At 45.9% G+C, this 144,179-nt stretch overlaps 2 protein-coding genes and 1 long non-coding RNA gene across 6 annotated transcripts in view; 1 reads left to right on the top strand and 2 right to left on the bottom strand.

Moving 5' to 3' along the window:
* MRPS28 (mitochondrial ribosomal protein S28) overlaps positions 1-15,876 on the bottom strand; it is a 146,811-nt gene extending 130,935 nt beyond the window's left edge. The window contains exon 1 of the mRNA XM_075583056.1: positions 15,647-15,876. Coding sequence (XP_075439171.1) covers positions 15,647-15,838 — 192 coding nt within the window. The 5' untranslated portion in view covers positions 15,839-15,876. The remainder of the gene's footprint in view (positions 1-15,646) is intronic.
* Positions 15,877-43,267: 27,391 nt separating this feature from the next.
* TPD52 (tumor protein D52) lies at positions 43,268-130,201 on the bottom strand. 4 transcript variants are annotated; one of them, XM_075583054.1, is made up of 7 exons: positions 130,045-130,201; positions 60,629-60,735; positions 59,088-59,236; positions 55,189-55,290; positions 53,411-53,452; positions 46,444-46,492; positions 43,268-45,416 (listed from the first exon to the last, which is right to left on the bottom strand). In XM_075583054.1, exons 1-7 carry the CDS (start codon positions 130,061-130,063, stop codon positions 45,303-45,305), a joined length of 582 nt encoding a protein of 193 aa, XP_075439169.1. In that variant the 5' UTR covers positions 130,064-130,201; the 3' UTR covers positions 43,268-45,302. The 4 variants fall into 4 exon arrangements, with proteins under 4 accessions (XP_075439169.1, XP_075439170.1, XP_075439166.1 ...); XM_075583055.1 differs by lacking the exon at positions 130,045-130,201 and adding an exon at positions 117,526-117,553; XM_075583051.1 differs by lacking the exon at positions 130,045-130,201 and adding an exon at positions 65,828-66,450.
* On the top strand, positions 70,746-74,416 carry LOC142488533 (uncharacterized). The gene is made up of 4 exons (XR_012799477.1): positions 70,746-70,845; positions 71,341-71,405; positions 73,712-73,926; positions 74,178-74,416. It is a non-coding gene; the product is annotated as an uncharacterized LOC142488533 (long non-coding RNA).
* Positions 130,202-144,179: the final 13,978 nt, after the last annotated feature.

Below are 144,179 nucleotides of genomic sequence, written 5' to 3'. Positions count from 1 at the left end.
GGACGGATTTTGCAAAACCTCACAGAATCGATCTCCGGACAATTTAACCCGTGCTTGTCTCTGGTGGAAACCTCGGATCAAGGACGAAGCGTTGATATCACTAGCCTTCACCCGAGAATTCTCCTCTGGACCGTATCCCCTCCAAGATACAAGGTACTGGAGACTGCCTCGAGACCTACGGGTATCCAGGATCCGACAAGTTACATACTCCACTTGGCCATCTACTGGAACCGGGCCTGGGAAGGTGGGAGCAGAAGAGGAGTTGTTGCAGGCCACCGCCTTTAGGAGAGACACATGAAAGGCCGGAGGAATCTTTAGGGTATCTGTTAACTCCAATGTAAACGTGACCGGGTTTACTTCTTTCGCTATCTTGTAGGGACCTATGAACCTGGGCCCGAGCTTCAGGAAAGGACTCTTCAGACGGATGTTCCTGGTAGATAACCATACGAGATCTCCAACCTGGAACAGCAGGGCTGGCCGCTGATGCTTATCCGCGTGATCCTTCTGCTGAAGGGAAGCTTTAGTTACGTTGGTATGAATCCTCCTCCAGAGAGACTTTAGCTCCTGGACCTTGTCTTCCGCCGCGGGACTTCCAGATATGGAGGTGGACGATAGAAAAGTAGAAGAAAATGCCGAAATAGTCTCAGATGTTAGAATGGCTCCTGGAAACAAGTAGATTGGGACATTGAATGCCTGATGCGGTGGTATCCCCTCGGTTTGCTTCTTGTTGAAAACTTCCCCAACATCCTGTTGTGCGAGGGTAAGGCCATCGGGGAGAGATACAGGCAAACAAACAATTATAAACCCTCTAAAAAGCGCTAACCTACAAAAAAATATATAAAATAGTGATAATGTGATAACAAATTAAGGTGAATAACCCTAAAGTGATCAAAAACGAAAGCAGCCAATGGAAAAAAAAAATAAACAGACTATTCCAAACCTGTATAAGCCAAATAAACATACAAATAAATTGTCCCAGGCGCTGTGAATAAAGTCCAATGAACCCCAATACCGTGAGCCAATTGGGCAGTCTTTAGTATGGGCTTCCTATGCCAGATAGATGATCCTGATAGTTGGTGGACATGCAGGGGTGTTGTCTGATCTGATGTCTCTGAAATCATAGAAAAAAAGCAACAGGGCACGCACATGGCGTGGTATGGCTTTTCTCAATCACCCCCCTGCCTAGAACCCTGAAATCCTACTTACAGGATGAGGGCTCTCGAGTACAGTTGAGAGAATCTGTGCCTCACGTCTCTGTCCCTCACAGCGTCTCACGGATCCACGTGGTCTGGTCTGCAGGGGTCCCCTCACTCAGCGATGATGGTAACAGGGATGGTTTACTCCAGCGCTCCCACAGATGATTGCGTGTGGGGGGAGGGGGGGGGTTTGGAGACGGGGAAAAATATGGAAATATACTTGTGTGATAACGTACAGGGTATTTATTGACATACAACAATGGTGAAATCACACTTACAATTTAAAAGGTTTGCGAGCTCCGCTCACAATGCCGTCCGCAGCTTGTGTAGATCCTAATGCTGCTAAGGGAACGGTCGCCACGCGCTGCACTCGATTCCGGAACTCGAGTGACGTCAGCAGTGGGGCAGCGCGTGGCGACCGTTCCCTTAGCAGCATTAGGATCTACACAGGCTGCGGACGGCATTGTGAGCGGAGCTCGCAAACCTTTTAAATTGTAAGTGTGATTTCACCATTGTTGTATGTCAATAAACACCCTGTACGTTATCACACTAGTATATTTCCATATTTTTCCCCGTCTCCAAACCCCCCCCCCTCCCCCCACACGCAATCATCTGTGGGAGCGCTGGAGTAAACCATCCCTGTTACCATCATCGCTGAGTGAGGGGACCCCTGCAGACCAGACCACGTGGATCCATGAGACGCTGTGAGGGACAGAGACGTGAGGCACAGATTCTCTCAACTGTACTCGAGAGCCCTCATCCTGTAAGTAGGATTTCAGGGTTCTAGGCAGGGGGGTGATTGAGAAAAGCCATACCACGCCATGTGCGTGCCCTGTTGCTTTTTTTCTATGATTTCAGAGACATCATAACATCAGATCAGACAACACCCCTGCATGTCCACCAACTATCAGGATCATCTATCTGGCATAGGAAGCCCATACTAAAGACTGCCCAATTGGCTCACGGTATTGGGGTTCATTGGACTTTATTCACAGCGCCGGGGAGAGATACAGACTGCGGTAAGTCAGTGCTGGGACGAGGTACTGACAATCAAGTCCCATTACATCGCTGGTCCCAGGTGGTCCCTTGCCCCGTTAACCAGTCGACAGTAGGATTGTGGGCACGCAACCAAGGGAGATCTAATACTATAAGTGCTGAGGGTGTGTTGATCACCATGAAAGGGAGTAGCTCCTTAAAGAACTCCAATGTTCACAACGAGGGGAAGGGACTCCTAGATAATGGTACCGGGTCCTAGTGTTCTTCCGTCGATCGCCGCAATCACTAACGGAATCTCGAAAGAGGGAAGGGGAATTGCGTGCTGTTTGGCGAACGAAAGATCGAGGAAGTTACCAGCTGCTCCGGAATCCACGAAGGCCTGAGTAGAGACTGAGGCCAAACCCCATGAGAGGGAAACCGGTAGAAGAATCCAGAAAGGCACAGAGGGAGGAGGGATGGTAGGGATGTCCAGCGCATGTTCTTCCAACTTCACTGGACAGAGGCTTTTTCCTGGCCCTGAGATGATCGGGCAGCCATACATTTTTATTTATTAATAAAAATGTTTTACCAGGAAGTAATACCTTGAGAGTTACCTCTCATTTTCAAGTATGTCCTGGGCACAGAGTTATAAAAAATACATGGTTACATTAAAAGAACAGGGTTATACAGTGAATTCACAGACATTTCATGGACTGATAGAGTTGGAAAATTGGGAATAAGGGATAAAGGGCTTGCGAGTTTCAGATTGAAATAGAGCAGCTTTAACATCACCAATCAGCAGCAAACGGCTCACACCCTTTGGCTGCCCGCCTTTGGGGCAACATAGATGTACACTGGGGTGGTTGAGATTTAATCTGTTGTGAACAAAATGTTCTATGACAACTGAGCTATCACAAATCAATATCAAGATGTAGGATACTAATTAACCACCTAAAACACATGAGCGCATAGAAAAAAAGCACGTGATATATAGTAATGACAGAATCCATAAACGGGGAATACAAGACTATCACAGAGTGAGGAGACGTGAACAGAAAAACAACAAGAACAAAAAAATAGATGCTGTGAACAAGGGGGACAACTTTAATGCTTCGGGTAACAGAACCCTTCAAGGTCCGTTCCCACGTGGCCCTAATGCACAATATAATTAAAATAATAATTTATCAAATGTCTAAATTATATTATACCATATCATGCAGGAATTGAACCCAAGACCCTTTCATATGTTGGCTAAGATTTGTACCTCTAAACCACAGAAGCTGTGCGATGTCATAGACATCTAGAAATAGACTTAAGATTTAACATTGACATGTACTCTGTGGCAATGTGTTGTAGAGAGGATAAATATATTTATAGGTTATGTCTTGTCACACCAAGCCTATGGTGTAGAGGTAAGAGGCAAGGCATTGGTATCAGAAGGTCCCGAGTTCAATCCCTGCATGTGTTTTGTACAAAATGTATTAATGTTTAATTGTGTGTCTGTGTCTGTAAGTCAATAAAGCATTAAATTGAATGTTTGAAGAAAAAAAACAATGGCACACAACGGCAAGAGAGCAGAGAGATGAGCATGTGGACAGCAGGAAGAGGAGAGCGTAATGCCACGTCCATAGAAGGAGAAGCCGTGCGGACGCTCCTCGCTGAGCCCCGGCATCCTCAATGAGGATGTCTTTAGAGGGGGCTCACGCGAGCGTCCGCAGGCGTGCTGAGGAGTTGGATTTTTCAGCCAACAGCCAAGCTGTTTTTCAGCGCGCATGCAAAACATCCAATCAGCGCGAAGCAGCGTCAATGCCGTGACGTTGACGCGTCGCGGGCGATTGGCCCAGCGATGTCACTGCCCCGCCTCCCTCTGCCTCCCGATCGCGCACGCTGGTTCATCTGCAAGTCCATGAAATCGCACAGGCTTCAGCAGGCGAGCCTCAGCGTCAGCGCGCCTCAGCACTGCTCCCCCCTCTATGGACTCAGCCTTAAGCAAAATGGAGGCTTTCAATTCGGGAGCCATGCTCAGACCGCGTTATAAGCGGATTCGCGTTGTAGCAGAGGGGTTGAGCTGTATTGCTTTTAGCAACAATTAAAGAGTAAACATTCTTTTTAATTACTCTCTTAATTGTTATTAAAAGCACTATGTCCATTTCCTTCTCTCCATATAAACGCACTGGAGAGGATTTCTGGTATACTCAAAAGCCTCAAGTGATCCTGGACACCCTTTTAACACCATTGGGTATAGGATAGCTTATCTGTCTTGAGGCCTGATGTCATATTCCCAAAGTCTAACTGCTGATTGGCCAATTTAAGTGCAATACATGTCCAAATTGCAGGGAGCGCAGGTGTTGTAACCAAGATTTAAAAGAAAACACATTAGTGCAATATGCCTTGTACCAGAAAAAGAAAGACATGACTTTGATGGGAGTATACTCTCATATTTCCCACCAATATAAGCAAATCCAAAATCAGTGGCAATGGTGGTTCCAATGTGACCAGTAGATAATCTTAGAAGAGGTGACCTTTGCAACGAGAAGAACCAATAGTGCAAGACTGTAAACTGATTTTATAAATATAAAACTAAATTCAACACTCACATTGTGTCGAAAGTAAAACAGCGTGGGTAACACAGGTATAGCAGAGATCCGAGGTGGATAGGGCTCTCACCGCCTCCTCCGCGATCAGTGTCTCCCTGTGGAAATCCCACACTTCCGGGTTGGGTCCCCAGCTGATGAGATACACTGCACAGGCTTCTTTCCTTCTCCAATGCTGGACAACTGTACATGTTTCACCGCTGGTGGTTTCATCAGGAGTAATCAAACTCTTCACAACACCTTGATATACGGACTGATCTTCATTGGTTGCCGGTAAACGTACGTAATCACAATTACGTATTCGAGAATATATAAATAAGTATTTCACTGTGCATTGGGCTTTTCTGTCTTTTGTTGTATACAACTCAGTAGCACTCCTTTTGACACCAATATATATATATATATACACATCATATATATATATGATGTGGTGGGTTTTGGGTTCTGAGCTTGCTGGGATTGTGTTTATTAATTTGATTTTCAACTGGTATCAGTTGTTTGGAGGTTAGTGGCTCCTCCTCCCAGAGCTTAAGCTCACCCCACCCCACTTTTTAAGTAGCAAGGTTTTCTCATGCTCTTGTGCCGTACAGGTCCACTGAGGCCATTCTCTCTCCAGCAGAGGTAAATAAGAATTTGCATAGGTAGTGTGGGGCTTGCTTACTGGTCATACCTTGATGGGGCTTGCAGGATTATAACGCTTTGGCCAAAGGGTTTACATTAATTACCCTTATTCAAGTGAATATATAAGTATTTGACAGTGTATTTTTTTTACATTGGATGTAGGATTGGGCTTTTCTGTCTTTTGTACATAATCACAACACTGATTTGGCTAGGAATTTGCAATGTCAGGGTTTGTGTCCTACTTAATCTCACATTACATTTATGATAAAGACTATATAAGTACAGCATATAATAGACTATATAGATTCTAATGAACAGATTAACCACAATAGTTGATTGAGTCTTAATAATTAAGACTGAATCATAACTATTGTGCTTAATCTGTTCATTAGAACTTATCTATTTATTTGTACTATACACATTAGTGATCAATATGAAGTCTTTATCATTGGAGAAGCACCCGAGAAACTGCCAAAGGGATTGTATTTGATAGATTTATTTATATTTTTGTTACTTATATAACACTGCTTTTCATGTATAGTCTACTTATGCATCCTATTGATTGATGCAGTGTTTGTTTGCTAGTAGTTGAATACAATCTTAATTTATTAATGGCTGCAACAGTGGTTATTTTATGGTGTAACAAAATCATTGTGTTCAACTAACTGCATGCCTGGAAATCTTCCTTTTCCCGCACATCCCCAGCTGGTTCTTGGATTCCTGCAGGAATATGCAGTCCAGAGTATTCTCTCATTTTCCTGGATAATTTTTTTTTTTTTTATCACATTTTCTTATATTGTAAATGCATTATCTCCTCCAGCCGCAAAACTGTGTGTGTGGTTGACTCAGTAAATTTATTTTAGTAGGTAATCATAAAAGTAGTACGATAAATGCTTCTATGGATCAGCTGGAGCGTTCTTCATAGATTTTACCTGGTTTTTAAAATATAGACCTGACAAGACCACCAACTACTATAAAGTTATCTAGATGTTTAGAATATTTTTTTCGTTTGTTTTCTTTACTGAACTGTGTTTACAGGTGAGAAGTATCACATGTTTTGAAGTGCCACATCTTATATGATTTAAGTGCATTTGTAGTTCTATTTACTGCTCTATATATTACTCAAACTGTGAAGATCACCACATTCATTTGAATGATTAACTCAGATTTGCTACTGAACTACGGCCACTATCCCCCTGTCCAAATAATGTTCGATCATGTGGCTCCACCTTGTGGTTTACATGGCACACAGGAAAATTTAGCTAATATTCCTGAGGTGCAAGCCAAAAATGCTAAATTATTCAGAAAACAAGGGTTTTATGCATAGGGTATAAGAAGCAACTGAAGGTTCTGCATGCTCAAAGCCAAATGACACCTGGCAATTTTGAACCTACAATAAAGTTAAGGCCCTGAGCCATGTAACACAATCCATCAATATCATACTTAAACCGCTCTTTAAGGTCCTCATGGTTTTGTTTTTTTAAAGGCAGTCAACCCAATATATCTCATTTCTGTATACTCACCTGTGTGCAGATGCACATCTCAGCCCTAAAAGCTGGGGTGGCCAATGGCCACCAGGTTTAAGACCCAAAAGATGAAATCGAAAAGCGCAGTAACAAATAAGCACTTTCTGGAGTATACTGTATGTCTCCAGGCAAATCTGGAGCAAAATAAATGCACTATAATGTATCCAAGAAAAAAGTGCCATTGAAATCAATAGGATTTTTCTTTGATATGTCTTCTGAATGTTTTTGCCTTGATACGTAGACCCACCTGTCTTTAGCTTGATCAGGACTTATAGCTACTGGCTTATATGAGGTGTATTAAACTTGAAGTGATGAAGACAATTACAGAGTTGGATATAAAACATCATAATTTAAGAACAAAAGCAAAAACAAAAAAAAACACTCAGTCCAAATCTGAGAAAAGAACAGCTGAGCAAAACCACAAAAATCATGACGCAACTTGCAAATATAGAAATATACCACCCATTCAGTAATGGAAGTGTCTTCATTGTCGAGGAAACGTTTGAGAACCCCAATGATAAATTATGGAAATGCCATGGTTTTTCCATGATAACCTTCTTGAATCAAAACCAGTCTTTTCTTAAATATACAATAGGGTTTATATTAACCAATTCCATGTCTTTTGAAACAAAATGTTGTATGAATTAGACCAACGGTGTTTAAATAATTAGGTAGCTCTTCATGTGAGAGTTTGGGAGGCACCAGCTATATAAAAATCAGAAACTTTTAAAGTGTGGTCTTCACTATACAGGTGTATGGAAACACATCATGCCATGATAAAAATAAATCTCTGAGGACCTCAGAAAAGCAGTTATTGGTGCTCATCAGTCTAGAACGGGTTATAAAACCATTTCTAAGGATTTGGAGCTCCACCAATCCACTGTCAGACAGATCTACAAATTGAGAGTTCAAGACCACAATCACTCACCCAAGGAGCGGTCAACCTACCAAAATATCTATATGAACAAACTGGCAAATCACCCAGGAATTCACAAAGAACCCCAGAGTAACATCCAAGGATCTGCAGGCCACTCTTACCTTGGCTAATGTGACTGTTCATAACTTAACTGTAAGAAAAAAATTGAATAGTGTTCATGGAAAGATAGCCAGGAGGAAACCACTGCTCTCTAAAAACAACATAGCTACCTGTCTGAAGTTCGCTAAAGAGCACATAGATGATCAACAAGACTTCTGGAACAATCTTCTCTGGAAAAACAGGTCAACGATAGAACTTTTTGGCATCAACAACGCATTATGTTTGTCAAAAAACAAACACTGCGTTCGAACAGAACTACCTCATCCTAACTGTCAAACTGAGGTGGGAGTGTGATGGTTTGGGGCTTCTTTGCTGGACGGCTTGCCACCATTGACAACCATTAATTCTGTATCAGAAGGATTCTAGAGGAGAATGTCAGGCCATCCGTCCGTGAGCTGAAGCGAAAGTGGGTCATGCAGCAAGATTATGATCCTAAACATACAAGCAGATCTACAAAAGAATGGCTGCACAAGAAGAAATTCCACATTTTACAATGGCCTAGTCAAAATCCAGACCGAAACAGCACCGGCATGTTGTGGCAGGACCTGAAGCGAGCTGTCCATGCAAGGAAACCCTCAAATGTCACTGAGTTTAAGCAGTTCTGTAACGAGCAATGGGCCAAAACTCCTCAAAGCCAAGTGAGAGACTGACCAGCAGTTACAGGAAACACTTAGTTGAAGTAATTGCTGCTCAAGAGGGTGCCACCAGGTACTGAGTCTAAAGGTTCACAAACCTTTTCATATTTTATGTTGAATCATTGACCAAGGAGGCGCGAGCTTCCCCCCCCCCCTCTCCTATTACCCCTCTACATAAAACATACAAATAACGAGAGGACACATTTATGGAGGTAAAAGGCCGCGGCTTATTTATTAAACACAAATGGGGATAGCGTACCACCTGTCCGCGCCAGAATGCTCAGAGCTGGGCAACGCAAAGGGGGCACCCGGAAGTACGTCCCGGTGACCTACCCCCTCGCTTCAAACCCCCCGGTTACCAGCCCCGAGCCACTTCTGGCGGGACAAGCACCTACCCCCCCCAACTGCCGCCGCGACAAAGCAATTGGTCCACTGACCCCTCCATCATAATCTTTTCTTCCTTGTTTCAAATATTCTCTTACTTATCTGCAAAAGAAATGTTAACACTGAAAACAAATGTTTTTTTTTTTTTAATTAATTAACTCAAAGGGATGGGTGGGTGGGAAACTGCTCCAACGCCATGGAACAAGTGACAGTTGCTTGTTCCTTGGCTCTAATTTGAAACCCAACCGCCCCAACTGACTCCCTGATCGCGCTCGCGACCACCAGACCAGATGGGGGGGGGGGCCGCACCCCCCGGTCAATTGCTGTTGCCACCCATACGGGCTAGGCCAGCTCTATTATGGATAAATAAATGTTGAAAAAGTATATTTTGGGTCATTAGTTTGATCAGGTTATCTTTATCTATTATTAGGACTTGAATTAAGATCTAACATTTAGGTTTGAACTGGGAAAATCCTAAGGTGTTCACAAACTTTTTCTCGCTACTGTATATACACGGCTTAATAACCCCTTCCCTCTCCCTTATTTAGCGGTCAATTATTTTCTCACAGATTATCAGGACTCGGACTGTGCTGGTTACAGTTAGGCTGGTTTATTGGGGTTGAGGTAAGGGTTAGGCTGCTGCCGTTCACATAACTATCTCAATGTCCTGTATAGAGTATACACAGAGCGAGCCCTGATCCTATGTGCTTTTTAAAAACTCCAAAAAGGTGGATCAGAGCATCAAATTGGGGTTATGAAAGACTTTCATTCAGCTCTTTCTACACTTGTATGGAGTCTACCCATAAGAATTGTTCAATGTTGTGACTGTAATTGTCACTTTTAAATGGTAGGCTTTTTTTCCATGCCATCTACAACTCTTTCACTCAAAAAGATGTCTGTATATCTCAGGCCATGAAATTTGAGATCAAATTGCACCAGCCCAAAAACAAAAATGACACTCACCAGATTATTATTATTATTTTATATACGATCCTCTGAATTCAATACACAATAAAATTAATCATGTTACGGGCAGTACAGGCCAATGTAATATTGTGGTTTTACATGAAATTGCAAAACAATTAAATATAGGCTACATCTCCCCTTTCTCCTTCCTGTGTTCAATTTTGTTTTCCTTGCTGCCACCTTCTTTCTGTCCACGGTCATTTCATATCTCAATCTGCTTTCTCCTGCTCTCCTCTCACTTTAATGTCCCTGCCTCACCTTCTCTCTTCAATGCACATGATCTCTTTATCTCTCTTGATTGGTGATATGGAGCTGAAGTAGATTTTAATATTACAGCCAGTTTCCAAAGTTGCACCCAATTGTTTGACAGCACTGCTGTGCCCCTAAGCACTGCCCTTTCCAGTGCTCTCCAAAATACCATAGTTGCCATAGAGTGCAGCTGTAGGGCAGAAGTCCATACAAACTGTGACTTCTAGATCGGCAGTGGTGAACTGGTAACCAGATTTTTTTTTAAAAATATATATATACACACACATATACATATACATATATTCACACAGATCTCCGAAAGCCTCTGTTATACCCACTCATTCGGTCTTCTCTTTTAGAGTGTACATGTTGAGGTCTTCGCGTCATATACTTTAAAGTGGCAGCTGCATCAAGTGCTGGTACGGTTATCGCACCCATTGTGACTAACGCTTATTCAAGTCAATGGGTTTTAAAGCCGGAATGGGTGTGATAAATGTACCAGCACTTGATGCATGTGCCCCTAAGAGCCTTATTCTATATATTCTGAAGTGGCCGTACGGACCGTTTTCAACCAAAAATTAATGGCCACATCGGACAATAAACAATTGCCCCCTAAAGGTAAGCCTTGGATCAGAAATGTTGCCTATAACCTTTGGAGATGTGGCCTCAGAAACTGAACACATCCCCCATTTAAATTTCTGACTAATGGTTTGTAAAGAGGCAGCATTATGTCCTTTCTGATGGCAATACCTGTCATTATACAGCCTTACATCCTTAGGCTGTGATTATACCAGAAGTCGTCGGCGACGCCGCGCGGCTGGAATATGTCTGGAAACAGGCTCGGACACACACACACCTTTTTGAGCGGACCATTGGCAGCAAAGTATGAACGTTCCTACTCTCTGAAGACCTGGAGTGTCTGCTATTCTTCTAGGGCAATTTTTTTTGCCGTTCGCGCGTACACACGCACACACATATATATGTATATACACACACACACACACACACACAGATATACATACACACGCTAACAATTTCAATTCTTTTGTGCATCACAATTTCAGTTACGCGACGCATAATTTGTTGTTTTTAATTATTTTTAAGACCAGATTGATGCTATTTAAATTCAACCATAAGGTTTTTTTCATTATTATTATCCAAAACTAGCGTTCAGAAAGCTGAATTCTTTGTGTAATGTTATTTATGTAACGGGTATTCCCCCCCCCCCAATCGCAGATATAGTGTGGGGTGCAAGGGAACATACGTGTTACCATAGGTGTGGTGCATTACCTGTTGGCTCGCAGGAGGGCTGAGCTTCCGCCACGGGGAACCTGGGGCAATTATACTAGGGGTAACCACTTACTCAATTCAGCGCCTCCACCTGCGATGGCTCCCACCAGAGGGAGAGTGGTTCCTCGCAGGACAATACAATAATCACATACACGGGAATATATATATTAACGAGTGACTTTACTAACAAGCAATATAACATATCACGCAATACCTTTATATAACCTGTGTCCCTCTCTAGAGGAGACACCTACGGCGTCGCGCAGGACGCTTCCCCAACACCAGGTGATCCCACCCAGTGTCCCAAGAATCCCACCCAATGTCCCGCACTCTTGGAGAGAACGTGGGTGACTGCGCAGTCACAGTTACACTAAGGGGCCCGTTGGTGCACTTATGACTGTATGGTACCTGCCGAGCACTCCGGTACTCGGATCAGCAACTGGCTTCGCAAAGGGTCAGACGTGTGATCAATCCGTCTGATCCTCCAACCGAACTCCTTTGTACGCAGACCGCCAGGGCGGTCTCCCTCTGGAATAGTCTCTGCTGACCCCAACGTGGGTCCGAACCGCTTTACAGGAACCGCAGCGTCCGCTGAGTCCCTAACTAACACTTGGTACTAACGTGATAGGAACCCTAACCTAGGGCCTGTCCCTGTGGTACCGCAACCTAAAGTGGCTTTGGGGAAAACTCCTAGAGGCCTACCGGGGTTAATAACCTGCCCCACTCCCCTAACTCTTCCCAGCCTTGACTGTACTTACTAAGACCTAAAGAGTCCCAGCGCCTACAGCAGCAAGCTGTAGCTCACTGGATGCTGCGCAACAAGGTGCCTGCCTGTCAGACCTCACAGCACTAACAGCCGTGACTCTGACAAGGCAGCACTCTATACTAAGGGCAGCGTCCCTATCTTGGGCCTCCCTAAGCATTTACCCACTAAACTAGTGGGGAGTTGGGGCCTACCTGGGGTGTAGGTACCTATATGGGGCAGGAGCTGCACTCGCTCCCCACACCCTTCCTTCCCTCACAGCTCCCTGACTCCAACTCTCTGTAACCTTTCTTTCCCAGCTCCCACTAATGTAAGTGGCAGGGTCCCTAACCTGAGGGCTGTCCCTGGCAACACTCACCTTACTGGGGAGCTGAGCTATCTCGGGCCCTGGGGGTGCTGGCCTAGTACAGGGAGTCCCTGACTCCTGTACCCTACCTCCTTCCCTGCGCTGCTCCGGTCTCTGACTGCCTAACGTGCTGCAACTGACAAAAACCCTGTCTGCACACAACATTGTTGCAACTCTGCAGCATGAGAATCTGCCAGCTCTATTGGCTTCAATGCTGCCTGTGACAAGGGTGAAAGTGCAGTCTCCAGAGGCTGCTGGGAATTGTAGTCCTTGGCAAAGCTCTTTTCTATGGGGACCGCGTGCGCGATCTTTACTGCGCATGGGCGAAGCTCGCGCCAAAACCAAGAGGGCGGTGCCCGCCGGGAGAAGTCGCCGTCCCCTTCCCCCACTGCCACAGGGGTAAGGCAGGGGGCAAAGGAAAATCAGGGGAACCGGGGGTGACCCCCTTACATTTAGAACAGTCATACTGTGAAAATACTACATTTTGTTATCCTATATAATGAAACATCTGAGCTGCATCAAATACATTTTGGGGTGATGCCTAGCAACTTCATTCTGTGGCAACACAAAGCGGCAATCCAAGCCATTACTTTCAGAAGAGTGAAGCAGGGGGTCTCCAGAGCTGAACCCTATTAATTTTATCTCCAGTAACCCCTGCTTCCAGAGAGACTTACCTCTGTGATGGATGCCGGTAGCCGCTTGCAACCAGGGTTCACATTATGGCCACTTTTCAAAGCTCTGTGACTTCACCCGGTGCGACTTCAAATTAGCCCATGGAGCTTTAAACTGCAGAGATACTGGCCCCCTCTTTGGAGGTAAGTATCTCTGAAAGCAGGGATCCTGTTGCTGAAATGAATGGGATTCAGCTGCGGAGGCCCCCTGCTTCAATTCTGTATATAAAAAAATATATCTTTTTTTTTTAATGGGAATTGCTTCTTTAAATTTAACACAGATAGTTTATTTTTTAGTATATACCATTCACATCTGTAAGTCTAGAGCAGTCCATTACAGGCATACCCCGCATTAACGTACGCAATGGGACCGGAGCATGTATGTAAAGCGAAAATGTACTTAAAGTGAAGCACTCCCTTTTCCCCCACTTATCGATGCATGTACAGTACTGCAATCATCATATACGTGCATAACTGATGTAAATAACGTGTAACAGGCTCTATAGTCTCCCCACTTGCACACAGCTTCGGTACAGGTAGGGAGCCGGTTTTGCTGTTCAGGACGTGCTGACAGGCGCATGCGTTAGCTGCCGTTTGCCTATTGAGCGAGATGTACTTACTCGCGAGTGTACTTAAAGTGAGTGTCCTTAAAACGGGGTATGCCTGTACTTTGTGCCCCAAAAAAAGATGATGCACAGAGCCATTTAAAATTATTTGATTTCTCTGTGCCAATTTTCCCAAAATAAGCCGCTTGCGGCGTTAAGTAGATAGTTTCCGAGAAGTCTACATCCTTCAAATCTACAGATGCAGCGGCCGTTATTGAAACACTTCACGCTGTGTATACCTCAGAATACCCATGTGATGGCGCGGGATTTCTTCCAACCGTACCGCCGTTATACGCGAGTGCAGAAAATGGCATTTTAGTGTTCTGGCTTTTAAACACCTGAAATTGACACAGTAGCACAGTACTGTACACATTGCAATTCATTCTTTTTATTGCATTTAATTGCACACAATCCATGAAATTCAAACAAAGCAACCGCAATAAACACGTGTGCCTGGGACGATTGGCCGCGTTAATGCCGCGTGGAGTACAGCAGCGCACATGAAAATGGCGCTGTGATTTGTTCGAATAACAGCCGCTGCATCTGTATATTAACCCTTTCATTGCTCTGCAGACATATAATGCATTGCTTTGCAGCACTTTCCCAGCAACTAAGGAAATAAAAAAAAATGCTTGTACAGTAACTTCAATTTCTGATAAACGCACAAACTTTCAGTAGTAGAGCAGTAGCATTTTTGCCTCTGCCAAATGAAATAGTTTATCATCCAAATTGTCCAGACACTGACTAGTCTGAGATACAATTTTACGATTCAGAGGAACTATCCCAGGAACTGGATGTGTTCCCAAAATTGCCCCAGGGACACTTATTTCAGTTTCTTTAATTCCTTTATTAGATTCACTTTAGTTCCAGACAGCTTTGTTACATTTTAACCACCCCTGCTTGGCAATTTGGTTAAGGGCTCTACCCTGAAATGTTATTTTAGGTCATTATTTGAAATCAAGTTGATAAATGTAAAAAAGGGGGAGAGGAGAGATTTGGCTGCATGGACATCTTCCCAGAACAGGATTACATGACATTTTCTGACTCCAAAACCAAAACAGGGAGACCACCCAAAGCTGACGAGAAGACAGCTGGGGTTGCAAGCCAGTTCGGCAATGACGGGGTTAACAAATGTGCAGTCTATGCATGTTACAGCGAACATTTCAAAAGATCAAAAAGTGAATGAATTAACAAATTATTATTTAATAACATCTATTACTTCAACGGGAAAGAAATGAAGTCTTCCCCTGCCAGCGAATGGGGATGAATGGAGATGAATTGTCTGCCTCACTAACTCCACAGGATTGGACTCTTGCAGAGCACCTCTACCTGCTGTAAGCAGGGCACCTCTACCTGCTGTAAGCAGGGCACCTCTACCTGCTGTAAGCAGGGCACCTCTACCTGCTGTAAGCAGGGCACCTCTACCTGCTGTAAGCAGAGCACCTCTACGTGCTGTAAGCAGGGCACCTCTACCTGCTGTAAGCAGAGCACCTCTACCTGCTGTAAGCAGGGCACCTCTACCTGCTGTAAGCAGGGCACCTCTACGTGCTGTAAGCAGGGCACCTCTACGTGCTGTAAGCAGGGCACCTCTACCTGCTGTAAGCAGGGCACCTCTACCTGCTGTAAGCAGGGCACCTCTACGCGCTGTATGCAGGGCACCTCTACCTGCTGTAAGCAGAGCACCTCTACGCGCTGTAAGCAGAGCACCTCTACGCGCTGTATGCGGATCACCCCTACATATCCTCTCTCTCCCTGGCTTCCGGTCAAAAGTCAGCACTTCTCCGCTCACCTTCCCTCCAGTCTCAGCTGCTCGGGGTTTTCCGGGCTCCTCTCCTGCTTTGCCGCCGGCTCCAGTTAGGCCGTGCTCTCCCGACCCCCCTGTGGTGCAGAGCCGGGCAACCCCCCAGAGCGGGGCCCGAAACCTGGATAACCCCCTCCCAACATGTGTGCTGCAGGGCGCCGCCATGATGTGTGAGTGCATCAGGGAAACCCAGGGCCTGAGAGAGGCGGCAGCGCCCTCTGCTGCTGTGACTGAATGAGTGCAGCGCTCACACGGTGCTAGTGTCGGACACCCAGAGGTAACATAACAAGCAGGGGGTTACTATGGAGACATTACAAGTTACAATATTATTTTCAAATACATACACTTGTATGTTTTTATTTTCAAAATAGTGTAAATCACTCAAACCAATTCAGCATGCCACTGCCATGGGTTCCCTTCCACTCAAAACCCACAGCCACACAATTATATATGTAATGTAACTATTATATAAAACATCAAAGATACGTATATTTTTATTTCATCTTAGTGCTTCTTGGTAAACGATATTTCTGGTTTTGCGGTCTGGCGCTAATATATAAAGATTATTTGCGCTTCCAACTCTTGATGCTGCAGCATATAATTGACCACGCGTGAAACATTCAGTTTTGAAATCAATTCCAGCTACAGCATTTGAAGCGATTGGCCCCGAATCAAGTACGAAGCGTGAGGCATTTAGCTAAAATCAAGAAAACCGCGTTAAAACCGGTACTTTGTGAACCAATTATGTCTCCCCCAATAAAGACAAAAAGGTGCGCGGGAAATTAAAAGCGAGGTGCAAATTCAATATTGAAAAGTGCCAAAATCTACATGTAACAGTGGCAATATCATATTAATAGTGATAGTAGTAGACACAAATAAGTTTCCTTGTCATTATGGGTATGCAGCTAATCATCATCGGACATCACAGTCTAAGAGCAAAAAGGAAAGAAAAGCGCAAACCCCTCATGGTGTAGTATTTGATCACATTTAGTGCTATATAAAGGGGGGGGTAATATATGCACATACAAAAAGGACAGCATTAAAAGCACTTACGTATAAAAACCATAAACGTGAACATCAGGGTAAGGCCTCATGTCAACATCCAGCCTTGTGGAGATGATAGCGGGACCCAGGCACACTTGTCGTCACAAGAAAAAGAAAAGTGTACCGGACGCGTCTGTGTAACAGAGTGCAAACTCACATAGATGGTGTAATCACCAAAAATACAATGTGATAGTTTTAGTAAACGAAAAATAAATGTGAATATAATTAGTGGAATAAACAACCACCACCATGTGTTAATAAATAAAGTTGCTTATACAACAAACGTGATAAAATAAGCTGCTCAAAAACACTTGTACTGGACCGTTCGCTAGTCCAAAAGTAGTAATGTTCCTTCTTGCTGGTAAGGGGAGCGCTGATGATCCTCGTTAATATATGTGGGAAAAAAAGAATAATAAAATATTGTGCAGCCAATAAACAATGGACCCTATCTAATGTAGGCAATAGATCTCAATCACAAATGCAAAGAAAATACGAGCAGAACAGAGACTCTTCTCTCTCTGAATGGAGCTCTTTCTGCTATCTCCACATCTAATCCTTGGACACGGCTGGATAGACCCTGGTTAGGCTCTGGATATCTTCTCTGTGATAAACGTTCTTTAACGTGTAGTCATCAGGAAAAGAAAGAAAGAACCACGATGGTGCAATATTGCTAGTATATAATATATATATATATTGAAATAAATGCATGTAGAAATAAGTGCACTCACATTTTGTGCAAGGGTAACATACGTGCGAGAGAATAGTAGAAATGCAGAGAGATCTTGGCAGCTACCCGGCTCGCGCACCACCGAATCCGCCACTTCCGGTGACGTCTCGCTTCAGGGCGGATGTGCCTGTACGGTCTCTCCGGCTGCTCAAGCTTTGCCAGTACTCTCTGTAAACGCAAGTTCTGATGTCTCCCAGGCTCTGCCAATCGATTGAACGCGTTTCGCTGTTGCTTCTTCAGGAATCGTACACTTGTAGTCACCACTGGATCCGGTGCAGATAGTCCCAGTCCACAAGGTTGGATGTCGGCATGAGCACTTGCCCTGATGTTTATGGGTTTTACACCTAAATGCTTTTAATGCTGTCTTTATATAACACTAAGTATTGTATGTCTTTATTTATATAGCGCCATAAATGTACATAGCGCTTCACAGTAGTAATACATATCATATAAATAACAAATAATATAAATCAGGTCATGGAAATAAGTGCTTCAGACATAAAAGTAACATTAAGGAAGAGGAGTCCCTGCTCCGAGGAGCTTACAATCTAATTGGTAGGTAGGGAGAACGTACAGAGACAGTAGGAGGGAATTCTAGTACAGTAAGTGCATCTGCAGGGGGCCAAGCTTTATGTATCATGTGTCCAGGATTACCCAGTGCTATTTATATGCATCTTTAAGCAGATGTGTCTTAAGGTGGGTCTTAAAGGTGGATAGAGAGGGTGCTAGTCGGGTATTGAGGGGAAGGGCATTCCAGAGGTGCGGGGCAGAAAGTGAGAAAGGTTTAAGGGGAGATAGCTTTAGATACAAAGGGGGTAGACAGAAGACATCCTTGAGAAGAACGCAAGAGTCGGGATGGTGCATAGCGAGAAATTAGGGCTGAGATGTAAGGAGGTGCAGAAGAATGTAAAGCTTTAAAAGTGAGGAGGAGAATTGAGTGTGAGATACGGGATTTGATCGGAAGCCAGGAGAGGGATTTCAGGAGGGGAGATGCGGAGACAGATTTTGGAAAGACTAGAGTGATTCTGGCAGCAGCGTTTAGGATAGATTGTAGGGGAGACAGGTGAGAGGGAGGAAGGCCGGACAGCAGGAGGTTGCAGTAATCGAGACGTGAGAGAATGAGGGCCTGAGTCAGAGTTTTAGCAGTCGAGTAACAGAGGAAAGGGCGTATCTTTGTGATATTGCGGAGGAAAAAGCTACAAGTTTTAGAAACGTTTTGAATATGAGAGGAGAATGAGAGAGAGGAATCAAGTGTAACCCCTAGGCTGCGTGCTTGGGCTACTGGGTGAATGATCGTATTTCCAATAGTAATGTGGAAGGAGGTAGTAGGGCCAGGTTTGGGAGGAAGTATAAGGAGCTCTGTTTTTCCCATGTTAAGTTTCAGTCGGCGGATGGCCATCCAGGATGATATTCCAGAGAGGCATTCAGAAACTTTGGTCTGTATAGCAGGTGTAAGGTCAGGGGTTGAAAGGTACATTTTTGTGTCGTCAGCATAGAGGTGATATTTAAACCCAAAATATGTGATTAGGTCACTTAGAGAGAGTGTGTAAAGAGATAAGAGAAGGGGTCCCAGGACAGAGCCCTGGTGTACCCCCACAGAGAGATCAATAGAGGAGGAGGAGGAGGAGGTGTTAGCAAAAGATACACTGAAAGTACGATGGGAGAGGTAAGAGGAGATCCAGGATAGAGCTTTATTCCGAATACCAAGAGTATGGAGAATGTGAAGGAGAAGAGGGTGGTCCACGGTGTAAAATGCTGCAGAGGTCGAGTAATATGAGCAGAGTGTAATGACCTCTGTCTTTGGCAGCATGGAGGTCGTCAGTTATTTTAGTGAGGGCTGTTTCAGTAAAGTGAGCAATGCGGAAGCCAGATTGTAGAGGGTCTAGAAGAGAGTAGGTGTTGAGAAAGTGTAGCAATTGAGAGAATACAAGACGTTCAAGGAGTTTGGAGGCAAAAGGCAGGAGGGAGACAGGTCGATAGTTAGAAGGAGAGGTAGGGTCAAGCTTGCTGTTTTTGAGTAATGGTATAATGGTTGCATGCTTGAGGGAGGATGGAAAGGTACCAGAGTAGAGGGAAGAGTTAAAGATCTGTGTGAGCATAGGGATTATAGAAGGAGCAAGAGGTTTTAGGAGATGGGAGGGAATGGGATTAAGAGGGCAAGTGGTAAAGGGAGAAGAGGAGATCAGCAGTGACACATCCTCCTTCGAGATGGCAGAAAAAGAGTCAAGAAAGGCAGGAGGAGAGTTGGGAAGCAGTGTGGGATGGGAGGAGGCAACAGATGGGATGTTCTGCCGTATGGATTCCACCTTTTCCTTAAAAAAGTCAGCAAAGTCCTGAGGTGAGATGGCGGAAGAAGAGGAGGCAGCCAAGGGCGGTCTGAGTAGAGAGTCAAAAACAGAAAAGAGTCGGCGTGGGTTAGACTTGTGTGTGTTGATTAGTGATGAAAAGTAGGTTTGTTTAGCCTGAGAGAGGGCAGAGTTGAAACAGGACAGCATAAATTTGTAGTGAATGAAGTCTGCGAGCGTATGAGATTTCCTCCAGAGGCGTTCAGAGGAACGAGTGGAGGAATGCAGCATGCGTGTGTGGGAGTTTAGCCAGGGTCTGGGGTTAGGAGGACGGCAGAGAGAAAGCGGGGCATGAAGATCAAGAGAGGAAGATAAGGCAGAGTTGTTGTTCCTGACCAGGTTGTCAGGTTGTAAGTTAAATTCAAATACTACACCATGCGGGTTTTGCACTTTTCTTTCCTTTTTATTCCCTCCAAATATGTATTTGCATTCCAAATTTTCAGTTAATTGAAAAATTCCCTGAGAAGCTACAGTGAAAAAAATCAAAGTTTTCACAAACCTTTGTTCGGGGGCTACCCGGAGCTATGGGCCAAACATACCAAAACCCCACCTACGCTCTTCCCTTTGATCCTATTCGATAGCATGCCACGTTTCATGGCTCTATGATTAAGCGTGTGGATTTGTGTAGCCGGACAACTTTCTGAATTATAGTATAGAAAGTGCCAACTGGACGATTACTGGTGTATATTTGAGCTCACTTGCCCAATGGCACTCAAGTTGGCTCTATTAAGTAGATAAATACATAGTACTGTGGGTCTGGGTTTTGAGCTTGCTAAGATTGTGTATGTCTGATTGCAAATAGTTTGGGAGGTCTGTGGCCTCCTTAGCTTAGGCTGTGATTATACCAAAAATCGCCCGTGGTGTCTCCTGTAGAGACAACACACCGCTCAAAAACAAGTGTTATACATCCCTGAAAACAGCTTATACCAAATGCAACTGTATCCCTGCTCGCTGCTGCAAAGCAGGAGACAGTTCAGGAGATGGGCAAATTTGTTTTCAAGCAGCGACAGCCATGTCACATGATGCAGCCGTCCAATCACAGTGAAGTTCAGTGCACCAATCATGTTCCTCCAAAATCTAACCAATGAAAATCCTAGAAAACATTTACCTCAGGATTTCATACAAAATACAGTCTTCCTTTATTGAACAGCCATATATACCTTAAAGAACATACCATGCACATTGAAGAACATAGATAATTTTTGACTGACTTAATTATTTAAAAAAATAATTAAGTAATTAATTAAATTACATTAATAATTTTATTCATAATTAATTAATCAATCAATCACTATTATGGACAAATCTTCAATGGAAGAATTCATTGGATTGGTGTTGGAAAGGCAGGCATTGTGATAAAGGAAGTGACATCTGAGCATGTCTCCCCTGCAGTCGCTTGCTAAATCTCTTGTGCATGTGCACATGTAGCTCTGCAGCGTCGCTACTTATAAGCCACAGATAAGCGCTGCCACACTGAAGCTCTTGGTATAATCACAGCCTAAAACTCACCTTGGGTTGGGCATTATCAAAATTCTCACCATGATAACTATATTAAGAAATTTATCACGATAACAATTGTAGCACTGGTAGCCCCCCTCCTACCCCCCTACCCCCCCTCTCTGGGAGATTTTGCCTAGGCTACAGGTCCGTGTGGTGCTGGTTACCTGTGAGGGTCCAGGAGAGATGAGCTTCCGCGATGTTGTGGGGAACAGGACAGGCGTTAGGTGATCCTCAGGTTCTTTTCATTTGGTGACAGCGCCTCCAGTCACAGCAGGCTACAGTAGAGCTGCAGGCAGTCCCTACCATGACAGTTCTTTTCTCCGATACTTCTGCCCAACAGACGGTGACTTAGCCAGAAGTATATAAAAAGGATCTTTATTTGGTGCAGCCACTGCAGGTGGTATTACAGTGTTTGCATATGGTGGAGAATGGGTTCCAGACCTCTGGATGGTGCGGCCCAGCAGAAAATGTTGAGGCCTTGTGCTATGCACAGATCTTGGTTCACTCAGCCCCAGGAGGGGAAGAGCTGGACTTCACTCCTTACCCCAGGAGGAGAAGGGCTTGACTGACTCTCTAATTTGGAATGCGTCCTCCCTAATTCAAAAAGAGGAGGGCACAGGGTCTGTACCATGATTGACTGCAACACAGACACAGTGACACCTCCTCTCCTGCCACTCAGGGAGGCTGCGTGAGGGGGGGGGGCAAACCCCACAGGATAGTCTGTCACTGTCTGTAGCTATCAGAACTTACATGACAGGAAGGCAGAAAGATAGTCTGGACCAGCCTTGGCTATACTATATATATTGCGATACATTTTTTAAAATAAAAATCTGAATATGTTCTATAAAGCTACTGCTGCGGCCGAGTTTATTCGAGCATTTGCCCGTTCTCGGCCGCAGCAGTAACCTGGCGCGCGCCGGGCGCGCGCCGAAGCAGCGGAGGAGCGCCCTCCGATCGGGGCTTTCTTCCTCCCGCTGCCGGGTCCGCCGGGTCCCCCGGAACCCCCTGCCGCCGTCCCCCACATCGCGGGACACCAGGGCTCCCTCGGGGAGCCCTGGACGCGCGTGCAGGGGGCGCAGGCACCCGATGACGCGTGACCGCGCATCGGTGACGCGCGGCACGCCGAGGGGATGCCACTAGCAAGCCGGGAAATCTCCCGGCTTGCGGAACTGGCCGCAGTGCAATAAATCGTGTCGCCAGTGTAAATAAAACGTGTTCCCAAAATAAATACATTATCTTTAGGTTTACTAGAACAAAGAGACCTTCATTCCCAAACCCTTTCCATGTCTGCCCTTCATCATTTCTCACCTACAAATATAGTGCTCCCAATTTTTAACCACTTAGGCACTGCATACATGTGACATGCCATATCATTGTTTGTTTCCTTATTTCTGTAAGCAGTGGAGGAAATACAAAGGACACAGTATAAAACTGGTAGTCTAGGTACCTGCTGCTAGGGTCTGACCGTGACGTGGTTGCCGGGTTAACATGTATTGGCTAAAAGACTGAACTACATGATCCATACTTATGAGAAGAAAAAACATACTGTATACATGAAAAACATATGTAACCCCACATCGCAAGGCTTAAAAAGCGACATCAAGGTGTCTTATATACAGTGGTGCTCAGAGTCTCTATTTATCTTCTCAGGGCAGGCATCCTGGTCTGGCTGGGCGTGTATGCTAGAAGGTAGAATGAAGAGCACCAGGAACTTTATTGGTCCAACCAAGAACTTTATTTGTTGTCTTGATTGACTCATATGTGGAGAATAATCTTCCTAGACACTAAGGAGTGACAAATGATATAGTTGCACTAGGTAACTTTCCCCAGGCAGCTCTCACGACTATCCTAGGTAGGGTGACCAGATTTTCAAAATGAAAAACCGGGACACATCAAAAAAAAAACTATTTATAAAACAAATTAGATCACGTGACGCACCCCGTTGCCATGACAACGAGACACTGACGTCAGGCGGTAACATGTTGCCATGACAATGGTGCATCACGTGATGCCTCGGCGCCATAATGCGTCCCATTGTCATGTCGACTTGATGCCGTGGAGCGTCTCTTTGTTATGGCAATGTGCATTACGTGCCGTCGCGCAGCCATGTTGATGGAATTTGGTGGGGAGGATACAGCCACACGCAGACACACAGACAGTGACACACACACACACACACACACACACACACACACACACACACACACACACACACACTCTCACACTCACTCACACTCACACCCACTCGCACACTCATTCTTACTCTCTCACACTCTCACGGGGATCGGACACACGGGGGGGCAATCGGAGCGGGGTCAAAATCAGAGCGGGGGGGGCAAAATCGGAGATGGGGGGGACAAAATCGGAGCAGGGGGGGGACAATATCGGAGCAGGGGGGCGGCAAATTGAATGGAGGCATGGAGCTATACTTACCTTACCTCGCTCCATGCAGGAAAAGGCGCCTCCTCACTGTGCAGCTCAGATAGAGATTGGTTGGCGCACAGCCAATCAGGTGGGAGATTATTTATTTCCCCCCAGCACGCTTGTCACCCTGTGGTGACCAGTTTTGTCGAGGGGACGGCGCACGGCCCGGCAAACCCTCTGATGGCGGCCCTTACGGCCCGTGCCGCCCATAAATAAGTTTGCGCCCTGCTCAGAGATTTCTCGGCGCGACACACCTACACACTGCAGCCGACACAGTTTGGAAAGCTGTGCGTTAGAAGTACGAATTGAAAATGAAATTTTGGGCAGGATGTCGTAGATATCTGTAGCAGGTGTGGCAGAGCCTACACTGAAGCTCGAAAGGCATGTAGGGCCGCCTTGATGGCAGTGCTATTGGTGTGACAGAAAACGATCTTCACCATCATATTTCCATCTTTTCTCCTGAGAATGCATCTATACATACAAATTCATTGGGATCTAAGCTGAGGGAATACACCTGGTGATTGGTGACGCCACAGTTTGGGAGATATGCGGATATCCCAGTTGGGAAATTTGAGGGTATAGGTCCTACCAATTTTAGATACACCTGAAGTTTGAGAACATATGACACTATATTTTCGGTGGTGTTCCTTTTAATTTTTTTCGGCCGTGGATTCTGTGCTCCCCCACGTTTGAAGATATATTCATAGAAATACCTGGGTGAATTTTCAACATTCGTGTAGGTGACCTCCAACTTTTAATAGTATCAAATAATACTATATCTTCTTTAATAGGTTTTGGGAGGGTATGGATTATTGATTAGGGCATGTGGTATGTAGGCCAAAAATAGCGGGTCTGCAAATTTTCATTTTAAATCAGTTTGGTGAAAATATTAAGATGAAGTACCCGTGCATATAGGTCTGTGCATCTGCAGAAAGGGGCTGCCTTCCCGGATTCTAGGGAATGAAATCATTTTTAGAAGGGCTATTATACCAAACAAAAACAGAGGTAGGGATGTCAGAATTTAACTCCTGTTAACGTTTTTAAAAAAATGTTGTGTGTAATTTAGTCTATATAGCGTTAAAAGAGCATTTGTGATGTTAATCCAATAAAGATTATTTTATACAACTGTTTGCAATTTTAAAAATTATTTTGTTATGATTCAAGTGTTTTTCTCTACCTTTCAACCAAATTAACTTAATGAGAATTTAAAGTGTAGGTATAAATAGCAAGCTCATCTAATCAGTTGTCATGACTCCTGACGAAGTTTTACCAGCGAAACGCGTAGAGTCGTTTGCTGCGCTGTATTCAGAGGACTCCGATCTGCCCCCACCAGAGCATAGCCGGCCGACAAGACCCTCCTCCATCCGGGAATCCCCGAGATTCGAGCTCGTCACAGACCGGAAGTGACACGCTGCGTCTGAGATGGAGGCAACGGATAATATTGGCGCTGGACGCACACCAACCTTTTATGTGCCCTTTATCATACAGTATGACACTGTGTAAGTGTTGAAGTTCACTTATTTATAAAAAGATTGTTTTATTTATGGGATTATACTGTCGATTTTCTTGTGTTACCTACACCCATATCGCTATGGATGGTGCCACTGAGTGAGACTGCATTACACCTGAACTGCATTCAAGTGGAGAATCTGCATCCATTCACACAGAGTCCAACATCTATTACATTTGTAGAGCTGCCTCTTTATTTTTAACATCACGTGAGTCTCCATTCGTGAGAAACTTCTTCAAACATCTGGCTTTAAAATTTTGTTATTTTTTATTATTATTTTTCATGTACGCCATTGATATCTGCGCTCCCCTATCTTTGAGAACAAATAAATCCACCCGTACCAGGAGCTTTCAAGTTTTTATGTAGTTGAAATAGGTTGGTTAAGTGAGACAACATTGTCCTCAGATAATGTGGGCAGAGAAATAACATGCAAGTCTTTAAAACAGGCGAGTCTTTCTCCAAAGAGAAAGGAGTTTTGTCCTCTGGCCCTGCGATGTTACCAGTTAAACAAATGTGGGCAAGCATAAAGCACAATTTGAAAAGAAGATTATAAAACATGACCGAATAAAGGAATACATTGTCTGATTGCACCAATAATGTGAATGGATCATCAGAACAAGAGGAGACTTTGTGCATTAAAATTATTTGAATGATCCACGGGACAAAACAGTGTGTGTGTATTTCTATTTATAAGCATTGTGTGTGTAGCTGCCCCAGTAATCTAATATACATTGATGCTCTGAGCACTTACTGTAACACTTCTGCTTTCACCGTTTCTTTGCAATATTATACTTTTTTTTTTTTAACCGAGAACAAGATGCCAGGTCATATACAGGCATACCCCGCTTTAAGTACACTCACTTTAAGTACACTCGCGAGTAAGTACATATCGCCCGATAGGCAAACGGCAGCTCACGCATGCGCCTGTCAGCACGTCCTGAATAGCAATACCGGCTCCCTACCTGTACCGAAGCTGTGCGCAAGCGGGGAGACTATAGAGCCTGTTACACATGCGTTATTTACATCAGTTATGCACGTATATAACGATTGCAGCACAGTACATGCATCGATAAGTGGGAAAAAGGCAGTGCTTCACTTTAAGTACATTTTCGTTTTACATACATGCTCCGGTCCTATTGCGTATGTTAATGCGGGGTATGCCTGTACATTGATTCCTATTCCACAGCAATCCTAGAAGCATTTTTAACTTGCTCAACATGTAGCTCATGTAATAAAAAAATGTAACTCATTTTTTCCAGTTATTCAAGTGTGTATCGCTTAAGCACAACCTGTCTGTTAAAATAAATACATTTATAAGCAATACAAAATATATTCCATATGTTCTTGAGAGGGTTATCCAGGCCCAAGGTGTATATATATATATATACCCAGTGCCCAGTGCTACATCCAAATGACAAAACATTTGTTCCCTATACCTCTGTATGAGGTGGAAGAACCATAATAGATTCCTTACCTGCAGCAATATGAGACAATCCACCATTAAAAAAGGGAGGTGAAAAGCATTATTTCTTGCAATTATTACCATGTATGTTTTGTCATTTGGATGTAGCACTGGGCACCCCCTGTCGTTTGCTATATTCATGTGCCACAGCCCAGTGGCACTCTGTGTGACATTACATATAGTCAATATTAGGAGGGTGTGGGCGTTTGAGCTTGCTGGGTTTGTGTGTTAATTAATTTCTGACTGGAATCAGTTGTATGGAGGTTGTGGCACCTCCTCCAGAGCTCACGTCACCTCCCCCTTTTTAATGGTGGATTGTCTCATATTGCTGCAGGTAAGGAATCTATTATGGTTCTTCCCCCTCATACAGAGGTGTAGGGAACAAATGCAGTGTAGTGTAGGACTTGCACTTATTATGGTTTAACTTGACGATTTGGTGTGCAAGCTTTATGATGCTTTGGCCAAAATATTTAACTAAAAAAACATATTTTATTATTATTAGTATTAGCATTATTATTATTAGTACTGAAGCATTATTTCTTGCAATTATTACCATATATGTTTTGTCATTTGGATGTAGCACTGGGCACCCCCTGTCATTTGCTATATTCATGTGCCACAGCCCAGTGGCACTCTGTGTGACATTACATGTAATGGGGGGGGGGGTTGTGAGTGTGTGTGTGTGTGTATATATATATATATGTAGCCAGGTCCCCCCTCGCGTGTAGCCAGGTTCCCCCTCGCGCACTCACCCCCTCCTTCCCAGTTGCGAGCGCGCGTGTGGATCGGGCTGGAGCGCGAGCAGAGGAATCCCTGGTAGCTAGGGACGCGAGCGGGCCGGTTGCCGGGGACGCGATCGGGCCGTCGCTAAGGCCGCGATCGCGTTGCCACCGGCCTGGCGGCTCGGGAAGCAGGGCGCCGCCATGTTAGGGCTGTTGCGCATGCGCAGTGGCAGAGCACAGCGCGGGAGGCCCCAGACAGCTCGCGCATGCGCGAGAATAGACTGCCAGCCCCCAGGGTGCTTAGGGGCAGAGACACCTGACGCCAGGGAGCCAATAGGGCTGAGGGATTTGCCTGGGAACAGATGGATACATTTCGCGGGGTTTGCAGCCACGCAGGCAGTCAGGATCCGGACCAGCTAGGGGTAAGAGGTGGATGCAGGGGTGAGTGACCCTCTGCATTAGGCCAGCAGCCCCCAAGGTCCCAGTCAGGTCCTGAGCCACCTAGTAGCTTGTGGAGTATAGGGACAGGCCCTAGATAGGGACACTGCCCCATTTATTGGTAGCTTAGTCAGGGACACAGTGCTGAAGCCGTGCGGCCCTGTGAGGTGGGTTCTGGGCTCAGAACACCACCAAAGACCCTGGGACTAAGGTGATATTATCCACGCTGGAATTCACCCAACGCGGTGTGGAGGACAACGTCGGATCGGGCGGATCTCCAGTGATATCGCGGTACCCGTGGCTGGAGCCCGGGCAGGTAACCTGCAACTCACGTGCACCAACCAGGCCTATCACCAGACATAGTGGCTGCGCAGTCACACATACACATGCACAGTGGTATTTGACTTTGGGGGTGCGAGACATTTGGGTGGGGATTACTGGACACGGGGTGGGATCACTCTGTGGGAGGTTAGCGTCCGCCGTGACGCCAGAGGTGGTAGCGTCCGCCGTGACGCCTAGTATGGTTAGCGTCCGCCGTGGCGCAGTGTGGTTAGCGTCCGCTGTGGCGCATGAAGGTTGTGATGATATATGTGTTGCTATGCAGTAAAGCCAGTCCTGTTTTATATTGTTTGCTTTGTGTGATTGTTTCCTGTGAGGGCCTTCTTCCACTTCGTTGGGATCCCTCCCAGGTTGAGGCGTTGCACCACGAGATGTACCATATGCATGTACCCCAGGTTCCCCAAGCGGAGGCTTAGGCTCCTGAGAGCCACACAGGTTGCACAGCAGGTAGTAGTGGTTGTATTCATAGGGAATACCCGTTACATTTGGAGGCTCTGCTGAGATCTCATCCTGGGGTGCCCCACTTTGTAGTACCGTTACCCTGCCAGTCAGCATGTCTGCGCTCACGCCCAAACAAGTGGCCGACTGGGCCGAAAAGCTAGGAGAGCTTCTGCGACACGTGGTCGCCGTAGACGGGGTGCCTGCTGATGTCTCCATGTTTACTGTCTGCAGCGCAGTAAGGACATTACCTGGTCTGGCGGGCGCCCGCCTCATCAGCAAGCACTATAACATTGACCGGCAAGAGAACACCCTATTGCTAGCCACTGAACAAGCTATACTTCCTGATAGAGGCCCACGAGTAGTGTATCTACCAGAGACTTTGCCGCAAGGGTGCCCTCTAATTTACCCGGGAACTGTTTCCAGTCACGTCACTTCCCTCCCCAGACATGAGGGTTGGGACGACAGAGATATGGCCGCCAGTACACCCATCCGATCAGATATATCCCTACCCAGAGTGACCTTCTCTTCAGATGCTAGGCAAGGGGCCACCAGCTGGGCCGGTAGTCCGCCAACATCACCGGTTACTAACAGGTCCGTGAACAGTTCTACCCCAACCCCTAACAGGCAGCGAGCAGCGATAGCCAGTGGCTCCGACAATGATGGCTCTCTGCTAGGAGTGACCTTCCCGCAGCTTGTGGAAGCGATAACTACGTCCGCTCAAGCCCAAAATTATAGGAAATTGAAGGCGTTCTCAGGAACGGTTCCTGTCCCCACAGGCGAAGAAAGTATCGATTCTTGGAAGGAGCACACCCTCAAGGTGATCGACGAATGGCCCTGCTCTGAAACGGTCAGACGGCAGAGAATCCTGGAAAGTCTACGACCCCCAGCGGCCACCATGGTCAGTGCACAGCATGACCAAGACCCTGATCTCTCTGCTCACCAGATGGTAGACTTGTTAGTCCAGATCTATGGCAAAGAGGAAGAGGAGAGCGAGCTGTGGTTCAAATATTACGCTCTCCGACAGAAGGAGAAGGAAGACCTGTCCGACTTCCTGCAACGCATCCAGCTGGTCCTGTGGAAATTGCGAACTTGCGGCCTCATCCTATCTTCAGAGATGGACGAATATCGGCGCAAGCAGTTCCTACGAGGGGCCATCCCCACTCATCACATCGTGATCATGATCAGGTGCTCACTAAAGGAGGGACCTCCCCCTACCTTCATGGACATTCTGGGGATCGTAAAAGGGCATGAGGCCTATACCAAGCTGCATGCAGGCACCAAGGTCAGAGATCCTCCGGTCAGTGACACCCCGGGAGCCTCCGCTCGCCGGACCAAGAAACCTGTCAAAGAGGAAGATGCGCCACCCAAGTCGCCCTCAACGAAAGGGCGGGCTTCGGGGAGATCCTCCCCCACTTACTCAAGACGACTGGACCTCAAAGACGTCGTCTGCTATACCTGTGGACAGAAAGGCCATTTCTCTAGAGAGTGCCCTAATGGAGTCACCCAAGAAAAGGAAACGCCCCGTAAAGGAAGCTCGGCCAGGGCTATGATCTGTCAGAGGCAGACCTCAGAAGCCAAAACCACCGAGGCCACCCCCACGCCTCCCGAAGCCCCTCCTGACCTGAGCACAGGCGAAGGAACTCCAGGGGGAGATGGTTACTGTCAGGTGGGCCCTTCGGCCATTGTACGTGTGGTAGTAGAGGGAGTCTATGCTGCTGCTCTATTGGACACCGGGTCTCAAGTGACCATAATATACCGGCACTTCTACGACCAGCACCTGAAGCATTGTCCCCTGCGGTCGGCGGAACATATGAAGGTGAGGGGGTTGAGCAACGAGGATTACCCTATCGATGGGATTGTGAGCGTTCAACTGGAGATACTTCAATTGAATACCAGCAAGAAACATCCCATGAATGTGGAGGCAATGGTGTGCCCAAAGCCTCAAGGACAGTGTCAGTACCCGGTCATCCTGGGGACAAATACGGATATAGTACGAGCTGTAATCAGAGCCTACCTGAAGGAGACTAATGAATTGCCAATGGCCAATACACGCCTGGATCCTGTACTGAGAGAGGAGTGCAACCGAGTATATGCCCTAGAGCACGGGGACCTCTACAATCGTCAACGCGGACTGACGACCATTTCACCAGGGGGAGTGAAACGCCTGGCCGTCTGGTGCTGTTATCCGGATCGGGAGGAGACCGATCATCTGTTCTCTCTGGAGAGTGACCCTGAGGAAGAGATCCAGAGAGGGTATCGGGTAATACCTGAAGTAAGAGAGTGGACGACCCGAGTTCCTCTCCGAACCCATGTGTACATCCAAAACATCTCTCCATTCCCAATGGACATCGATGTAGGACAAAGTCTGGGCAGTATATATCCCGTCAGCCCGGTAGAAACCGCGCCCCAGGTGTACGCCGCTGCAGTAGGTGAGCGGTTAGTCGACCTGGACTTCAACTTCGGAGATTCGACCCTGCCAACAGAGTGGAAGGATCGACTGACAGCCAAGCTGAAGGAAAGAAAAGCAGTATTTTCTACCAGCGAAATGGATGTGGGCCGCAGTCGCAGCGCCCAACACACTATTAGGCTGAGTGACGCCACTCCGTTCCGTGAACGCTCTCGTCGTATCGCCCCCAGGGATGTGGACGATGTACGGGATGTCCTGGAGGATATGAAGACCGCTGGAATACTGACGGAGTCGCGGAGCCCTTATGCATCACCCATAGTGGTAGTAAGGAAGAAGAATGGATCTGTAAGACTGTGCGTCGATTATCGAACTCTGAATAAACGTACGGTACCTGACCAATACAATCTCCCTCGTATTGAAGAGATCCTGAATGCTCTGAACGGGAGCCAATGGTTTAGTGTGCTCGATTTGCGATCTGGGTACTACCAGGTACCCATGAGTGAAGAGGATCAGGAAAAGACTGCCTTCGTCTGTCCTCTGGGCTTCTACCAGTTCACGCGTATGCCCCAAGGTATATGCGGAGCCCCTGCTACCTTCCAGCGGTTGATGGAAAAGACAATAGGGGACATGAACCCTCGGGAATGTCTGGTTTACCTGGACGATATCATTGTCTTTGGGAAGACCTTAGAAGAACACGAGGAGAGGCTGCTGAAGGTGATAGATCGTCTTGGCCAAGAAGGATTGAAGCTATCACTCGACAAGTGTAGGTTTTGCCACACCTCAGTGACCTACGTGGGACACATCGTGTCTGCCCAGGGGATTGCTACTGATCCGGCCAAAGTAGAAGCGGTGGTGAACTGGCCGCGTCCCGATAATGTCACGGAACTGCGATCCTTCCTCGGTTTCTGTGGGTATTACCGTCAGTTCGTGGAAGGGTACTCTAGTCGAGCTAAACCCTTGAACAATTTGCTGAAGATATACCCTGAAGATACTGGGAGAAAGGCCACGTCGGCCCATCAACCGTTTGGCGATAAGTGGACGCCTGAGTGTGAACGGGCCTTCCTGAACTTGAAGAAAAGCCTGACTGAAGCACCAGTGCTTGCGTATGCTGACCCAGAACAACCATATGTCCTGCATGTGGATGCCAGTCTCAATGGACTGGGCGCTGTCCTTCATCAGAAGCACCCCGAGGGTCTTCGGCCGGTAGCCTACATCAGCCGCAGTCTGACACCCAGTGAGCAGAAATATCCGGTGCACAAGTTAGAGTTCCTGGCTCTCAAATGGGCGATCACGGAGAAACTTCATGATTACCTCTATGGTGTTACGTTTGAGGTAAGGACCGATAACAATCCCCTCACGTACATCAATACTTCCGCCAAATTGGATGCAGCCGGACACCGATGGCTGGCGACACTATGTAACTACCGATTCTCCCTGAAGTACAAGCCAGGGCCTCTGAACATTGGGGCCGATGCTCTATCACGACGACCAGGATTGAGTGCTACCCCTGACGATGATGAATGGGAAGAGATCCCTGGACCTGGGATGCGAGCAATGTGTAGTATAGCGGCCGTCATCAATGATCAGGTCGCTTTCTCTGAACTAAGAGTTGCTGATTCGCTAGGGTGCCAGTCGCAGGCGATCCCTGCTGCCTACTGCGACCCCGCAGGGATGAACATAACCCAGGACGAAGTCATAAGATGGAAAGACTTAGTGGACTATCAATTAAGAGATCCCGTGATCAGCATAATCCGACAAGCCGTTCAGCGAAAGAACCCCGCTCTATTGAAGAGTGCTCCCCGAGATCTGGTCGCGTTACTCATGCGTGAGGTGGACAAGTTCGAGATAGATAATTGTTTGCTCTATAGGGTAGTCCAATATCATAACCACCCTGATAGTCGACAACTAGTTCTACCCCAAAACTTGAGATATATGGTGTTGAAGTCTCTACACGATGAACACGGGCATCTCGGTGTAGAGAAGACTTTTGGGCTAGTCCGAGACCGTTTTTTCTGGCCCAAGATGCAGGAAGCGGTGGAACAACACTGCCGCCGTTGTTCCCGGTGCGTTCAACGCAAGACGTTGCCTACCCGAGCAGCTCCCATGGCCCATCTGAAGAGTTCTTGTCCAATGGACCTGGTGTGTATGGACTTCCTGTGTATCGAACCTGATAGTCGAGGAATCGGTAATGTGCTGATCATCACGGACCATTACACCCGCTATGCACAGGCCTTCCCCACAAAAGACCAGAAGGCTATCACGGTCGCGAAAGTTCTATGGGAAAAGTTCTTCGTTCATTACGGTCTTCCAAACCGACTTCACTCCGACCAAGGGCGAGATTTTGAGAGTACTCTAATCCGAGAATTACTTAAAATGCTGAACATCGCCAAATCCCGGACGACTCCGTACCACCCTGAAGGAGATGCTTTACCTGAACGATTCAACCGGACCCTGTTGGACATGCTTGGAACCCTGAAGGGAATGCAGAAAACAGAATGGAGTCGTCATGTAGAAACTTTGGTACACGCGTACAACTGTACTCGCCATGAGTCCACTGGGTTCTCCCCGTACTTCCTCATGTTTGGGCGGGAGGCTAGACTTCCAGTAGATGTGCGTCTTCGAGTATCAACGGACGGGATATTCAATACCACTCATTTTAAGTACGTGCAAAGGCTAAAAGACAGTCTGCAACAAGCTTACCAACAGGCTGAGAAGTCTACAGCCAAACTGAATGCTGGTAACAAGAGACGATATGACAATAAAGTCAAGTATCGAGAGTTACGTCCTGGGGATGCAGTGTTACTTCGTAATTTGGGAATCCCCGGAAAACATAAACTGGCGGACCGGTGGAGAGATGGCGTATATGAGGTAGAGTCACAGATGCCCGGCCTCCCGGTTTATCGCATCAGAGACACCGATGGCCGGGTAAAGGTTTGGCATCGTAATCACCTTCTCCCCATCCCCCAAGTGGGAGACGAAGAAGAGGAACTACAGGCCACACCGCTCAACGGTGAGTTCGATCTATCAGAGGTGGGTCAAGAGACTGTAACTAACGAGACTCACTCTGAAACTCCTGAAGACCCTATGGAGGGACCCTCTCAAAGGGACCATCCCACAGAAGGGGCATCGCCCGAAGGAGCTACTGGTAAAGGGCCCCGTAGGCCAATGCCTACTAAGGTGGCACCAACAGGCCAGCCTTTGGATCCACAGAGCCCGTGTTTTGTACCCTCAGAGACATTTCTCCCCTCAAGGGAAGAGGCTAGGCCTCAGGACTATGCGTATTACTCCCCCGAGGGAGTTGCTGAAGAACAACTCCGACGGAGTCAACGAGTCAGGTACCCGCCAACTCGGCTTACCTACGATCAAATGGGGGCACCCCATTATGAGGCTCAGCAGTGTTCTCGTAGTAAGATACAGTCTGTGATTGTGATGCTCAACGAGTTATGCAATCTTGTTTAGAGTTACCTGTGCTAAGTTATATATATTACTGCATTTTTATTATATAATTTTTGTACATTGGTGGGAAGTATGTGGTCCAAGCGAGGACGTTGGAATTTTCACCAGGGGGAGGATGTAGCCAGGTCCCCCCTCGCGTGTAGCCAGGTTCCCCCTCGCGCACTCACCCCCTCCTTCCCAGTTGCGAGCGCGCGTGTGGATCGGGCTGGAGCGCGAGCAGAGGAATCCCTGGTAGCTAGGGACGCGAGCGGGCCGGTTGCCGGGGACGCGATCGGGCCGTCGCTAAGGCCTGGTTGGTGCACGTGAGTTGCAGGTTACCTGCCCGGGCTCCAGCCACGGGTACCGCGATATCACTGGAGATCCGCCCGATCCGACGTTGTCCTCCACACCGCGTTGGGTGAATTGCCACTGCTTCCCGCGTTGGGTGAATTGCCCTGCTTCCCGGCGGCTCGGGAAGCAGGGCGCCGCCATGTTAGGGCTGTTGCGCATGCGCAGTGGCAGAGCACAGCGCGGGAGGCCCCAGACAGCTCGCGCATGCGCGAGAATAGACTGCCAGCCCCCAGGGTGCTTAGGGGCAGAGACACCTGACGCCAGGGAGCCAATAGGGCTGAGGGATTTGCCTGGGAACAGATGGATACATTTCGCGGGGTTTGCAGCCACGCAGGCAGTCAGGATCCGGACCAGCTAGGGGTAAGAGGTGGATGCAGGGGTGAGTGACCCTCTGCATTAGGCCAGCAGCCCCCAAGGTCCCAGTCAGGTCCTGAGCCACCTAGTAGCTTGTGGAGTATAGGGACAGGCCCTAGATAGGGACACTGCCCCATTTATTGGTAGCTTAGTCAGGGACACAGTGCTGAAGCCGTGCGGCCCTGTGAGGTGGGTTCTGGGCTCAGAACACCAACAAAGACCCTGGGACTAAGGTGATATTATCCGCGCTGGAATTCACCCAACGCGGTGTGGAGGACAACGTCGGATCGGGCGGATCTCCAGTGATATCGCGGTACCCGTGGCTGGAGCCCGGGCAGGTAACCTGCAACTCACGTGCACCAACCAGGCCTATCACCAGACATAGTGGCTGCGCAGTCACACATACACATGCACAGTGGTATTTGACTTTGGGGGTGCGAGACATTTGGGTGGGGATTACTGGACACGGGGTGGGATCACTCTGTGGGAGGTTAGCGTCCGCCATGACGCCAGAGGTGGTAGCGTCCGCCGTGACGCCTAGTATGGTTAGCGTCCGCCGTGGCGCAGTGTGGTTAGCGTCCGCTGTGGCGCATGAAGGTTGTGATGATATATGTGTTGCTATGCAGTAAAGCCAGTCCTGTTTTATATTGTTTGCTTTGTGTGATTGTTTCCTGTGAGGGCCTTCTTCCACTTCGTTGGGATCCCTCCCAGGTGGAGGCGTTGCACCACGAGATGTACCATATGCATGTACCCCAGGTTCCCCAAGCGGAGGCTTAGGCTCCTGAGAGCCACACAGGTTGCACAGCAGGCAGTAGCGGTTGTATTCATAGGGAATACCCGTTACATATATATATATAAATAAACACACACCTTGAAGTAATGTAGCAATACACCGCACTGTGATGCCAGCGGTATCATGAACTGTGTTGGCCTGGACCGGTCATCCCTCCCTGGTTACTGGGATATCAAGAGTAAGGTAGCTTCTGCAGTACCCTGCACCTAGGAGTCCCTATGACCCCATTCTGGTGAGTTATTGCTCTGTTTGTACCAATGTTTTTCACTATTGGCTCTGGCCAGTATAAACCTCTGTTTATTTAACCCTTGCTTTTTGCCTGGTGCTTTGCGATCCCGTACAGTCTGATCAACTCTGTATTGTGACAAAGATCCCTGGCCCATTACTGGACAACTGGTGGTGGAGGGAGTACAAGCTTGTACTGAAGAGGATCACAAGTGAAGTGCAAAACATCAGTTGTACTTGTCAAATAATCTTCATCTCTAACTCATGGTGGATCAATGTGTGTGATTATATATATATATATATATATATATATATATATATATATATATATATATATTAGTGGTTGACAAATCACCAAAAAATCTACTCGCCACACAAAAAAATCTACTCGCCACCTAGTACCAAACGTGTGCTGCTTGGGCCAATATTTACTCGCCCGGGGGTTAAATCCACTCGCCCGGGGCGAGCAAATGTATAGGTTTGTCGAACACTGTATGTATATGTATGTGTGTATATATATATATATATATATATATATATATATATATATATATATATATATATATATATAATGTGAATGGAGTGTCTCTGTAGATTAGATATAATTACGGTATGTGTTATTCTGAATATCCTAATTAAGAGATTCAATTTAGAATCTACAATTTAATAAGATCGCCCAATATACATAATTTTAGTCTTCATAGTATCTATAGGAATTTTCCTGGGGTTTGACCTTATATACAAGAACAAAAGTGAACAAATCTTTTGCACATCTATGTGAAATGCCTCACTTTCATTTAATGGTGCATACAATTAACCTTATTATATCACTTAACGCTACAGTAATGGATGTAATTTAATATCATTAAAGCTTTTTTATTTATTCGTTCAAAGGGTTTTTTCAGTTTACTTATGTTTTCCAAAGTATATGTCTACCTCCAAATCAAAGCAGGACCCTTCCATTGGATTGGTTTACTTCTGCTCTTGCATACAAGATCATCCAACAGCACTGCTACAGAAAGTATTAAGATATAAATTATGCATATTGGGTGATCTTAAACTGTGGATTAATGCTTTTAAACTGTGGCAGTCTAAGATTTCTTCCCAATTAATATGTGATGGGGAAGTTCAGCTCATGAAATAAAGTAATCATTTATTGTTAGAATAGGACCTATTATTTTGAGTTTTGCCTTTGCGAGGTGGGCTGGCGTATCAGGTTTTTTCTAAAATATGCATCTAAAAACTCCTTTTAAATAAGTTTGAAAAAAATGTTTTATTAAAAGTTCCGAAGATTGTATTTTGAATCTTTTCATTCTTTGGTTGTTATATTTACGTGGTTAATCGTGGCACTTATGGCTAGATTTAATGAAAATGGTATTAAGCGACGCTGCTCAGCAATGATAAATGTGCAATCAATAATGTAATGGTTTTAAATTCAAAATATTGACATTTAAATTTTTGACAAGGCGGAAAATAAAAAAAATGTTTTAGGATATGCATGGTTTAAACTCAGAATGTAAGTTTGTTTACAGAGTCTACAAGTAGAACACACACAGTTTAAAAACATCCCAATTAGCAGATCTGACAGATACCAGTTTGGGGTATAAGTGTCTCACTTTCTGTCCACGTGGCGGTAAGGGAATTATCTATGTTTTCCATGGTCTGTCAGTCATGGCCACAATAAAGCTGGTGGAACGCCATCAGCCCAATAATATTTATCTTTTTAATTAAATACCTTTTCTCGCCCTCAATCCAATCTTTCACTTGCTTTCACCTTAAAGTCACGCTTCTAGTCCTGGCGACGCAACGTCTCGTCAAAACAAGTTTAATTAAGCCGGCTTGGTCGCTTTCGCTGGAAGTCAATGAAAATTGATTTTTCAGCAACCGCTGCGTGACATCAGCAGGGACGTGAGCAGTTCAGCCAATGCGGGTGAACCGCTCATGGCCACAACCCCCCGGTCGCCATCTCTTGCTTCCTACACTAAGCAAAAATCGCTGCGGCGTAGCCAGGACTATAAGCACGGCCTAAGTTGTCAGTCCATGCCCAGTACTGAATCAAATTATGAACATTGTATTTTATTATTTACATTAATGTTCTTACTTACGGCTTTTCATTAAAGGATGTGTGTAGGAGAGGATGTAGGTTTATTTTCCTCTGTGATGCTACAACACACACAAGGTTTCAAGAGCCCCATACACGATCATTTTATTTATGGAGAACTCTCTTGTTTTATCCAAAACTATCACGATCTCCAAAAATACTAAACTTGTCCAAGACCATTATGGCTACTGGAACTTTGACCTACACCACTGCACCAAAGTGAACCAATGGTTATGAAATGTTTATCAGATTAAATATAGGTAATTGACGACCTCCTAATATCCTGGAACATGAGATGTTTCACTTTCAGCCCTCCCTTTTGTGTGATATCACTACATTAAAGCAGGATGTGCTTTTTCCTTACAGAAGACAATTGACCTCAATTCTTCTTCTGTGCAGTCCTCTGATAGATGGGGAGACAACGATGTCCATGTCATTATAAAGATTACCAATCTGTTTTAGCAAGTCCATTCCATTGGTAAACCGTATTCAAAACGTTAAACTGAATTAAGTAATGCACACAATGGCTTCACCATGGTTATTGGAAGCGTCAAAATGGTACAGCAAGACCAAGAATTGCAATAAGATGTTTACCATGGCAGAAAGGGGGGTGATAGACAGCACTCTGACCGGGAAACTAAGCAGGTTTGCAGGGTTCACGGAACAGCAAGGGACCCTTATTCACCTCACAAGTACTAACAAACAAAAATAGTACCAGCACTCTCTGTCTCTTAGCTAATGATACTGAAAAAAACCAATGGAGTGAATATGAATAATTTTAATTAACTGAAATTCTAACAACAGTAATCTGTGTGTCAATGAAAAAATCAATATCACCATGGGAAAAGTCAATATGTAGGAGGTAAAGGGGAAAGAAGGAGAAGGGAAAAAAACACATGAAACAAAAGGAAAAAAAACACAAAATGGAAAAAGGAAAGCAAACTAGGGGGGCGACGTTTCGAGGGGTGACCTTCATCTGGCCCATTCCCCCTGCTACCAAAGGGTCCCCAGAAGTACTTCCCCCAAGCCTTCCCTCCCCACTGTCAAAAATCTCACACTCACTAAGCACACAATATATGTCATGAATCACTCCACAGGGCACGAGGAGCAGAGGACAGAGGGTTTGCTCTAATTCTGCGTTTCCCAAATGGTGGACCGGGCCACGGCCCCAAAATTGCCGGGTCGCAGGGAAGCTGGCCGCGCGGTGTCTCCCGTCTCCCCCGCTCAAGTTAAAAAAAATGGCGGCGATTCCCCCCGCGGTCACGCGCGCTTGCGCAGGGCAAGCAGGGCCCGCTCCCTTCCTCCCCCCCGCTCCCAACGTGGGACGGAGGAGGAAGTACCAGCTCCTCTGCGGCCCGCACGTTACATGGGGGAGGGTGGAAGTACAAGCTCCTACTGCAGCCCGCTTCCCCCCGCGGCCAGCTTCCAGAGCTCACCTCCCGTGGCACCCCCTCCCGAGCCCCCAAGCCCACCTCCCATCCCGGGCAGCAGGGGATATCGGGGGCAGCAGGGGAAAGCGTCCGGCGGCAAGGTAAGTCACCCCACCCAGTCACTGCCTCCCACCCAAGTGTCCCTGGCCCCCTCCCTCCCACCCACCCAAGTGTCCCATGCCCCCTCCCTCCCACCCACCCAAGTGTCCCTGGCCCCCTCCCGACCCAAGTGTCCCTGGCCCCCTCCCTCCCACCCACCCAAGTGTCCCTGGCCCCCTCCCTCCCAACCCAAGTGTCCCTGGCCCCCTGTCTCCCACCCACCCACCAAGTGTCCCTGTCCCCTATCCACCCACCCAAGTGTCCCTGGCCCACTGTCTCCCACCCACCCACCCAAGTGTCCCTGGCCCCCTGTCTACCACCCACCCACCCAAGTGTCCCTGGCCCCCTGTCTCCCACCCACCCAAGTGTCCCTGGCCCCCTGTCTCCCACCCACCCAAGTGTCCCTGGCCCCCCTCCCACCCACCCAAGTGTCCCTGGCCCCCCTCCCACCCACCCAAGTGTCCCTGGGCCCCCTGTCTCCCACCCACTCACCCAAGTGTCCCTGGGCCCCCTGTCTCCCACCCACCCAAGTGTCCCTGGCCCCCTGTCTCCCACCCACCCAAGTGTCCCTGGCCCCCTGTCTCCCACCCACCCAAGTGTCCCTGGCCCCCTGTCTCCCACCCACCCATGTATCCCTGGCCCCCTCCCACCCACCCAAGTGTCCCTGGCCCCTTAAGTGTCCCTGGCCTCCCACCCACCCAAGTGTCCCTGGCCCCCCACCCACCCAAGTGTCCCTGGCCCCCTGTCTCCCACCCACCCAAGTGTCCCTGGCCCCCTGCCTCCCACCCACCCAAGTGTCCCTGGCCCCCCTCCCACCCACGTGCCCCTGGCCCCCTCCCTCCCACCCAAGTGTCCCTGGCCCCCTGTCTCTCACCCACCCAAGTGTCCCTGGCCCCGTCTCCCACCCACCCAAGTGTCCCTGGCCCCCTGTCTCCCACCCACCCAAGTGTCCCTGGCCCCCTGTCTCCCACCCACCCAAGTGTCCCTGGCCCCCCACCCACCCAAGTGTCCCTGGCCCCCTGTCTCCCACCCACCCAAGTGTCCCTGGCCCCCTGTCTCCCACCCACCCAAGTGTCCCTGGCCCCGTCTCCCACCCACCCAAGTGTCCCTGGCCCCCTGTCTCCCACCCACCCAAGTGTCCCTGGCCCCCTAAGTGTCCCTGGCCCCCTAAGTGTCCCTGGCCCCCTCCCACCCACCCAAGTGTCCCTGGCCCCCTCCCTCCCACCCACCCAAGTGTCCCTGGCCCCCTCCCTCCCACCCACCCAAGTGTCCCTGGCCCCATAAGAGTCCCTGGCCCCCCACCCACCCAAGTGTTCCTGGCCCCCTCCCTCCCACCCACCCAAGTGTTCCTGGCCCCCTCCCTCCCACCCACGTGTCCCAGGCCCCCTCCCTCCCACCCACCCAAGTGTCCCTGGCCCCCTCCCACCCACCCAAGTGTCCCTGGCCCCCTCCCTCCCACCCGTGTCCCTGGCCCCCTCCCTCCCACCCACCCAAGTGTCCCTGGCCCCCTCCCACCCACCCAAGTGTCCCTGGCCCCCTCCCTCCCACCCACATCCGTCGTTGCCTGTAATTCACTGTTTGTGTCTGTGTGCACATAGGGGAGAGCGAGTGTGTGTGTATCAGTGTCTGTGTGTGTGTGTATCTGTATCAGTGTGTGTGTGTGTCTGTGTGTGAATCAGTGTCTGTGGGTATCAGTATCAGTGTAAGTGTGTGTGTATCAGTGTCTGTGTGTGTGTAGCAGTGTCTGTGTGTATCAGTGTGTGTGTATCAGTGTGTGTGTGTGTAGCAGTGTCTCTGTGTGTGTATCAGTGTGTGTGTGTAGCAGTGTCTGTGTGGCTGCGTGTGTGTCAGTGGCTGCGTGCGTGTGTATCAGCGGCTCTGTGTGTGTATCAGTGTGTGTCAGCGGCTGCGTGTGTCAGTGGCTGTGTGTGAGTGTGTATCAGCGGCTGTGTGTGTGTCTGTGTGTGTATCAGTGGCTGTGTGTGTGTGTGTCTGTGCAGGCCCTATAGGCGATACATTTTTTAGTGGGTCACGAAAAAGAAGTTAAAAAATAACCGGGTCACGGAAAAAAAAGTTTGGGAAACCCTGCTCTAATTCATTTACTGTTTGACAACGGATGTCTGCATATACACTTTGCTTTTGCATAATTCATGATCTTTAGTTTAGTGATTGATATCTGTTGTTTACATTTTTACTCGGTCCGCTTCACGATTCATGACATATATTGTGTGTTTAGTGAGTGAGATTTTTGACAGTGGGGAGGGAAGGCTCAGGGAAGTACCTCTGGGACCCTTTGGGTCCAGGGGGAAATGGGCCAGATGAAGAGGTCACCCCTCGAAACGTTGCTTTCCTTTTTCCAGTTTGTGGTTTTTCCTTTTGTTTAATGTGTTTTTTCCCCTTCTCTCTCTTTCCCCCCTACATATTGACTTTTCCCATGGTGATATTGATTTTTTCATTGACACACAGGCTACTGTTAGAATTTCAGTTAATTAAAATTATTCATATTCACTCCATTGGTTTTTTTTCAGTATCATTAGCTAAGAGACAGAGAGTGCTGGTACTATTTTTGTTTGTCAGAAGATGTTTACCATGTTTTGTAACACAAAACCGTATGATGGTGATCATTAATAGAAGATATGAAGGCTTAATCTCCAACATTATATTGACTTTAGCATTCTATATGCAATACAAATGTAACATTTGACACTTTATTTTCATGTCAGCTTGCTTCTATATATGAAATATTGAGAATGATCATTTTGTTTTGATTTATTTTGAGTAACAATCTTAAGAGTGAAACCGTAATTTAGTATTACAAAGCACTCATTTTAATTAAGCTAGGTGAACAGGTCTGCATTCTACTATATGCACAAAATTAAGTTTACACTGCAGTCACACAGCTGTTTGTGAAAACCAGTGTGAATACTAGGGGGGTACCGAGTACCCGGAATTACCCGGTACCCAGCAGCACATTTCCAGCTACCCGGACATTACCTGGTAATCTTATTACTTACCTTTCTGACGACATCTAGGAATAGCAGCAGCAGTCCTGTGGCGATGGCAGCACTGGTGGTGTCTTCACCGTGTGTCCAATAGGAACGCTCCGTCTCCTGCTCCGGTCACGTGGATCCCCGGCGGCTCACACACTGCTTACCTGCTCCGGTACTATGGAATGGATTCCTGCTGTCCCCCGCCGGCTGAAGACACCTCGGATGCTGCCACCGCCAGAGGACCGCTGCTGCTGTTCCTAGATGTTGCCGCAACCCTGCAGGTAAGTGCCAAACCGGGTAATCAGGTACCCGGCAGGGTAGAACCATTGATTTTGACCGGTACCCGTTTTTGTTTTTTTTTGTTTTCAACACTATCCAGTACAACACAAGTGAATACCATTAGAGAATTGTGCTCGATGCAGGACAAATATTTAGTTCCCTTCTGCATTCACTTATAGACAGACAGCATGTGGACAATGTACACGACTTTATTAAGCAGTTTACACATACAGTACTAAGAAAATCTGCGATACAAACTAGATTCTGGTAACGCCGCACAAACTTTTATTTTTTTTTTATTATTAACCAGCACATTAAACAAACAATATAATTTGGCTGAAATCACAAAAACATTCCTTGCATACTACCCTCCCCCCCTCCCTACCCTCCAATAAACAATTGTCCCACCACCAAAAATATCCTATTTGGTGACAATATATTTGGCATAACAATCAAACATCACTAGCACAACTGTAGATCAAATGACAAGAAAATAAACCTCTAACCATTTAGAAGCATAGCCCTTAAAAGGTTTTGCTGCTAGACTTGTGTGCAATGCATGGTGCAGTGCACTGGGGCTCCACTCCGGCAGCGTGGGGGTTAAATACAAGTGCACACTTATTCACTACAAAATCTTAGATTTGGGCTGTGTGAAGCAACTCACCATTATTTATTGGTACAGTAAATATATTTCACTAAAATCAGCAGGACACATTGTCTGTGGAAATACATTTATCCAGAAGGTTAAAATTGACGTTTCCCCCAGGCTAATGCAGTGATCTTGAACCCAATTCACACAGACCAGTTGACATCATGGTAGTTCAACCCATTCATAGATGACAATTTACAGTTTCCCAAAATAAAATAAAAACTCTTGGGCGTCCCAACTGATTCATACTCAGAGGGGGTAATTATATTCTGTCCGATGTGGCGGACCTGGCCCTTTTTCAACCGAAAACCCCAAAATCGACTTCAATGGGGATTTTTCGGCCATAAATAGACTATGATCCGCTTGGTGCAATGAGCCAATTTGCTTGCTTAACATAGGAAAGTTTCAAGTCTCACTTACCAGGTTACTGGCCAACTCCCGATTTTTAGCAGGAAAAGTAAATGATTTGTAGCTGAAAACGAACCAAGGCCTGTCCCCTTAGCGAGTGCTTGATCTACATATCCCACCTTGTACCATGCAAATTACACACAAGTTACAGGGAGGCAAGGTCTGCTAGCCCTCTGACAATCATTAGTAAACCAAAGTGAAAGCTTGTTGCTATAAAACAATACAGGGCGTTGTACAAAATGATCACAGGTCATAAAAACTGGCAACAAAAAGCAAAATAAAGAACTTTGCTGTTAAAGATGCATTCACTCTTTCAAACAGGTTTCCATTCTAATTAACCCCATCACTGCCAGAGCGACCGGCAACAAACAGATTCATTTTTTTTATATTGAAATATGTTTAATACAGGCAGTCCATATGTGAAACTTTACATTTCTATATGCTTTATTTAAGGTCTCTTGTGCTTGTAGACCATTCACCAACACAACCATGTAGCAATACATCCATTACCACTGAAAAGTTGTTCTTTATGCAGTTGAAAAACATCATGCAAACGGAAAACTTACATTTAGCCCACTGAAAATGCTGACTGTGTAGGGCTTTTTATCCTTGTAGCAACTTCAGAACCGTATGCTGAAATTCAGCAATTAATTGGGACAGACTTGTTATAATTATTTGCTAGTTTCTGACCATGAATAAGAGAAAATGCATCTTTAAACTCTAGTAAGAAACATGGCACCGCTCAGTTGGAAGCAATACAGATCAAGTTTACTGTACAAATTATTTTTTCTCTTCATTAGTGTAAAAATAGTGAAGGAAGTTTCCAGTGTAAAACTATTGGCAGTAATAAGGGATAACGTATTGAAAGTTATGCATAAAAAGGCCCTTTCCTGATAAAAAAAAATAATAATAAATTTGACAAATGTGTTTACAGCTTCTTCCCCAGCAACAAAACATAGTGCTTCATTTGAACTCCTCCAGCCCTGGGCGGCACTGCAATGCATTGTGGTCCGCTCCAATGCAGAAGGAGTGATATCTAAAAGTGGAAGATACAAAGGCAGAGTGATGGAGAGACACGGGGCGGGCCTTGTGGAAACAGAAGAGGATGTTACGGGTGTGCTTAAGTTTTGCTTGCAGCATCTTGCAGTGGTCGGCTGGAGAGAGTTGGGACTCACTGGGTCTCCAGCTCCTTTTCTGTCAGGGGCTCCGTGGCACTGGCATTGGCGGTGGAGTTTAAAACCTCTCCAAAATCTCCTGTGGCTGGTTTGCCGCCACCGACTTTCGTCTAAAACAGAGCGCATTGGTGATATGTTAGAATAAAAGAGCACTGTGAGGTCCGAGAGCTGGTACACTGCAAATTACATGTTGGTGAAATAAAAGGGGTCATCAAAATACCCAGATTTAGTTAGTTCTATTTGAAGTAAGGGACCAATAGTGCTAATAATCTCTTTTGTTATTTAATCTAATTATTACTTTATATTCTATTTTTGTTCTTAAGTCTTCAGCTCCTTCCTGTTTTTTAGTTTTTTAATGAGTTTAATAAAAGATGAGCGGATATTACCCCCTTACCGCGGAACACAAAAAATAACGTGGTCAATATAGTGCGCATTAAGAGAGGGAACACATTACTATGGTTTTCAATGGCGTTTACAGTAATAAAGCGGTAGAGTTCATGCATCGCTTTAGCCGGAGTAATACCATCATCTACAGCTGCATATTAAGCTTGTGTGTTACTCTGGGAATCTGTGTTGCTACCAGTATTCAGCATGAATGATCGTATTGTAAATGCCTGTATGCCCTGGCTGCCTTCCCTCTCGCCTTCCTCGTTTCACCAGCGGTCAGACAATTAACAAAACTGGGGGACAATTTTTAAGCAAGGAATGTTCAGTGTTGCATTCCTTGTTTAGTTCTTAACCTGAATTGGGGGGGGGGGATCCTGCTGATCTATGGTCCCCCCCACGCCTGGGGTCCCCGTTTCACAAGCGGCAAGTTGCAGGGTCAGTTTGCTCCAGCAGTCAATAGAAAGTCATGATTATCAAAAAATGATATGACAGCTTTCTATTGGTGACCCCAGAAGCCATATTTGTCGTTTTCTCAAACTACAAAAATAAATATATACCGTATATAATTTTTATTTTTAAATGTGCCGTTTGAAAACAGGGAGTTCCCAGGGGTCTTAGAGGTGAGCTCGAAAGAAAGCCCAGGGTTCAAGTAAGCTAGGTTTAAAAAAATAAATAAAATGTTTTCAGGGCATTGCCGCTTTAACAATCAGCACTGACACAAGATATCCTAAAACTATTTTCAGAACATACCTTTAAAGTTTCCACCCTTTCTTCAAAAGACTTGAAAGTGGGAGAATTCCTACAAAAGATATAAAAAAAATAAAATAAGTATTAAAATTAGAACATGTCATGCACACTACAGTCCCTGAAAAAAGAGATAGTACGGTATTATATTAAAACGCCGTTATATTTTTTGTGCGACATCTCCCCATGTACAATATCATTTCTTCCTTTTTTTAATGCATGAAAAAAATAACAAATGTTCATAAAATGCTTTTACACTGGTCTCCCAACCTTTAAAGGACTCAATACTTCTGAGAAGAGAATTCATTTTGTTGGTTTCCGGGCTGAGACACTAAATATATTGCCACGGGGCCCAACAGAGTGGCCTGCTGGGGGCAGGATGACACAGGTCCCCTGTTGCTGTGCAGATACTTTGCCTTTTGGAGGAGATAGCAATAGCAACTCTTAGGCTGCGTCCATACAGGGGCAGACTAAAGGCAGTGATCGCGTCTATACAGCGTGCGGGCGCGCGGGAGGGGGTGTGCGATGTGCGTGAAATCAGTCAAAACTGATTTCTCGTGCGATAGGGTGGTCACGTGAGCGGCTCGCCCAATGAGGGCGAACCAGCTCCGTGACGTTACTGGCCCGCCCATAGACATGCCCCCGGACCCGCTTTCCATCAGCCTCCGCACGGCTGTACCCTCTATGGATGCAGCCTTAGGCTGCGCTTATTGTGCCGGCGACGCCCGAAAACAAATGCATTGTCGCCACCACGTGCGCTTATAGTAAGCGCGACAGCGACAAAGCGACGCGATTTTTGGAAGCCGGGAATATTTGACTTTTCAGGGGCTGTCGCCTCATGTGACAGCCTCTGAACCAATCAATGCTTGTGCAAGGCGTTACTGGCCACACTAACACTGAGGCTTAATGCAGACGACATGGGCAGCACTGTATTAATGGCAATGTAAAAAATATTATTGGGATCTCTCCAAAAATTGACTAAAGGTAACCCTGAGTGCAAATACCCTCTTGGAACCCCAATAATAACACTAGCGACACTGTGGTTGGGCAATCCAGAAGGGTATTACTGGACCATAGTTATAGAGGCCAATGGGAACACATTGCTTTATGCCACAAGCCACCGCCCGGCCCCGTTAAAAAAGGGGCTTCCGTATTCACAACTATTACGGGTGAAGCGAATCACCAGTGATCACAATGAGTTGGAACCTGCGCTTATCAACATGGCTAACAGGTTCTTAGAGCGAGGTTATAGTCCGGTCGACGTTAAAGATGCACTGGATCGTGTGATCAGATGGGAGAATTCAGATCGTACCAACACCGAACTGGGCGAGCAATCAAACAGCTCAAGATTTAATGTTATAAGCACATTTAGCACTGCGTCCCCATGCATACAACGTGGCATTAGAGACAATTGGCATGTCTTAGCCAATGATGATAAAATAGGAAAATTCTTCCGTGAACCCCCCTTGTTTTGTTTTCGCCGTGGTCCGTCAATTGGGGACATGATCACGCAAGCAGATCCAGCTGACAAATATAGCAAGGACAAAACTTGGTTAACCCAAAAACCTGGGGCCTACAGGTGTAAGGGTTGCACAAATTGCCAATATATGCAGGTGGGGTCTTTCTATTGCCATCCACATAATGGGACCAAAATCAAAATTCACCAACATCTGAATTGTGAATCAAAATTTGTTATATATTTGATTAAATGTCCATGCGGTTTACTCTATATTGGGAAGACAGTGCGAATGCTTAAAGAACGCATAGCCATCCATCGTTCAACAATTCGTAAAGCATTATCTACAGACGCCAAGGATTTGGAGTTCAAATGTCTCCCTGTTGCCAAACATTTTAGGGACTTTAAACATTCACTGGCAACGTTTAGGTGCATGCCTATCTCACAGGTCAAAGTGCTCGCACGAGGGGGTGATAGAAACAGACTTTTATTGCAAAGCGAAGCGAGGCACATCTTTGAATTAAAAACTGTGGCCCCTTTTGGCCTAAACGAAGATTTTTCGTTGGGATGTTTCTTATGAATGATGTCAGGACTATGACACTTTGTGCTGATGAGCAATTGTTTATTGTTCTGTAATTATTTGTCTTTTCGTGTCAATGTTTATTTCGTGATATTTCTGCAGTACGTCTTCATGTGTTATTTCCATATGTGCCCTTGTATTGTCATTTTCACTTTTTCACCCTAGGGTGTTGGTGTGTGCATCAAGTTTGTTCTATGTCCCGCTTCGAGATCGTAGATACTACATGGTGTATATGAGACTTCTAAATATGTGACATGTCGTGTAAATATGTCCTGTCGGTTATAAGCTGGCTTTAGGACGGACTTTGCTTAAGGAGTACAGTATGAATGTGGGCTCCGGATAGACTTACTCTTGTTAATTACATGTTGTCTCATTGGGCAAATATACTAAAAGCCCATTGGTCACTCTATTTAGGAAGAGATGGGTGTGATCATACATGGTATCTGGTTTTCGATTTTAGACTATTTTAGTCATTGTAGTTATAGTATTTATTATAGTGGGACATTGATAACAATATATCTTACAGTGATGCACACATCATTTCACATGTTTGTTGTTTAATTTATTGGTTTTTGTAAGGTAGCTGTGTGTGCTATGCGTCCTCATGCTGGAACGGGTCCCTCTGTATATATGATCAAGCAAACAACCAAATACATTCAAATATGCTTTAATGTGACAACATATCATATCCCCCCCAATGGTCCCATCAGCCAGGTGCCTTGCTTTATGTAGTTTGGGCACTTGTAATCACAGATCCTCATACAGGTCCTTGAGGTCGTGTTCATATATGGGTGCCGTTATGCATATAGTGGGGTCAGCACTTGAGGAATAAAGAGCCTGCGCTATATTACATTATGCGCATTGAGTTGCCTGGGTATGTTCGCGCATGCGCGAACCGCCACTATATAGGCAATATGCACCATTCGGGACACCGTAGCTAGGTTAACTGTGTACTACGCTGGGAAGCAATATGGCGATGCGTTTCAGCAGCAAATTGCGTGTCACGACCCAGAGAGACAAGACGAGTCCGCGCATGCGCGATCGTGCCTATAGTCAGACCATTGAGGCCACCGTAGTTGAAAGGGAGGTTTTGGTAAATCCAAGATGGCGATGCGTTCCAGCAGATGCATGCGTGTCACAGCAGCGCGGTTTCGCGGGCAATGTTGCTCCTACACGGGTGAGTTTGATTTAATTTTGATTTGTTTGGGTATATAAGGTGGTGGATTAGCATTCACTTATTGCACGTCCCTGAGGAAGGTCACGTTGAGTGTACCGAAACGTTGGAGGTGGTGCCATGTTACTTTGATTACATCTGCATTGGAACTACTAAGACTGTGTGCTGTCTCGTTTTTTCCGGACTCCAATCTGGTAAATTCTACTTTTTACATGTGCATATGGGGCAAGCATCAGCATCTTACCTATGTTTACAGTGTGCCAACTGAGATGATTTTTTCTATATATATATATATATAGATATAGATATATATATATCTATATATATGTCATTCAAATAAATCCTTTGGCCAAAACATTTTAAGCCTGCGACCATGTCAAGATCGACCCTCTGAGCAGGTCCTACACTGCCAATTTTATACGGTGTCTTTTATTTTACAAATGTAGCATAGCCTCCGGCCACTACTACTGTTCTGCTAGGAACAGGCACTGGAAGGGTTAGATTATCTCATGAGGGCCTAGTGTGCTATTGCAGCCCGGGAAATAGTTACTGTATTCAGGGGCGGGCCAAGCAACAGCCCGAGTGTCAGCCTGGGGGAGGATACTGGTTGGGTCATATGTAAATGTATGATGCCTAGCAGTATCAGACCTGCCCTGTTATGGAGAAGGGTTACAAGCCCAACCCCAGAGTACATATACTGGCACTCTTCCAGAAATCAGGACGTCTCTTCCCTCCGCCTGTGGAGTGACAACAGCTACTCTGTATCCCATAAGGGGATACAGGAGGAGCACCAGAAGGAAACCTAGATGGGCCTCATGCCTTAAGGTAAACTTCCAGGGAATGTGGACTGCTGTACATTCTAGGATATGCAATAAACATCAATTGAACCATCCAAGGGTGTGATTCACTGCTTTGGGATAAGAGAAGTGTCAGCATGGACCATCCTGAAGACACACTGCTGCACCGCGATCTGGGGGAGAGAGGGAGCGTTTGCGACGGGAGGGGGCGTGGCGGTGGGTTTGCAGGGGTGTGGCCATGACCTCACGCGGCTGGTTCACCCTCATTGGCTGAACCGCCGGCGGGGGCGTGGCCACGCCTCCGTTGCAAACTAGGAGTTTAAATTTCCCAGCCTGTCTGAAAACCTGTCGCGCACCGCTGGGGAAAGGTGCGCGACAAGGTAGGAACTGGGACTGGACTGACTGGGGGGGCAGAGCTTGAACTGGGGCCGCCCCCTAAGTTGTGATCACGTTGCTGCAGTTATTCTGGCCAGTTACTGGGGCAGAGTATAGGCCACACCCTAGATAAATTGGGTGGGTCCACACCTTTATATCTCCAGACCTCTAGAGGATTCCTAAACCACGGGGGAAGACCTCCAGGGATCCTTTATATTTTCAAACCCCAACACTATCAGGGAGATCTCCGGGCTATGCTAGCCTTTGGGGTAGGTAAAGAAACAGAATCCCTTTGATTGTTTTCCCAGTCTAGGGCCAAGTTCCCAGTGTTAGGGGAGCCCTTATGAACCACGGAATCAGCAAGACTACACTACAGAAGAAGTGGTTCCCTATCTAGGTTACTAGAGGGGTCTAATTCAGGAGATTCAGGGTTAATTCCCGATTAGTCCTGGGTAGGCAAGAAGCTCTAAGGCTACGCTTATGGTGCCGGCGACGCGACGGCGGGTTACGGTCGCTCGAAAACTCAAATTGAGATGATTTCCAGCGATCGCGACCAAGCCGTCGCTCCGCCGCGTCGCGCTTACTATGGCGAGAGAAAACTGGAATCCAGAGTTGCAAGACTATGGAAAACCTGTTCTGTTTGACATGCCTATTTTTGTATTCTAATAAAGACAAGTTATAAAATTCCTGGCGCCCTCTGGTGTTCACCAAACTCCTTTACTACAAGCTGGCACTAAATCACCATCAAGCCCTGAGAAGTATAAGGCTGCGGCCCCCGTGCTGCTGACCGCGCTCATGCTTGAGAGCGGTGACGTCACCAGCTCTCCAAACATGAGCGCAGGGTGTCCGGCAACTTTCTGTGCGCGCGCACAGGGGGGGGGGGGTTCTGGGGAAGGGGGGGCATGGCCTAACAGTGACTGCCGCTGATTGACTGAGGTCATGTGACACTTCAGCGCACCTCAAACTCCATTTGTTCTGTCTCGGCAAGCGCCCACGAACATATGTGCACGCTCATGGCGTTTCAATTCATTGTGCCGACTGCACCAAGCGTGGTCAGCGGCAGCGTGGACGCAGCCCAAGGTAACCACTGAGCTAATATACCCCTTTGAACAGGTCTAAAACCTGTCAAAACCACAGAGACCATTGAAATCCTACATCTTTTTCATGTACAACCTATCCCTCATGTCTGGGGGGGAGGGCGGGGGATAGGGGTGTTACATAAACAATATAGTGGGTTTGGAGCTTGCCAAGACTATGTCTTCAAATACAAACCAACATTTTCAATCTAAATGTGGCTGCTTGCTTCTCTTAAATGAACACCTTTGTGGGGTTGCTTATGTATTCCTAAACCACTGGGGAAGACCTCCAGGGACCCCTAAACGCCAGGGATTCTTTATGTAGCTCTGATAGGTTTTGGGCTATTATTCAGTCCTCCTCCTGGCAGTAATGCCTAGTAAGGGTTGGTTTGCCAGGAGTAATCAAGGGTTTTCCCCACTCATTGCAGTGCAGTGAGTCAGAGAAGGTAGTGTCATCAGGCCCTGTGTCTAATTAGAGGCACAGGGGTGATGCTTACTGGATCTGTACTTACTGCATTGTACTTCCTGATTGAGCCAGTCTGCCTCTACCGTGAGAGGCAAGGTTTAACCAGCTAAGCTGTCAGGGCTCTGGCAGTTTTAGGCCCTCTCTTAGGGGAACGGTGGGAGACCAATACCTCTTATGCCACAAGGGGATAAAAGAAGTGCAAGGACCACTCTCGGTGCCCTTTGGCTGGGAGTGGATCCAGGGACATCCTTAGGGTGGATACCCTAACAACTGCTATCATCTGTGACTGCTGAATACAGAAAGACCAAAACGAATCCTGTGTTATTTTATACCTCCTGCCTGAGAGTGAAGTCAACTGTTACCAGCAGGTCTGCACCACAATATACCACGTAACCAGTGAAGTTTTCCCCGTGATAGACCCTATCTGCGATTGGGGGGAAACAGGGTTACATTTATATTTTCAAACCCCAAATTCCGACACTATCAGGGAGGTCTCCGGGCTCTCCGGGCTGTAATATCACACCCAGTGAGAATAGAATTATATCCGACAAGCAAATAATATATCTAGAATGCTTTATTTGCCTTCAAAACACAGCAATGAAATGATGCAGCCGCCTACGGCACCAAAATGAGTAAAATTACCTAGTAGATTTTAAATTCAGCGGTGTAGCCAACATTACAAATGTCTCCTTTCCAACAGTAAATATGGCCTTTTTTATGGAGTAACAATCCACAGTTCTGTTCTTGTCATTTTTTTTATTGCGGACGTTGCTCATAGGAAAATGGTTTTTACGGTCCAATGATTCTAAGCCCCCAATATGAATCTCAAACAAAAATGCTAAACAACAAAGATTGTATGTTAAATCGTCTGCTTTCCTGTTCCATCCTCCTCCTTTTTTTTTGTTTTTTAAAGTGTTACACCTTTAAGCATAGAAATTATTTATGTATATTAACAAAAACATGACATGCATTGGGTACTGGGTAAAAGCAAACTGTATTTTAAAAAAAAGGGCAGTGCATGTACCTATTCTCACAGAAGTATACATTACCTCATAGCAGGCATACTAATTGAGTGCTGTATAGAGCGTATACTATAGGGCAGCATTGGAAAAAAGAGATAGTGAGAGTTAGTAAAGGAAAATACCGTTAAATGCATTGCAGCTGGAATAAGCTTTATGGCAATAAGATTTTAGCACCAGAGGGACACTGAAAGAGGTATAACATAGCAAGTGTGGCAGTGTTACGTACAAACTACAAGCATAAGCAACCAATCGGCAGCATATGGACCTTATGAGGCCTCAACAGAACTCTCCTGATGCTGCTGTGGAGTGCTTCAAAATGACCCTTGTTATCTATCACTCCCCAAGTGAAGTTAATTGTAAAACTGTTCCATTTCTTTCACTGCTTTGGGGTGGGACAGCTGTTCTATATCTCTGGACATCAACACGATACAATTTGTTTAAAGATTGTAAGTCTCTGTCCAAGAATAGCCTAAAGAAGCCGTTCAAGAGGACAAACTATTTTTAAGGAGACATTGACTTTACGGCCCGCTATATATGGTGAGAACCCGCCAGTAACACTCTGTTTTCGAAAGATGGCAAAGTAAAAATAATTCCCCACCATTGGATTTGATAACTGCTTCAACAATACAAATTTGGTATGTACTGCAAGTCTGAGCCTCTAACCAGCCACGGCACAAAGCAGCAAGTATTTTATTTATCCTGTGATATTCGTCTTGTTTCCTAGCTGTCATTTGTAAATTAAATATATATATTTAAATGATGAAATGTAAGATTTTGCAGATGGTTTCATATCATATGTCTCAGTGCTTTCACATCATTGCAACGTGAATTAATGGTAAAGGCAGCAGTGCCGTCAAAACAAATGCTTTATTCCCACTGAAAAGTCTTTCTATAGGCTTAAAAGGGTAAAAAGTGATGTCTAAGATCTCAGTGTTCGGGAACGTTTGAGCTCCATTCCAATGAATGAATGGAGCACAAAGCTTCCCTGATAAGAGAAGCATCTTGATTAGGGGGTAGAGAGAGTAAACCTTGTCAAGAGTGGGTGACGATACAAACATAGGCCCAGATTTAGTGAACTGGCCTAAGCCATAAACGCACCTTACAGCACATTCACATGGATAATTTCTGAGCAGCGTTAAGCTATAAAGGCACGATAAGTTTTAGGAAGTGAAGTCCAACACATTTACACCGTGCTATTAACTAGGACGTGTTTTACTTTGAAGCATGGGCCTAAATCACATGCCGTGCTTTGAAAAGATTACACATAGGAGGACTGCTTGGAACATGCAGAGCCAAATAAAAATGATGCATCAGGTTGTCTTAGCAAGTGGAATCTTGGCTGTGTGTGTCCAAACATCAGCCACATCTGTTCAGTGTAATAAGTCAGGCGTGGAGCAAAAACAAAAACAAACCCTGGCAATGAAAAGGACAACTTACAGAATACATGGATGCACCAGTTCATAATAATGTATTGTATTCTAGGAATTCAATGTTTTAGATTGAGAAACAGAACATTTGTAAGTGCCATTTTTGGATCCTCCTTCTTAGCCATAAAGTTGAAGCGCTTGCATCAATGTATTTTGACCTATTTTGCCCCATGTGAGTCACTTTGCAATTTGGGGAATGGTTACAAGAAGTTTTAGGGATAAGTTACCAAACACCCATTATATAATAGGATGTGTCAAATCGTACATCGCTGGCCAGCCTCATTTCCCCTCAAAAACATTACCAAATCAGGCACAGCATAAACCGTTCTATCAAACTGCGTTAAATGTAAGACTTTCACTCGGTAATGTGATACTTACTTTACATCCTCCAGCTTTTTTGTAATGACAGAGCCAACAGATGAAAAGGCAGCAGAGGCCTTCTGTCCAGCCTGAGACAGAGTTTCTGATGTCTTCCTGTATCTATAAATGAACATATTTCAAGTGAAAATAGAGCACAGAAAGGAAACACCTGTGTATGAAAGGGAACTGAAATGAGGAGATGGGCTTTTTTTGAAGTGAAACTTCCTTAGTGGCACCTCATTCGTGATGGGGCAAAAAAGAATTGTGGAGACAGAGATGAAACGGATGTGACGTCAGTGCTGGCAGTTGAGGCCGGGCTGTGCTCTGGCTCAGCCCGACCCCAACACTGACATCACACCCGCTCCACAAATCAGATGCGGCGGCGGCGGCGATAGCCGCCGGCGCCGCTCCCAATCCCAATCACCCCGCACCCCCCCCCGAGCCCCACACCCCCCACACACCGTGACATATGCGGCGACGATAGCCGCCGCTCCTAACGGCCGCTGCCATGCCGCGCAGCCTCTCTCCTCCCTACCTCCGCTTTCCTGCGTCCCGCTGACTGAGCGCCACCGGGGTCGAGGAGAGGAGCCCAGGGATCATGGAGGGTAACCGCCGCCGCAGCTCCTAACGAGCTCTGCTCCCCCCACCTGCTGACATGCGGCGGCAGCCCTCAAAATTTAATTGCCGCCACTCCTGCTGACCTCCCCCGGCCGAGGCATGGAACGGGGGGGGGGGGGGGGGGGGTAGAGTGAGCTGCGTTCCCCACAGCACCATCAGAAGGGGATCGCTGCAGCGTTCCCCTCAAAGCCAGCTCCCGCTGACGATGACGCGCTGCCCCCCTTCCCCGCCGACACTGCCTCTGCCCTCTGCCCACGCAGCACTTCCGGAGGGGGGGGGGTCCTTGATTAAGGTATCTGCCCAGTGCGGCCGCGTCTCGCCGGGGGGTGGGGGGGGGAGGAGAGACTCAGGCAGAGCCGCCGCGGGTCCGCAGCTCTGCCTGCCTGTGAGGGGAGTAGGCGTCTCAGGCAGAGCCGCCGCGGGTCCGCAGCTCTGCCTGTCTGTGAGGGGGGAGGGGGGGAGGAGAGTCTCAGGCAGAGCCGCCGCGGGTCCGCAGCTCTGCCTGTCTGTGAGAGGGGGGGGGGGGGAGGAGAGACTCAGGCAGAGCCGCCGCGGGTCCGCAGCTCTGCCTGTCTGTGAGAGGGGGGGGGGGGAGGAGAGACTCAGGCAGAGCCGCCGCGGGTCCGCAGCTCTGCCTGTCTGTGAGGGGGGGGGGGGAGGAGAGTCTCAGGCAGAGCCGCCGCGGGTCCGCAGCTCTGCCTGTCTGTGAGGGGGTGTGAGGGGAGGAGGAGAGACTCAGGCAGAGCCGCCGCGGGTCCGCAGCTCTGCCTGTCTGTGAGAGGGGGGGGGGGGGAGGAGAGACTCAGGCAGAGCCGCCGCGGGTCCGCAGCTCTGCCTGTCTGTGAGGGGGGGGGGGAGGAGAGTCTCAGGCAGAGCCGCCGCGGGTCCGCAGCTCTGCCTGTCTGTGAGGGAGGGGGGGAGGAGAGTCTCAGACAGAGCCGCCGCGGGTCCGCAGCTCTGCCTGCCTTTGAGGGGGGGGGGGGGGGAGTCAGGAGAGAGGGGGCAGGACACAGAAAGAGAGACACACATACAGTGACAGACACACACACATACATATATATACACACACACACACACACACACACACACACACACACAAACTGACTGACACACATACACACACACTGACTGACACACATGCACACACACACTGACTGACACATGCACACACTGACACATACACACACACTGACTGACACACACACACACACACACACACACACACACACACACACACACACACACACACTGACTGACACATACACACACACACTGACTGTGAATAGGTTAGGGGGATGTGTGAGGTGCAGGGGGGCTGCGCATACGTCACACGGTCACACGCACGCACACGGTCACACACACACACACACACGGTCACGCACACACGCACAGACACACGCACACAGTCAGTCGCGCACACAGTCAGTCGCGCGCACACGCACTGTCACGTGCACCGTGCACTGTCACGCGCACAGTCACACACAGTCACACAGTAACACGCACAGTCACACGCACACACACAGTCACACGCACACACACACAGTCACGCGCACACACACACAGTCACGCGCACACACACACACACACACGAGGAATTCACGCTTAGTGCAAATACAAGGGATGTGTACGCATGTTCTAAGTCAAATTTATTTGCGTTTTGTCAATGAAATTGTATTTTGATTTTTAATTAAAACATCACCAATACAAATACAATTTCTGTGACAAAAGTCAAAGAAGTTTCACTTACTATGCGCGTGCACAGCACACACAGCTTTTTTCTTCAACATTATGCGAACGACATACTGTTCTTCAGATAACACCACACAGCTACCTAAATCTCAATTCAAATAAGGAATCACAGACTTCAAAGTAAGAAAATAACCAACTACGGGTTTGAGTTGCAGGTAGAAAGCTTACACGCTGCCTTGTTTCTCATCTGAAGAGAAGAGATTGTGTCATAAATAATGTTTCAATCACAAGAGTGGTTACGAGAAGCATAAATCTGTAACCGGCTGCTTTCCAACCACAATGGAGACCCAGAAAATGTTTTCTTTTCATTCTTCATCCCGATCGAATACTTCAATGCGAAACGCATCCTTGTTTAATTTGGGAAAGGATGTATGCGAAATATTTTTTTCCCCCTCGGAGTAAAGAAAAATGTCCGCCTTGCAACATGGTCTGCTTTCTGACTCATTGCTGCATCATTGGAATCACTTCACCAGCCATTCCTTGGGAATATACTGATGCCATAGAAATCAGCAGTGCTCCTGAATTGGTACTCTCCAAGGTGACTTTCGGAGCAGTGTTCAAGCTTCAATTTAATATACTAAATGAATCTGAAAATGGCATGAAAAAGAACCACCCAGAAGGTTGTATTAGCAGGTGTTTTCTTTTTATTATTATTATTACTTTTATGCATCTTCATAGTAATTATTGTGCTAATCTGCATGTCCAGCACTTTCTGGTGTTTGAGAGCATGTTCTTGAGTGACATGAATGCACTATTGAGTATTTTGTTTCTTCACATTACCTTGCTGTTTCGTTTCCAATGTTTTATTAAAGTAGTTCCCGGTTAATGAGGGCAAACCAGCTCTGTGACATCATCGGCCACGCCTCCGACACGCCTCCCTGACGCGAGGATCTGTAGTCCACAGATCGCTCGACTGACAGGCGAGCTCGCGGGGCCATGTGCTCCATTGCGCGCGCCTGCTCCTTGGACTCGGCCTTAGTAAATCAGCGGGACGCCCCGGTGAGAAAACATGGAGTATAAGGCGATTTGTAAAGATTTTGAATCGTCACTGCACCTTTTAGCAGGTTATCTTCTGATGGCTCAAAATATAGATTCTGTCGAATAAACAACTGACTGTTTATTTAACAATTGCAGGCAAAGAAGGGTGGGTGGCCGTGTTGGTCCTTTCCTCCATGTAAGAAGGGAGAGGGAGTAGGTGGTATGAACCCTTTTATTGGACCAACAAGTAGTTGATATGTTACAAGCACCCGAACCTCTCAGGATCTTCATTGGATAGGACTTCACCAATGAACGACCCAGAGAGGTTCGAAAGCTCGTAACATTTCAACTATTTGTTGCTCCAATAAAAATGATACCACCTACTCACTCTCCCTCCTTTGTTATTACATGAAAATTACATGTAGTTCCAGCTTTACTGCGATCATATGCGGTTTCAGAGATAATAACCATGAGACTGTGTACTCGCAGCACAGAAAGAAATTTCCCCACTGACTACTCTAAACCTGCCCATTCCTATGGTCTGAACATGGGGCATTGGGAGGGGAACGTACACAGTGGTGGAAGCGACATCCTGTAATCCTTTGGAAATGTTCTGCTTCAGCTCAGTCAGTGGAGTGACTCCCAGTTTCCTTTTGATTTCTGCTAGATGTCTCTCCTTTGCAGCCAATACTTGGCTAAGAGTTTGTATCTCCTCTTCTACCTAAAAGAAAGGAGAACCCTGTTCAGTTGAATATAAGGCCAAGGCAGCACACACGGCTTGGTGTATGATTTTAACCCCTTCACTGCCAGTGAGGCACTACAGGGAAGGGTTTATTAAAGCTGCAGTTCAAGCTGCCGTTTAAAAAAAAATATATATATATATATATATACAGTATATATAGGCGGGGAAAGGCGGGGTGCCTAAGACATGCAGATGAGCATACATATATATGCAAATACAACTGTATGCTCATCTGCATGTCTTAGGCAGCTCTGCAACCCCGCCTTTCCCCATTATCACCCAGCATACAGCACTTCCCCTGCAGCAAGGGATTCTGGGAAATGACATGCAAATGAGCACACAGTGTCACTTTTTGCCTCAAAAACCATTTTTAACATGGTTCCCTATAGGCTTAAGCTTGCTGCATGGTCACAGCTTTGAGCACAGCCAGGGTTAAGGTGCATACCCAGAAAACCACCCACAGACAGCTGTTTCGACCTTAATGGGTCTCATCAGTGTGGGGTTGATATATATATATATATATATATATTTCCCCCCCCCCCCCCCATTCAATATGCGCATCAATACAATCTGCACACTGACAAACGATTAAGTTGCAGATCTATCCGTTCTCCTGTAATCGATCGCTTGCTCGGGTTATTTAATTCAGTTCTTGCACAGCATTGTGGGCAATGTAGTCCAGCAATATTATGTGACAGGGCAGTTACTAGATACAATTGGTGCACTGCTAGAGAGAGGGCGGGGCCAGAGCCTATCAGAAGGGGAAGGGGCTGTCACTTTGGAAATGCTTCCTACATTAGAAACATTAAAAATGTCTTTAAAACATTTTTTTTTAAATGCTACAAGTATTTTCTCATAGTACAGAACTGATTTATTTAATTAAAAAAAAAAAAAAACCGCCTGAAGGCATCTAAAAGGAAACAGCAACGTAATCTATTGCGCCTTCCTGTTGGGCCGCGGTTTAGCAACCATTTTAATTCCATGAAATGGGAGAACAAAACTGGAAATCAAGTATGTCAAAAATTATTGTAAGCCGCACAACGTAGGATTACCATGACGAATTGCAGAGAGCAGGCATGCACAAACCTTTTAAGTTGTGCCCTCCTCCCCCCTGCTCTCTGGCATCTCCTCCTCCCCAACGTCCTCGTCATGTTGTCATGGCAACGTGTCGGCACTATCAGAAGGTGCAGGAGGGGCAGCCGGATAGGAGGTAAGAGGCAGTTACAGAGGCACCGCGTTCTCCCCTGGCTATCAGTTATAATGTTGTGGGAAAGAGCACGAGGTCTCTAAGCGCGGGGCTCGGTTCGGCGCCCCCATAGAAAATGTTGTTCCCCAGTTTGCACACCCCTGGTATAAAGCAATATTAAAGACCTTTTCAAGCTCTTCTCTTAGTTTCTCTTGCTCCTCCTCTGATAATACGTCTGTCACTGTTGCAGCTGCATCTCCTCCCTCTGGTATCGACTCCGGCTTCAGCAAATCTAATGGTGAGAAACATGTGCCCATCAACGAAACAAGCCTTTAATACTTGCCAACATGTTCTATGTGTAAAAGGTCTCTGCACTTTGAGACTTGATATTTAATAATAATAATAATAATAATAATACCAGTAATAATCTTTTGGGTGTGTGATACGTTAGAAGCTTCTTTCAAATCTAAGGCTGTCACACACTTTAATCTGGTCTGTAACTGTTTCATACGCCCATAATATATATTATCTTTAACTGTGCACGCAATGTCTCGTATATAATGTATACCCTGCTCATTTATGTAACTGTATTTGTAAACATGTATTTGTCATCATAACTATGTGCCCAGGACATACTTGAAAACGAGAGGTAACTCTCCATGTATTACTTCCTGGTAAAATATTTTGTAAATAAGTAAATAAATAAATTTGACTGGTAGCCAGTGAGGATTATGCCACGTTTTTTGTCCCAGTGAAAACTGTAAAAATGAAATACTCCATAAACTTACAGAATACGAAAGAAAAATATACACCTTGATACTTTCACACTCAAGGGACCTTTTCATTAAAAGTGTGAGCAAATAAATACTATATCGAAGGAAGGCACTAGCTATATAGGTGCACTGTGTTTAATAAGAATGGTCTATGCAAAAATATCACTAGTAAAAAAACAACTACGTAATTTGCATGGAGGTTTTGTAACAAAAGTGGTCTGTTTGAAGTGAATTTTTAAATTACTATTAGTATGGGCACTCACTGTCTCTCTCAGTTTATAACAACCATACTTTTTACGTTTAATGTAACCATGTATTAATATAACTGTGCCCAGGACATACTTTAAAACGATGGCGTTACCAATGTATTAATTCCTGGTAATACACTTGATAACCAATACTGGATAATCTATTCTACTTGCAGGACATATTTACACACATTCCCATACTTGAGTAACAGCCAGTAGAGTAGATGGAATACATTTGCTCCGTTTTTCCTGTCACGATTTCTCATACACTTTATTGAATACGATGCGAATAGCACATTTTACAAGATTTGATCACTTGCATATTGCACGGAATGTCAAAGACCAAACAAACCACCACAGCGCTGGAGGACACCATACAATCTATACAAGTCAATGGTATGGAAGGTGTCCTCCAGCACCAGAAAGTGTCCTATGGCACAACACTGCTTAATAACTATGGGCTTCAAATCATTCTTAATGTAATAGTTTCACTTATTTCTGTCTTATTAAAAATTAATAGGCTTTGCATTTCTCCAGCAACATATCTGCTGCTTATGTTTATCTGTTTGACTAATTGTTGCTTCATTAGGACTTTGTGAAAATATCATCTAATGGAGAAAAAAAAATTTCCTTCCCAAATCCAAATATTGGCAATCAGATTTCTCTGTGGATCAACATCCTTCCCATGTTTACTTATTTGGTATACAGGTAGTCCTCGCTATCCAACGTTTCCCTTTACAACAAATGGCATATCCAACGCTTTACAATGCAACCCTATGGGCCGTTTTTCGACGCCTCAATGCGTTATCCGACGCTCACCGCCACTGATTAACATGGGACTCACTTTACAACGTTTTCACTATCCAACGCTACTTCCAGAATGCATTCCGTTGGATAAGTGAGGGCTGCCTGTTTCCCTGTATACCATGCCTTTCTAAAATGTTGTCCAACTTTTTTTTTAAGATATTTATTGTATCTGCCATCACAGTCTCCATGGGTAATGAATTCCACATTTTAACTCCAATTGCTGTAAAGAACCCTTTCCTTTGTTGCTGGAAAAATCTTTCCTCCAACCTTAAGGGATGACCCCCGTGCTGTTTGTACTGTTCTTGGGATGAACAGTTCTTTTGAAAACTCCTTGTATTGACCCCGAATATATTTGTATATAGTTCTTATATCCCCTCTTAGATGCCACTCTTCTAATATAAACAAATCTAAATTTGCTGGCCTCTCATAAGTCAGATTTTCCATCCCCTTCATTAATTTGGTGGCTCTTCTCTGCACTTTTTCTAGTTCCATAATGTATTTTTTTATGGAGTGGTGCCCAAAACTGTACTCCATATTCATGGTGTGGTCTTACTAATGCTTTATAGAGGGGCATAATTATGTTTACTTCCCTTCCATCCCGTTTAATGCAAGATAAGATCTTATTTGCCTTTGCAGCTACTGCAGGACATTGGGCCCTATTGCTAAGCCTGCGTATACAAGCACTCCTAAATCCTTCTCCATCAAGGATTCATCTAATTTTCCCCCATTTAATTTGTAAGTCGCCTGTTTATTCTTGTTTCCCAAATGTACAACCTTACATTTATCTGTATTAAACCTCATCTGCCATTTACATGCCCAAGTTTCCAGTCTCTCCAAGTCCTTAGAGAGAAATTACATCCTGCTCTGATTCCACTACCTTATACAATTCAGGGTCACCAAGAAAGATAGAGACTTTACTCTTTATGCCAACCTCAAGGTAATTAATTAAAAAGCAAGGGTCCCAATATCGATCCTTGAGGTACTCCACTCACAACTTTGGCCCACTGGAAAAGGTTCCTTTTATGACATCGCTCTGTTTTCTATCCTTCAACCAAAAAAAAAAAACAGCAGCTTGGACTGCTGCTTTAAGAGTTGAATAATAATTTTGTAAAAAAATGTAGCAAGTATTATCCAATACTACAGAACTGATTTATTTGGGGGAAAAACAAAACATACATGTAGGATATTGTATGGCTTTCGCCTTTAAAATGCATGGAGTAACATTGTGCTGCAGCGGGAGCGGTGATTGGCAGCTCTTCTTTCAAAGTGGCTCTGGGAGAGCACCGTTTCCAGACCTGCACCCTCCCACAACAAAAGGGGAGCTGGCAATACAGATGTAGCCAGTATTATTGCACACACTCCCGCTAGCAAAATAGCAGGGTATCCACACCCCCTCGCGCACGCCTGACTCAAACCAATGCGGCTCCTCCTGCTGATGCATTGTGTATGTCCCGCTGCAGCACGCCAGCTGTTGCAATAATGTTGACTACATCTATAGCAATAATCAAAAATATGTTTACTCCGTAGAAAACAAATACTGACTGCTGGTGTATATTAACCAACTCTCTCCCCCTTAGATATGCCTTCTACCAGATTTAAACCAATGCCTTTGCTGCAATGTGCTGCTTTCCTCTCTGCCAGAGGGGAGGTAGTGGCCATGCGTCACAATACCTGCATGGTGTAAAGCATATAGCACATTACGGACTGCCAGCCATTCCAGGTTAACAAATACCACATGAACAATTGGCCACTAGACAAGGTCTACTTGTTTGTAGCTAGTTTGTAGCTTGTCAAAAAGGTCTACTTGTTTGTAGCTAGTCAAAAATGTACCTCTTCCCCTCACCCCCCACCCAGTTTTTAATTAATTGAAGTTTTGTAATAATCTCCACGGCACAAAGTGCGTGCAATCCAGAAGCAGAAAATAGACATTAATCTCATGGACACTCCAGCAGAAAAGGGGTTAACAAAAATAGACTAAAACAAACATAAATAACGTTGCTTTTTATACAAAAGCAATAATAAAATGGGATGCTATGAACCGATTCATCCAGATTTATGGGTACATCATGGAATAAATTAAACTAGAAATGATTAAATATGAATAAGTATTAAATCATTGGTTATAGCAAGGCACCGCCGCTCTCTCCGACCGACCGTAAAGAAGTTAAGGAAATAGCAAAAAAAAAGACAATATAAATCAGATGACTGTGTTATCTTGATATTCATGTATTGTAAAGCAAATATAAATTTCACGGGGCAGTGATCTGATGATGAATTTGTAGAATTGGCCAAAAAAAAGAGTTGGTTATATTATTAGTTTAAAATGCATTAAAAAAAAAAGTTGTCAAATCTACAGAAAGCTATTATCCCAAGGAATATAAATAACGCTGTGACAAACGGCTGCACAAATTAAATATTCTCTACTCGGATGTGGGGAAAGTAACACTAGTGGTTTGATTACATCCTGTGGGATGAAAACTAAAATCCCAAGTGCTGTGATGCATTTCACCGAGGTATTGGTCTGTGACCTTATCTTCTATATGTTTGGATTTAATTAGCAGAAAAGGAACAGTTCTCGGGTTCACTTTGGGAGTGCCCTTTCCTTGTTAATCATTTACCTACAAAGTTGTGTTCCTTACAAGAACTTCATTTAAAAATGAAACAAATGCTGTGACCCAAAGTAAATAAGATCTTGGTTGGCACAGGACGTATAACTTATGGATAGACATTTACAAGCCTGTCTCCTCAAAAACAAAAAAACAACCGTCCCATTCTGCAACCAATAAAACACAGAGGGTTGCAGGCCCCTGTGGCACCAGAGGGGTTACACAATCGCAGAGGGTGGGCACTTTCACTGGTGTTTTGCCTTTGGTTCTAAAAGATATTTTTTATCAGAACTTGACTGGTTTTGGATTTGGAAAAAAAAAACCATCAAAAGCAAGGAATATGATTTTGTTTAGAAGTTCTGGTTCACATTCCCAAATAATGAAAACAAAAAAACATCTGAGCGTGAGCCGGTTTCAGCATCAAAGTTCGGATTTAAAATCCCCAAACCTATCCAACCGTATGACTCATTTTTCTACTAGATCTATTTATCAGTAATATCACGCTGGCCAACATGTTAGTAGCACATGCTGCAGCTGCGTGACAAAACACCAGTTAATATACAATGCAAACTGATTTTTTTTGTTGGGTTGGGGGCAGGTTAGGGTCTCGCATAACTCAGGAAAGAACGTTCTGCAATGGCTTCTAGGATCCTCAGCACTGAAGGTGTTTACACTGCAAATCTCAATCATTTCACATTGAATAAACCGAAATAGCTTGCTCTGTTTAACCTTTTCCTTACAAATTACTGTTGATATAAAAGGGGCTGGGAGTTTACATCATCCCACCGGCTACATCAGGAGACAGGACATGGAAATCAATATGCGATCCCAGCACTAAACTAAGGTTTCCTGCTTCAGGATTGTGAGACAGGAGCCCCACACACCAAAAACATAACGCAAAGCTGCACACTACAGACAAAACGGCTAGGCTACATGCAGTGACATTTTACCCGTCCTCAGCAGTGTAGGTGAATCCGGTGGAGTGTCGTTCAACCGGGGTGACAAGAAAAGATAATTTCTATTGAGTCCAGAGTCAAAGTTAAAAGGTGACTTGTAGTCGTCCTGTAGGTCAACGTCTCTAGAATCCATTGCAGCAGAAATGTCCTAATGGGTCATCTTATAGAAGCGCATATAATATACTCCTCCTCTGGTTCATTTACGCAGTTGTAGAAGTCACTCTTTACATGGGGGAGCTGTGCTTTCTTCACTTCACTAACCAGGCCGCAGTGCACTCTTCTGTCTCTCCGAAGATCCCTCGGAGCTCACATGACTGCAGCACCCAGTTGTTTAATAAGTTACTTCCCTGTGTTGTTAAGGCGATTACCCTCCCTAGACAGGGCATGGTTTGCTCCTGCAAAACGCCAACAACCTGCTGAAGCGGTCATGGCTTTCCTGCTTCTGCAACCATCCAATGTAACGCATTATTTAATCCCAGCAAACACGTACACATTGAAGATCCAATTTATGCTCTTGAATCTGCCTGGTCCTTTTGTCCAATGCAAAATACTGCAGATAAGGATTTCAATTCGTTTAGGCAAAATATCAGCTCATTTCACATGCAGAACCAAGACCTTCTTAATCTTCTAGGACACAAGCAGATTACCAGCCAATATTGTATAGTGCATGCCATCTGTGCGCTACACAGCAGGGGCATGTTGTCTGCCTACTGAAGAAATATGTAGACACCAAAATTAAATGTGTTTGTTCCACTTTTCTTGAAACATTTCAATGCTCATAAAAACAGCCACATGACTCTTTAGAGCAAGGGCGAGCTCCAGATGCCCTGCAGTAAAGTGCTTTTCAATCAATCCATTACTAATGCATCCTGGGCTCCCAGCCATAGGTCTTATCCTTCTCTTATGCGGAGAGGCTGCAGATAATACTCAGTGGTGTTAGGTGACAGTCATTATCATATGACCTGGTTTTCCCAGCCACTTGGAGGAGCTGCAGTACTGCCTGTGATCAGTGGAAAGATTACCGCACACCATGCTACATACGGAGCCCATTGCAGACACATGCATCAGCTTTGCCCATTAAACCACTTTCAATAATCTTTCATTTTAGTAAAACCTATGATTGCAATTGTTAGCCGAGTTTGTTATAAAAACCATGAACACCACAATAATATTTAGGGCCCGATTTCTGCGCTGCTCCCTAAAGAGCACAGTAGTGCCAGATACCAATTGAGAGAATAGTACTGTACTTCAGTACTTTCTAAATAATTATTCAAATCCAAATGAATGGCACATGGTTCTAATGGCTTAATTTCTATAATTGAGATGTAGGAGGGGGGAAAGAAAGAGAGAAAGAGAGAAAGAGGAGAAAGAGAGAAAGAGAGAGAGAGAGAGAGAGAGAAAGCGAGAGAGAGAGAGAGAAAACGAGAGAGAGAGAGAGAAAGCGAGAGAGAAAAAGCGATAGAGAAAAAGCGATAGAGAAAAAGCGAGAAAGAAAGAAGATAGCTTTGTTAGTCTTTCAGATTTGGGACGTTGTAGATTTAAAAGGCTGTCTCCAGACCATGGCTGATCCTTGCAGACAAATTGATCTCCCACACCAATATTAATTTCAGGGAGTTTTAAGAGATAAATATTTCAAGAACCAGGTATTCCCCAGAGGTTGGGGGCATGCATTTTGGTTCAAGTTAAACGCCCTGGTTAAAATATATATATATTTTTTAAATGGTGTGCTTCAAAAACCTAAAATAATTATTTTTAATCCTTTTTTTTTTTTCTTCTTCTTGCGAGCCCTCTGCTCCTTACAGAATAAAACAAACAAAAATCAAAGAATAAAGCTGTTTATGTATTGTAATTGGCATGTTACTGAAAACAATAGAAATAGAAATACATAGTGTGAGGGGGAAATAAGGCAGTCTGTATGGGGATAAGTCAGCGCTGCATTTCTACTTTCCCGGGAACTGCAGAGCTAAGCGTTCAGCTCCAGGTTGCTGGATGCATTAGGCAGGTCTGGAATCCCTATACCAGACCTGAGATCGCAGACGCAGGCAGATATATGGAATATTTAGCTTCCTGTCTCTCTACCATGCTAAGTGGTTACTTGGGACTGCAGTATAAACGTTAACCTGCTGACATGGACCTTTGCACGGCTTCCAGCCTGTTACTCCCAAGCAGGTCCGTCCCTAAGCGGTAAGCAGTTAAGGCACTGCCTAGGGACAGCAGGTCTCACGGGCCGGCAAGAAGGACCGAGTAGCTGCACTGCGTGGCTTTCCTTTTTTTTGTGTAGGATTGAGGATTGAAGCAGGGGGTCTCCGGGGACCCCATGCTTTCTGAGATACTTACCTCCTTTGGGGGTATCTCAGCTCAGGTGTAAAGCCCCCTGTCACATGGGCCAATAGGAAGCTGCATATGATGTCACGGCTTCCCATTTCCTCATGTGATGGGACAGCTAAACCTGAGCCGAGATACCGACACCCGCTAAGAATGGAGTAAGAGGGTTGGGAGGGGGACGTACCCCTACCCAGGGATTGTTTGTTTTCTGTTTTATTTTAACCAAACTGCTTGAAACCGTTCTATTCGAGCCTGGTATCCAGTTGTGTATTTAATCTGAACCTTGGGGCCCCTGTGCCATTCACAGCTCTACCTACTAGTTCCTGAAAAATGAAAAGTGAAAATGCCACCAGCGGCAGCTTCACTGCTGCACCAGCCAGAAAAGCTTTTTTTTATATTTTTATTTTTTTTAAACTGGTGTATCGGGGTACCCCCTGGCTACTATTCTACCCAGTGGGCTGGCAGTAAGTCCTGGTATAAGCAGGCCTTGCCAGTAGTTGGTATGGGGTTTTCCCCTTCACCTTTGGTACTGCACTTGAGTGAAAGCAGGGGGTGGTACATCCTGTTGTAGCTGGGATAACGGGGTGCCCGCCTTCAGCTGTACTTAGGGGCAGGACCGCCCTAAAGGTAGAGGTTGTTCCTTCACTCTGAGGAAGGTAGGTCACACATCTGGGAGCCTGAGATTGGGGCCTTCCCATGTGCTCTTCCCTGCGTAGCTGTTGCTTGCTGCCAAGTGTGTAGTAATAAACCGTTCCTGTTTGCAATATACCTCCGGCCTGGTGTGTGATCTAACTGGGGGGGGGGGGGGGGGAGAGTAAAAGTTCTACTGTGGGTAGACCACAGTATTCCTGGAGCCTACGGCAGATGGAGGCGCTGCACTGCTAAGTATTATGTGGGGTATGAACCCCAGAAGCCTGTTCCTGTGTCCCCAAGGCATCGCAGACGACTCAGCCCTCTTGTTACCACCACACACACACCCTGTAATGGCCCCTATCTGCAATTGGGGGGTAGGGCGGAGGGGGAAACACTGTTACACTGGTAAATCCAAATAGATAGGATACATTTACATTTTGTGGAAAGGGTCTTTACATTTTTGTGGGAATTCCTCCCCAACCCTGCCAATAATTATGTTCACTCCCTCGTTTATATTCAAAGTGAAAACTAGATTCAAACACACAAACATAAAAAAGGGATCTACGGTCATTGTCTGATTTACCAAGTAACCATTAATGTGACAATCTTCAGACCAGGGGGAAGACATGGTGGTTGAAAAAAACATTTGTAATTGACCTGGTTAAGTGCCCTTCTGACTGTCACTGAACATCAGGAGGAAAACACTCTGGAGGTCATTATTACTTTCAGAGAATGTCGTCTTTTTTGGTAATCTTCATGGGGAGATCCACACGTAATCTGAACGGAAGGGGACCCAACTCTTCACTTCACCGCGGGGGCGTCGCTATCGTGATCACGGGGGACGGGAGTCAATGGGACACAATATGGCACTTCTGACGTTAGGTCTAGGACAAGGGTGGTCAACTCCAGGCCTCAAGCGCCACCAACAGGTCAGATTTTAAGGATATCCCTGCATCAGCACAAGTGGCTAAATCAGCAGCTCAGTCTATGAGCTACTTGTGCTGAAGCAGGGAGATCCTTCCAATCTAACCTGTTGGTGGCCCTTGAGGACTGGAGTTGACCACCCCTGATCTAGGCGAGGAAAATTTGGGATGAATCAGTGGCTGCATAAACATACCGATTTTCTTATAGCTCTTGGGCTTTCAGCCTACCATTTTCTTGATATCAGCCTTCCAAACAGAAGGCATCTGAACAAAACAGGCAATTACAAAGCAGAAGTTATGTCTCAGACAACAAGTCTCTTCCAGTCTTTAGAATACTACACAGTGTGTAATCGAACAAATATTCCAATTGTGGATGTAAACGTACATGCTAAGGGTGTCACATTTTAGCTGCCAGTTTCATTTTTTCACAACGCATTTTTTAAGAAACTTGTTTGGCCAGCATTAACCCCTTGAGTGACAGAGGTTACCCAAGCACAATGCGCTGCTGTTCCTTCTGGCACTCAAAGAGTTAAGCAGGAAGCCTAACCACGTTTAACTCATGTTAGTATCTTGCCCACGAGCATGTCCTGTGTGGAAAAAAAAAAAATTCAGCCTTTAAAAACACATGATTAATCGCTAGATTTTCATGTAGCCTTTAGATTGCAATGGACTCTGGAAAGAGCTTTATTTTAACCTCCTGGATACTATTTCAAATGCATAGATCTCCTAAACGGAGTATCAGATTTTACAAAATAAAAACAGCTGCATAAAGAAAGGGCAAGAAGAGATCTCACACATGAAGTTAAAAAAACAAATCTGTGCGGACTGAAGCATTTTTGTGTCCTCCAGACAAGCTCCGGCTTGTGCTCTGTTGCTAGCTCTACAGTGAGAAGGTGATAGCAGCTGGAGGATTCCAAAGAGGGATGTGTTATTCATTTATATTTACTGTAGGAGTGGGACTGGGTATTTAAAATAAATAACAGTGTGCCCCTTGTTTTTCTCCAAGGCCAGATCACAACACACAGTGTTCCATGGACTACACAATATATACTGCAATCATTTGGGACTAGCCAAGTAAACAAGGAAAGTTGGAGGTCATTCCTAAATTAAATCAATATCAGGACGTTAAAGGTAAAATAAAAAATAAAAGTGTGTCCCTCTGTCCCACCCGTTGTATTTCCTGTACCCCCCTCCCCTCCGTACAACAAAACATTTAATAAAAAGGCAAGTTACAAAAACAAAGAAAATAACCCTTTCACTGCCTGGAATCCACTGCATTGCTGTGTACAGTATGTACTTTGCAGTGTGTTGAAAGACCACAGGTTTTAAAGGCCTCCTAAATATTTTCTATATGTAAAAAATAAACCAATGGGAGGACTTCACAAGGAATGTTACGTGGGTGAAAAAAAGAAAAGCAAATCTATGTGCTGATACCATGTAAATAAGAATGTGGAATTGCAGGAAAGGAGACGTACGTGTACCTAAGTAGCACTGGAAAGGGTTATTTAGCAGGATCTGGGCAGCTCCAGCACCAGGATCTTGCATGAGTAACAAATGCATAAGCAGAGAGAGTGTTTTTGTGTTTGTTCCGCAGCAGCTTCTACCTTTGTTTATTTTAACTTTCAGGCCTCGCCTTGGCTCACACCTGCAGGATGTAATGCCAGGAACTGCATGGAAGAAGTGACATGTTGGTATGTAGAGGGGGGCAGACAGTTACATCGGAAGCCTGGTCAAGTCTCGTATTACGCATTAGCGGTGCCAGATAACAACGGGGTCCAACCTTCTGTACATACCTCGCTCAGTGCTAGTGGGTCCCCCATTAACCAATGGTTTATCACACACCACAGAACCCCCGGGCACTAAACAGATTAAAACACTGCTCTTTTTGCTAAACACCCCTAAATCTTCCACATTCAAAAGTGTGTGTGAAGGTTTTTTGCTTTCAAATTCTAGTTTATTGCAATTCATTAAAAACATTAAATTGTGTAACAGCTTGCCTACATTTTATTTAGAAAATGTTTTACCAGGAAATAAGTTACGAAGAAAAGGCGCCCTCCATTAGTCTTCCCTGGTTTTTTTTGGGGGGGGGGGGGGGTGAAAGACCACTGGATTGCCCCTTCTCTTCATAACTTGAATTAATCGTCAGTCTGTGTTGTTGCACGGGCCCGCTGTTGCTTAGCACCTGTGGCAGTTTTTTTTTAATCAAAGTACCGTGAGTGAGTGCATCGCTTTATGGACTATATTACCAGGAAGCAGGGCCGCCGACATGGGGGGGGACGGGGACGGGGGGGAGGGGAGAGCCATTCCTCCCGGATTTGCACTGCCAGAATGAAAATGCTTCATAAAAAAGCCTTTTTGCACGGTTCAGACATGTGAAAAGGGTTTACAGACTAGCAAAACATGCAAGTTTGCTTCTAAGGCTGCGTCCATGGTGGCCACGCCACGCTTTGCAGGAGCGCTTACATGGCCTGCTGGGTTGCGCGACGGGGGGGGGGGGCGTGCTGGGAGGCGTTCCCGTCACGAGAGCGGTGAGCCCTCATTGGCTGAAACGCGCACGTGACCCGACTGTCGTGCAGCAAAATAAAATGTATCTGTTTCTTCGCGCGATCTATAGCCACGATCATTGCCTTAAGGAGTTCTGTTTGTGCTAACCATGGCTACGACCTAAGGCCTCGTCCAGGGTGGGTAGAGGCGCTCCGGCGCTGCGCCCTGCTCGGCCGTGCTTTTCCTGGCCGGCTAGGTGCGCGCGCGCGGGGCGCGGCCTCTACAGCACGGAGCTGGTTCGCCCTCATTGGACGAACCGCTCATATGAAGCGCTCACGAGCGGCAAATTCAAATTTGCTCGCTCGGCAAGCAGCTTAGCGCCAAGCAGGCGCGCCCGCAGCTCACACAGGCCACGTGCATGGTCGCAACGTGTCCAAGCGATTTGTCACAATTTCATGCTACAAGAACAGGCCCTTATGTCCCCATAGTCTATAATTGGCATTAGCAGCTGCTGTGCGACGCGCTTTCTGACCAGCTGGCTTAGGGAGCATTTGATTCTATAAAGTACCCCTAGTTTGGCATCGGTTTTGGATGACGGAGTATCCATGCGCAACCCAAATGTTAAATGGGATTCAAGCCAAGATATTTAAAACTAGTGACGGGGTCTAGAATTGGGTCTGAATGTAGCTCAGTCATTGGTAGCTTTAAAAATGTAGCCTAAGGCTGTGCTTATAGTGCCGGCGACACGACATCGCGTCAAAACAAATGCATTGCCGCCGTTGTGCGCTTATAGTAAGCGCGACGCGACGGCTTGGTCGCGATCACTGGAAGTCATCTCATTTTGATTTTTCCAGCGACTGCAGCCTGACGTCGCAGTCACTATAAGCGCAGCCTTAGGCTGCGGCCATGCTGAACGCTGGAGAGGGCGCAAGCGTTCACTCGGCTTCCCCGCCGCCTGCAGCAGGAAAGATCTGTGTCCTGAATGCAGAGGAGACGGGGAGGCGTGTTGGGGGAGCGCAGCTGTTACGTCACGGAGCTGGTTCGCCCTCATTGGGGGCGACCCGCTCATGTGACCCGGCCGCGAGCGCCGGCGCCTCTGCTCCCGCGGGCTCTATAGACAGCCTCTAAGAGGCACATCTATGTGATCGCGCCGCGCGCGCCCTCCTGCGCGCCGTCGTGATCTCCATGGCCGCAGCCTTAGTCCAAACACCATTGTTACAGTTTTGTCTCCATTTAAAACACTGTTTTGAGAAATCTAGTATTCGAGTCTTGAAAAATTAGATTGAAGTTTGTGTTCACAGTGAGGCTGGGGCTGTGTGTATATAAGATTGTGTCACCCGCATACATGTGTAATGAAGCTCCCTTACGAGCTGGAGATACATTATTAATGAAGACTGAAAAGAGTAGGGGCCCCAGAACAAAGCTTTGTGGGACCCCAGAGGTGACATACAAGAGGTTGGAGTACCCCATAGGTATGAGGGAAACCAATTTAAAGCATGGTCCCCTATTCCAGGGGGGAAGGAGGCCAACATCACATCGGTACCAACATGGGTGTCCGGCTGCCGGGCGTTTGTTGGCTTCCACACTACAGTTCTCCCCAGCACAAGCCAGGCTTTCACTGGAAGCTCCCAGCCTGCGACAGAAGTTAGGCCTGACCGGAAGCCGGGCCCAACTTCGACACCAGCCAGCAGGATCGGTGCGGCACCGGAGGCCTTCCCCCAAGATATGGTAAAGTAAGAGTGTGTGTGTGTGTGTGTGTGTGTGTGTGTGTGTGTGTGTGTGTGTGTGTGTGTGTGTGTGTGTGTGTGTGTGTGTGTGTGTGTGTGTGTGTGTGTGTGTGTATTGGGGGAGGAGAAAATTTGGGTTATTAGAATGTGGGATGGGGTTAGAGAAATAGAGGGGGTTGTAAGAGATATAGCAATATTAGCAGTAAAAGAGAGAGATTGGTGTTTTAACCTTCTATGTGCTTATTTATGTAGCATCACCGATGTATGCAGCGCTTTACGGAATTGAGAAGACAGTGGAGGGAGGTCATATACAAAGTATCACAAGTGCATTAAAGAGGAAGTTAAACAATGGGCATTAGGGAGACCCTGTCTGCAGAGCTCACATCCTGAAATGAATAACCAGAGACCGACAGAACATTAATACATCTGAATAAACAGAATATTAATACATCTGGGTTGTGAGGTCTTGAAAGTACAATCCCAATAAAATATTTTACAGCTCAACAGCAGTTTTGTCTCCAGAAAAACCACACACTAAATGATTAGACGTCACAACTCTGCAGGAACCGTGTGCAGAGGGAACATTGCCCTCTCGCAGACAGCAGCGAGGGGTTCTATAGCATCACATTGGAAGCTATGGAGTATAGTCTGAATCGTGTCTGGGAAGCCATAATAATGGAAAATGGTCACATGGACGTAGCAATTTCATGGCTACGTTTCATTGAACCTGGGATCACTGGATACGGTTCAGTAAATAAAAAAAATAAAAAAAAAAGTATACCAGAGGTGTCAACCTCTGAAATCCCTGAAATTCGTGCGATTTAGTAACTCTGGATCAAGAAATTGCATTTTAAAGTAAAAACTGATTTATCAGTGAGACATTATTTAAGTCTATGGGAAAATTGATGCCAATTACCAGTGAGGCCGGCTCCAAACCAATGAGACTAGCAGAGAATTAGTGATAGTCGCCATGTCTGCTTGTGCATATTAGACGGAGCTAGAACGCCTCATATTGGTAGAATAGTCGCTAAATATTCCATGCACAATGTATTTAATTATCTTTCTGTACAATTATTTAATGAGCTACACCTCATATCCGATTTCATTATTTTTCGTATTGTAGTGCTATTTATTTATAAAATATTTTACCAGGAAGTAATACATTGAGAGTTACCTCTCGTTTCTATTGCTCCCCTCTCCCATTTTTTAATTTAATTTTCCATGATTTTTTTTCTCAACCGCAAAGGAAAATAAAGAACATGCCCAAAAAATTAAAAAAAAAGTCAAAGAATTTGAATATTTACAAGGGGAAAAATAATAATATATATATATATATATATATATATATATATATATCAAATAATACTGTAATAATAATAATAATAATAATAAATATATATATATATATATATATATATATATATTTCCAAAAATAGATCATTGTGCTGCTAACATTCTTTTTTGCATATAAGGCCTCAAACCCCATTTGCATGGATAACAGAGGCGGCTGCTCTGCATTGGTTAAGTATTTTACCAAATGGTGGTAACCGTGTCCGATTTCAGAAGAGCCCAATACGGTTGTATAAGGAAACACTGTGAACCTCATTTTTAATATGATTATGCTATGATTATTATGTGAGAAAATAAGAGACACTTTACACAAAAAAATTCCCTTTCTTCCATGGAGTGAAACGGTAGGTCTGTTAATTGCCAGCCATTCAGATTCACAGTCTGGAAGATAGACTACTACACTTTAATCACTTATGTCCAGGAAAGGGACAGAAATACAACAAAATAATCTTGATCAGTCTCTAAGCTCCAACATTGTCTTATGTTGACCCAAAGGAAGGGGGGGAAAAACCCATATACAAGCAAACCCAGTGACATTGTTCCAAGGAGTCCAGCTGTTTGTATTCGGTAATTCCCTGTCATTCTGTGCCACTTTCTCTCTGACACAAACACGATGTGACAAGTTCATTGCCTGAAAGAACGCCAAGGGAAACAGATCTGTCCAGCCACACGTCGGGGGGCCGCAGGGAGCACATTTCCCTGTTGTTTTGCTACAGGAAAGAGTTATCTGTTTTACTAGGAACAGCACAGGGTTTGAAAAAACAAATAGCATTTTAACCTCTTCTTGACGGGCAGACACACGTGGACCTGCAGAGCGAGCTGTAAAGTGGGTCGAAGCAAACGTGACTTGCAAGGGAACTTTTATTTTAAGCCCCCAGAATATAGAACGTGCATCAGTTTCCTCTGGCATTTCTGTATTTCTGTGATATTATATTCCTAATTGCCCATTTACTTTCATTGTTCCATCTTATTTCATTATTTACCCACAGTAGGTTTTTTTTTGTCATTTGTTCATCTGCTATTCTGAGAATTATGATTAGTTACATTTGATATCTTCAAAAAAATCTCAATTTTGTATGGCTAATAAATGCTGAATATAAAGTAAAAAACGAAAGAATATGAAGTGGAATATTTTTGCACAGAGTCCACGGCACATGCTCTTCCTGATTCAGCATTCCTATTAATCCCCTTGGATAACACAAGCTATGTCAAGCGGACACAGAGACCTGCTCTGATTGGCGGAACGGATGTAAGCCACAGCCAACCAAGTTGCCAACTATCTGCTGTAGCCTCAAATAAATGATGGCAATGTCGAATCAGGAAGTGCATGAACCTAGCTGAAGGCGAAAAGCCTCTTATACTTGGCCCAGCTTCAACGTACATACGTGTCAGTACCAACATTACATTGTGTCTGCACATATTATAGCTGTGAGTCACCCACACAGTGAAGGCCAGATTTTGAGATGATAGTAAATCTAGGTTCACAAACAGAACTGGGCTAAAATGTGGCCGGGTGACAAGTTAGGATCACAATGCTGGTGCCAAATCAAAGTGGGTAGGTTTTGAGCACAAAGATGGTAAAAATGCTATTTTACACAAATGTGAGACTTTCTTTGGGATATGTAGGGGGAAATAGTTGTGGTATGGAGAACCTATACACAACTTGTGAATTATATTGTAGAAAACAATATCATGGTATCTCATTGGGAATATTGTGCCATGCAAAACATTGTGACAGTACACCTGGGAGGTAGATTCAGTCAAGCATTGCTTTGGGAGTTTGTGTGGGGGTGAGAGCAAGCATTAAGCTTACATCTGTTCTCACACATCATCGTTTTGGTTGGTACCAGATAAGCACCGGAGCGTAAAAAACAGATCGCTCTATTACTGCTGAAAATAATACAATGGGGGGCTAGGGAATAGCCTTGGTGTTTACTTTTCCCTTCTTGCATTCAGTTTAAGAAACTCTTATTCAAAACCCAGATTTAGTGGACATCTGCTTTCTCCAACTTAGACTGAGCATAGAGAATAGAATGAAAGATTAAACCTGCCGAAATAGCAATCAATACTTGCCAGAATAATGTGTGTTGTGCAGGTTATTGTTTATTGTTCAAAATAAGCACTTCCCAAAATCAATATATAGACATTAAAAGATAAGCCGGTAATGTATCTTATGGAACAGGAGTAACTTCTTTAGAACAATGTAATATTAATGTAGCAGGCTTCCCCTGGCCCCCCTTACCTCCGCAGGAGAATGGGGACCCCCGTGGTATGTCGGGGAGCTGCGGGGGAGATCGCTTCACCGGGGGATCCTGGTTGGATACACAACAGGGTGCCGCCAACTTGAATGCGTTCGTGCATGCGCAGAGGTTCGCGCGTGCGCTGAAGAGTTGCGGCGGACATTATAGTGAGCGCGAAGGGGCAGAGATGGCGCTCCGTAGCGCAGGGACTCCCCAAGGTCGCGCATGCGCAGAAGAGCAGTGGCGGCCATTACAGCATTGCGCACGCGCAGCCGACATAGCGCACGCGGCGCCAATAATAGAAAGGCTCTCCAGGGACTACAGTTCCCAGCAGCCCCAGGGGCTGGAGCCCAGGTGACACCAGGGAGCCAATGTAAGAGTGAGATTCTCCTGAGCAGAGAGATATACATTGTTGCGAGCAGTGAGAGAGTCCGTTGGATCCAGGAAGAGATTGGGGAAGGTAGTGTACAGAGAGCAGTGCTCTGCTGTACTAGGCCACAGACACCCCATGCCCAAGTAGGTCCCACTCCCCACTAGGTTTAGTGGGTAAGGTTATAGGGATGGCCCCTTAGGTAGGGACCCTGCCCATTGCTGAGAGTGAGTCTAGTCAGTTACACAGCTGCAGTGCTGTGTGCGCTGACAAGAAGAGACAGTGTTGCTTTGCAGTGCAGCACAGCAGTTAGTTTGGCAGTTTCAGGAAAGGCCCTTTCAGTGTGAGGGGGGTTTGCTTTCTACAGTACAGTGTTATGTGATATCACTGGTGCCAGTTGCATGCGGCGATCGCGGCCTGCGTCTGGGCTCAGACAGGCTCTACTGCAAGAGACATTCTGTGGGTGAGACGCTCCACGAGGGAGACACCTCATGCGGAGGCGGATTCCTGTTCCTGCGTCAGACATTTTTGGAAGTTCTTTACACACGGGCACGGACGCGTGCTCGGGCAGGTATCTATAAGTGCACCAACTATACACACGTAAGCAGCGCTGCCACACATCTGAGTGGGGGTCCAGAACACTGGGACGCTGGTGCCGAGCACCCAATTATTGTGGGCACTGTATGGTTGGGTTACTATTGGGCGGGGAGGTCAAGGGCCTGTACAAGGGGATATTGGTGCCCTTGCACCCCAATGTATGTTTGTTATGCATAGAGCTGTTGATACTCTATATTATGATACTGTGTGTTAAGTTACTGATCCCTATAGTAAACCCTTTTAGCCATAACCTTTGGTGTGGGCTGGTTACTTTATGGTTGTTCCTATGCGAGGGCCATTCTACACTCCTAGAATCTCACATAGGTGGAGGCGCCGATTGAAGAAACGTTCCAGAGAAGCACCCCAGGCTCTCACTAGCGGAGGCTCAGGCCTCCTGTGAACCTGCAGGTATACGCACCACACCTGGTAACATATAGGTTCCCCCTCACATTAGGGTGACCACCCTTTTGCCGGTACAGTCCCGGTTTTTCGGGAGCTGTACCGGTTTTTTGTGTGTACCGGAAATGTCCCGGATTTTCCTCAATGTGTCCCCGGTTTTTTTTTTTGTCGCCGGCGGTGCGCGAGTAAGCTGCGGTGCGCTGTGCGCGAGTCTGCGGCGGCGCGGAGGAGACTGCAGCAGCCCCGCTGGTAAGTATTTTTTTTTTTAATGCCCCCCCCCCCCCCGGCAGTTTCCTACCTTGTTGGCCAATCCCCTGCATCCCGGCATTAAGCCCCGCCCCCGGCATCATCCTTCACCAAGGACCGGCATGTAGAATGGATGGAAGGGCGCAGTGGGGTGGGGTGGGGTTTAAGGCCAGCGTGCCTGGGGGCGGTGGGCAGGGCCAGGGGGCAGGACCAACTTGCCTGGGGGCGGGGCTTCCGCTTCCTGCGGCAGAGCACACGTGGTGTGTGTCTCTGCCCACGGCTCCTGGCTCTTCGGCGCTGTGTCTCCCCCCCTCTGCCCGCCCGGGGGGATAGGAGGTGGGTTTTTGATCCTTTGCCTCCTGTCCTGGCGCTCCCTTCCCCCCCCCTGTCCCCTTGGTTCGGGAGATGGGCGCGGGGGCGGGCAGTGGTGGCTGCGCGGTGTTCCCCCATTCTGCCCCGGGAACCCGTGGCTGCCCGCCGGGGGAGGGGGGGCGGCTGTTTACCTTTGCGTCCCGGCGCTCCTATCCACCCCCCCCCCCCCCTTGGTGCGGGAGATGGGCGCGGGGGTGGGTGCAGGGGGAGGCGGAGAGCCACCTGCTCGTGACTGCCTCTGTCTGTACTCCAGTGTGTGTGTGTACCAGTGTGTGTGTGTGTACCAGTGTGTGTGTGTGTACCAGTGTGTGTGTGTGTGTACCAGTGTGTGTGTGTGTACCAGTATGTGTGTGTGTGTGTACCAGTGTGTGTGTGTGTGTGTGTGTGTGTGTGTGTGTGTGTGTGTGTGTACCAGTGTGTGTGTGTGTGTGTACCAGTGTGTGTGTACCAGTGTGTGTGTGTGTGTGTACCAGTGTCTGTGTGTGTGTGTGTGTGTACCAGTGTCTGTGTGTGTGTGTGTACCAGTGTCTGTGTGTGTGTGTGTACCAGTGTGTGTGTGTGTGTACGTGTACCAGTGTGTGTACCAGTGTGTGTGTGTGTGTGTGTACCAGTGTGTGTGTGTGTGTGTGTGTGTGTGTACCAGTGTGTGTGTGTGTGTGTGTGTGTGTGTGTGTGTGTGTGTGTGTGTGTGTGTGTGTGTGTACCAGTGTGTGTGTGTGTGTGTGTGTGTGTGTGTGTGTGTGTACCAGTGTGTGTGTGTGTGTGTGTGTGTGTGTGTGTGTGTGTGTACCAGGGTGTGTGTGTACCCGTGTCTGTGTCTGTCCCTCTCCCTCTCTGTCCCTCTCCCTCCCCCTCTGTCCCTCTCCCTCCCCCTCTGTCCCTCTCCCTCCCCCTCTGTCCCTCTCCCTCTCCCTCCCCCTCTGTCCCTCTCCCTCCCCCTCTGTCCCTCTCCCTCCCCCTCTGTCCCTCTCCCTCCCCCTCTGTCCCTCTCCCTCTCCCTCTGTCCCTCTCCCTCTGTCCCTCTCCCTCCCCCTCTGTCCCTCTCCCTCCCCCTCTGTCTCTGTCCCTCTCCCTCCCCCTCTGTCTCTCCCTCCCCCTCTGTCCCTCTCCCTCTCCCTCTGTCCCTCTCCCTCCCCCTCTGTCCCTCTCACCCTCTGTCCCCCCTCACCCTGTCCCCCTCACCCTCTGTCCCCCTCACCCTCTGTCCCCCTCACCCTCTGTCCCCTCACCCTCTGTCCCCCTCACCCTCTGTCCCCCTCACCCTCTGTCCCCCTCACCCTCTGTCCCCCTCACCCTCTGTCCCCCTCACCCTCTGTCCCCCTCACCCTCTCTCACCCTCTGCCCCTCTGTCCCCCTCTGCCCCTCTCACCCTCTGTCCCCCTCTGCCCCCTCTCACCCTCTGTCCCTCTCACCCGCTCTCTCTCTCTGTCTCACCCGCTCTCTCTCTCTGTCTCACCCGCTCTCTCTCTCTGTCTCACCCGCTCTCTCTCTCTGTCTCACCCGCTCTCTCTCTCTGTCTCACCCGCTCTCTCTCTCTGTCTCACCCGCTCTCTCTCTGTCTCACCCGCTCTCTCTCTGTCTCACCCGCTCTCTCTCACCCACACTCTCTCACCCACACTCTCTCACCCACACTCTCTCACCCACACTCTCTCACCCACACTCTCTCACCCACACTCTCTCACCCACACTCTCTCACCCACTCTCTCACCCACTCTCTCACCCACTCTCTCACCCACTCTCTCACCCACTCTCTCACCCACTCTCTCTCTCTCACCCACTCTCTCTCTCTCTCTCACCCACTCTCTCTCTCTCTCTCACCCACTCTCTCTCTCTCACCTACTCTCTCTCTCTCTCTCACCCACTCTCTCTCTCACCCACTCTCTCTCTCTCTCTCCCTCTCCCTTTCTCCCTCTCCCTTTCTCCCACCCTCTCTCTCTCTCTGTCTCTCTCACCCCCTCTCTCTCTCTGTCTCTCTCACCCTCTCTCTCTCTCTGTCTCTCTCACCCTCTCTCTCTCTCTGTCTTATCTTAACTGCCGTATACCTACACCGAAGTAACCTACCCTTCTTTCTTCCAGATCTGACTCAAGTTTCACACGGGAGACCTCGGAAGACAGGTAAGGAACACCTCCCCTCCAGTATAATACCTTGAGGGACTGCAGATCAGGTAAGATCCCAGGCGGGATTGCTGCTTTAGAAATTGTGAAGAGGCGGCGTCCTGACACTGGTTAAGGGGTTCAGAATCATTCACATCTGGTTTTTTTTTGTTCGATTAGTGAGGTCAACACACACACACACATACACAACTATGTAACAAGGACTAATGGTAGTAAGTATAAGTGTACTACAATAAATAAACTGTTATGTAAAAAAAAAAAAAAGGCCCGGTTTTTCATTTTCAAAATCTGGTCACCCTACCTCACATGCACTCTATCTGCGATTGGGGTAGGGGAATACCCGTGTACATTAATGTAGGCCCATACATGGTACAATGCAGCATTGCATATTGTTAGAGGTAGCTTTGAAACATTGTGACCAGATAATGATCTAGATTCCTGGGCAACTCCTTTCCAGACAAGGGGTGCTCAAGTTTAGTCCTCAAGACAACCTAACAGGGCAGGTTTTCATGATAGCCATGCTTCAGCACAGGTTGCTCCACCAGTCTCTGCTTCAGCACAGGTGGCTCAATCAGAGGCTCACATCTTTGACTGAGCCATCTGTGCTAAAGCTGGGATATCCTGAAAACCTGACCTGTTGGGGGGTCTTGAGCACCACTATTCTATACCACACTATTGGACACATTCACTATAGGGTGCAAAGCTTTAGCATTCATTTGAATGGGCGTTGGTTTGTGCTATAGCGTGGCACCCTTCAGTAAATATGGGCCTCAGATTGGAAAGTCTCCTGCAGACTGCCATGTACACCAACAATAAAAGGAAAAATAACATTGTCTTGCAAAGAGGACTTTAAAAAAAGTGCCTGCTTATTAAAAATGGAAGAGAAGAATCTTGGGGTAAGACGCATTAACGGAGACGAGTGGATAGAAGAGGATGATTTTATTAGACGGCAAGTCTCATGAATAATACATTGGAGTTCTAAAATGCCATTCTACCAGCTGAAGAGCTCATCTGTCAGTGACTCATGGAAGCAGCATCCTTAACCCCTTCTTCTCTGTAGGGGTCTTAAATGCATGTCAATGTTCTTAAATCAGTTTGCTGTATCTCAACACAACGAGAATACCTCACCACTAGGGAACTAGGGAAATGTATATACAAATGCGTGCAGTTGCATGCAAACAATATGTGGTAATACTGGATATTGCAGTAGCACCAGACATGAGTAAGCATTTGGAGAGGAGAATCGTTGACCACAAGAGCTTACAATCTAAATACCGTAAGAGCATTGCTAAAAAGGGATCTACTGGCCGTGATATTTCGAATGACAAATGTAGAGAGGCAAGGAGAGACAGGCAGGGACAGGCAGGGGCAGGCAGAGGGAGAGAGAGAGAGGCATTTATATCTATAGATATGGCAGGAGACAAGAATTAAAGCTGCAGTTCAGTCAATATCCTGCATGTGTGTTTTTTTTAATAAATCAGTTCTGTAGTAAGAAAAAATACTTTTAGCATTTTCTGTTTTTAAAAAAACAACTTTGAAAGACCAATTTTCTTGTATTCTATTTTAACAGCCATTTGCTAAGGCACTGCCCCTTCATGTCCTGTCACAAGCCCTGGCACACCCCTTTGTCAGCCCTGCCCTCCCTCTAGCACATGTCAATGCAGGAGTGCTCATGAATATTCATGAGCTTCCACTGCCAGTCAAGCAGATTATAAACAAATGCCAGCTTTTAATATGTCACCAAATTTCGACCAATCAATACATGGAAAACGAATTGAGCTGCAGCTATACAGTTCTTTAGCTAATTAGAGATTGCCCACATGAAACTATTGAAGTAAAAAAATAAATGCAAAAAAAAAAAAAAAAAAAGACTGAACTGCAGCTTTAATTATTTGAAAATATTTCTCTCTAAACATTTAATGTTTCCGTGGTAACCAAATACTTGGAGACTTTCTGATCATTAGTTGATCTCTTATAACAAAGGTGAATCATTATGCAATCATTCTTACATAAAAAGTAGAGTATAGCACAATAAGTATCTGACGAGAAATGAATTGCATATCCTCTAGATCAGGGGTGCACTAACTTTCTGCGCCTTGCCTGCCTGCCCCCTCCCCCCCGCCTGCTCAGCCCCAGTGCTCGCGCCCCCCCACCCTTACCTTGGAACAGGCGTCAAGTGATCCCACGGTGTCATTTGACGCGCGTCGCCATGGCAACTATGGGTCATGCGACGTCACGACTCCACGTTGCCCAAAGCCAAGGTAAGTCAGTTAGTTGCGTGCCCCCCAAAAAAATTTGCCCCAGTTTGCGCACCCCTGCTCTAGATCAGGGGTGCTCAACTCCAGTTCTTAAGAACATCCCTCCCCCCACCCCAAAACAGATCAGGTTTTAAGGATATCGCAGCTTCAGCACAGGTGGTGCAGTCCTCGACAGGCACTGATTTGAGCCACCTTTGCTGATGCAGGTATACTCTGAAAACCTGGACATGTAGTGCCTGAAGAAAAGAAAAACATTAATTTTGCTATTATACACAGAGATGCCAAACTCCGGAGGGACTACTTGTTTGCAGCAAATTATAAAAATGTTTCGGCTATAAAAAAAGGAGGTTGATCCTTTTCAAAATGGGTCATTTTACACTGTGAAACAGATGTTGAAATCTCAGGGGGGGGGGGGGGGAGTGGTGATACTCACTCAATACTATCACAATTTGACTACTGTTCAGCAGGACCAACAAAACAGTAATAAAAATACTATTCCATGGGTTCAAAAAGGACTCACGAGAGTCAAGGATATTCTCACTCAAGGGAAAGTCCCCCCATTCGCTTCTTTACAAACGAATTATGACATCCCCACGGCCGACTTTTTCAGATTTCTCCAGGTTAGGCATTATATCCAATCAGTCTACAAATCAGGTCAACCCCAGGCTTTGACTTTATTTGAAGACTGGTGTCTACACCAGCCCCATATGAAGGGCATTACCTCCAGAGTATATCAAAGTTTATCCTCTATCAAGAGCAACCAAACCCCCGATAACTATATGGTATCCTGGGAAAAAGATCTTAATGTCTGTATAGATCTCGATATTTGGAAAGACATCTGGGAAGCTGCCTCCAAAAATTCATCGTGCGTTGTAATAAAAGAGAATATTTACAAGTTAATATTCAGATGGTATATGACTCCTGCCGGACTGCACTCTTTTCTCCCAGCGGTCTCCCCTCTGTGCTGGCGTGGTTGTGGCGAAGTTGGGGATATTCTGCATATATTCTGGTCATGTCCCAAAATCCAACAAACTTGGACAGAAGTGTTCACCTTAATACACAAGATCCTAGATATCACTGTCCCACATGACCCAGTATATATATTGTTAGGCAAGCCAATAGCCAATATTCCCCGAAAAAAAGCTAGAGTACTAACCCAAATGTTAAATGCTACACGGTGTACAATTGCCAAAAATTGGAAACAACCTGCCCCCCCATCCTTAAACCAAATAAACAATACAATTTGGCATATAGTTTATATGGAAAAACTCTCAGCCTATCTGAATGGCTCGACCTCACAATTCTCTGAGATTTGGGCTCCTTGGTTTCGCCATGCAGGTATATCCCCATATATAGATTAGAATACTTGGAACAGAGTGATATATGTGACAGTTAAATTGTTGTGTACAATGCTATATTTTTACAAATGCTATCCCTTCCCCCCTCCCCTATCCCCCCTTTTATATGTTATATGTTTTGTTAATTTTTCTTTTGTATGAAAAAAAATGTTTAATAAAAATTTAAGTAAAAAAAAAAAAAAAAAAAAAAAAAATACTATTCCATCAAATTATCTACCTTCATGGTATAACATACTTTAGGAGCCATTATTAGTCTCAGGGGTGGTCAAATCATTAAGCATTGTGTATATGCACATAACAGTGCCAGGGAAATGTACAGAATCATAATAATCTATTCAACGCTACTGGCAGCAGAAAGATCCTATACATAGTACAATGTACAGGCATAGTAACAGAACACTGTGAAAAGGCCACAGTGAGGCACAACAGCTGGAATATGATCTTGACAAAGATGACACGGTGCTCATTTGCATTTCATTACCCAGAATCCTTGGCTGCAGTGGAAGCATGGAAGACCAAGACATAATGGTGAAAAACAAGGTTGTAGACCTGTCAGACGTGAATGTGCTCACAAGACATTTTTATTTGCCGATCTTGGAAAACAAAATTCTTCCCTGTACTCCAATTACAGGGGAAAAACAAACAATGAAAAATATAAAGCTTTAAAGCAGCAGTCCAAGCTGCTTTTTTATTTTTTTTGCCTTTAATATGTGCATCAATACAATCCACTAAATGGCTGTCAGTGCAGCAGAATAGGACGAAAGATGTAAAGTTCTGTGGGGAAGATCATATGACCAGGCAGTCACTAGATACAATTGGTGCACTGCTAGAGATAGGGCGGGGCTCAAAATGTGCCTGTTTCAGAAGAGCAAGCGACATTGTAAATGGTTGCTGTAGAAACAAAAATAGCCTGGTTACGTTATAATACATTAAAAATGTAATTCAGAGGTTTTTTTTTTTTTTTTTTAATGCTACAAGTATTTGCTCAAAGTACAAAACTGAGTAAAAAAAACAAAACACATGTAGGATATTGCTTGGTCAGCAGCTTTAAGTGAAAACGAAAACAAAAAAAAACTGAATTTTGGGTACGAAAAGAATAGAACCAAATATAGAAATGTAACCTACCACTATATAATCTGTGATGCGAAGAAGAGTGGTGAACATGCCAAAGGCCACACCACGGGCTGAGGAAACTAAACTATTGTAAACTCATATCATGAATTATAGTTTACATGGTACAGACTTTAGACTAATTAAGGACATTGGACTTTGACAATTATAGAGTAAAAACGAGGGGGCTTGTATTTTCTTAGGAAGGAGATACTTTGCAGGTTTTGTATGCGGATAGGTGGAATAAAGGAGTTCAATAAAATTATGGGTATGATGGAAGGCGAGTGATGGGACATCAGCAAATCCCACACAAAGCTGCTTTCAACCCCTAGATATTGCATTTCAAACAAATACAGAACATCAAAAAATAAAAAAAATACTAGGGCTGCAATTTTGTAAAACTAGTCCCTTAATAAAACTGTGTACATCCCAAAACACTGCCTGACCTAATTTATCCTACTAAATTCAATTACATTAATTTCCTCCCTGGCTACACACAGTATATCCATTAAGGCAGCTGACCACAGCTCTCATGGTTCATTTTGTCTGCTATGCTTTGTTTAGAGTTTCTGGAATTACAGGAGCAGCATTGATAGCTCTGTTATTTAAGGTTTTGATTATTTTATCAAATGCTTCTCGGCCTCTCCTGAGAAACATCAGGGGCACATGTACACAGAACATCTACACAGTTATTTCTTGGGATGTGTATACAAATAATTGTGCCCAGCCACAAACCTGGAGTTGATGCAAGTTGTGTGAATTTGCACTGAACTTTTATTTAAAAAATAAATATATATAAACTAGCTGAGAGACCCGGCGTTGCCCGGGATGTAATGTTCCCGTTCCTCTCTCTCCTCCCCCCTCTCTCTGTTTGTCCCCCATTCACATCAATCCAGTCCCCCCCCTCCCTCCCTCCTTTACAGCTTCATGTAGCGTGTGTGCGTCAGTCACTGTGTGTTTGCTCGCGCGTCAGTGAGTCTGAGGCAGAAACACAAACACACACAGACTGACTGACGCACACACAGTCAGTGTGCGCCTCAGTCAGTGTGTGCGTGCGTGCGGCAGTCAGTCAGTGTGTGCGTGCGTGCGGCAGTCAGTCAGTGTGTGCGCGCGGGGCGTCAAAGGCAGGGGGGGGCGTCAAAGGCAGGGGGGGCGTCAAAGGGAGGGGGGGGGCGTCAAAGGGAGGGGGGGGGCGTCAAAGGGAGGGGGGGGGGCGTCAAAGGGAGGGGGGGGCGTCAAAGGGAGGGGGGGGCGTCAAAGGGAGGGGGGGGGCGTCAAAGGGAGGGGGGGGGGCGTCAAAGGGAGGGGGGGGGCGTCAAAGGGAGGGGGGGGGCGTCAAAGGGAGGGGGGGGGCGTCAAAGGGAGGGGGGGGGCGTCAAAGGGAGGGGGGGGCGTCAAAGGGAGGGGGGGGGGTCAAAGGGAGGGGGGGGGCGTCAAAGGGAGGGGGGGGCGTCAAAGGGAGGGTGGGGGGCGTCAAAGGAAGGGGGGGGGACGTCAAAGGGAGGGGGGGGGGGGGCGTCAAAGGGAGGGGGGGGCGTCAAAGGGAGGGGGGGGGGGCGCCTCAAAGGCATGGATTCCTCCCCCTGCATGAGGGGGGACGCAGTGGACAGGAGGGGGGACGCAGTGGACAGGAGGGGGGACGCAGTGGACAGGAGGGGGGGGCAGTGGACAGGAGGGGGGGGCAGTGGACAGGAGGGGGGGGCAGTGGACAGGAGGGGGGGGCAGTGGACAGGAGGGGGGGGCAGTGGACAGGAGGGGGGGGCAGTGGACAGGAGGGGGGGGCAGTGGACAGGAGGGGGGGGCAGTGGACAGGAGGGGGGGGCAGTGGACAGGAGGGGGGGGCAGTGGACAGGAGGGGGGGGCAGTGGATAGGAGGGGGGGCAGTGGATAGGAGGGGGGGGGCAGTGGACAGGAGGGGGGGGCAGTGGACAGGAGGGGGGGGGCAGTGGACAGGAGGGGGGGGCAGTGGACAGGAGGGGGGGGCAGTGGACAGGAGGGGGGGGCAGTGGACAGTGACACACACACACACACACACACACACACACACACACACACACACATACACACACACACACACACACACACACACACACACACCTCAGTTGATGCGCCCTTTCTCAGTTCCGTTTGGCGCCGGAGGTGGGGAGCGACACCTACCTGTACTTCCGGGCGCCGCCACCGTCTGACTCGGCGCCGCGAGGGAGGAAGGGGGTCCGCCATCTTACGCGCCGCGTGGCAGCTGCGGGAAGCGAGGTGATTTGGAGCGGGGAGAGGTGATTTGGAGCGGGGAGAAGTGATTTGGAGCGGTGAGGGGGGAGAGGTGATGCCGCTGGGGAGGGGGAAAGGTGATTTGGAGCGGGGAGGGGGAAGAGGTGATGCCGCTGGGGAGGGGGAAGAGGTGATGCCGCTGGGGAGGGGGAAGAGGTGATGCCGCTGGGGAGGGGGAAGAGGTGATTTGGAGCGGGGAGAGGTGATTTGGAGCGGGGAGAGGTGATTTGGAGCGGGGAGAGAGGTGATGCCGCTGGGGAGGGGAGAGAGGTGATTTGGAGCGGGGAGAGAGGTGATTTGGAGCGGGGAGAGAGGTGATTTGGAGCGGGGAGAGAGGTGATTTGGAGCGCGGAGAGAGGTGATTTGGAGCGGGGAGAGAGGTGTGTGTGTGTGTGTGTGTGTGTGTTTTATTTATTTTTTTGGACCTTTGGCCCGTCACTCCGCCTCAGGCCAATGAGAGGTGTGGGGGGCGGGCCAAGGGGGTGGTGTGAGTGTGTGAGGCCAATGAGAGGTGTGCGGGGGCGGGCGGGCCAAGGGACCAATGAGATTGCCGCTAGGGACACCGGACATCCAGCAGGCAGGCATGCATGCAGGCAGGCAAACATACAGTGCTTTCACTAATATAGTATAAGATGTGTTGTAGATGGTCCTGTGCATGAGCCACAGATTACAATGTGCTTTATGATTAGGGATTCCGATTTTTTATTTTTTAAATAGGTGCTTATTTTTTGTTTTACTGGGGTTTTATTTTATTATTTAATTTTTTTGAGAAAAAAAAAATGTGTTGAAAAAAAAAAAAATTGTCGCCAACATGAGTTTGCTGTTTATCGGTGCACTTATTTTTATTTTTCATACCAACCCCATGTGTTACCTTTGTCTGCTACAGTACCTGTGGGGCTGGGCATGACGCTTAATTTCAGGTTTTTATTGATTTTAACCAGGGAGTGCAAGGTTATGAATCTGTGGTGTTTTCCGGCTAAAACCTAAAACCAGAATCCCTATTTATGATCAAATAATGATGGGTTATTTTAAAGTTGGTCTCAGGAAAAACACATCACATAAAAATAACCCTGTTTTCTCTCTGCCCAATGTGGCTGGTATAACGTTATATCGAAAGGCAACCCAATGGCAGTGTTTATTTGTTTTCTTTTAAATTATGCATTAAATTTCAATGTCTCCAAAAAAACAACAGGCAGTCATCTCCAATGGTATTTGAAGAAGAATAGGGGAGCGCAAAGAGAAAAGCAGTGTAAATATTACACAACTTGAAACAATATCTAATAAACTAATATTAGCTATTGTTTCAAGTTGTGTAATATTTACACTGCTTTTCTCTTTGCGCTCCCCTATTCTTCTTCAAATACCATTTGAGGATCGCTGGGACGAACCTCCTCGGGTTGAGCTGCAGTATCTACTCCGGGCCAGTATTGCTTTTATTATAATATCGGCCTCACTACGTGCGTCTGTACATCTTATACGTACCATTATATACGCCTTATTCAAGAGTGAGCCTCATTGGAGCGCCCTAGTATCTTCCTACCAATTAGTCATCTCCAATAAATCATATTTAATAAAAAGTTATTTTTAGTTTAGAAATGTGATGGTAATGCATTTTCTGTGCAGTTGTGCTTTAAAAATAAATAAAAAAAAAAAAACCACACACAAAGGGTTAACTTATATCTTATATATTTAAAAAAAAACTGTTTTTCTTCTATGTAAATTCTATTGGAATGAAGAATCTAAGCTGATCATTTATTGGCCAATAAAACAAGATGCTTAGATAATAGTGATGGTAAAACTATCCAGACTACCAGAGCTTAACCTGAGTTTGTCCTTAATGGCCCAAGTAAACAATCTGCTTATATTATTATTATTATTATATTTAAAGAGTGGGTCGTAAATTTCTGCTGAAATTCTCTCTTCCCCCTCCCCTTGATTAGCAGGGTATCCTCTCCGTGAAGAAAGTGATCAGCGGGCGCTGCTTTGAAAAAATGGCAAAAAGGCTGGACTGTGCAAAAATATATATATAAGCCTTTATTAATTCATGGCAAACATGGATAAAAAAGGGGAGAAGGAGTCCCCCCTCAGCGCTCTAACGTGTTTCGCCCATGGGGCTTTGTCAAAGAGTGACTTTATATACTCCTGGAGTGAACCTCTGCAGCACAGGGAAATTTGAAGGGGCTCCACCCTTTCAAGATTGTTCCTCCCCTTGATTAACAGAGGTGACAAAAGTTCAATATTATTTTCCTTACAGATTTGCATAATATCAGATATTTGATGTCCCACACAAGGATTTGAAATACTGTATATATTTCTGACTAGTGAGTTCAGCTGTTTAGATTGATATTAAACATGACCGGATCGCAGACATCTGCTTACTCATACAAATTGCCCATACAAGTTCTACTTTGCATCTACACCTTTAGACGATTCAGGCGGACACATTGATGCAGGTGACATTATTCTGGGGGTTATGCAGAGGAAGTTATAGGGCATTTCATACTTGCATTTCCAGAACATGTCCACAATAATGTATGAAGAAAGACAGTCTCAATTTTGAGCTGTTAAGAATTAGAATTCACTGGTGAAAGCTAATCATTAAACGAATATTAGTCTACAGAAATAGCTTCACACCCACTATTGGTGGCGAAACAGTATCGAAAATGATTGTCAACTGAATTGCTGCATCTGCTTTAACTTTTTATAGATGAAGTAAAGCCATTTATTGGAATATAAATTGCAACAGTAAAGAACCACTTAGTCCGGTACAGCACACCTGTGAGCACGTGACCTGCTTATAGGACAATGGTTTAATACACAGCTCTCAAGCTGGCCCACTTTTTACCTTTGCAAGGGACCCTCAATGAACACTAACTCCCCTCAATCCGTCCTTATATACCATCTGTCACGGACAGCACACAAGTGAGCACGTGGCTCAGATATGAAACCAGGCTTAATACACATGGCTCCTCTAGCCAACTCACCTTTCTCCTGAGAAAGGTACTTTCAATTAGTTAATATTAACCCCTTACTCAATTGCAAATCATATCTATGGGCTCCCACCACACAAAAAAGTATGCAAAATATGCAATTAATATATATCTGCCAGGGTCTCAGGTCCATTTATTATAGACAAAACTGTGCACATAACACGTAAAAATCTGTTGTAGCAAAATGTGTCCGAAAATTTAAATGCTCCTTTTTAGAATACCTTGCTAAGATTTACTGTATGTACTATTTTTTTCCCCACTGAAACAACATAAGCCCACACATGTCGTAAATCAGCTGCTATGTTGACAATTACCACAGAGGAAAAAAAGCCTACAAAAAAATATTTACGTTTTTGCCACAATATATACACACAACTTCCTTTCTCTAAAACTTACTGCACCGACACACTTTATTCGAGCAAATACCCGGTATGTACCTGGCAGATACCTGGAATGCGCCACTCCTCACCTCTGACAAGCCCCGTTGCATTTGCCTTCCCAGCCTGGGTTCATGCCTGGCTGATGGGCGGCTGATCTGTTAAATGATAATGATTAGGATTTAATAGGCTGCAATGCTTCGCGTGTCTACCAGATGGCATAAATTCATGAATTGTAATGCAGTATATATATATATATACTGTGCAGTATTGCAGCCAGCGGGAATAAAATGCTTCAATCCCTGCTTGGAAAATAACTCAATGCACTCGGGCAGAAAACAGTCACAAACCTCAATACACCCGGGTATACCCGAATTCGTGGGACTAGCCAAGCTCGAATAAAGTGTGTCGCCAGTGTAGACACACGTGAGTCATATCAATAGATTCAGGCGATTGTGACGGATGTAACAAGACATTTTGACGATCTTGCTCCTAAATTTGAGTGACAAATGGATATCTAACCTTGGCACCGCTTACCCATGTAGTGTTTGGTCTTATAGCATGTGTCTCCTTGCAACGATGACAAATATGTACCTGTTATTATGCAGTGTAGATGACGTCACATGATATTCTAATTTTTAATATAGTCCTCCATCTAAGCGGTGACCTGTGGCTCACCTCTCTCTGGGATGCACAAGTAATTATTCAAGACTTCAGTTTCTTTTGAGGCGGACAAACTAGTATCTTGTTATCGTTTATTGCCTTCTAAACGATACATAGGTCACTTTTAGGTGATGGCGTGCACGCGCCCACCCCTTCCCCCACAAATTAAGTCCTCTTTGTAGATCTGCAAATACCAAGGAGTGTTGACCTATTATAAACTATTATATTGTTTTAAATCAATCTGTAGCTACATTAACCCCTGAAGTACCAGATTGATTGAAAGATTTAATGTATTATGATATTATCATAAGTCAGCAAAAACAAATTGTGAAATGACCCAGCATATAATTGTCACAACGCTGCAGGTAGAAAAGCAGACATGATTTTGAATGACCCAAGCTGCTTTATCGGAGTATATTGACTAATTACTTCAGTACAACAGACCTTGTAAGGAACTTATGAGGGCTACATGACCAAATTAAAGGAGGCGAAATCCATACTTGAACAAAAACAAACAGAGAGAAGACATCCGCGGAGTGTGTAAAAAGGCCCTCTCAGGAGACCTGTCAGCTCTCACTGATATGCAGAGTCATATTGGTGTTGCTGATTTTTAGCGCCTGCAGTTCAGGGCCTCTATAAATCGGAGTATTGCTTTAGAAGACTTGAAAATCTCAGCCATTTGTGTCCTCATGAGAGGACATTCTCTGCATCAGGGAGATCTGGGAGGGGAATGAAAGATAACTTTTAACCCTTCATAGACATGCTTTGGAAACAAGAAACTTACTGTACCACAGGGGAAAAAAATATATATACATTTTATAGTTTAGCATCAGAGTTTGTTATAGCAAGGGATTGGGCAGTGACATACTTAATGAGTTAAATCTGTTATTGTAACTTTTTTCGCTTGATAAAAATGGGTCACCGCTGTGAATACAATACTGATTATAGTTACATTTCACCTTTGAAACATGGTAAATTGTATATGTTGTTCCCAACTTAATTTATCATGTAACTATCTACCCATAGTAATAAGTATCCTTTTAAAGCAGGAAAACATGAAAAATACTAAAAAAAAAAAAATTATATATCAGTTCTGTAGTATTAAAAAAAGAAATGCAGACAATATTATCCAACTCCTAATGCTATTTAATTTTTTTTTTTATGTACTCATCCTTCGGTTCCTACAGTAACCAATTAGAAAGTCCTATCCACTTCGTCGTTTGAAATAGGCTGCGCTTATAGTGCCTCCAAAACAAATTAATTGACTCCGTCGCAAGCGCTTATAGTAAGTGCGACGGCGAGTCTAAAAATTTGGAAGCCGGGTAAATTAGATTTTTTAGAGACAGTCTCCACGTGACCGCCTCTAAACCAATCAAATTGCGCGGCCCGCCCCTTTTAGTGACGTCACATGCCTTGTCGCCAGCACTATAAGCGCGGCCATAGGCTCACACACCTTTGTAAGCGCTGCCTTTTGTCAACAAAGTATCAAACAGATCTGTGTTCCAAACAGCAGACCGTCTATTACTCTGAAAGCTGCAAGAATAAAGTGTTACATTTCGTAATATGTTACATATCAGCTGCAGCATTTCACCGACTGCAGCATAGTCAGAAGGCGGCCATGTAGTTAGGCACACACAGGAGCACCAAACGATCACCATCTTAGGTAAGAATGTAAAATTATACATTGCCATATGCTCTACATACAAGAAAAAAAATTAAATAAAGGGGGAATGTACAGTAGCAACACCGCTTTAATAAGTAGGCGTTTATATCACAAAATTAGACGCTGTCCAGATAATCTCTTTTTTCTGTTTCCCAATGTTTTGAGTGCTTATTTATGCAAATATGCAGATTGCTATAATTTAGCTTTTAGTTTTTCCACTACACATCAAAACAAGTATTATAATTATGCCTTCAACAGAACAAACGTAACGTGCTGTTACAGCAGATATCTCTTGATATCCCTATCAAGCCTTGCCAATGGTAAGGATTGCCGACATTCCTTTGTGCTTGCTCTGTTCCACCCAAGCAGATTTGCCAGCTCTCGGAACAGGACCCTGCAGCCAGACATAGCAGTGGGAGACTTCGGGAGTGCCCTGGTATCTGAGCAGCATTCCTCCGCCACAATAAATACAGAAAGGCACATACACATCCTCCTGTCAACACGAGGGTATTTGCCACTGAATTATGAGTCACTTTCATTACTTCAATGCCAAAAAATAAATAAAAAAACATCTACGTCATGCAAATATCACAAGTCCCACTCAAAGAATTGTAAATTGTACAATCCCATAATCACTTCGTTATTTGTTGTCATAAAAATGACATCACCATATGTTAATGGCCTTTCCAACAGCAACACAAGTTTTAGTTATGTGCTATAGCGGGATTAACAGTCACAATATTTCCTTTTTAATATATATATGTGACCTTAATTCTAAAGACAGAAGCCATTTTACAATCAGTTTTCACAGGATTTTTTTTGGGGGGGTAGGGGGGCGGAGTTGCAGAATTTGGGCTCGGGGTCCTGCCAATACTGTACTTATAATCAGCTGCTCAATCTGCTTAGATCAATCAGTATTTTACACTCCTTGTCATTCATCTGTGCTCCATTATTTGCTTACCCCCCCACCCCCCTTTGTTGCAGACATCAAGGAGTAGTTTCTAGGTAGGAGTCCTGATAAAAAAAAGTGTAGTTTAAAAAAGTGACATTAAAAGATAAACGCTTTAATTTTTCTTTGAAATATTTAAAACTTTTTTTTTTTTTTTTTATAGCTGCAGTGCGGAGAAGCAATAACCACCTACATGACCACTTTCAGCAAAGCCCTACAAGCAGAAATCCTCCCACTGGTGATCTAAATATTCTATTATTTAGTTTAACCTAAATAAGAGAGGTCTCCTAGAACAGAAGCCTTTTCAACATTGGGCCGAGTACAAAATCAGTGGTTCATTCCAATTGATTTCCCTGAGCAAAGACACACATCATTGTCATAGAACAACTGGATCAGAACGTCTACAGTACATACGGTATTCCCCTTAGTGATTGACTAAAAATACATTGTAGCACACCCAGCAGTTGGCTGGATACATAAGCACAACACTCACTATATTGTTATTAGTGTGTATACACACACACACACACACACACACACACACACTCCTAGAATAATTGTTTGGTTGGTGTGCAGGGAATTCAACTGAACGTCTGTTCCTTACTGATTTGCGTTTCTGTATGCTGGCCATAACCGCCAGAGAATTACTCCTGAACAGAAGATCCTACTTGGTTCAGGTAAGGTGCGGTGTATATATACATACGTTTACATATATTGTGTGTGTATACACATACATAATTACATATTATATAACATCTTGAGTTGGGGAGGCCTTCATCCAGCCGTGAATTGACAAGGGCTAGTGTGTGTGTGTGTGTGTGTGTGTGTGTGTGTGTGTGTGTGTGTGTGTGTGTGTGTGTGTGTGTATTTTTTTTATTATTTTATCAGTAATTATGTGTATCTTGTATATCCCTCATGCTTTAAATATATTTATATATTTTTTTAAGTCATTTATAGATTAGAGATGGTTGTCCCTTTCACTGGTGTTATAACAGTCGTCCCATTTAAAGCTTTCCCTTGTTGATTTAGCCTGTCAGCCAATGATTTTTCAGGTCTGTTCTTTTTAAGATGCATGTGTATGATTAGTACCTATCCATGGAGAAAGTCAGCTGAAGCTGATGAAACGCCGTCGGGTGACGTCATCGTGCACACGTGACCACGTGACCACGCTGCCACGAGGTGCTGTGTTGTGTACTGAGGGACTCTTTGTTTGTGCTGCTGTAATTAGCTGTTAGAGAGCGGTGAAGGGGGGGCGGAGGGGAGGTGAAGGGGGGACGGAGGTGAGGTGAGGAGGATGGGTGGTGGGGGATGGTGAGGGGAGGTGAAGGGGGGGCGGAGGGGAGGTGAAGGGGGGGCGGAGGGGAGGTGAAGGGGGGGTGGAGGGGAGGTGAAGGGGGGGTGGAGGGGAGGTGAAGGGGGGACGGAGGGGAGGTGAGGAGGATGGGTGGTGGGGGATGGTGAGGGGAGGTGAAGGGGGGGCGGAGGGGAGGTGAAGGGGGGGTGGAGGGGAGGTGAAGGGTGGTGGAGGGGAGGTGGAGGGGAGGTGGAGGGGAGGTGGAGGGGAGGTGGAAGAGAGGGTAAGTGGAGTGAGGGGAGGGTAAGTGGAGTGAGGGGAGGGTAAGTGGAGTGAGGGGAGGGTAAGTGGAGTGAGGGGAGGGTAAGTGGAGTGAGGGGAGGGTAAGTGGAGTGAGGGGAGGGTAAGTGGAGTGAGGGGAGGTGAAGGGGGGTGAGGGGAGGTGAAGGGGGGTGAGGGGAGGTGAAGGCCGCTCACTCACCCGTCCGGCCGCTCACTCACCCGTCCGGCAGCTCCCACGTGGATCTGAGGCGGGAGGCAGCGTGTTGTGGCCGCTCCCCCGCTGTGTCCCGAGCGCTCGCTCCGCTCCCCCGCTGACTGTAGTGGCGCAGGGGGGGTGGGGGGGGAGGGGTGAAAGCGCGGGAAACAGGGAGAGGCGGAGGAAGAGGCGGAGCCTCCGGGACCGGCAGGTAAGAGAGTGGGAGATGTGCTGCTAACACTGTGAGCCCCGCTAATGTATGTAACACCCCCCCCACCTAGTGTGTGTGTATGTGTGTGTGTGTGTCTCTCCTTCACTCCGCCTCAGGCCAATGAGAGGTGTGCGGGGGCGGGCGGGCCAAGGGAGCAATCTCATTGGCCTGGCCCAAGGTCCAATGAGATTGCCGCTAGGGACACGGGGAGGGACACAGGGAGACACATACAGACACGGACACATAGGACACTTTCAGAAATATATGGTAAGATAGAGATATAAAACATGAGTCATGCGGTGGGTTTTGTTCTAAGCGAAAATCACCGGAAAGCGGAACTGGCGATTTTCGTTACTGGCATGCGCAACATCGGCAAAACCCCCCATTCTGCGCATTCGCGACCCTGGACCAGCCCGTTCAGCGCATGCGCAGACATGGCGGCCCCCTTCTTGGTACCGCCGTATATATACACATACACACACACACAAATACAAATTACAATAATAAATCTCTATTTCTCTACATTTGCACATTCGGGAATGGATTGCAACCTTTTTCCTTGCCTCCTCCTTTGGCGCTGGAGCTCCCTTTAGTACCCTGCTGAGCAGTGCATTGCTGGAGATATTTAATTGTGGTTTTACACACAAAACTCAGTTTTAATTAGGTCAACAAAATTATCGCAAATACAGTGCTTGGAGACAAAAAAAAATGAAACTAATTGTGCTCAACATTATGAAAGATGGTTTCTGCTAATTACCAATGCTGCATTTGTGAGAAAAATTGGCCTGCATGCAGTCTTTCAATATCTCTGGGAAAAGCTATTAAATAGCACAACTATTGGCTGTGTTGCATAAGCTGTTACTTATTACATTAATGTAATCATTGCTAGCGGGGGTCTAACCCTTTGAGGCTGGGATAATTGGGTATGAGCTTGCATTGTTATAACTGCAAAATTAATTAATTTTATTTATTTATAAAATGTTTTACCAGGAAGTAATACATTGAGAGTTACCTCTCGTTTTCAAGTATGTCCTGGGCATAGTTGGTTACATTACGTGAGCAGGGTTATACATTATACACATTAAGACAACATTCATATGCAATGGCCTCTATTAATGTCATAAATTAGGGGTGGCCAACTCCAGTCCTCAAGGGCCATCAACAGGCCACGTTCTCTGTATATGCTAATGCAGGGGCAGCCTAAGTCCAGTCAGTTAGAGTAAAAACCAGGAAAGAACCCCTTATTATGCACTCTTTGGGGGCACAGATGGGTAGGACAATGTATAGTCCAGGGTATAAGTATCCCATTCGTATGCAAGACATGAAAAAAGAAAGTGCAGGGTATAAAAAGGTTTAATTAAAACACGGGTGGTACCCTGGACTATACATTGTCTTACCCATCTGTGCCCCCAAAGAGTGCATTATAAGGGGTTCTTTCCCGGTTGTTACTCTGTAACTGACCGGACATTGTATATATATGTGAACCACCCTTTCCTTCCACCTCAGGGAGATTATGGGTGTTATGTACCTGTTAGGCTCATAGGGGGCCTAAGCCTCCGCGCTTGGGGAGCCTGGGGCAGCGCCTCCACCCGTGAGGATCCCTGCGTTGTTGGGATGGCCCCTCACGGGAACCGGTATACCTATTTGGTATACCTCTAATAACCACAGTCTCAAGAAGTATGTACAACTGATTTACTATGGTCCCATAGTCTCCTGATAACACAACATACACAATATAGATTATGACAATACAGTAACAATATTCCCCAAAGTACTGAGGGTGCCCTGGGCACTTAGAACCCAATGTCCACAGAACAGTCCCACCCAAATAAATGTGAGGGCACCTCTACCCTCCCGTGAAGTGTTGGTCCCTTCCTGGCTACTCGAGTACACCAGGGTATTTGTAGATAGGCTGCGAGCGTGGTCTCCAACACAATCCCCTTCTCGCCGTATGTCCGGTAATACAGCGGGGTCGATTCTGCCAGGCCTGGGGAATCCTCCGCTGCGGTTCGGTCTTCTCCGCTGAGTCGTCCATATACTAAGGGGACAAGTCCCTTACTATGGGCTGGCACTACAATACATCCACTGCTATGCAGGGGGCTTGACTAGAACCCCAGAAACTACCTCTCCCTTCGCCGACTCCGTCAGACCTGAACCGCGCCGTCTCCAGTCCGGAGGAAATCCTGAACGACAGGACCTCCTCTTTCTGCAGCGCCAACCTCAAGATGGCCACTGTCTTACACACAGTCCGTATGTATGTGGCTGCACCAACCACAACATGGCCGACAGCTCACTAAACCCTCCCACGCGACAGGACCACTGTCAGGGAGCGGGCAGAGACCCTGCTACATATAGTATACCCCATTCCCTTATGCACCATGGGGGTCTATTATCTCATTTTCTTCTTGAATTGGTGAGCGACAGGCACAACTGTGTATATAGTATCCATGCATCAGCACAGGTGGCACAATCAGTGGCTTAGTCCTTCTGATCATTTTGACAGCCACCTGTGCTGAAGCAGGGATATCCCGAAACCCTGTTCTGTTGGTGGCCCTTGAGGACTGGCGTTGGCCGCCTTTCAAATGATCATGTTATGAAAATGAAGCATGCACACTATTCTTATATTCTCAAACTGCTGTTAAATCCATCTTGTGTTCCTGCTCATAACTTTGACAGCCATTAAATATCAACCATGTCTCTCTGTCCGTCTGGTTATGTTCATGTGTTCAATCTGAAGACACCAGAAAACATATTGACCAAGAATAATGACGCTGGATAGCGTTCAAATGGTGTAAAAAAAAATAATAATAAATAATACTGCTGCAGGAAGATGAAAAGCAACTAGAAGCCATTTTCATTTCAGTTTGTGGTGTATGAATACAAAACAAATTTGCTGCTGAATGAAAAAACAAAAATAGAACATTTTAATAAAGGGAATGTACAATGATTGTATATTAGTGGTGATGTAAAAGTAGCACATCTGGTCATGTTTGACCAAGGAAAGTTCTGTATGTAGAACACTTATTTCTAGACCAAAAAAAAATAAAAAAAACATAACCCCGGCAACTAAAGCTGTTAATAAAAGTAATTTATTTTATTTTAAATGTCATCACTCTTGACCCTAATCTCACACAGAGATATAGTCGAGGTAAATCACTACGGATGGTGTATATATGGTGGCAATCTGGATCCAAGTCGGGAAGACGTATTGTTTAATTATGCATTTCTATAAAAACAGAGCAAAATGAGAACACTCTGAAGTTGCAGATTGATCAGAGAAGAGGCAAAAAAAAAAAAAAGCCCATCGTTGGACATTACACAGTGTTGGCATCAGGAACGCCAAGGTGATTGCTTAAATCTCCTCCCAACTCCCACCAAAAACCTATTAGTAGCACAACTTTCTCCCGATAATCTGACGATCATGCAGCCTTATTCCACATGTACATGTTTCTCCCAAAATGACATGATTTGAAGGTGTTATTGGTGTTTTTCTTTGTGTTTATCTATAGTAATATCTGGGAGGCACTGTGTAATCCAGAGGTGCTCAACTCCAGTCCTCAAACCCACCTAACCGGTCAGGTTTTAGACTATCCCTGATATACGCACAGATGGCTCAATCAGTCCCTGCTTCAGCACAGGTGGCTCAATCAGGGCATAGAAGGGAGGGAACCCTACATGATAACACAAACAAGGCAGTGGCTACTGTGCAGAACGGAAAGAATAAATATATACTCTATAACTACACATGCAGCAGAAGCTTTTGTGTTGGGGCTTCTTCATCTTAACATTAGGTAAGGAAAGAGGGAAAATAATAAACAAACAGTACATTGATACATTGCAGCATGGTTATTTTCAGGGATTCATTTTTTAATGTACTGTAATATACTGCCTTAATATTGCCACTTTCAGCTTGTAGCATCTCTTATGCCCCGCGTATGTTTGTGTTTAATAAAGCACTGACCTTTCTCCGTTCAGAAATAAAACTCAAGCATATTGCTTTGTACAGGTGATTTATTGGTAAGTAATTCAGAAGGTTAATCAGAATAAAATCAATATGAGCCATAAAAAGGCGCAGGAATGGAGTTGTTCCATAGTCTTTAGAAATGTGTATACGGTAACAAAACCCTTCTTTTACAGCTCTCCCACTGTTTTCGTATACGGTATACAAATTGTAGAATTGTAGTCAGGCCTGGGACCCACATAACATTTTGTGAATGAACAAAGGGGGGGGTGTGGGGAACAAATCTACATCCTGTTCTTATTTATGGTGGATTCATATTTTACCCTATGCATTTGAAAGAAATAGAATATATTTTGGACAGGGTCTGAACTAGTAAAATGGAGGCCCCAGCTCGCCCCAGCTCACCCCACCTCCATCCACTAATTGTCGGGACGAGTGGTGCAAACAAATCTGGAATGCCACTTAGTGTTAAACAGTGATAGTGTCACCGTGCACTAAAAAAACCATGGCCCAGAATTGTTAGCGTAGTGACCCAGAGATTTTGTGTCACTAACGACTGATGTACATGGTTATCTTTGCACATTTCTTAATGTGTTAAATCCCAGTGTTGGGTGCCTCTTTTTCTTTAAAAATAAAATAGACCAGCATAAATATATTGAAGGCGTGCCTTCGCCTTCATGTGCAAGTGTGACCAACTGGGGAGGGGTAACAGGAAATCTCGTCTGCCCCAACAATGGTAAAGTAATCATATTTAGACATCGTCTTGTCAATTGACTTGCTAGCAAAAAGACGAGAAAAGGGAGACAAAGGCACCTTTTATCTCATTTTAACTTATTAACAGATTATTCAATGTGGGTCTCTTGGTATGTAACACATCTTCCCCTGCCCAACAGAAGGGGGGGCTAAACCAAAGTGTCCTTGTGTCTGTCAGGTGTTGTTCAGTGGCTCTCGTTACCTTATATCTCAGGGTCTTGGCATCCTGCAGGCTGGTGTGGGGAGCAAAATGAAGGAAAGGCACCAGGAAGTTTTTTTTAAACTTCATTATAAACAGCCCAACAGAACTTCTTCTTTGGAATGCTCAGACCAACGTCCCATAGAGGCCACATCTTCCTTGTCCGTCACCTCCAGGGCAATAGATTTGCCTAAACGAATAGCTGCTCCCACTCCCATGGGCTGCACACCCTATCCCCCTACGGCTGGGGCCATGGTGCCTTCGCCGTGCGGAGGCTGGGAAGTGACCCGTGTGAAGCGGGTACTTTCCCTGGCCATGGTGGGTGGGCCGTGGGGGGGGGCGTGGCTAGGGGCTTCACGGAGCTGGTTTGCCCTCATTGGGCGAACCACTCACGTGACCGGCCTGTTGCGCCAAGAAATCAGTTCCTCAAATTGCTGTGCAAGAACTGAATTAAATAGCCCTAGCAAGCGATTGATTACAGGAGAACAGATCTGCAGCTTAGCTAACCACTTGTCAGTGTGCAGATTGTATTGATGCACATATTGAATGGGACAAATATATATATATATATATTTATTTATTTTTAAACGGCAGCATGAACTGCAGCTTTAACACCAGGACTACATTTATAAAAACATTGAGCAATATTTATGCTGTAAAAATTGCAACGCAGAGGCTTTCCGAAATATTACCCATTTTCCTTTAAAACAAAGTGGAATAGTGAATCGGTTATTGAAAAAGCAGTGGAAATAAAAAATGAAAAGAAAAAATAAATTTGCGGTGCCATCACATTACCACCGCGGTGTAGGACGGTTCCTTTAGGGCCCTTTTTCTATTTCCAATGAAGCCGCTTCTCTCCGTCACCGATATAAATGCAACACAGAGGTTTCCCTAGCATGGAGAAGCAGCTTCGTATCATATTGGGTAAGGGCCTTAATCTCTCACGTCTGTTAATTGAACAAGTTAGCAATACCTATGAAATCACCACTTGATTAGTGGATATACAGGGGCCTATGCAGAGAGCAGCGCTATTTCAAAACTCGCCATTTTTTGGAGAAAATCGCGCAGAAAACAGCAGAAAATGGCGAGTTACGAAAAACGCGCCAATTTTTTTTTTCTATTTCTAAAACTCGCCTCGCGGCTGGCGAGAACCTCCATCTCGCCAGTTTTAAAAATATCCTAATGCAGAGAGGCGCGAACGGCATCTAGCGGCTGTTCGCGCCAATAAAATGGCGCGATTGTCTCCTTTTTGCCTCGCCAGGAAAAGTTGGCAAGAAGCTGCCGCTCGCGGCCATAGCAAAGGAAAAAAAAAGGCGCGAATTTTTTTTAACACATTTCTGCAGCGCGCATCTCGCCAATTTAAACTCGCCACACGCATCCATGTTAAACATAGCAGAATTCGCACATTTCTGCATATGGAGAATAAAACTCTCCAAAAAAGCTACTTTTTATTAAACTCGCCAATTTTAAAATTCGCTGCTCTCTGCATAGGCCCCACAGTTTTCTATAGTGTTCTCTTTTCCAGCACAGGAAAGCACACCAAGCACTTCTCAGCACACCAAGGCCTCATCCAGGGTGGTGCTAAGCGGGTGCGCGCTCACGCTGGACACGTAGCGACAATGCACGTGGCCTGCGTGAGCGGGCAGGCGCACCTGCTCGGCGCTCAGCCGGTTGCCGAGCAAGCAAAATTGATTTTGCTGCTCGCAAGCGCGTCACGTGAGCGGTTCGCCCAATGAGGGCGAACCAGCTCCGTGATGTCGTGGCCGCGCCCCAGACGCACGCGCACCTAGCCAGCCGGGAATGGCCCGGCCGAGCAGGGCGCAGCGCTGGAGTGCCAGCGCGCCTGTTTCCACCCTGGACGAGGCCTTAGGCTACGATTATACAGGTATGCATGAGAGCTGTAGTACAGTAGGTGCGCACTTCCATAATAAAATGCAACATTTATTTTTTTAATAAGGATTCTTCAACATATTAGTCTCTTTAGACAACTTCTGTGTTGCAGAAGTTACAATATAGATATACCAGGGAAAAAGTAGTACCCCCTATTTAATCCATTCATTGTTAGGAGTAAGTGCAGCATACAGCATTGAAGTCATCCCTAACAGCAAAGTGGTGGTAAGGGAATGGTAGACAGCGATGTGGTTAAGTCTCTCGCAACCGGTCAGGTAAGTTATACTTGAAAACAAAATCTATGTTCAGTTTGCTTTCAACCGATGACATAATTCAGCTGTGATTTCTTTGTTCTGGAAGTCACTCATCCACGTGACAGAAACGGTTACAGGATGTACGGTGGACAGATCTTAATTAACCTGTTGGGATAAAGCGCTGATGTGACTTAAAACCGCACAGCTTTGACAGTCCATCTTCGGCATTTCCAGGCCAGCAACCAACTCAAATATGCAATGTCTGCAAAGCATTGCAAGTCAAAGCATTGTTAGCACCAAGAGGTGGTTAATTTTCTAATGGCCGGGATATTCTGTAACCACCGATCTTGGGAAGATATTTTTAAAACAAGGAAGGAAAAGATCCCAGATACGAAAGCACTCAAGCCCCCGCATAAAATAGTGTGAGTAAGATGAAATGGTGAGGTAGAGACAGACTCTATCCAGAGGAGTCGTGTGCAGCTGTTACACTGCTGTTTATAATGTGGAGCATGTGAGTGAACTGGAGCTCACTGCTCGAATTTTTTTGTTTATTAAACTGTATTGTACTATGATCTTTCTCTTTTCTTTTAATACAGGTTGATCTGATTCCTGTGAACCACCATTCATCCACGAGAGGAGTTCTTGCGCTTTGTGTACTCCTCCTGAGGTATTTAATACTTCAATTTTATTAGTAATAACTCAATTAAAATAAATTGACTCAGAAATAACGATTAACTACAAATATGTAGTATAAGAAGAACACTGATTGACAAGCCCTTTGATCTGCTGTGTGCAATATAATAGCGGAGTCCATTCTGTAAGTATCTACCTTAAAGATATATGGTGTCTAGATGTAATGAAATTACCCCAGTAGTCAAATCTCATTGAGAACAGGGCTGCAATTAACCTAGATAGTAGTTCTCATTGCCCCTAAACATGAATGGTGAGTAATACTGTAGAATGGCTTCTGGTTGAATGTCTATATTCAGTGCCACATTTGGCCATAACGAAGCACATTGTACATTCCCAACGTTATTTTATTTATTTATAAAATGTTTTACCAGGAAGTAATACATTGAGAGTTACCTCTCGTTTTCAAGTATGTCCTGGGCATAGTTATGATGACAAATAATACAAGGTTACAAATACAGTTACATAAGTGACCAGGACACTATAGTTTTGAAAGAACTTAAACTGGTGGTGGCTGTGAGTCTCCGGTAGATTTTTCCAGTTTTGGGGTGCACGGTAAGAGAAGGAGGAGCGGCCGGATACTTTGCCAAACCTTGGGACCGTAAACAGCCTTTTGGAGTCAGATCTCAGATAAGTGCTGCATGTGGTAGGGGTGAGGAGCTTGTTCAGATAGACAAGTAGTTTGCCCAGAAAGTATTTGAAGGGAAGACAGGAAAGGTGGACTTTGCGCCTGGGGTCAAGTGATGACCAATCTAGTTCTTTGAGCATTTCACAGTGATGTGTGTTGTAGTCGCATTGGAGAACAAAACGGCATATTGAATTGTAGAGGGTGTCAAGTTTGCCAAGTTCTAGCCTAACTAGAAGTAAAACCTGCTATACATCGAACCTTTGATGCGTAGAGGTAGACCTAGTTACTAACCAGGTCTTGATACAACCCCACAAATATGCAGTGTCCCCGACTGTGACCAAACGTGGCAATGCAGCCCGTTTGAAAGCGGCTTATGAGCTTGCAAGGAGTTACACCCTGGCTGAATGGGACAACGCTACCTAACACATACACACGGATCACTTCCTATGCCTACACACATGAATTTTGCATAACACTACTTACCGCTAATGCATAGAGGCAGCGCTAGACATTACCTAGGTCTCTAAATAACCTTGGGAATGTACAATGTGCTTCGTTATGGACAAATGTGGCACTGCTGCCAGAATATAGACATTCAGCCAGAAGCCATTCTACAATATTACTCACCATTCATGTATAGGGGCAGTGAAAACTACTATCTAGCTTCATTGCAGCCCTGTCCTCAGTGAGATTTAACTAGTGGGGTAATTGCATTACAACTAGACATTATATATCTTTAAGGTATCATAGATACGGTCAGTATGGAGTGGACTTGCTCTACCCGCTATTATATTGCACACAGCAGATCAAAGGGCTCGTCGATCAGAGTGTTCTTATTACACTACATTTGTAGTTAGTCGTTATTTGACTCAATTTATTTGAATTGAATTATAAAATGTAATAAATGTAAGTATTAATTGAAGTACCTCACCATTTCATCTTACTCGCACTATTACTCGGGGGCTTGAGTGCTTTTGTATCTGGGATCTTTTCCTTCCTTGTTGCCGTTATGACTTTTTATCCCAGCTTAGCACCGCTCCCAGATTGCATTATTTACTCCAGCTGAGCGAGGATCCCCTTTCCCCCTATTCCCTAGCTTGTATCATTGAAGATATTTTTTATAGATTGATTTATCCTTAGAAAACGTTTTTTGTCAAGAACCAGAAATCACATGATAGCATTGATTTTGCCTAAATATGCCACACATACTCTATTGAACATTTTCACTATCAAGTCCACAAGAAACGCAACATCTCATACAAAAGCAATGGATCTGCAATAGGAGAAGGAGGGTTAGCTTTATAGTAAGGCCAAGTCCCTGCTGGAGGATGCTGCGCACGCGCGCCTGGCGTTGCGTGCACAGCGCAAAACCACGATATGCGGTCTGTAGGCAATGTTTGGAGGCACGCCCAAAACGGTGCGGGAGGTGTGGCCAAAAAGCAGAAGCATAATGCAATGGTATAAATGCATTAGGAATAGGTGAGTGGGAGAAGTGCAACAGCAAGAGTGTAGCCAACATATCTGCAATAGATATCTGTACTACAGTATCTCCAATGGATATAGAGAGTTATAGAGTTAGAATAAACAAGATCAAGTTGGGATGACTTTTGAAAGACTTTCATGCACAGAAGGAAGCGTTCATTCCAGATGGCTTTGGAACTTTGTCATTTTTTTAAACAAAGTTTCTACTTTATTTGTAATTTTATAAAAAAATAAAACTTTAGAATTGCCTAAATATCATTTCATTTAGTAATTCTGTTAAGGAAATTAAATAAAATATAGCAAAGAACCAAGTAAACCATCTATTCTGATAATTTACAATCATAAGTAAATCTTTTGAAGCTGTTGCCATTATTCAAATGTCTGCAGAAAAATGTTCTTGTCCCTGTACAAAGACAAAGAAAATTACTCAGGAGTAATCAGGAGTGATCAGATTAGCGTTGAAAGGTAAAAAAAGACAGATCAAAAAGTGCCCAGCCAAAACTATGACAGAAGGACAAAAATTAATCAGCAGTAAGTAGCAACTGGCAAGCCGGGAGCACAGATAAGCTTGCCTCTGATTGGCTCCCGGCGCACCATGTTGTATCCCCTGCCGGCTGACGCGTCACAGTATGTAGAGAGCCAGGAAGCGAGGTGACACCGGGGCCTGCTAGAGAGGAGGTAAGGGGCTGGTGAGAGGCGTGCACGCCACCGTCACCAGTGGGGACCTAACTTAAAGCTGCTGAGACTCCTGTCAATGTGTGGCCTGTTACTTGTTAGCTCTTCAGGCAATACACAACAATACATTGTGGCAATTTCCGCTGCCATCACTTTTTGGCTTCTGATGCCAATACTAGCGGTTCAGTAATCTGACTCGTGAGCAGCACTGCTCTTCAACATCTTCCTCTTCATTTTCCTTCACAGTGAAACCATAATCCTTATAAATGCAAAGTTGTGCATTTCGTTTTTACCACACCCCGTGACAACATGTGATCTTTCTAAAATGTATGCTGCTGTGAATGGAGAGAAAGAATAAGTCATTACAATTCTCGGCTCTCTCTTTTAAAGGCCACGGTCATGATAATATGAGATTAAGGGGCCTATGCAGAGAGCAGCGCTATTTCGAAATTAGCCATTTTTTGGAGAAAATCGCGCAGAAAGCAGCAGAAAATGGCGAGTTCCGAAAAACGCACCAATTTTTCTTTTCTATTTGTAAAACTCGCCTCGCGGCTGGCGAGAACCTCAATCTCGCCAGTTTTAAAAATATCCTAATGCAGAGAGGCGCGAACGGCATCTAGCGGCTGTTCGCGCCAATAAAATGGCGCGATTGTCTCCTTTTTGCCTCGCCAGAAAAAATTGGCAAGAAGCTGCCGCTCGCGGCCATTGCAATGGGAAAAAATGGCGCGAATTTGTTTTTAAATGTTTCAGAAGCGCGCATCTCGCCAATTTAAACTCGCCACACGCATCCATGTTAAACATAGCAGAATTCGCACTTTTCTGCATATGGAGAATAAAACTCTCCAAAAAAACTACTTTTTAATAAATTCGCCAATTTTAAAATTCGCTGCTCTCTGCATAGGCCCCTAAGTCTTTTAATCAATCTGGTGCTTCAGTAGTTAATATAGCTCCAGTTTGATAGAAAAAATATTGGGGTTATGACAGGTCAATACTCTTCCTGGGTCTGTACAGAGCTTCACAGAAGGACCTAATTGGTGGGTTACCATTTATGGCCCACTAAAGGTACAAGATGTGTTGCATGTATTCTCTCGAGATAAAGGCAGTTGATTTGCCAGAGATGGGATTAAAATATGGTTATCGTCACTTTATAAACAGGATCCTTTCAGAGCTACTTTCAAAGGCATTCTCTGGAGGGTTCTGCAAGGTTCAGGGGGCATGGCTAAGAAAGTATTCAACCAAAGAGTGACTATTATAAAATGAGAATATCATGTGTGGTCATCTCCTCTCCATAACAGATGTGTAATCGTGGCAAAAAGACAAATCAAACAGTATCACACATTACATAGGTAAAAGGTGCCAAGGACAGATATCCATTTGTCACTCAAATTTAAGAGCAAGACACTCATAATTTGTCTTGCTACGTCCATCATTATTGCCTGAATCTATTGATATGTCTCACGTCTGTCAATGTATTGGGAAAATTACATTATGAGCGTTTAGATATAGGACGCAAAAGTTTTTAAAACGTTGAGTTTTATTTTTCCCCAGCGTTGTAAAACTGTCAATTTAACAGCTAATTTACGACAGGAGTGATCTTATGTTGTATTAATGGGAAAATAATGGCACCAGTCTACGTTCTTTCAAAACTAAAGCTGTCTCACATTTTAACCTGGTCTGTAACTGTTGCATACGCCTATAATACATATCTCTACCTGTGCATGCTATGTCGTCTTGTATATAATGTATACCCTGTTCACTTATGTAACTGTATTTGTAACCATGTATTTGTAATTTTAACTGAATGCCCAGGACATACTTGAAAACGAGAAGCAACTCTCAATGTACAGCTCAACCCCGTTATAGCGCGATCCGCTATAACGCGGTTTGAGCGTGGACCCCGAATTTAAAAATAAAAAAATAAAAAAAAATTAAGTTTTTTTTGCACATACACTGCACACCACACTGCACACCACACTGCACACACTGCATACATGCACACACAGTCAAATACACTCACACACAGTCAAATACACACACACACACACTGTCTCTTTAAGGGAGCTTGCTCTCGCAAGGGGGAAGCAGAAGCAGGGAGAAGAGCTGCCAGATGCCGGGTAAGTGCTGTTGCCGCTGCCCCACAGGGTCTGAGAACGCTGGGAGAGTTCTCAGCTTACCCCCTCCGGCGGACACGTACCACCACAAAAACAAAAAAAAAATTATTTTTTTTTAATTTCGCCTGCCATTTTTTTCCCGCAACCCCGTTTATAACGCGGTGGCCGCGGGTGGCCCCCGAGGACCGTGCTACAACGGGATTAAGCTGTATTACTTCCTGGTAAAACATTTTATAAATAAAAGAGAGAGCATTTACATTTTTGGACAGTTTTCTACAACAGGTGTGTGTTAAGTGCATATTTTGTTCTATAATAAACAGGGACCTGAGACCCTCGCAGATATATTAATTTACATATTTTGCATATTTGAGTGGTGGAAGCATATAGATATGATTGCAATTGAGTATAGGGTTAATATTAAAGCATTGAAAGTACCTTGCAGAGGAGAAAGGTGGGGTGGCTAGAGTTGCCGTGTGTATTAATCCTGGTTGCATATTTAAGTCACGTGCTCACTTGTGTGCTGTTCGTGACAGATGGAATATGGGGACAGATTGAGGGGAGATCGTGTTCCTTTTAGAAAGTGAAAAGTGGGCCAGCTTGCGAGCTGTTTATTAACCCTTGTCCCGTATGCAGGTCACAAGCTCACAGGTGTGCCGTAAGTGATAGCCACTTTTAAAGACAAAGTTTTATTAAAGACACGGGCTTGCAGGATTCTACTATTGGTGAGGCTCCTGGATATACGGGGTCCAGATTGCATTAACAACAAAAAGTAGCAGAACTGTGCTTGAATGGTGGAGAACATATTCCTGATAAACAGGGGGGGGACATGGCTACCCGTACCCAATCCTCAGAGCGCTGGCGATAGAGTTTTTATAGATTAATATTCTCTCCCCTCCACTCTCTCGAAGATAGTGCAACTGCATGTTTCTAAAGAAGGAAAGCATAGCTGTACTGGCTAGTACACAGTATCATCATACTTCACCCACTGTTGCAATACACGTGTAAAACTATTGAATGGAGAGATGACGGCAATACAAGATATTATTTTCTCGCTCTATTTTAAAGCTTGGACTTTCGTTAAATTGGTCCCACTGTGTGAACGTTGTGCAATTAAAACAGTGTTTCGGTTTGTTGTTCATCAACAGAAAGAGGGGAATAATGTGAGAGGACAATAAAAAAAAAATGGTTATTAAAAGGTTTTTGTTCTTGCATTAATTACATCACACGTTACTTAATGTGTCTAAGTGATTGTGACAGTTCCTCTCGCTGAGGGCATTTTCCTCACTGTTTATTTCTACAGTCAAAATTCAAGTTCCTTTTTTTTTTTTAGTCAGTGTTACTTGAAGGGAAATATGGGTCCTAAATAATCACTATACCAACATCGGCATTTAATCGTCCTTCGGTTAGCCAATTTATTGTACAGACAACAAAGGATAAGCATGAAACTATCAAATAGTTAATCTAGACCAAAGGTCGGCAACTGTGGCTCTTTCCGCTCCTACTTGCGGCTCTCTGCAGGTTGCCGACCCCCAGTTTTTGCCTCTTTCCCTCACTGTTCAGCCGGTGGCTGCAGGGGGCCTGGTCGGCACTAGTCGGGCCTCTTGTTGTTGCCGGGCCCACCGTCTCCCCAGCTGCTTGCCTGCCTGTACTGTCCCACATCGGGCTCTCATTCCGGTGCGCGCCAGAAATGTGTGTCGCAACTTCCGGCGCGAGCCGACGTCATGGAGCCCGACGTGGGACAGTACAGGAGAGAGGCAGGCAAGCTGCTGGGGAGACATCTGGCCCGGTGGCAACAAGAGGCCCGGCCAGACCCCCCTTCCCCCACCACAGGAGAGTGAGGGAAAGAGGCCCAATGCAAGTATGTGCATGTGTGAGTTTGTGCATGCATGCGTGTGTTTGGCGGGGGTAGTGTGTTTGGGGTGGAAGGGCGATAGAGTGTGTCTATTTGGGGGAGGGGTCGTGAAGGCGTTTTTGGGAGGGTGGTTAGTGTATGTATGTATGTATATACGTATGTATGAATTACATTGTTTTGCACAGAAAAAAAACTAAATAAAGGGACTTATTCTGAGATGCATTTTATTCCCCTACATATTTTATGGTATGTTAATGCTTATATAGTATATACCTATTAGTGTGTGTGTGTACAGTATATGTATGCGTTTGTGTGTGTTGCGGCTCTCAGAATATTTTGGAGAAAGACATTTTTGATAAACTGGCTCGTTCCATGAGAGGTTCCATGAGAGGTTCCATGAGAGGTTCCATGAGAGGTTGCATGATCAGGTTGCATGATCAGGTTGCGTTCCCTGATCTAGACACAGCACAAATATTTGCACGTATACTTTGTGCTTGTTTTTACAGTAACAGTAAGAAACTTGCTGAAGCAGTTAAGCATGCGGTCTCTCTCCAGCTGGCCTACAGAAAGTAGAAACGTCGTCGTCATTAGGACATTTCTAGAGTGTGACACCGGTGGCCATACTGGGATTTTCACCCGAGTGGGGGAAAAAATACAAATTAATAACCTGTGATACCTGCATATTTAAAATACTAAATTGAGCACAAGAGTGTACCTGGCCCGTTTTACGGACTCCCTGGCCGCATGCCCATTTTGCGGTACAAAAGGAGTACATGTTCCATATTTCTTTTTCTTACGCCAGACGGCAGCCCCTCGTCACCTGAGGGCAGGGTTGCCACTTTCAACTGAAGGCCAACCTGGAGAAGAAAAAAAAATCCCTTACTTGGCAGCGGCGTCTCCCGGCATCCTGCTGCAACTCCCCCTCCAACTGCAATGAACATGGCTGCACGGCATCATTTGATGCCGCGTTGCCATGGCAACGGGACGTTACGTGCCATGTTGCCACGGCAGCCATGTTCACTGCAATTGGAGGGGACCGGAGACGCCGCCACCCGGAGATTGACGGGCTAAAACTGTAGCCCGGAGGTAAGTACCCGAAACCCGGAGAGGTGGCAACCCTGCTTGAGGGGCCTCCGTCTGCAGTTCTGGCTGCATTTCTCCCACAAGACTTGTTTGTGGGAGCCCATTGTCCCGGAACAATAGGGCCATGGACCTCGTCAACCTGCTCCTGGCATTAGCCAAGCTGCAAGCAGCGGTTGGCTAGGGAGGCTTCCCTTACCTGCCAGGCCCTGTTCCAGGTGCTGGTGTGCTCCAGCATCTGATCAGAGTTCACCCACGATGTGACCACTGGGCAGGTCCCGTTATTCACCTCCCAGTGGGCCTTAAGCAGGGCGCTTTGCTCGGTATCCCCCATGTTGTTTCTTTAGAACTCCACCTCCTTATTTGAGTGCATATTATTTGTCATTTTACAGGTGCACAAGTAAATAGATTCTAGACCGTTTATTTAGTGGTAACACCCAACCAGATGCTGTTTGTTAAGCCAACCAATCCGTTATCAGTCTAGAAATTAAACCACTGGCCATATTTTTATCTCCAAGACATGTCACAATCTCCAGAACAGGCATAATAGAAGCAGGAATGAGCAATGCAAATTGAACATGAAACACAGCATATAGTGAAATGAATGCAGAGTTTGTAATAAGCAGAACAAAATGAATCGTTTTAGCTCTAAGTCCCAGTGTTACTTGACAGTTTGTACATGGCTTCCCATTTTCAACTCCAGTATAACGCTGGAAGGTAGTTTAATAATTTCAGGTTTAGCTTTGAAATGTAGACCTGAAATCTTAACAATAACAAATACCCCGAAACATTCAGTTTCTACTGCTTTGCTTACAGGTTATTTGGGATTCATAGTCAACAGAGGAAGGAATGCAGTACATATCCAGATGTTCTGCTGACAGGGGCCGGAGACATAAAGCAGTTCTTAAATCTGAAATCTGCAGTACTTAAATTAAAGGAACCCAAAACAAAAAGGTTTCTATATTCATTGTATTTATATTTAAAGGAGAACTTAACCACTTATTATGAGATGGAAACGTGTCTGCACCTGTAGCCCTCATTCTTCCTTTTCTATACATTGCAAACTGTATCCTCCAGGGCAGACGTGGCATACGGCTCTGGTTAACAGATCGCATTCAATGAAACAAACTTGATTAACAGGTTCCTCATATTTAAAAGGTGACACAAATAGAAAAAAAAGTTTTCACAGAGCTTAAATCTAGTTGTCGCCAGACTTTGGCTGCTTTTTGAGGAGTTAATAAAGCCCCTAAAATGTGCTTGCAGTTATAATTAGGGTCGCCAGGTGTATGTTTTTCACCCGGACAGGCCGGTAATTCCGATGCCTGTCCGGTAAACAATTGGAGGTAATACCGGACACACGTGTGTCCGGTATTACCATTGTTACGTCAGTGGCGGAAGGCTGGCAGCGCGAGGGTGGCAGCGGCAAGCGCGAGGGCTGGTGCCGAGAGGACGGCGGAGGCAGTGAGAGGCCGGGACGGTGGCCGGGCAGAGCAATTAGGACTGGTGTGCTATCCCTGATTGGAGGAGAGGACAGTGTCACATCTGCAGCAACTCCGGTCAGAGACCGCCCCGCTGACGCTTCACACGGCGGACCCATGCGCACACGCACGGCCAGGGCAGTACACGCACGCTCGGAAAGGAGCTGCCAGCGCCTCCCACAGGGAGGGAACTCGGCCGTACGCCCGCGTGACGTCAGCGCTCCGCGACGCGCATCGCGCACGCGTTGCTCGGCAACCAAGGCAATCACCAGGAAAGCCTGACCTGCAGGCTGTTTCAGATTACTGCCGCCCGGACATCATTGGAGGACCGGATCACACCCCTGCAAGGTAATTGGATCCTTCCCACTTATATACCTGCTCCTGTCTGGCATTCCTTGCTGAGCATAAACTCCTGTTTATGCATTGTGCTCACCGCTGCTGTTTAGTTTGCTTGAACTTTGCTTGGTCTGACCTGTCTGTTCTCTGATATCCTGATCCTGGCTGTTCTCTGGATTCCTACACTCTCCTGCACTTTGACCCCCGCTTCGCCCTCGACCATTCTACCTTCTATTACCCTGGACCTTGGCTACGGAAATCTACCATCCTCTACTCTCCAACCCCGGAACACGGCAAGTACCCTGACTACCCTGACCTCTCCAACCCTACGACGCGGTACGACTTGGACTATGCATTCCGGACAGGACTGCGTGGTTGTGGGTCGGTGTCTTTCTATCCCCACCTCAGCCCCGCGGTCTTCCGTCCTGTTTGTGGTGAGCGCAGCGTGACAGACAGCCAACCACAGGACAGCGGGGGCAGAGACCACACCCCGGCGGCCCAGAGACATGTTCCGGTGCTGTGTCCTGCAGCTGCAGGAGATAAGGTAAGGTACAATGTGGGGGGGTATATCTTATAAAATATACTCCCCATCTCCCCCATACATATGTATCCCTCCCCCCACTTCCAATATAGCATATGTATTGGGGGTGGTGGGGGTATATTTTATATATACAGTATGGGGAGTGGTGGGGGTATATTTTATTTGTATTGGGTGTGGTGGGGGTATCTTTTATATGTATTGGGGGTGGTGCACGGGGTCACGATGAGCGGTGTGTGTGTGTGTGTTTTGGCCCGTCACTCCGCCTCAGGCCAATGAGAGGTGTGCGGGGGCGGGCGGCCCAAGGGACCAATGAGATTGCCGCTAGGGACACAGGCCATGCAGACAAACATACAGTGCTTTCACAAATATATAGTAGATTTATTATTGGGGTGGTGGGGGTATATATTATATTTATTGGGGTGGTGGGGGTATATTTTATATGTATTCGGGGGGGTAGTGGGGGCATTTTATATACGTATTCAGGGGGGACTGGGGGTATTTTTTATCATTGTGTCCAGTATTTTTGGACAAGCCACCTGGCAACCCTAGTTATAATTAGGGTCATGAAGAAAAGTAATTGGATCATAACAACTGTAATACTGGTATAGAACAAAGAGAACCGGATTATGAAATACAAAAACTCCAATGCTTTCTTTAATTAGCATTTTGGGAACCACAATATTTTAGTCTAGGTGACTATACATACACCAATATTTGAACAGAGCCTAGGTGACGTTCAATATAGATACTTACTCCAATACATATATATCCTTGTAATAATACATAACTAAACATACACAATACCCTACCATACACCATAAGACTCTCCCCCAACATGCAGACATATAAAAACACGTTGAAAGGCTTCCTTGAAATGGTTAGTTATCTGGCATACCCCTAACATCCACACCCCCCAAACCTCAATGAGATGAGCTGCGCGGTGTGACCACACTGAATCCTGAGGTATACCCCATCCCACAATGAGCAGCCACTTTACCTTTTGTTTCAATATTGCCCCTTATTCCCTCTAGATTGTAAGATCACATGATCAGGGCCCTCATTACTTCTGTATCTCTTTGCGCATGTTTGTACGTCATTCTGTTTATGTAATTGACATCACTCTATCCCGTCTGTACCGCGCTGCGAAATTTGATGGCACGTCACAAATAAACGATAAGAATGTATTCTGCATATGGAAGCCGCACGAGTACAAATAAACTGGCTAATTTCAATGGGGTCGCAGGCATTGTATAGGCATCTAAGACGTCTATATGTGCGTTAATGCACACTCTGTCACTATCAAAAGTAGTTGGCAATTTGTTTTCTACTTCATAAATGCCATTTATTAAGCAGACCGCAAACGGATTTCGCCACCAAGTACCAGCGAAAAAATAAATATTTTGAAAAAAATAAAAATAAATGAAAAACTATAAATAGATCAGTACAACATGAACCATCAAATTATATAAATATATTTTTGTGTTTTTGGAGAAAAAGCTGCTTTTAAAGCACCAACCTCCTCCCCCCAGCCCCATGAAAAAAAAAAAATATTAAGAATTATTTTTATCTTGTATGAACCAGCGGGTTCATCGGCTTTTGGCAGGACATGCAAGGAAAAACAAAATTGGCTGCAGGGTCACCCAATCGGAAGCTGCAATGTCATCACAGAACGATGTAACAGCTTTTAACTGGCCGACAGAGTGAGGCCATATTGCTTCTCCCTGACAAGAGTTCTTCAAAAGGGAATTTCAACATGAAATCTCTCAAGCTAAGGGGTTCCCATAGTTTGGAGTGTCACGGATCAGCAAGAATTGCTACTTGAACAGGGGAGACTGAAAAGTTATTAGTGGAGGAAATTATGTAAAAAAAGAAAAGAAAAGAAAGAAAGCAGTTAAAATGCAAGTTCAAAATCTATGATGTTAAGAACGATGATATATACACAACATACTGTATCTACAGTACTCCATGTATATTTCAAATTATTCAGTGAGACACTGCATTTGCAGTTTAAATTAAAGTGATTTTGTTGAAATACCCATGCCCAACAATATAACAAACATTACCTGCTATTGTACCGTTAGCAGTATTCTACAATGCAGGTCAATTAAGTAAACAATGAATAGAGTAGATCTGGTGTTCAAACAATCAATTGTCCCATGTAGTTGATAAACAATCCATATTTGAAAAAAATGCCTCCCTTTATTTTATATATTGAAATCCAATATAGAGTGCATGGAGAATGGTGCCAAGTGCCTCCCGTGGGATAGACATACAAAGCCCTGCTGACACACTAATAAATCTCCCTAATGACGCACAGTATGGCATATATGCTGAATAAAACAATAGGAACAGAGTAACTCACTTGGTGTGACCATGACGAAGCGCTGCAGGTGTGAAACGCGTTGTGTGTTTCCACTACCTCTTTAGGGGTTCGGTTTTTTGTATGACACAATAAAGTATTTCTTACGAAGTAGCCCCCTCTGGATCCTTATTTCAGTGGATAGTGCTCTGTTTTTTTCTATCCTTGTTCTAATTGAGTAAACATCCTGAAGTTATTCAGAGGGACTAAACGCACATTACTGTATTTTATCAAACACACTGCTTCAAAAAGGTGATGGAAACTCACATTGATAACGAGGAACCAGAGGATAGCTGGAGAGCGGCCACAATTACAAAATGTTTGTCGCGTTTTTAGAAAACCAGAAAATGGAAACGGAGTGTTTATTAAAGTGGACTGGAGCTTTCCTAGCAACGAAATAGGAATAACCAACAAATTCATGCACATGAAAGTACTTTTATTAAATGATAAGAGACTTTACAATGCTTTGGTTAACTAAACCCCTGCAATATCCTAGCAAATTAAACTAGCTCCATGTATCTCGGGTTCTAAAACAGACAGACGCATAGAAGAGATGAATAGCACTCGTATTGCTTGATCACTCAAGTTGCAATTTGCCACTTCCATGCTTATTGAGCAAGTCCCCATAGTGTATACAAAATGCACTATTATAAAGTCATGTCTAGAGCAAAACATAAGCTGTCCAGTTGTTCAATGACGCCTATTGGCCCATATTTACTAAGTAGTGCTATTTCGTAAGACACCCTGCGGTGCAGGAAGACACTTTTCAGTCCACTCAAGTGTATGTGTCTTCCAGTACCGGAAGCTGTCTTATGGAATAGTACTGCCTGGTAAATATGGGCCTATAAAAGTCATAACATAGGTATGATCGTTGGCAGAAGATTTGCCCAAATTCAGACTCCAATATCCTCCACCCAGTTTGATCCCTTAGATCAGGGGTGCTCAACTCCAGTACTTACATTCCCCCCCCCCCCCCAACATGTCAGCTTTTCAGGATATCCCAGCTTCAGCACATGTGGTTCAAGCAGAGGCTCAGCCAAGGACGGATTGAGCTACCTGTGCTGAAGCAGAGATCGCCTGAAAATATGACCTGTTGAGGGGACTTGAGGATTGAAGTTGAGCACCTCTGCCTTAGATGATGTATTTGACTATACATACGTCCCAGCTCTGCTCAGTGAATGAAGCCTTTGCTTCATCTTGCGCAAGTCTCACAACATGTCCAAAAACTGAACAAGGCTCCGGTTGCAAGTTTATTCAAAGATTTGTTATCTTTTCACCAATACATTTTAGTATATATGCTGCCCTGCTTTTATGTTATGTTAAGGAAAAGGGGACCATGACACATGCTATTAACATTTTAGGGAAAGGAGTATAAAAATAAATAAAACAAATGTTGTGACACTGTCTTGCATCACACAGGGCCTTCAGTGCAGTCTCATTTACAACATGGCTTGTACATAGTAGGCGCTGCACAGGCGATCCGTGGCATGTGGGGTCTGTCGTAGGAGACGCGACCAAGAGCAGCTCCAATTCAAGGTTTGTGGGTGTGCCCGTGACATCACGTGAATGGTTCGCCCTCATTGGCTGAACCGCATACTTGACCTGGTCGTCGCAGACAAAACAAAAAGATTGTCTTGTGAAAAATTAGCCGCGCTGTCGCACGCGCTTACTATGGACGCGGGCCAATACCTCCTCTAACATTGCTTCATTGTAGCTTTTCAACTTTAAAACCAAAAGACTAGCAACGCAACATTCAATACATATGCTGCTTTCATGACGGAACGGTTTGAGGCTCCTACTTAGAGACTAAAATTACTGGAGGAATGTGTGCCCTGATCAGCGCAAAGGGATTCAAATAACATTTGAGCACTCAACATAACTTCCATTTATAAAATGAGATATAGATATACATACACATGAATTTCATAGGGAGCTTGTGTTGAGGCTTAAAAAAAAGCAAAGCAATGGTAAATTAACCAAATTAAGCACATAAGTGGCACTGCAGCGTGAACATGTTACAGGGGAACTCAGGAGTTATTCTCAATTCCCTTAAAAAAAAAAAATATATATATATATATATATATATATATATATATATATATATATATATATATATATATATATATATATATATATATATATATATATATATATATATATATATATATCCTCAACAACAGTAATAACAGGATAACAGGCCATCTCATAACAACCCCATTATCTTTTAGTTAGAAAGACCTCACCGGGGAGGAGATAACAGCGGGCACATTATCTTTTAAACCTTTTCTGCTTGGAATTGAAAAGGAGAACTAGAGAAACGTGATGCAAATGAACACCCTGGCAGCAGCTGAAAACCTTCTGCTTTCCCCGCCCACCTTCCCTTATCGGCTCCAGTTAAGACACGTCTGCTAAACTCCGACTCGGAGGTCTCTCACGTGATTACCAATGCAGCCACGTCTACTATGGCTACCCAGCACACAGCCCTCTTTCTCCTTTAACTACTAAAGCAGCATTTAAGAGGAGAGAATAAACAAGTGAAAAGCACCAGTATCTTCTATCATTTTCTGCATAGTATTATGAAATTATTTTGTATTGCTCTTTCGTTTCCGGATGATGAAATCCCAATTTCAGCATAGCTGCCAACTGACTCCATATCACGTGAGCAACACAGAGCCAAGTCTTTGTACAGACCCTAATCTATCATACAGTACTTACAACTGTGGTATGATCAATTAATAACCAACAGAGTGGAATGTAAAAAAAGGAGACGGATTGTTCTCTCACAGGCGGGCTGGACTGAGCAGAGTAAGGCCGTGATTATACCCCCAAAACGCGCGTGGCAACCGCGTTGGAGCGGCGCTAAAACAAGTAGCTTGCATCCAATTAAAGTGCTCATACTGCAAGTGACGGTCGCAGCGCGCCATACTGCAAAGCGGACGGATGGGGAAGAGACTGAGAAATGTTTTTTTTTCTGGCGACGGACGTGTCATGTGAGCGGTTCAGCCAATGAGGGCGAACCGCTCATGGCCACGCCTCCTCTGCCCTGTCTCCCTGGTATAATCAAGATGTGACGTCACAGAATAGCACTGCCGTCTTGCAGCACTTGGTATAATCAAGGCCTTATGAGCCCTAATATCGGAGATGGATTAATACTCTGAAGTAATATAAAATGGATCTTCCACTGGTCAAGATCTTCATAGGTTTCCAGGGTGAGATTAATTAGTGATGGCCTTTCCGGTGATGGAAGTGTGATGGGGAAAACCACTACATTTTATTTGTAGGTCGTCATTACCACTACTTTTGTTACACAGTTACTGTTCCACTTTTAATTGAAAGGAAAATGGAACGGATTTGTAAGCCAATATTGTTTAAACATATCTATATTAGGTCCCAAATCGTTTTTGTCTAGCACAGTACCACTACTTTTTAAGCCATGCCAACCGCTAGGGCCTTCGTGTCAGATAGTAAATGCTTTGCACATTCCTTCCCCCTGCTTTTTCGCATGATTTTTTTCTTTATATACACCATCTGAACCAGCATTGTCCTCGAGAGCGGAACGGCGCTATTCTGAGCTTCAGAAAGTTCGCCCCACTCCCCGAGATACTGAAAGATCCCAGCAGAAAGAAGCCATGTTATGTTAATGCTCCATTTTACTGGCCACTGGGAAAGAGGGTAACCTTGCCTCTTTTTTCGTTGGTCAACTGCGCAGTTTTAGGAAACAGGGCAACCAGGATACAACTCGGTTCATAGAATGATGATGATGATGATATTATTAATAATAATAATAATTATATCATCGACTAAGCTATATGGAGTGTCTGCTGCTTATAAAATCACAATGCTGCAGACAACTGTATAAGGGTTGCATGAAGGTTGTGAACAAAATGGATTAAATAAAATGAACCATGGGCAGCAACATATTTAAGGGTTTGGATCTAGTTAACAAATGCATGGAAAAAAAAAAAAACTTAATGCCAAGTCTGTAAACATGTAAAGCAGAAAGTTGTGAGGAGTGTTACATCCTACAGCCCCTCCCGTTGTATAAATGTCACTGTGTGCTGTACTCTTTCCCTGCAGGCATCGCTGTTAGAAAGGTGTGAGCGCACACGCCATTCACATTCATTCTGCTTGTACATGCTCCGTGCAGAAAAGGAAAGCTTTACCTTTAAGAAAAGAGTGAAGCCAACTACATTGTTCAAGTAGTTTCCAAAAAGATTTTGGTGAGGTAAGCAGGACTGCACCTACGTTTACACTCCGGAGGGACTGACATCAGGGGGAGGGGGGAGAAGAGAAATAAGGCTGTAAATAAGGATGAAGCAATGGTAGAGTTGCAGCATCCTCAGCTTTCCTCTCAGAAACAGAACCACCATTCTGACTTAACAGGCGGAAAAGGTGAATTGTGGGCCCCAGCAAAAGTATATGAACTGGGCCCCATGCACTCTCCCCCACACCCCCCATGCACTCTCCCCCACACCCCCCCATGCACTCTCCCCCACACCACTCCATGCTCCCTCCTCACCATGCACTCTCCCCCACAGCCCCCCGTGCTCCCTCACCATGCACTCTCCCCCACAGCCCCCCGTGCTCCCTCACCATGCACTCTCCCCCACGCTCACTTCTCTTCCTTCTCACTGCCGCCTCCCCCACCTCCATGGCACTACCTGAAGAGCGAGGGAGTACACAGCGGCAGAGGGGTCTCGCGCCATGCAGCCCGATTTCCACTTTAGGACAACAAGGGCTGACCCCTCCGGCTGGGCTTGGTGTCAAAAGGCCGAACCTGGAGTGGGAGGGGAGGCAGGGTGCGTGCACTTGACCCTGCAGAGCAGCCAGGAGGATTGGCCCCCGGTACAGGGAACGGGCTGCATGTGCGGTAGTTCTGCTACTGGCATGTTTAAATTATTTGGGAGAAAAAGTAGATTTCAGAGCGGAACATAGGTTTGATGGCAGAAAATAACCACTTGGCCAAACTAGTCTTCCCATTCTGTTGCAAAACCTCTGACCTTGTTTGATCTTTGGCTTCATATTTAGGATAGTCTTTATGTCTCTTCTAAGCATTTTTGCATCCCATTACTGCATTAGCATCTGCCACCTCTGTTGGGACGATACTCCACACAGCCACAGCCCTTCCTGTGAAGCACTTCCTCACATTTCCCCCAAATTTGCCAACCTGGCGTCTTGTTCCATCACTTCTCTCTCTGAAATATATTTCCTTTCTGAACCTGGGTGAAACCCTTTTTTCTTTTTCTTTGAAAGTTTCAATAATGTTCTCCCTCTCATGTCTTTCTCCTCAAAGCTCTTAATGTCTCTTAGTCCTGCAGACAAAGATAGAGGGGTACCCTCGCTCAGCTCAAAGTAGGGTGATCAAGGTAAGTACAAAACACTATATACAGAAAACCAAACAATAAAATGTGTTAAATAGTATCAATGATACTACTAGTGTTTAACACGGACAAAACAGGGAGCTGTGCCTGTCCCTTATGAAACCTTGCTGAAACTTAACACTGATTGGGAATAGCACTGTATATTACACAAGCAGGAAAAGGCATCTTAAGGGTTAACTTGTTAACAACGAATCCTGGACGTGGCTTTATAAGTCCCCAAGCATTGACTGGGACTCCCCCCCCCCCCACCAAACGCCATGAGAAAGCGTGACATCACGTGAAACGCACGCGTTGGCGGCTACCAGCACATTCACGTCCATGCGCAGGGACTGTACTTACGAACGAGTCTATGCGTGTGAACCCGCCTGCGCTCCCCTGTCATGGCAGTAGATAAGACTCAGCATATTGCTTCCTGGCAAGCTGAGCATTCAGTTAAGGGGTGTTTTAGAACACCACCAGCAGCGAGGAGAAGAGGCATTAACCTACATACCTTGTGGTTAGGTGGTTTTACTACTATCACAGCTTCCCTACACATTGCTCTCTCCTAGAGCAAGCTCATTTAAGTGTTATTACCATACGACACTTCCTGCTTTCCAGTTAAGACTTGACTATCAATAGCCCTCAGGCAAGTCAAGCAAACAGTAGAGGTGCAGTTTTTCATCTGACCAATGTGCTTATTAACAGTATTTACATGACACTCTAATTACCACCTACCATAGGGATTTTTTATTTGATCCTTAAGAAACACTTCCTATTTTTTTGTATCAACATCACCTATTTCAACACAGGACACCTTTGGACCATATTCACTGTCCGTTTTCTGTTTTAGAGTTATATATGGCTATCCTGAACATACAATATCCATGTACTCACTAGTTGATAGTAATAATCAATCTATCCAAATTCAGTGGAATAGCACACTTTTTACTGTACAGGAACTTTAGGACAGTTAAGGGCATGATAATATTCATTACCCTTTTGGATCTGATACTGTGTAGTTGTACTATAGGTCATTGACCCAGAGTTACCCTGGAAAGACTATCCATATCAGGGTGGTGCACTTCTACTTCTGACCTCAGTGTGACTCGCACTAGGAAGGTTTCTCTCTGTTAAGGTCTAGGGCTCTTTCCTGCACCACACATCCTGATATACAATATAGGCTACGGGTTATCTGCTTCACTATTTGTTCTCATACCCGCTAACAGAAACCTGGTATGTATTTAAGCTTTATATATAATACCATCCATGGGATATGAATCAACATATAGACATTACCTTTGGATTTGAATAAGGTTTATATATAATTTAAGCCCATTTGGCTCTCTTTATATCTCAAATCCCGATATATATATATAAAGGGACAGTTATTTTTCTTTTTTGTACTGCACTGTACCAGAGGTAGTTGAGTATTTATAAAAAAAATAACTACATCACTACATCACTACATCACTGATTTACAAAATCCTAACATTCACCATTGAATTATTCAGCATAGCGTCATTGTGTAAACCATGTACAGTATATATTTTAACTCTTCATCTAATAAAGTTATTTTTAATTATGTCATAAATACATCCACTAGGGGACAGAGTGACGACAACTGGGCTTACTTTTCTGTATATAGTGTTTTGTCTCTTAGTCCTTCCAGATTTCGATGATGTTTTATAATGTAGACCAAGCACCATTTCAGTAACCATTCTTTACACACTAATTTATTTACATCCTTCTGGAGATATGGTCCCTAGAACTGAACACTTCACGTAAGCAAGGTCTTACTAATGATCTATATAGTGGCATCACTACCCTTCTCTTCCTGCTGCCAGTAGCTCTCCCTACACAAACCTGGCATCCTGCTGGCTTTCCCAATTGCTTTGCTACTTTTAAGTCTGCTGAAAGAAATCACTCCCAGGTTCTTTTATAGTAGTTGACATAATGCAATTAGTCCTTTATTCTTCTACCTTTGTATTTGTGTGACCCATATCATTATTTTGCTCTTTTGGGCATTAAATTGTAGTTGCCACACTTTTTGCCATTCCTCAAATGTACCTAAAATCGTTAATCATTTTATATTGCCGGTATAAAAGATAGTAAACAGTACAGGTCTGAGTACAGATCCCTCAGGTACTTGCATTGGTCACTCATATTCTTTGAATGATAGATATAGATATATAAAAGGGAGCCAATCATGCCATTTGATTTTTTTTTTAAATCTTTTAAACAGAGATTTGAAGCAGGGGTCCCCGGAGCTGAACCCCATTAATTTGAGCTCCAGGGACTCTCTACTACCGGGGATACTTACATCTGCAAGGGGGTGCCGGTAGCCGATCTGGCTGAGCTAGCTGTTTTTTACAGATTAAAAGTTCCTGCGTCACATGGGCCAATAGGAAGCTAAACCGGATGACGTCTCGGTTTCCTATTGGCCTGTAGGATGCGGGAGCTTTTAAACTCTACTGGTAAATATTTCTGGAAGCAGGAGGTTCCCAGAGCAGAAATTAATGGGGTGCAGCTCTAGAGACCCACCTGCTTCAAACAAATGGAGGGGGGGGGGGCAGAGGAACCCCAGCTTGGATTGACGCTTTAATCCCAACTCTTTCGCCTATCCTTCAACCAATGTCTTATCAATGGCTATACTTCCAGAGTGCCTCAAATATTTTTCCAGCTCTTTAAAGTCAGCCCTCCTAAAATCTAAAACCTTGAAGATCTGGATTTCTGCATATTATTTCTAATCAGGAACCGAAAAAGCGTAGATGTCTGGTCACCCACATGCCTAAAATATAAGCGGCACAGCACGGACTGAGCGCACCAAACACAGAGAGCACACTATCCTGCTTCAATAGCGTAACAAAACAAGTCACTGCCACACGGATTAGTGAAAGGTGCATCGGGGACAACTTTGGCTCCAAGAAATTCTAGCTGGCTCCTAAGTTTTAAACATTTTTATCCACCCCTGTAAAGAGTGTGAGCGCAGTTTATTTTGCCTTTATTTCAATTTCCGCCAGAACCTAAATGCACCGCAATACCCTCGGCTGCCTGAGGGACCTGCAATGCAATGTCACTGCACGCATCAAGGGGGTTCAGGTAATCCTAGAGCAGCCTTCATCCCTGTGGTGAAAGTGATCAAAGAGAAGCTACCGAACTTGTGAGACAACTAAACACAATCAAAAGCAGCACGTGTCTGTTAGGCTACGCTTATAGTGCAGGCGACGGCGACGCCACCATGTGACGTCAGCCGTCACAATAGCAATTCCTGCACTATAGTGCAGGAGACGAGAGGGCGACGGGGGGGGGGGGGGGTCGCGGCGGTGGCGTGGCCGTAATGTTCACCCTCAATGGCCAAATTGCTAACGTGCCGCGGCGATCGCCGAAAAAATCAACATCCTTTTTACAACCGGCGATCGCAACTGCTCCTTCGCTCTGTGGGGCCGTCGCGGTTGCATCCACAATGGACACCCGCGACGGATTGTAGTACTTGCTACAGCGCTGCATCGCAATCGCTTTAGCCAGTACTATAAGCACAGCCTTAGGCTAAGCTTATAGTGCCAGCGACGTCAGGCTGCGATTACTGGAAAAATCAAATTGAGATGACTTCCAGCGATCGCAACCAAGCCGTCACGTCGCGCTTACTATAAGCGCACGCGATGGCAGCAATGCATTCGCTTTGACGCGATGTCGCTGTCACTATAAGCGCAGCCTTATTCCTGTCATGTTACATCTGCAGTCCTGAAGTGCAAGTTGTTTTTGAGAAATACAGGACATCAAAACACCCTTCTAAATATTCAGCACTTATTTTTTTCTAAAAGCGTACTGTATGTATTCATGTATATATATAAGAGCAAAACCATTACTTCCCCACAAGACATAAATGAAAGTATTCTGTACACATGAAAAGCCTAAAAAAAAACAAAAAGATTATATCTTTAAAGCTGCAGTTCAAGCTGCCGTTTAAACATAATAATAATTTCCATTCAATATGTGCATCAATACAATCTGCACACTGACAAGCGATTAGCTAAGTTACCGATCGGTTCTCCTGTAATCGATCACTGAAGATTTGGCTCAGGGGTTCTTTAAATCATGGTTAGGCCTGCAGAAGATTACGTAAAATGCAAATTTTTGTGTGGAAGATCATGTGACCAGGTAGGCACTAGATACAATTAGTGCACTGCTAGAGAGAGGTCAGGGCTCAAGAGTCAGTGCCTGTTTCAGAAGAGGAAGGGTATGTGACTTTGTAAATGGTTGCTATAGAAACAAAAATGTTTGTTACATTAAAATACATTAAAAATGTCATTAAAAATTGTTTTTTTTAAATGCTACAAGTATTTTCTCATAGTGCAGAACTGATTTAAAAAAAAAAACACATGTAGGATATTGCTTGAACTGCAGCTTTAAAATGCTAACGAAATATAATCTCTACAGTGAGAATAACATTACTTGTCACCATCAAGTTATGTTTAAGGAAAATACCATAGGTTGTCTAACGTTATGAACACATACAAGCTTTTAGATATCTTTCATAGCAGTTGGCCACGCCTGCCATATGGACATCACCAGACTGCCATACCAGCGCCTCAACACCACACGACCCATAGGCTGGAAAGTGGACCGAAATGCTCCAAAGAAAACGTGGTCGAACCAGTTGGCGCACGATCTCAAACCGCTCCACTTCACAGTAGCAGAAGCCCAAAAAGCCGCCCTAACTCGAGACGTATTGAACATCCTGCCGCTGGCCTCCACAACGCATCGCTCCTTACCTTATAAAAGATGAAGCAATGTCATTTACGAAGTGTATATACCATGTACCATAGTTGGCATCTGATGAAGATTGTAGAGAACCAAACAAGTGAGATATAGGCCAATATTTACTAAGGTGCTTAGCCAAAAAGGTATAATTACCCTCTACTTTTACCCTCCTTTTCCTAATGTTACTTTTATGTGTCGAGCGCTTATTCCCATTATATCACGTATATTATGTCACGTATATTACTGCTGTGAAGCGCTATGTACATGGATGGCGCTATGTAAATAAAGACATACATACCCTGATAAATAAAACCCTTCTAAATGGATTTGTACTGACTATAATAACAAGATCTCTTATTCCCTGCCCACAGTATGACCCTGACACGTGTACATCTTGGGAGGCCTGCAATAATCACCACTGTAATTGTGAGTGATGCTTCACAGACCATAAGAATTCAGAGAAATTGCACAGGATAAGCAAATACAAGAGGACATTTTGATAACAAAAGGAAACAGGATGAAAACACCAGGAATGTGAAAAGATTACTTAAGAATAGTACAAAACAAAATTACAGATGGGCTAATCAGAGAGGTTTACCTTAAAAGCAGCAGTTCGCGCTGACCACCATGTTCTGCATTTTGTTTTTTCGCTAAGTTATATATAAGAAATCTGTTATTGCCCTTTCCAGAACAGTTTAAATATTTTAAAAATCTGATGCTTCGTTCAGGCGACATAAGCATTTAAAATATTAAGCGTGAGGTTCAAATGAAGGCTCTCCACGGGGTCCATTATAGTCTAAAGCAGGGGGGCGCAAACTTTTTTCCCTGCGCCCCCCTGCCGGCTGTCCCCTCACTCCCGCGCCCCCCCCCCCCAACCCCAACTTACCCGCGCTCCGGCGTAATGACGTCACGTTGCCATAGCAACGTGACGTCACATGACCTCGCAGCGTCATTTTGACGCCGCGTTGCCATGGCGACGCAGGGAGGAAGCCGCCGGAGCCACGGTAAGTTAGGTTTACAGAGGCCCTGCAGCTCCCTCGGCACTTAATTTAAGTGCCTTCGGGAAGCGCGCGGGGCCTCTGTAAACCCCGCGCCCCCCGTCGGCAGTGTCGCGCCCCCCCTGGGGGTCGCACCCCACAGTTTGCGCACCGCTGATCTAAAGCTAGAGATTTATTTATAAAATGTTTTACCAGGAATTAATACATTGAGAATTGCCTCTCGTTTTCAGATATGTCCTGGGCATAGGAGTTAAGATGACAAATAATAGATGAAGGAACTCATGTTTTTTTTAACTCTACAATTTATGTATTTTTTTAAAGCGCATGACATGCTCAGGGAGCAAGATGCTAACATCTGGAAACGATTTCTGCTTTAATTGTTCCTATATATTTGCACCAGAAGATGATTCACACAATAAGGTAGATCGAGTTAATAACTACCTAAAGCAGCACTGACATCGGTTGAGTCACATCACAAAAGCAGTTCTGCTGTGCTAAACCAGAAGAAATCCATAATGTACATCCAAAGGCATGTCTGTGCTAACACACAAATTACAATGTATTTTTAAATGTGAAAAATGTAATGTTAAGTAATCTAGTGATAAAACAAACAAACCAGGAACCAAGTACAGCCTGTCTTATCTTTAAGCCAGGCTTCTGCAGACTTGTTGTAGTTCAAATTCAGTGCAGCCAAATGGTTTCCAACTCGAGTTTATAAACTCAGAAGCAGAGAAACTACAGCTCTTAAAAGCCCAGACAAGTGCAAGTAAACCCAGACATTTAGCTGTACCGGAAGATCTCAGTGCTGCATGCCAGACACTAACACAGACATGTTGATTCACAGATATCAGCCACCATGAGAGCATTTAGCAAACTGGGCAGGAGGAGACATCACAAGCAGGACTGGCAGTGGAGATCTGTGCCGAGTATAAATGCCTCTATCACTGAAGACAAGGCACAAACTGCAGGGATAATACAGACACATTATCACCCACAAACATCTCTGGGAAAGACAGGGTAGGCGAGCACGCCTGCAATTTACTGATCTCACACTCTTAATTCCCCATTGATATTTATCCCATATGGAAGTTAGTGAGCTACTGCATATTATGCAAACTAAAGTTTAACTTAATAAACATGGATTAAACTAAAATAAACACAATACACGTATCTCCCTGGATAGGCTCACATAGATCACAAGGCACACAATGATGTATACAAGTACAAAGTCAGTTGTATTTAAAGATATACAGGGTATCTGAAGAAAAGACACAAGCAGATACATAAAAGGGACACGAGGGATATATTCAAGTACGAACACATGCGGGTTTATCTCCGGATATACAGTAGGCACAGGCTGCAGAGAGTCAGCTCTTCAGGCGCACAGGATGGGGAGGTCTCACCTTGATCACTAATGTCCATGATCGCTGGCTCCTGATAGACAGGCACAGTGAGCAGTCCCGCATACAGCACAACTCACACTGACTCCCAGCACTCAGCTCCCGCCCATCTGTCCCAGGCAGCCCATGCATGAAGATTTCTTTTTCTTTTTTTTTTTTCAAGCAACTTTACTTATCGCAGTTTAAACAAGACAAACACTCGTGTTACTCAGCTCTGACCTGTTGCTGATAACACACCCCTTCCAATGCTGTGGCCATTCTCTGTTGTACCTTCTCCTTTGGAATGTCATCTTCTATGTTTCACGTTTCCATTTCATAGAGATGCACTACTAGTTTACTTGATTTGTTTATTTATATATTTTTTTTAAATTATATGTGTAGCAGGGCCACGCCTGACTACTATTCTACCCAATGGGCTGGCAGTACACCCTGGTACGTGTACTTTCAGGTTGCCAGTAGTCTGAGGGTGTACTTTCTTTTTCACAGAACTGTATATACATACCGCATACTTATTTAGCTCTGATTAAAAGATTATCATTAAATCAAAACTCATCTCAAAAGGATGTATTTCACAACATAATATATTATCTTTAATTCATATGTAACCCATGTCCCCCCCCCCCCCCAGACACAGATGCCATATCTAGGGTGTAGTGAGGGCTGGCTACATGTATGTTGGTGGTGCATACCTGCCCGTAACAGGAGGGCCTGAGTCTCCCGCGGTGATGTCGGGGATACAGGACCAGGCTTCTGGGATATATGCCTCCATCTTCTCCTTAGCAACGGTGCAGCGCCTCCATACTCTATAACTTCCCAGAATGTGGTGTAGGGCCCTTATAGAGAAGTTGCCCTGGTCCCGGGGTGAATGCTCCAGAACACACACAAAGTCTCTTGTAAAACCGCAATCATGTGCGTCCGCAGAAATTTTTTCAGGGGGGGGGCATAATTTTAACGGCCAGTGCCCGGCGTGAAAGTGGTGGTGAGTGCACCGTGGCAAGCGAGCCCAACCAGCGTAAGGGGGGTTTTCCCCCCGAGAAAATTTTGAAAAAAAAGTGGGCAAATGGTGCATTTTCAAGCAAATTTGAGAAAGCTTGAAGGTTAATAAAGCAATATTAAATATTAAAAAAACACCATTGCATGCAGTTGCACCACATTATTCATAAACACACTCTCCCCCCCCTCTGCATCTCCCATCTCTCTCCCCCCCTGCATCTCCCATCTCTCTCCCCCCCTCTGCATCTCCCATCTCTCCCCCCCTGCATCTCACATCTCTCCCCCCCCTGCATCTCACATCTCTCTCCCCCCCTCTGCATCTCCCATCTCTCTCCTCCCCCTCTGCATCTCACATCTCTCTCCCCCCCGTCATCTCCCATCTCTCCCCCCCCCTGCATCTCCCATCTCTCCCCCCCCTGCATCTCACATCTCTCCCCCCTCTGCATCTCCCATCTCTCCCCCCCTGCATCTCACATCTCTCCCCCCCCTCTGCATCTCCCATCTCTCTCCCCCCTGCATCTCCCATCTCTCCCCCCCTGCATCTCCCCATCTCTCCCCCCCCTGCATCTCCCATCTCTCCCCCCCCTCTGCATCTCCCATCTCTCCCCCCCTCTGCATCTCCCATCTCTCCCCCCCCCTGCATCTCCCATCTCTCCCCCCCTGCATCTCCCATCTCTCCCCCCGCCCCCCCCCCCTGCATCTCCCATCTCTCCCCCCCCCCTGCATCTCCCATCTCTCCCCCCCTGCATCTCCCCATCTCTCCCCCCCTGCATCTCCCATCTCTCCCCCCCCTCTGCATCTCCCATCTCTCCCCCCCCTGCATCTCCCATCTCTCCCCCCCATGCATCTCCCATCTCACCCCCCCTGCATCTCCCATCTCTCAATCTCCCTCGCCCCCCCCCAAGCTTCTTTGCCCCCCCCAACCTCCCCCCACCCCCAATCTCCCTCGCCCCCCCAAGCTTCTTTGCCAAATTGCCCCCCCAATCTCAGTCTCTCCCCCGCATCTCCATGCCATCTCTCCCTGGTCCCACGTGTCCCACTCCCTACCTTATGCGATAATGCGGCCACACTGCCGTCTGCCGGGGTGCAGGAGGGAGCAGGGCCAGAGGGAGAGTCTGGGTGCCGGTCCGGATGGGGAGTTACAGCGGTCAGCGCGGGAGAGCACGTGGCGGCCCCCACCCCTGCGTGACTGCTGCAGCTAGCCCCGCCTCCCATCCAATCCCGGGCCGCGGCTCAGCTGCCTCTTCCTCCCTCAGCATATTTTATTAAATTAATGCTGCGACTGCGAGGATCCAGGGGGGGCAAGCGCCCCCCCTTGCCCCCCCCTGCGGACGCCCATGACCGCAATGCCTCTTTATTGTCTCTGATCACAACAGCAGCACTCAGTAGCAGCAGTTCAGATATATTAGTATTCCTCCTCTCCTTCCCTCCAGTAATGTCTCCAGACAGGATGGTCTGGATGGGGCCTCAATACCTCGGCCTCCACCTCCACCAGGGTAGGCCCTGTGGGTGAGGCTAGATCTCCTGCTCCTCACCCCCTGAGCAGTGTGAGGGCATTGGTCCACCTCTATACAGGTCTGTCCTGTTCCTCTCGGTCCTACAGCAATTCAGACCGCACACTCTCCTCAGCTCCCATCTGACGCTCCCAGACTGACCAGCTACCCGCGCAGCTGTCACAGGGTCATCTCTCCTTTCTCTGGTGGAGCAGACACACTGCTCTCCAGAGACTCCAACCTCTCACAGGCCTGACAGACCAGACTCAACTCCATGCAGAACTGAACCTCCAACCGACTCTCTCAGAACTCACAACTGACACACACACACACACACACACACACACACACACACACACACACACACACACACACACACACACACACACACACACACACACACACACACACACACACACACACACACTAGACTCAGCCCCTCCCCTATGATGTCAGCAGGACCTCCCCTCTGTCTAGCCTGCACAGAGCTCAGGGGCCTGCCTCTACCACATAGGCGGGGCTTGGTGAGGGGGGAAAACCCATGGTAACTACTGGTGCCTGCCCTTACCAGGGCTTACTCCTGTAGTAGAAGGGTAAGTAGCCCGTTCTGTTTACAGGGGGCTACACTCTCCCTCTGGTGGAATCCAATGGTCCCCACTTGGACTTACTTTTAGCAGGACCATCCTGCGTAGACAAACCTGGGAAAACAAACACAGTGCAAGACAGGTTATCTCTTGAGCCAACCACCAGGTGGCGTAACAGTAACAGTAGCCGGGTACTCCCAACGGACTTTTCTTCCATTATGATCAGTTATGGTCACATAAAACGACTGTGCCGACCCAGACTCTGGCAGATAGATCACACTGTGCATGTATATGCACCGTCCTATACTCCAGACGCGGACCACCTCACTAATCTTGTCCTCATTATGGTAACCCGCCTTACCAAACTTGGTTCTTAAGTACTCTTGCATGGCTTCTCGGAGCCAACTATCCCTGTTCTCCTCAATTTCTCTCATAATGGGTTCAAGCACATATTCGTACCCATGGGACTGCCTGTACATAGCCACTATGGCTCTGTCTGCTCTGCTCAACTTCGTGAGTTTCTTATGGCACGCCCTGCTTGGCAGTACCCAAAACTCTGGTTCTGTAGGGGCAATATCATCATACAAAATACTGGGGCCCTTGGGCAGAATGATCTTCTGCTCTATCTCCCGGTACCTGTGTTCTACTTCGTCCGCCACCTCCTGGGGAGTATAGGCACCTTCCGCCCACCAATGATCAACTATGTTGTTACAAATGAGTAAGAACCTGGTGCGATCCATACCTGCGTGGTACCCAGTAAATAAGGGGGCCCACCACTTGTCACGGTGCTCGTACTCTGATAAGGGGCTAGTGGTCTCTATCTCGGACTCTGCTTGGGATGAGACACCGGACGTCCCCGCCTCTGTAGAGCGCGAGCAATCTATCCTCCCTTTGGCGTTGTAATACCTTGTAGGGTTCATCTTGTGAACCACTTCACTCACAGGCCCAGCCTCTGCTATAGTGTGGGACCCTCGGGCCCTTCCTCTAGCTGCAGGAGAAAAAGGCACAGGGTTAGGCACACGTATTACATTAGCATAGGGTATTTCCCCATCCGACCCCTCATCGCTCAATTCCCAGTCCCGCATGTCTCTGGAATATTTGGGGTACTTGCTTAATTTATCTCCCTTAGGTCCCGGTGACAACACTCGTGACGGAGCAGGGGCAGTGGCCGGGGCGATGGAGCTAGGGGTTGGGGCTGGGGCAATGTTCAAGTTAGTATCCAGCAAGCGGGTAATACCGCGACCCATGGCTGCTTTCTTAGTTGCTCTCTCCGACGTGCTTCGTGCTCCTCTGGATGGGCCTTGGCTTTTCAGTGTGGACATGGCAGCTGTCATGGCTGCTCTCCGTGGGGAGAACAGCGCTCCCGGGCCTCTCTTCCAGTCGGACCCGGAAGTGATGTCATCGCCGGTGCTCGCGGAATCTCCATCCGCTCCGTGGTCACGCACCGGAAGTGCGTTGAAGACCGGAAGGGGCGGTGGTGGATCATCTGGTCCGCGGACGGGTAAGTAGGCCGCAAGCCTCTCCTTCTCGTCCTCTGCAGGTGCTGTCTTCGCCTGGCGGGAGTAAGGGGGTGGTGGAGTCTCCTTACCTCTCCGCTGCTGGTTGATGTACTCGAGGTCCTCCGGAGTCGTCCCGGACGCCATCTCCGCCGCACAGGGAGTCACCACGGCCGTGGGACTGCTACGGGCCTCAGGCCGCACCAGCGCTCGCCGTCGGAAGGTGTCCGGACTCATCTGCTCCTCTCCGGTATGTGGACCGCCATATTTGTTACAGCTGGGGTGGTTCGCCGGTAGGCGCATCACCACCGATGAGACGCCAACTTCTTCCTCCGACGATATCACGATCAGCTCCTCCGCAAGGGAGTCACCGGGTTCTTGGGCGATATCGTCAGTGGGTAGTGGCACGAAACAGGCTCGCTCCGGTACCTCCACTTCGGTCGTGCTCTCCTCCGCCGCTGGTTCTCTCGGCTCTGTAGCTGGCTGGGCCTTGGTTCTTACCGCATGGGTGAAGCGGGGAACTAGGGCAGCCTTGTCTTTCGTCTCCGCCACCTCCGTTAGTGTTCCTGGAGCGGCACCCCGCGGGGTCTCGATCAGCGGCCATGGCTCGTTAGGTCACAAGTAGTACGTGCCGCATTGAGGGCATCGTGCCTTAGTGCTGGGGACCACTCTGGGTATCCCGCAGTGGACGCACAGACACCGGAGGTATTCGTGGCCCTCAACCTCCACTACCAGTAAGCCTCCTGGTAGCTGGTAAATCGTGGTGCTCAGTTCGGCCATATTTCGCTCAGGGGGTGACGTGGCCTGGTTTGTTGGCCAGTCACAGCACAAGTGGGTGGGCTTTCGGCTTTCGCGCCGCTCCGCTCCTCTTGCAGGGGATCTGGGTTTGGCGCCAAACCCCTGCACATCTCCCGCCACATTTCTCGCACAGTCTCTTTGCACGATTCACGTGCGCGCTCCAAGATTGGCGAGAATCGCCATTTTACTTCGGCTGCTAACTGCTGGGCCGTGGATGGCGCGTTTGTCGCCATTTTGGATTCTTTCTTGCTCCGCGGAGCACATGTAGTGACGGCCGCCATCTTTGATGAGCCCTCCAAATGTATGAGTTCACTATTCTCAGTGTCTAGTGCACAACCCGTCCCTAGACACTGACTGACCTCCACTTGCTCACTGAACACTCTCTGCATGCTTTCTGATGCTATTCTGACTGTTGCCCACTGATATGATGTATGGCATACCCCAGGCTAGGCAGAACTCCTTCTCTATGCACCGTACTCGGTGACTGTTCCTGCAAGTACTCTGTGGTGCGTTTTATGTGGATGCTAGCTAGTGTACCGGGCATCTCCCTAAGTATGGGTGTCCCTACTTTTGGCCACTCATAGTGCGGGCCCTGGACCATGGTCCCTGGACAAGTTAACAGGCTAACCCCCCCAGTTGCCTCACACTACCTGCCTCAAGGGACTAGAACAGCTATAGCTTGGCACCCATCTTACGACACCCTCTTAGGGCACCCAGGGCGTACTGTGCGGGAGTCCACGCTCCCCTGACTACCCCTGGTATGACATGCCCTACTTTCTCCAGCACTTGCACGGAAAGTGCACTTCACTCCTCCCGTTCTGCTTCGCTGAAAGCCTGTCCTGTTTGGACTCTCAGCAGTGCCTCCAAATGTAACCCATGTCCCCCCACCCCAGACACAGATGCCATATCTAGGGTGTAGTGAGGGCTGGCTACATGTATGTAGGTGGTGCATACCTGCTGGTAACAGGAGGGCCTGAGTCTCCCGCGGTGATGTCAGGGATACAGAACCAGGCTTCTGGGATATATGCCTCCATCTTCTCCTTAGCAACGGTGCAGCGCCTCCATTCTCTATAACTTCCCAGAATGTGGGGTAGGGCCCTTATGGAGAAGTTACCCTGGTCCCAGGGGGAATGCTCCAGAACACACACAAAGTCTCTTGTAAAACCGCAATGTCTCTTTATTGTCTCTGATCACAACAGCAGCACTCAGTAGCAGCAGTTCAGATATATTAGTATTCCTCCTCTCCTTCCCTCCAGTAATGTCTCCAGACAGGATGGTCTGGATGGGGCCTCAATACCCCGGCCTCCACCTCCACCAGGGTAGGCCCTGTGGGTGAGGCTAGATCTCCTGCCCCTCACCCCCTAAGCAGGGTGAGGGCATTGGTCCACCTCTATATAGGTCAGTCCTGTTCCTCTCGGTCCTACAGCAATTCAGACCGCACACTCTCCTCAGCTCCCATCTGACGCTCCCAGACTGACCAGCTACCCGCGCAGCTGTCACAAGGTCATCTCTCCTTTCTCTGGTGGAGCAGACACACTGCTCTCCAGAGACTCCAACCTCTCACAGGCCTGACAGACCAGACTCAACTCCATGCAGAACTGAACCTCCAACCGACTCTCTCAGAACTCACAACTGGCACCCCACACACACACACACACAGGACAGCCCACTAAATAGACTCAGCCCCGCCCCCTATGATGTCAGCAGGACCTCCCCTCTATCTAGCCTGCACAGAGCTCAGGGGCCTGCCTCTACCACATAGGCGGGGCTTGGTGAGGGGGGAAAACCCATGGTAACTACTGGTGCCTGCCCTTACCAGGGCTTACTCCAGTAGTAGAAGGATAAGTAGCCCGTTCTGTTTACAGGGGGCTACACATAATATTACAATCCAGAGACATACTGATATATTTTATTAGGGGGCTTCCTGATGTGAGGGGTGGAGGATTATTTGCATACATTTTGTGTTTTTCACATTTGTATACATTTTTATTTATTATGTGTCGCTGTCTGTTGTAGTGGAAAGCTGTAGCCTTGTTGGTCCAGGAAAAGCGTATATTAATCAAATACTTTTAATTCTTCATTGACGTAAATAATGTGAACAGAGCTTTCAAAACCTCACAGCTTTCGTCGATGCTCATGAGAAAGATGCCTGTGTATTTGTGGAAGAAATTTTGATCCATAAATCAGGACAGGATGAAAGTACCGGGATGATTTTTTTCTGAACAATTTTAAAGAATGTACAGTATATTTATTGGCGTTTCTACGAGCATCCATGTTAATTGTGGTCATTACCATGGGAGGTGTAATTTCAAGAAACAAAGACAGAGAGTATGAAGACAATCCAGACAATTTGGGAGCAAAACTGACACAGAGACAATTTGACCCTGTGTCCCATGATGTAAATTTATTCAAATAGTTTAATTATGGCCAATGTGTGTGTTTTTCAACCAGGAGCTCCTAGTAACCCTTGGGTTCCGTGGGTATCCTTAAAGGGTTCCATGCAATTTTCAGGTTACTTGAAAATTGTACCAAATACAGAAGAATTTAAAATGCATCTGATCTCAGACACTGTATTAAAGAGGCTTGGGGTTCCTTACAATGCATCTGATCTCAGATGCGCTATTAGAGAGGGTCGGGGCTCCTTACAATGTATCTGATCTCAGACGCGCTATTAGTTAGTGTTGGGGTTCCTTACAATATATCTGATCTCAGAGGCACTATTAGAGAGGGTTGGGGTTCCTTAAAATATATCTGCTCTCAGAGGCTCTATTAGAGGGGGTCCGGGCTCCTTACAAGGTATCTGATCTCAGACGCGCTATTAGAGTGTTGGGGTTCCTTACAATGTATCTGATCTCAGACATGCTATTTGAGACATGGTTGGGGTTCCTTACAATGTATCTGATCTCAGAGGCACTGTTAGAGAGGGTTGGGGTTCCTTACAATGTATCTGATCTCAGAGGGACTGTTAGAGAGGGTTGGGGTTCCTTACAATGTATCTGATCTCAGAGGCACTGTTAGAGAGGGTTGGGGTTCCTTACAATGTATCTGATCTCAGAGGCACTGTTAGAGAGGGTTGGGGTTCCTTACAATGTATCTGATCTCAGACGCACTGTTATAGAGGATTGGGGTTCCGCAGAATTTAACAATATAATTATAGGGTTCCTTAACCAAAAAAAAGGTTGAACACCACTGGCCTGTGTGCCTCAACTGGCGACTAAATGAGTTTCAAGAGGAAAATGTAGGAAGGTGTTGCATTACGCACATGTTTTAATGTAATATAAAAATTCGGCAACTATATTGACCCCCTTTTTATTTACAAACTTTTCCGGGTCTCAGGTGGCTACAACTCTTATCTCTTATTCCTAACAATTGCTGTACAATGTCAGACACTCAATTAACACAGTTTTTACATCAAACAACACTTTTCTATTTCATTGCCAAATCTCCCATGAATTCCTTTTCATTGCAGACAAGGGGCAGACTGTACTTTCCTGCCGGCCTGGGTCTCGAAGAGCGGACCTTCTGCTGCAGCATCGCAGCACCATGCCGTCGCAGCATCATGTGATGTCGCGTCGTCATTATGTCATGTTGTCATGGCAAAGTGTCAATATGGGACGTTGCGGGGGCATTTGACGTTGGATCGCCATGACAACTGGAGGAGGGCCGCTGAGTAGAAGGTAAGACCCCCAATTCACTCACTCACTCACTCCCCTCCTCTCTCTCTCTACACACACACACACACACACACTTACCTAGCGGGGTCCCTAGCTCCCTGCTCCAGGGCGGAAGTTGGATCCCAGGGCCAGCAGGAGTCGGGAGAGTATTGCAGCCAGTCAGGGAGCTGGGGAGCAACACCAGCCCACTTCAACACCAGCCCACCGGGGCAGCCCAATCGCACAATAGGGCAATCCTCCCATTATGCAGTCTATGGCAGATAGAACAGAAAGAGCAACAAGCCCCAATCATAAACTCCACAAAGAAGAATGGAAAAACATGAATATTAATCGAGATGTAATGACACAGCTTCTCATCTTGTGCCACAGAAAGGTACAATAAAGAAACAGATTTTTGTAGTTGGTATCAATAAATAATCCCTATTCCTAACATTTAATTATACATTTCTTCAAGCTTTATTTAAACTTTCCATTGAAAGGGTTAATCGAGATATGGAATTGTTTTAAATTACAAAGGAGCAGAGTAGGAAACGCTTGGCATTTTGACCACGTTACAAATATTGATTAAAAAAATATATTTTGCCTACTTTCAAATCATATTACAAGTATAGATTTTTTTTATTATCCACATGGGTAAAGTTTAGCACCCATTATTGATACTATACTAAGCATTTTAGAAGCACAATCCAATAGGTACATTTTCTACTCATTTTAAATGTGATGATTGCTTATCTCCCCAGTCCTCACATTTGGCAGCTGACATGGAGTGGGATGTGAAGTGCTTGGCATTCACACACTACACAGCACCAGTTTTCAAGTTTAATTACCAGATAGGTGTCTTGTTTAAACTTAACAATGGCTAATTGCACTCTCATAAGATATTAAGTCATACTTTTACAAATGTGGCTTAAAATCTAAGCATTTCACCCTAGATTATAACAAACTTTTGTGGCATATCAAGGAAATGTAACTGCCTGGAGCTAGCATGGAGAAGTGTGTTTAACTATTAAATAGGGGTCTTTGTACTGAGGAGTTTGTTTTACTGCGTGGCAGTTTCCTTTAGCTTTGTGCCTTTGGCTGCATCACATTAAAAAATACTTCCTAATCATGCTCGACTATGTAAAGGTAAGCCTTATGACTGTTGATGCAAGGAAAAGGTATAAAAAAGAAATGACAGACAAAGGTTTTGGTACAGCCCATTATATTATGTGCATTGCTTCATTTATCCCTGAATTTCTCTTACTGACACTCCCAAAATCACACATGGAAAGCAGAAGCCTGATACACATGTAACGGGTATTCCACCCCACCCAATCTCATATGTAGTGTGGGTGAGTAGAACATGTGGTGTTACCGGTGTGGTGCGTATACCTGCAGGCTCACAGGAGGTCTGAGCCTCCGCTAATGAGAGCCTGGGGTGAATCCTCTGGAACGGATCTTCGTTTACAGCGCCTCCACCTATGTAGGATTCTAGGGAAGTGTAGAATGACCCTACATAGGAACCCAATAAGAAACTACACACACAGTGATTATATATAACTAAGGGCTTTACTACGAACATAGAGAATATCATAATCCATTACATAACATCATAACCTGTGTCCCTCTCACGAGGAGACACTACCTGTGGTGACGTCTCGCAGGACGATTCCCCGACACCAGGTGATCCCACCCAGTGTCCCAAGAACCCCACCCAATGTCCCGTACTCCTACAGAGATAGTCACTGGGTGACTGCGCAGTCACTAAAACCTCTAGGCCTGTTGGTGCACATATAATATTGAAACCTTCCGAGCACTCCGATGCTCGGGCCTGCAACACTCTTCTCAAAGGGTCAGACGTCCGTCTGATCCTTTCCAGGTATTCTGCTGGTGGACCCCAACGAGGGTCCCACCGCTCCACGGGAACTGCAACCGATCACGGCAACACCAACCGCATGGGAACAGCAACCGCCGTTATCAGCTTTCTGCCTAACTACTTCTAGAGTGACAGCAACCCTAACCTAGGGCCTGTCCCTGAGGAACCGCAACCTGGGATGGCTTGGGGAAAACTCCTAGGGCCTGTGGAACATTAACCTGCCCCCCTTCCCCTAGCTACCCAGTCTCAACTGTAACTGCTAATCCTAACAGCCTAACGCACCTGCAGCCAACACTCAGCTCACACTGTCAGCCTGCAGGGATCCACACACACTTCACACACACTGCACGCACTGCGCCCAGCACATGCAGCGACACACACACAGACAGCTGCAATCACACACAGCCACCTGGATCCCGTAGCAATCCACTACTAGCACACTGTGCCTATTTGCCAGTGCCCACAGCCCTCTCCGCTGTGGCACTGCCAAACCTGCACCTTACACACACTAAGGGTGACCTCCCTATCTAGGGCCGTCCCTTATCAGTTACCCACTAACCTGGTGGGGAGTTGGGGCCTACCTGGAGGGTGAGGGTACCTATCAGGATGCAGGAGCTGCACTCACTCCCCGCATCCTTCCTTCCCCTTCAGCTCCTCTGCTCCAACTGACGTGACTCATGCAAAAGCCCGGGAAATGTATCTCTTTCCTCCAGGGCAGTCCTACAGCCCTATTGGCTCCTATCAAGCACCTGGTGCCTGCCTCGCTATGCCTCATGGGAATTGTAGTCCCGAGGCCCTTACTATAACATTGGGGCCGCGTGCGGTCCTCCCCTCTGCCTACACTAACTCCTAATGGCCGCCTCAAGCTCTCCCTATGCTTCCCTACTCTCGCGCGACCTCCTAAAAGCTGCCTTAGCTCCCTACCCCTATCTGCGCCTGCGCGACCTATCTGGGGCTCTCCTGCCCTCGCGCGATCACTGCGCATGCGCGACTTGAAGCGCAATGGCGGCGCCCTGCTCTGCGGCCGCCGGGACCTTAGAGACGCGATCGCGGCCTTAGCAACGGCCCGATCGCGATCCCGGCAACCGGCCGCAGGCAGGAGAAGCCGCGCTGCTCCCTGCTCCAGCCCCCACCCATGGAAGCAGCCGTCGGGTTGTTCAGTACCCGCGATCGAGCTGCACCAGGGGAGGGGGGTCTCCAGGAGCTGCTGGGGACCAGGGTTACACACATGTAGCCATGCTGTAAAATGGACTGCAGTCATCTCTCCTGCTGGCAGTAAGGCCTGGTAAGTAACAGGGATGCCAGCAGTAATCATGGAGGTTTGCCCTCACACCCTGGTGAGGTGCCCTATGTGTGAATGGGAGTGGCTACATACTCTGAGTCCACCATTAGTGACATCAGAGATGTGCCCGCCCCCCTGGAGATATAAGGCACTGCACTGTTCAAAGTTAGTGTGTTGGAGTAACTAGTGGCCTTATTATATTCATTCAGCCTCAAGCTGTATACGCATACTGTGTCCAGGGACCTGGCACAGGGGTGATCTCCCTGAGGGGAGAGGGGATCCTACTCCATTGGGAGGGTGTACCTTTGAAGAGAGTACACGGCGTAATGTGCGGCTTAGTGACTACTGCGAGGGGCAGCTAGCCCACATCAAGCAAACAATAAAGAATGACCTTGTTCAAACATATCTTCATGTGTGAGTCTGGGATTACTCTACCGAGGATGGCACCACAGAGGAGTTCCTCGTCAGAATCATCCCCATGCGGACGCAGGGATCCTGATGAGGTGGAGGCGCTGCACTGGATATAGGTAGGACTCAAGTACACTACCTCAGCTGCCTGTCTGGGTTGACAATCCCCACACAACATCATGCGGGAGACTTAGGAGTCCTGTTGCCAACAGGTGCACCACCAGACACTACCATGTAATGGGGACTGGTTAGACCACAGGGGCCAATGTGAGATTGGGTGGGTCAGGCTAGGTCAGAAAATCCGTTACACACAGATGGTAGGAGGCTCAGAATTAAAACAACTCTCTTAGGCCCAGAATCATAAAAGTGCATACATTTTAATTTAAAGACGAAATACCCACATTTTTTTTTTTTTACAGAATGGTATCCTGGGGAACCCGATAGAGTTAAACTGTGCCATTCCTAGCCCTGGAACCCTTCCTGTTCCCAAAATATTTACCTTTTAATGTGCCGTTAAAATGAAAGAAATCCAAAGATGGCTGCCGGGTTCATCCAATTGGATGCTGCAATGTCATGCTCTAATTCCTATTGGGCCATAGGAGTAAGGTTTGGATTGCAGCCATACTGATTTCCCAAATGGGACCAGAAACACTGGAATATGAAAACATTTATATCTTGGGGTCTGGGTGTCCCCGGAGCTTGAGGCAGCGTGGTTTACCTCTGGGAGACCCACTGGTTTCTATTCTGCTAAACAAAGTAAAAATTCATTTGAGTAGGGGAGTTGCTGCTTTAAATAACATAATGGTATGTTAAATGGAAATACACATACAGTACTTTGTTTAAACAAATGCCATATTCACTAAGGTCATTTTATTAATAATCCTTTTCTTCTCCTGTAAAACAATTTATCTGCATACAATATTTTACCTTCATCCAGGGCCCATGACAGATTTCCCAGGTTCCTCAATGCATACTAAAAGACCCCAGTGCATACTAAAAGACCCCAATGCATATTTAAAAAGTATGTATGTATATGACCCCAATGTATATTTAAAAAGACCCCAATGCATCTAAAAATAAACCCCAATGCATCTAAAAATAAACCCCAATAGATCTTAAAAAATAAATGAACAAAAACCCAATACATCTAAAAAAAGACCAGAATGCATATAAATAATTAGATTGTAAGCTCTTCGGAGAAGGGACTTCTTTTCCTAAATGTTACTGTTATGTCTGAAGCACTTTTCCCCTTTATGTGTTATTTATATTATGTATATGATTGTCATGTATATTACTGCTGTGAAGCGCTATGTACATTAATGGTGCTTTATAAATAAAGACATACATACAAAGACATACATACGCCAGGCCTCCACTTATGCCGCCGCTCGCCGGAAGCTGGGCCAAGCTTACTTCCGGCGCGCCAACGTCAGAGAGACCCGTCGCGTGCTGACGTCAGAGGGCCCTGTGTGGGGCAGAGAGAGGAATAGGCCTGCAGGTGGGGAGAGCCGGGCCTGGCGGCAACTGCTTTATCTGGCCACCGGGCCACCATAGC

This window comes from Ascaphus truei, chromosome 2 (genome assembly GCF_040206685.1).
Source record: "Ascaphus truei isolate aAscTru1 chromosome 2, aAscTru1.hap1, whole genome shotgun sequence".
Taxonomy (NCBI): Eukaryota; Metazoa; Chordata; class Amphibia; order Anura; family Ascaphidae; genus Ascaphus; species Ascaphus truei.
The sequence above is the reverse complement of the archived record's forward strand: the minus strand, read 5'-3'. Positions and strand labels throughout refer to the sequence as shown.

Coding starts and splice junctions, on each gene's coding strand:
- TPD52 (XM_075583051.1), bottom strand. CDS start 65,966: ATGGATTCTAGAGACGTTGACCTACAGGACGACTACAAGTCACCTTTT. Junction 55,291..59,087: donor GATGTCGCTTCCACCACTGT/GTACGTTCCCCT, acceptor GTTCATTTATAG/ATACAGGAAGACATCAGAAA. Junction 45,417..46,443: donor AAAGGGTGGAAACTTTAAAG/GTATGTTCTGAA, acceptor GCTCTGTTTTAG/ACGAAAGTCGGTGGCGGCAA.